The sequence below is a fragment of the Vulpes vulpes genome, chromosome 2, assembly GCF_048418805.1.
Source record: "Vulpes vulpes isolate BD-2025 chromosome 2, VulVul3, whole genome shotgun sequence".
NCBI lineage: Eukaryota > Metazoa > Chordata > Mammalia > Carnivora > Canidae > Vulpes > Vulpes vulpes.
Window position 1 is genome coordinate 21,663,535 of NC_132781.1, and position 144,179 is coordinate 21,807,713.

Below are 144,179 nucleotides of genomic sequence, written 5' to 3' on the forward strand. Positions count from 1 at the left end.
CCACTGCTAGTGAAATCCATTGGAGATTCTAGCAGGGAGCAGCTGTAGTTTCAGAATGGATGGAGCAAGCAATCTGTCTCACGGTGGGTGCTGAGCTGACCTCATAACAGAGGAGAGAGACTACATGCACCAGGTCAGGTGCACAGCACTATGCTATTTATTCTGTTTTCAGGGAACAAGATCCAAAGCCCATGCAGTGACTGAAAACTTTAAATTAATTATCTAGTCTCTAGAACATTAGAATTGGGGGTAAAACTTCAAAATCACCTAAATTCATTTAATTCACTTCCCCAAACTTCATCTCCAAATGTATAAATGTTTCATTCCTGTTTTAAATACTTGAGGTTTTCTGTTTGTACAAAATATTTTAATCGTTTTATAAAATATAACCTCCAAACAGAGATAAGCTTAAAAACAAAAACCAAAAAAAAGGGATGCCTGGGTGCCTCAGTGGTTGGGTGTCTGCCTTTGGTTCAGGGCGTGATCCTAGTCTGGGGATCGAGTCCTGCATCAGTCTCCCTGCATGGAGCCTGCTTCTCTCTCTGCCTATGTCTCTGCCTCTCTCTGTGTCTCTCATGAATAAATAAAGAAAATCTTTTTTTAAAAAAAGCATAAAACAGAGATTCTGAAGAGTGGTTATCCATACTTATAAATCATTGTTGTTATGCAAATCAAAACCACGATATCACCTCATTGTGTTACAGTGGTCATCATCAAAAACACAAGAGATAACAAATATTGATGAGGATGTGGAAAAAAGGGAACCCTTGCACACTACTGGTGGGAATGTAAAATGGTGCAGCCACTATGGAAAATAATACGGAGGTTCCTCAAAAATTAAATGTAGAATTACCATATGATCCAGCAAACCCACTTCTAGGTATATATCCAAAGGAGACAAAATCACTATCTCAAAAGTATCTGCACTCCTATGTTCATTGTGGCATTATTCACAACAGCCAAGATATAGAGACAACCTAAGATCCACAAAAGGATGACTGGATAAAATCACACACACACACACATTGAAATATTATTCAGTCACAAAAAAGGGGGGAACCCTGCCATTTGCAACAACATAGATAGATCCGGGGGCATTAGGCTATGTGAAATAAGCCAGACAGAGAAAGACAAATACAGCATGGTATCATTGACGTGTGGAATCTAAAGGAAAGAAAAAAAGTCAGACTCGTGGAAACAGTGGTTGCCAGGACCTGGGGGGGTGTGGAGGATAGAGAAAATAGGGAGAGGTAAAAGGATAAAAACTTTCATCTTTAATATGAATAAGGTCTGAGGATCTAATGTAAAATGTATCTAGAGTTGATAAGGCTGTACTTAGGAATTTACTAAAAGAATAGAACTTAAATGTTCTCCCCAAAAAGAAAAAGACAAATTTTAAAAGATTCTAAAACATTGTTCTTGATCTCCAGTGTAACTTACTATTATGTACCCACATCTGTCTTTTTAGGTACCTAAATTATTCACAGTGTTTGCAAATATTCTTCTTGTGTATATTAGGATGAAAAAAAAATCTGTCAAGGCAGGTGCAAAGGCTAAAAGAATACATCTTCCGTTTCCTTTTGTTGCCTCTGTTTAAAAAAAAAGGAATCGCCCCTGAGAAAAGCCTCTAAGAAATGCCTCTAGTGATAATTTCTGGAATGAAACTAAACAGATCGCTGTACAAAGGGGAAAAAGAAAAAAAACAAAGCAAGGCGCGGTGGACAGTGGTGTCAATCCTAAAGCGAGATGTCAGCAGAAGAGGTCAGCAGAGGAGGCGTTTCTTTCCTACAAACTCTATAAAAGGTCAGCTCATCCACCACTGAGACACAGACTCTGCTCCAGCCATCCAGAAGCTACAGGTGCTTCCTCCTAGAATCCCCAATGGAATCCAGTCGCAGAAACTTCCACAGAGGCTTGAGTTCCTCCCCACAGAGCTCTGCACTCAGCATGAGTGGCTCCACGTATAGGAAGGAGGACATGCAGTACTTTGGGGCTGCACCCAGCGTCTATGGGGGAGCTGGAGGTCAAGGCATCCGCATCTCAACCTCCAGGCATATGAGGGGCTATGGGGGTGATCACACCAAAGGAAACCTGTTTGTTGGTAATGAGAAGACAACCATGCAGAACCTAAATGACCGCCTAGCAAGCTACCTAGCAAAAGTGCAGTCCCTGGAAAAGTCCAACTCCAAGCTTGAATCGCTGATCAAGGAGTGGTATCAAACAAACACGCCCAGCGCCAAGGACTACAGTGCATATTACAAACAAATGGAAGAGCTGCAAAATCAGGTAAGGGATGACGCCTGTGTTTTCTACTCCACCTTTGAGCTGCAGGATATATATACCAAAAGGGCATATATGTTAGGTGGGTCCAAATGGATGTTATAAAGCAATTAGGCTGAAATGCTATATCTAAAAAAACGGTGCATTCTATCATCTACTTTTAGTGCTGGGGTAGCTGACTACATAATTGGATGACTGTACATATTTTTTTTCACTTTTTAAAATCTAATTACATAAATATATGAAAATAAAATCCATATTTTTGTCAGTTTACCAGGACAAGTCTAAGTGAATAGTAAACTTTTTTTCTGAAAAGAGCTGAAATTTCAATGATGATAAATCTGTTTTTTCACCCAATTCCCATTAACTTTTGAATTTCCAGTCAACTTAGAGATAATTCTTCCTTTAATTTATGTAAATGCTATAATATAAGTATTATGATACTGTATCATAAATTTGAATGACAAAGTGATTCAGGGTGGAAATAAGGGGAAGGAATATAGCAGTCAGATTTTTTTTTTTTTAAGATTCTTTTATTGGATGCCTGGGTGGCTTAGCGGTTGGGCATTTACCTTTGGTTCAGGGTGTGATCCCGGGTCTGGGGATCGAGTCCCTCATTGGGCTTCCTTGCATGGAGCCTGCTTCTCCCTCTGCCTATATCTCTGCCTCTCTCTCTCTCTCTCTCTCTCTCTCTCTCTCCCATGAATAAATAAATAAAATATCTTTTTAAAAGATGTATTTATTTGAGAGAGACAGAGCAGGGGGAGGGGGAGAGGGAAAAGAGAATCTCAAGCAGACTCCCTGCTGAGCACAGAGCCCTATGTGGGGCTCAATCCCAGGACCCTGAGATCATGACCTGAGTAGAAATCAAGAGTCAGCCACTTGACTGAGCCACCCAAGCACCTCAACGACATCTAGATTTTTAAATGTCCTGCTTAATGATCTCATCATCATCATCATCACAAGTTCAGAAATCACTTCTATAGGAACAAAATGTTCTATTGCCCCCAATTCAAATTTGTTGCAATACCACAACCTACTCTCACAAAAGGTGGAGCTCTGTTTTATCAATTGTGTGCAGTAAAGGACATGGACTTTGCTCCTAATTGAAGAGTTCAGATATGACAGGAGCACTTGCTTTGCTTTCAAATTCTTATCTAACCAAAGGGGAAAAATCCCATTCATTTTCATTTCTATTTTAACATTCATATTCCTTTAAAGCAAAGGCCACCTCCTAACCAGGAAGTCTCTTTTTCTTGTGTTGTATTAGACATCAGTGAAATTTAAACCAGATTCCACTCTAAGTTACTCTGGGGGTTTCAGGAACTACGGGGAGGTGAGGCAGAGGTGTCTAAATTATCTTTCTGCCAACAGGTCTTTCTTCTCAGGCTCCCACTAAAAATGGTCAAAATTAGCAAACCATTCTCCCCTACCTGTCTCATGATTCATGTTTCTGAATCTACTTTGGATCATCCCAAACACATAGACACAGTCATCTGTTCCATTTGGGGGGGGGGGGGGCAGACTCAGTATAGGAAGGAAGGCAGCTCACTCCAGGACTAGATCTGTTGAAAGAGACATGTCACTGGGGCACCAGTTTAGAGCCGCCTTCAGCCCAGGGCGGGATCCTGGAGACCCCGGATGGTGTCCTAATGTCAGGCTCCCTGCATGGAGCCTGCTTCTCCCTCTGCCTGTGTCTCTGCCTCTCTCTCTCTCTCTCTGTCTGTCTGTCTGTCTCTCATGAATAAATAAATAAAATCTTTTAAAAAGACATGTCACTATAACATCTTTTATAAGCAGAAGAGATCCTTATGTATCATAGAGAATTCACCCATTAGGTGAATTCCCCCTTTTTTTTAAATCGAGGGCTTACCCATCCTGACAGTTCCAGTGCCTAGCACAACTCTCACATAACAGGTGTCCATTCATTTAGCCAATATTTAGTACACACTAGCTGCTGGGTACCATGCTGGGCATTGAGGAATATGATGGTGAATATGATACGTGATTTAGGGGGAAACAGGCAGAGACAAAAGCAACATTTATCCCACACAGAGGGATAAATGCTAGCAAGGAGGGCTGGGTAGGGCAGTGAGAACATAGGCAGTTCATCCAGTTCTGCCTTGAGGAAATCACCGAGGCTTCCTTTAAGCAATGATGTCTAAGATGAGACGTGGAAAAGAAGTAGTTCACCAAATGAGGAGGGGTAGCAAGAATATTCTAAGCAGGAACAACATCAAATGGCAGGCACTCAGTAAGGTTTGATGGCTCAAGTAGAAAGAAATTTTCCTTTGTAAAACCATAATAAAGCTCACCAAATCCTAGGGACAAGAGCTATGTTTTATGACTCAATTATGTTAAATGCCCATTTATCATTATTCTTTCTATTTTCATGTGGAAATTCTTTTTTTTATATATAAATTTATTTTTTACTGGTGTTCAATTTGCCAGCATCATCTTTGATAGAATAGTGGCTGTATCTGAGGATACACTCAATCATTTTAAACTCCTGTCCAGTTGAAAATGTCTTTCTTTCTATTTTCCAGATTAAAAAGGCACAACTGGAAAATTCTCGTTGTGTCCTGCAGATTGATAATGCCAAACTGGCTGCTGAGGACTTCAGGCTGAGGTAGGACTCCGTGGTAAAACTTCCTGAAAAGGGATTTCTTTTAGTTGTTCTTGATGACACTCAGCTTCCCACGTTCTTGTGGAGCTATTCCTTAAGTACTTCCAGAAGTAGAAGTAGAATCTATCTAATCTGGCCCAGCACTCAAGGCTACACTTTCCTCTCCCACAGTCCTAAGATCTGGTCACCCAGGGTGTAACTGGGTATAACTAATACTGTTTTCACTGGTTAGCTCCGGTTACTAGAACATTCTTTTCTGGGAACCTCACATCTACCTTTTCACCCATTGAAACTAATTCTGCCATTTAGAGTAATACCAAAGCAATTTACAACTCTCCTTCTGCACTGCTGTCCTTCTGTTATCTAAAGCGAGCCATGTGTCTATGTTTAGTGATTCTCTAAATGAGTCATCCATGCTCTTTCTAGTGCTTGCAAATGTATGACCCAAATTCCAGGGGTGACCTTTGATGCATCTAAGTTTGCTAGTGTTTTATAATAGGGTCTGACTAACCAAAGAACTAGGACTATGATTAAACCAACTCAGATTGTGTTAAATCTCTTATAGCCATATCACACTACATGTAATCACAGCTGTTGCTCATAAATAGCACCTACTCTAGGGCTTTCTCATCCTGAATACGTACACTGCATTGGTACTGAAAGTTCTTTGTGGTTTAGAAGGGTAGCACTTGAATGCTACAAGAGATCAGACAAAAGGAAATGGGAAAGCAGATCTGAAGATTAAAGCAGTAAATATTCATTAATTCCAATTTTACTAAGTCAGCACCTGAATATCCCATTGTGTTATCATTTTGTAAAGTTTTGCTAGTTTAATAAAAATGAGAGTATATAAGATTGTAAGGGAGAATCATGAATTCTTTAAGACAATTCCCCTTGGATACATCTGCTTACAAAGTAATAAAAATAAACTGATCAAGTGTATTCATTAAATAAATCTAACCATTTAATATCAATACTGAGAATCTTTTGCTGACACATTAATTGAAATATTTTTATTTCTTTTAAAGTATATTCTAGAATTTAAAAACTTTTAGGAGTTATTTCAGATTGGTTTTTTACCAATCACTCCAAATTACAAAGATTACATTATGGAGCAAATTATCTGATTCCTGGGTTCTCATGAACATTTTTGGAATGTATAAAGAGGGACACAATGTATTGAAATTAATCCTCATATGCTACATAAAAATGTCTCATTATATTAAGATATCTCTTCTATAATGGCTTCAGAAGGACTCCATTATCTCTGCATACCAATTAATTCACAGGTATGAGACTGAAAGGGGGATCCGCCTAACAGTGGAGAGTGATCTCCAAGGCCTGAATAAGGTCTTGGATGATCTAGCCCTAACTAGAAAAGACCTGGAGATTCAAGTTAAAGAACTGAGTAAAGACCTGGATATCCTCAAAAAAGAACATCAAGAGGTGAGGAAATATGCAGATGTGGTGCTGGGAATGACAGAATGGCTCTAATAATGATAATAAGGGGAGGGAGAGGATGGTTAAAAAAAAAAAAGACTATAATAATGATGTGAATGGTCAGGGTTCAATGACAGAGAAGTACCTGGACTGGAATAAGCCCCACCTAAGTTATTGTCTTTCTTTTTTATTCCTCCCCTATGAAAGAAGCCATAAGAGTTATTATTATGTCTTTTCTGCTCAGCCTCAAGTGAGAACGTGCTGTAGACTGTAATCAGGATTTTCACTCTTGTAGGAAGTGGACAGCCTACACAGACACCTGGGCAATACTGTCAGTGTAGAATTGGATGCTGCTCCAGCCCTGAACCTTGGTGCCACCATGAATGAAATGAGGCAGAAGTACGAAGTAATTGCCCAAGAGAACCTTCAGAAGGCCAAAGAACAGTTTGAGAAACAGGTAATAGCATAACTCAGAGGGTAAGCCAATGTGTAGAAGTTGTCCTTCCTTTAAAAAAGATAACTCTTTTTCTTTCCTTTCTCTCTCTCCTTACTCATTTTTTTTTTTTTGAATTTTAGACTGAATCTCTGCAGCAAGAAGTCATAGGGAGCAATGAAGAGTTAAAAGAAGCTGAGTTTCAAGTAAAGGAGCTGAGACGCACCTACCAGAACCTGGAGATAGAACTGCAGTCCCTCCTCAGTCTGGTAAAGCACATTTAATTTCCCACTCTGAATGCAGTGTGTGTTTACTAAGTGCCTGTGTGAGGAACTCTAGAGATGCAGAAACCTCTAGGAAATAACATCTCATCTCTGCAGAGCTGGCAGGGAAAGAGGCCAAACCACTGATTATAATTAAAACACAGAAAGAAATCCAGGACAAGAGTAATGCACTGCAAGGATGCACAGGAACAAGTAGATCTAGAAGACTTCACATAGAAAGTGGCATTTCAACTAGACTGGAAAACTTGAGATAAATTTGTAGTTGTAGAATAGAGGTAAAGACATTCCAGGCTAAGCAAATCAGTCAGCTCCTGATAAAATTATGCTTGTTAACAACCCCCAAATCACAGTGGCTTATAACAACACTACATCCATCATGGGTTGGCTGCAGTTCCGCTCCGTGACATTTCCACTCCAGGGGGTAAGGCTAAGGGAGGAGACCCTAGCCAAGGCATGCCAGTGTTGCAGCAGAAAGAAAAGAGTAGTGGCCAGACCATGTGTTAGTTCCTAAAGCTCCTCCTCCACAGAGGCATTTGTCAGTTTCACCAACATTTCCTTAGCCAAAGAAAGTCACATGATCAAGCCTGGCATCCACGGAAACCTACTCCTCCACTTAGGAGGGTCACCACAAATCAGGAGGAGAGGAGGCAAATATTAAGAACAATAATACAATATACCACAGTAAGAGACCAGTGAGTGTGGAGCTAAAAACAAACAAAAGACCCCTAGTGGTCCTAGCAGCTGGCTGAGGTTGCCTTAGATGGAAACAGTGGGAGACAAAGCTAGAAATATGAATAATGCCCACAGTGACTAGCTGTCAAAATTCTCAAAAGAAATTAAAATTGAACCACCTCTTAAGTCTTCAACTAACAAAAACATCAGATAAAGGACTAGTATCCAAGATCTATAAAGAACTTATTAAACTCAACAGCAAAGAAACAAACAGTCCAATCATGAAATGGGCAAAAGACATGAACAGAAATTTCACCAAAGACGACATACACATGGCCAGCAAGTGATTGCTCTGCATCACTTGCTATCAGGGAAATATAAATCAAAACCACAATGAGATACCACCTCACACCAGTGAGAATGGGAAAAATTAACAAGGCAGGAAATAACAAATGTTGGAGAGGATGTGGAGAAAAGGGAACCCTCTTGCACTGTTGGTGGGAATGTGAACTGGTGCAGCCACTCTGGAAAACTGTGTGGAGATTCCTCAAAGAGTTAAAAATAGGTCTGCCTTACGACCCAGCAATTGCACTGCTGGGGATTTACCCCAAAGATACAGATGCAGTGAAACGCCGGGACACCTGCACCCTGATGTTTATAGCAGCAGTGTCCACTATAGCCAAACTGTGGAAGGAGCCTCGGTGTCCATCGAAAGATGAATGGATAAAGAAGATGTGGTTATGTATACGATACAATATTACTCAGCCATTAGAAACGACAAATACCCACCATTTGCTTCGACGTGGATGGAACTGGAGGGTATTATGCCGAGTGAAATAAGTCAATCGGAGAAGGACAAACATTATATGGTCTCGTTCATTTGGGGAATATAAAAAATAGTGGAAGGGAATAAAGGGGAAAGGAGAAAAAAATGAGTGGGAAATATCAGAAAGGGAGAAAGAACATGAGAGACTCCTAACTCTGGGAAACGAACAAGGGGTGGTGGAAAGGGAGGTGGACGGGGGGTGGGGGTGACTGGGTGACGGGCACTGAGGGGGGCACTTGATGGGATGAGCACTGGGTGTTATGCTATATGTTGGCAAATTGAACTCCAAAAAAAAAAAAGAAAGAAAGAAATATCCACTTTCTTATGCTTATAGAAAGAAACCTTGGAGCATACACTAGACGACACCAAAGATCGTTACAGTCACAAACTGGCCACCATCCAGACAGTACTAGACAACCTAGAAGTCCAACTGACACAGATACGGGCGGAGACAGAATACCAGAGCAACGAATACAATATCCTCTTTGACATAAAGACCCGACTTGAGCAGGAAATTGCTACTTACCGCCGCCTTCTGGAAGGGGAAGATGACTGCAGGTAAGTCTCTTAGAATCAAAGGTATGTGCCAGTGTGTCTACCTGCTGTACTATTTAAACATCGATACATTAAACCCTGTCACTCATTCCCCAGCAAGAATGAAATCCCTAGCACAAAAGCAACTGTACACATATCACAAACAACAAAACAAAAATATACAAAAGTACACCCATACCCCAAATAACCAGGTATGGCCTTTGTACCTGAGGTCATGTGTGGGACTGATACAGAGTATGCGTTTGCTCATTTTTATTTTTAATAAATAATTGAAAGTACAATAACTTTTTTAAAGATTTTATTTATTTTTTCATAAGAGATAGAGAAAGGCAGAAACATAGGTAGGGGGAGAAGCAGGCTCCCTGTGGGGAGCCCAATGTGGGACTCAATCCCAGGACTCCAGGACCACACCCTGAGCCGAAGGCAGACGTTCAACCACTGAGCCACCCAGGTGTGCTGAAAGTACAATAGCTTTGAAAAATTATCCTTGAGAGGTCATGAAATGAACAACAGGCTGCAGAGGTCTGTGGGACCAGTTTGAGAATCATCAGTGTTGCCATGGCAACTGTCTTCTACTACCAAACTCAAGAAACTCAATAATATAAGATTTAAACTTCCACTGTTACAAAAGCTTCTAATATGGCATAATCAGGTCAGTTTTGAAGTCGTGTGTGTGTGTGTGTGTGTCTGTGTGTGTGTCTGTGTGTGTGTATCAAGTTGAAAAGTAAGAAACTCAAGTTCAAAGTAATAAGCATGATCAAAGGAGAAAAAATACAGACATAGCATTAAAACACACACCAAAACAACAACAACAACAACAGCACACACACACACACACACACCATGCAGACTTTATTTTGAAACAAAAAAAGTAGAACAGGCCTTCATTTTCAAAATGGCAATAACATCTTTTCATGTTTCTTTTTCTTTTCTTTAAAAGATACAAAATCGCAATTCCAGATGATCAGATACACATTGAAGAGGAGAAAGGTAAGTGTTCTAATTTCACACGTTTCCTGGGAGACTGAATCCTCGCTCAGTAGCTTACTACTCATTAAATGCCACTGGTGAAAAGTAAAAAGAGATCAATTCTCAAGAGAGCAGATATTGCCCTAAGGATTCTGAAAATCAGGCATATAACATAAAGAAACCGCCAAAACAGGAAGTTTGTCACACTCCCCCAACCTGGTGATTTTCTTGGCCCAAGATATTGCTGTCCTGAGACATCCTGGGATCCTAAAAAGAAAAAAAAAAAAAAGATGAAAAAGTGCATTTGGCTTAATTCAATATTGTATATTTCTCTTTGGGAGGAAAGTAGAAAATTTGTGAATTTGGGGACAGTGGCACATTTTCTACACTTATTTATAAATTGGACAAGATTAAGAAAAAGGATCGGTTGGGTTTCTTTTCGTTTAGGAAAAAATATATATATAAGATAATAATGATTTAGAGTTGAATATTATACACCAGCAGAGTCATTCTCCTGAGTTAACATTTTATACTTAAATTTAATTCAGATATAAAGAGAACAAGGAAGATTAAGACAGTCGTGGAAGAAGTGGTGAATGGCATGGTTGTGTCAAGTGAAACCAGAGAGGTGGAAGAAAATATGTAAACTGCTACCTGGAGATGCTGCTGAGGGTTTGAAAGAAATGTAGTTATAATTTTTGCTCCCTGTAAGAAAGCGGCCATCAGAAGGCACCATTAGTGCTTTGTGGTAATCCGAGGGGGACAAAAGCCCATTTATCAGTCTCCATAATTTAATATAAGTTGTTTTACTCAGAGGAGCTGCAAATCACATACAAAAATGAAATCCAATGGGCACTAGGATATTTAAAACATCACTACCACCATCTTTACTATAAAACACATTAATTATAAGCTAGAGACCACCTACTATCAACTCGTTAATGTTCCTGAAAAATTATAGCACATTTGAATTACTCTAAACCTTATAGAGCAGTCGAGTACCTGAAAATCACAAATGAACTGCTCTAACTTTTCCTGTTTCTAAATTGCAAAATCTCCTTTCAGGGGCCTTTAGATTCTTAAATGAGCCTATTTCTTGGTTGATTTCATTAGATTTGTAATATTGGTACCATCCTGCTAGCTTGGAGTTACATTTGCATTTTTTTCATGGTCTCCACTGCCTTTTAAAACTCAACTCAGGGGATGCCGGGGTGGGTCAGTGGTTGAGCATCTGCCTTTGGCTCAGGTCGTGATCCTGGCTCCAGGATTGAGTCCCGCATCAGGCTCCCTGCAGGGAGCCTGCTTCTCCCTCTGCCTATGTCTCTACCTCTCTCTGTGTGTCTCTCATGAATAAATAAATAAATCTTAAAAAAATAAATAAAATAAAACTCAACTCAGTTCTTCAAGTAATTTGAGTCAGACTCTAATCACAAATGCTGAGCAGAATTTGAATGAAGCACATTATGCTTGTAATGGGAGTAGATTAAACACAAAATTAGTGAAACTCTTCTTAATGCAGAATGCTTCTCCTTATGATAATAACTGCATAAAGCATCAGGTGTTCTCTCTCTTTATGGAGTGAACGTGTGTTATGAAATGTTTCTCACTGTTTTTTTTTAAAAACAGCTTTAATGAAATATAATTCACACACCATAAAATCCATCCTTGTAAAGTACACAATTCAGTGGTCTTCAATATGTTCACAGGATTGTGCAACTATTGCCACTGTCCAGTTTTAGGACATTTCACCACTGAGAAAAGAAACCCCAATAGGAGTCACCCCCCAACCTACCTTCCCCCCAGCCCTGGCAACCACTAATTGACTTCCTCTCTATGAATTTGCCTACTCCAGACATTTCCAACAAATGGAATCATACAGTGTTTTCTTTTGTACAGAAATGTTCATAGCAGCATTATTCATAATAGACCCAAAGTGGAAACAACTCAAATGTCCATCAATTGATCAAAGGATAAAGTGGGGTATGTCCTTACAAAACAATATTCTCTAGCAAGAGAAATAACAAAATACTGATACATAATGCAACAGGGATGAACCTTGAAAACGCTATGCTTACTGAAGGAAGTCAGACACAAAAAAGACTATTCTCTCCCATTTTGCATTTCTGTGAGCAGTAACTGCCTTGCAAATATTTACAGGAAAAATCATTTTGCCCTCTCTCCTTGTATTTTAGTAAATTAATAGCTTGGATTTAAATTTTGATATATAAGTTTATAAGTCAATGGATTTTGAGTGTGATTATATTGAAAATAATAACGTGATTCACTTAAGGATAATAATATCTACCATTTATTGCGCACTTTGAACTAAACAGTATGCTAGGCATTTTATAGGCACTTCTCATTTAATTTTCACAATAATCCCATGAAATAGAAGCTATTAGGTTGAATCGTAGGAATTTGTCAATATGTAAAAATAAAATAAAAAATAAATTTAAAAAAGGAACTTGTCAATATGTAATCATTTTTTTACCTTTAAAAAAATAGCAGTTTCACATGGTTTGACTTTATTCTATTATCCTCATTTTTCAAATGAGGATTATATATGAAGACATGAAATAGATACTCTCCCAAAGTCACAGTTATCAAGTAATGGAGCAAGACTGAACCTTCTAAAGTCATGACACCCTTTTAGGCAACTAATTACATGACAATTACAGAGTCATACCTGAAATGAGCATTTGCCTCTCCTTAGTTGTTTTGCTGTTTTCTGATTGCCATTTTCACTAGCCAGACACTTAAAACAGCCAAATGTCACAAATGTGGTCCAGCCAGAATCCCACATGACTGGATTTAGCACAACTTTTGTCAGAAAGAATATTATCTTCACTTATTCTCATTCTTTTGCTTTTCAGAGTGAAGAGATTCACTCTCATTTTTTTCTTAATTTCCTTCCAAGTCGCTCTGGTTAGGACCTTGCTTTTAAAGATGTTAAGAACTTTTAGAAGTGAATTCTTTGTCTCCTACAAAACACATTCCAGAAGAGTCTGTACCTTCTACATGCAAATACCAGAGGCTGAGTCTGGTTAGTTAAAAATCTGCAGGAGGTTGGTTTAAAATTCACTAGGCATGGCCACTGTCAATATGATAATTACTGCATTTTGCCATAGGCAATAACAACACTTGGTTCCAAAGTAGAATTATTATTTTTAATTGAATTTCCTATCATAAAAAAATGAAAATTAATCCTTGCTTTTGGTCGATCTCTAGTTTCTTCCAAATAATCTTTCAAAGAAAGTAGGTGAGGCAATATATACATGTAGAACTACATGGTTCTACCAGTAATTACTGTGTGAAAATAAAGTGTTAATCTCCATATCTATACTTCTTATATGAGCTAGGAAACAGAACAGCATGATCCTATTTCTGACAGGCATACAAACCCAGGGAAGATTCATAATCCTTAAATTTGGCTCTCTTTATCACACATAGAATCACCAATAAATTTCATGACTTTATACAAAATCATCAGTGTACAAGTGGACCCATCAAACACAGAAAACTAGAGATGATTCTAGGATGGAGAGAACTACTTTTTCTGGCCTTGGGGAATTACATCTACACAGAGCTTTGTAACTTCTAAAAAGAATGGCATAGAATGACAGGAAATCAAAACTTGAACAGTGAACACCCTCTGCTCTTACCCTCACTAACTTGGGGGCAGTCTCAAATAATAATTCCAACTTACAGCATTGGCTAGTGATTTCTATTTTTAAATTTCCCTTCAAACATTTGTTTTCTCTCCCCTAGACTCACTTCCAAGATTCGCCTTCCCAGGAAAGGGAAGATTCCAAGATTCCTTATCCTTTTTCTCACCTCCCTGCCTTTGAGAACACTGAGCTCTGGAGACCAGAACTCATCCTCAAGCATGACTGCCAAGGGTCTTTTTTCATCCTCATTTCAAAAGCACAGCATACAATATTAGTTACCCAATATTCTTTTACTCACTCACAGGATCTTCAAATGTTATTCAAAGCAAAAGTGAAAGGTGTTAGGGACCAACTCATCAGTGAATTGCAGGAAGTGGAAGGTCTGTCTTTAATGGAAAGAACTCATGTGGAAAAGTCTGCAATTAAAGAGCAGGAAACTAACCAATGTGACATGAGAAGATGAGCATATGTTTTACTTAATAAATCAAAAGATTTACAAATACCACGTAGATAATTGTCTCTATCTTGAGTATTCCCTAAACTCTACAAAAAGGGAAGCCATGATTCTTTTGAGTAGTTCCCCCTTTCTCATCATTTTCCTCTCTGCCTCAACTTACATAATCACTTTGCCACCAAACCCAAGATGATTTCTGTTCTCTACACTCCCACCCTCCTATATTTTTACAGTTGTCAGAGAAAACTATTTTTACTTCTAAAAACTCTAAAATACAGGCTTTATTATTTAACTTAGCCCTCCTCCCAAAAACACCAATGAAGAAGATATCTCGGGGATCCCTGGATGGCTCAGTGGTTTAGCACCTGCCTTCGGCCCAGCACGTGATCTTGGAGTCCCGGGATCGAGTCCCACATTGGGCTCCCTGCCCCCAGCCCGGGATCCTGCTTCTCCCTCTGCCTCTCTCTCTCTCTCTCTCTCTCCCTCATGAATAAATAAAATCTTTTTAAAAGATCTATTTCTCCTCTCACTCTCTGTGTCTCTCATGAATAAATACAATCTTTTAAAAAAAAAGATATCTCTCTCTTTTCAATTTCTGAAGTTGCTCCCCATTCATTATTGAATTTAAAATAAATCTTAGTCAAAGCATACCAGCAAATTAGACAAAGGCACTCTTAAGTGAAATGAATTTTAAGTGACATATTCAAACACATTAAGGATTAAGTTCTTTCAAGTGAAATAGCTCCAGAAGTGCAAGGATGAAGCTTAGCCAAACACTAGGGTAAGACTCAGGATTTAAAAAAAATGAATTAGACATAGTCCCTACCTGAGAAACTTACAGTCTAGGATGATAAACAACATGTATATAAACATGAAGGTTAACATGCAAACATGATATATAGATACCGAGCAAAATTATTTAAAATTTACATATAGGCATCAGAGATGGAAAATAGACATTTCAACACAAAATCAGTTCCAAGTTCAAGAATTCAAGTTAATCATATTCCCATATTATATCATCATATCACTAAGCTACAAGTCTGCATTTGGCACATCCTCTCAAGTCTGTAAGCAAGTAATAGTCTGTTTCATGTCTATGGCAATAATGATGGAATCACCCTTGAAGGTGGCGGGAGGATGCTGCTCATAACTAATAATTAATGACCATAATGTCAAAGTTCCTGTATAGGAAATGCAAGCAGAACTAGTACTTTACATGATCTCTGACAATGTGGTTACATGTCAAAAGTATAACTAAAAGTACACTTGCCCATGTGTTCGCAGGATTTCACGTGTGGTGCCATTCTCTGGGTCTCAGCCTGTATGCTGAGAAATGAAATTCAAGGAGAAAAGCTTTCTTGAAAAGGAAAGAGCTAAAGCTCCTGCAGGGCAGAAACCTAGTCTCAAGGGTGACCCTCTGCTCTTTCTGTTTTCACTGTAAGAAGCAGGGTTGTGTTACCTATAAAAGGCACTGCAACCTGAATCCTATCTCTGCCACCTCCTGACTGTGTGGTCTTGAATAAGTCACTTAACATTGTGACCTTCAGATTGCTCATTTGGAAAAATAGGACAAAAGTATCAAACTTAAGAGGTTACCACAAAGGTTTAAAATAATGTCTGCAGTTCACCTAGCCCAGTGTCTAGAACACAGTAAGCACACCATCACTACCAACAATTCAAACAAGGACAAGCTCAGAAAAAATGCTTGTAATATACATTAAAGGAATCCTTGGTAAAAATCTCCATATGAGGCCAAGGTCCCTGGCATTTCCACTTAACATATTTCCATCCTCTCACGAAATGGAACAAATTGATTATGGCGTCTCTCATCAAGCTGAGTCTGCATTTGATTGCTGCATCCTTTCTATATCTATTGTGAGTAAGAATATGTAGTTTCTGCAAATGTCTTGCTTAAACCCCTTTTACTTAGAAATCTCACTGGCTTGCTCTTTGTGATGGGTATAGGTTAGGGAAAATATGTCCCTTCATATGTGTCCCTTCTACAATAAGGTAAAAGGAAGCTGTAATTGGATTTCACCCTGGGTTCATCATTCCTGTCCCTGGGAAAGTAAATAAATAAATAAATAAATAAATAAATAAATAGCATCATGCAGTCCTTCTGTTTGCCAGAATTGACACTGAGTATTCCCTATAGAGGCCTGACATGGGCTTCAGGTGTTAAGTCCTCTGCATTTGCCCCTATGTCACCAGTGGGCACTGCCGGCTTGAAGAACTCACTTTCTGGGACGCTACAGTCAAGCAGAGAATCTCTGTGGGGACACAGGGGTTGAGGGTGGGAGCAGTGATATAATTTTAATATACAAAAAAATCAATTGCATTTTGATACGTTAGCAATGCTGGGGGTTGAGCACTGAATTATCAGACAAAGCTTCTGATTTCTTAGAGTTTACTAAGAAGGTCATTCTTATGTAAAGGAAGAGCTGCTGAGGATACTATAATATTCTAGTCAAAAATAACATCCTTTCAATGTTTAAGAGGTCCTCTTTCTGAATCAGAAAGAAAGAAACTATGCAAAATCCTAATCCTAATCTGAGGTTTTAAAATCCTTGAGAATTCAAATCCCTGTATCAATCTGGAAAATTTGTTTATTCCTCTCCTTCCATTAATGCATTTCACAACTGCTTCTGAAACTATATTCCACTAGAATATAAACTAGATCATGGTCAGATGGTTTATAGTTCGTTTTCTAAAGGAAACAAGTAGGAAATGTGAGTGAAGAACTTTAAGAAGCTCAAGGCTGAGGAGACGTAAAATTAATTTATCCATTCAACAATCACTCATTGCTTTCCTACAGTGTGTAAGACACTGGGCAGTGCAGAGAATACAAGCAATGGAGTAATCTGGAAGAGAAAAATTTCTTGTGACAACTTATCTCTACTCCACCCAGATTTCTTTTTTGTTTAACAAATATGTAATGGGCACAATTATTCAATTATTTCTATACTAATGAGTTTTCAGTATGCATAAATCTTTTACTGGCTGAGCTGGTCAAAAACAATCTATTCTACACTGGGGGGGAGCATGATATTTTGGGTGAGAGAGTGAACTTTTCAACTGCAACACCCATTTCATGACCTATAAAAGGCCAACCCTTCTGCCTTGCTGACACTGCTTCCTCTCAGGTTGAGGCTCCCTTCCTTGGGCTGTGGATCTTTCCAGCAATACCATGTCCCTCTCAGTGCGCACCTCTGGGCTGCCCCGGCGGCTGTCTTCCCAGAGTGGGACATCGGGCAGAGCCAGGGGCACGTCTGCTTCCATAGTTGGAAGTAGCTATGGGGGGAGCACCCTTGGCTTTGGAGACAGCTATGGGGGAGGCTTTTCTGCTGCTTCCATGTTAGGTTCTAGTTCTGGCTTTGGTGGTGGCTCTGGAATTTCCTTTGCAGGAGGACTGGGTGCTGCTTATGGGGGAGCCCTGGGAGGTAGCTCTGGAGCCCTGGGAGGTGGCTCTGGAGCCCTGGGAGGTGGCTTTGGAGCCCTGGGAGGTGGCTTTGGAGGCCTAGGAGGCGGCTTTGGAGGCCTGGGAATTGGATTTGGGGGAAGCCCAGGAGGTGGCTCTGCAGGTATTCTCTCTGGCAATGATGGAGGCCTTCTTTCTGGATCAGAGAAGGAAACCATGCAAAATCTTAATGACAGATTGGCTTCCTATCTGGATAAGGTTAGAGCTCTAGAAGAGGCTAATACTGAGCTAGAAAACAAAATTCGAGAATGGTATGAAACACGAGGATCTGGGACTGGAGACCCCGGATCACAGAGTGATTACAGTAAATATTATCCATTGATTGAAGACCTCAGGAATGAGGTAAGAATATGGTTTTTGAGGGGGCTTTGGGAACTATTTTTTTATTTTCCTTTTTGGCTATTCTAATATTTCACAGTGATAAGCCATCTAAAACTTAAGGTACCTTTCAACTTTACTGTATTTGGAGCAAATTCTCATCTCAGGTTATTTAGTTTCATTCTATCATTTATCATAAAGTAACTGTATTTCCACTAACTTTCTGCAAGAAATGTTTCTCAATTTTTAAATAAAATGGTACAAGTATGTCTTCTTTTTAAAAGTTAAACTGCCTTAAACTGTTAATAGCATGTTAATATCACCTAAAAACTCCTTCTCAAAAATACACCCACATAATACTAGTATTTTACAACCCCATTTCATGTGTCTTCCCCTATTTGGCCAGATCATTTCTGCCAGCATTGGAAATGCCCAGCTCATCTTGCAGATTGACAATGCAAGACTGGCTGCCGAAGACTTCAGAATGAAGTGAGTAGAACAAAAGAAAGACTAGTGGTAATTGACATGACTCATCATTTCTTCTTATTCCCTATTTTCCTGCCTTTGTTGATGGCAAATATTTCAAACCCTCTGTAGTTCACACACTCTATACATCTGTTGTTTTGGTAAATTTACGTTGGACATTCTAGGAAGAAAGCTGATTTAAACACAATTCACATTACATGTCCTTAGGTATATGCTACGTAAACCTAGGGCTATGATCACCACCATGCTTTTTTTTTTTTTTTTTTTTAATTTTTATTTATTTATTATAGTCATACAGAGAGAAAGAGAGGCAGAGACACAGGCAGAGGGAGAAGCAGGCTCCATGCGCCGGGAGCCCGATGTGGGATTCGATCCCGGGTCTCCAGGATCGCGCCCTGGGCCAAAGGCAGGCGCCAAACCGCTGCGCCACCCAGGGATCCCACCACCATGCTTGTAATTTGCTTTTGGCTTATACTATGACATAGTATTTACACCAATGTCCTAAACCTCAATCTTCCATGTATCAAAATGAATTAATAATGTTTTTGTCTAGAAGTGAGATTATATTTTTCCTGATGACACATACCACTAAAATATTAACCACACACCTATTTTTAAATTTCTTCCTCCTCTCCCATATTCCATCCTCCTGCACATAAGGAAGAAACACTAACACTCATTTTGCTCCACAAAATCTCCATGCAGGATGTTGCAGTGGTGATGATCCTCCACCTGTAAAATCTTGGTAAAAGGTATCAGAGAAGTATCAATGTTTTAAATTAAATCATGAATAAAAGCTAAGCAAAAATCTATTTTTTTTTTTTAATTTTCAACTGCTTTTAGGATTCCATCAGAAACTCCACCCAGAGAGGGCTACTACTGCCAGGGCAGCCAGCCAAAGGACAAACTGTTCCCTGGGATGCAGGGCTACTGAGGTTCATGGTAGAGACAGACTAGTAGAAAAGTCTCACCTCACAATTCTTTCACTTCTCTCCAACTGAGTAGTAAATTATTATGAAGAAAAGGAAAGGAAAACGTTAAAAAGGAAACAGAGCATCATATATTACAATGCTGCCACTTTTACATAATCACACAGGGTGCAAAACAGACCTGAAGATGATGGCAAGAGGCCTTATTCAAATGGATGTGTTGACTTCGGAAACTTTTGTGCTTGGTTTTCAGGTACGAGAACGAGCTGGCCCTGCACCAGAGTGTGGAGGCTGACATTAACGGCCTGCGCCGTGTGCTGGACGAGCTGACCCTGGCCAGAGCCGACCTGGAAATGCAGATCGAGAACCTAACAGAAGAACTGGCCTACCTGAAGAAGAACCACGAAGAGGTCAGCCAGAAAAGGCAGATTTCTAAGTGGCTTTTTTCCTCCCAAGTTCAAAAATTACAATTTCAAATTTACAAATCCAGAGTTAGAACAGGTATGGATGATACATGATACCCCTGTTAAATTGGCCATTTGTTTTGGATTTCTGAGTGAGTGTATGTATGTGTGGTGGCAGTGGCAGGATTGATGGTGGTTCCTGTTAAAGTTTAACAGATTAGCAGTGCTTTCTGATTTTGTCATTTTGCTCATCAGACAAAGACAACCAGAATTTTAATGGTCCTAACTTAGTGATTTCCAAAAATATAGTATATTTAAAGTTCAAAAACAAGTCTACCAATAATACAAAATGATATATTTGTGTGAGAAGCTGGTTATGCCCAGTGTAAAACACACAATGAACTCTGGTATGCTGCATAGTATATCAAAAGTTCTGTGTATACAGACATTAATCATGACCCTGGCAATGGGCTTCTCAAGAGCTTTCTACTGGAAGTCAATGACTGATACAAACAGTGTGCAAGCCTTGGCACTGTCTGCAGCCCCAGTTTGGAGGCTGTAGTTGCAGCTTCACTGTACCTTTTCCACTAGGCCTTCTCTTCTTTGTAAAGGCCCTGGATCGCCAAGAAGCAGGGCTAACTCATCCATTTGCCATAGTAGGCACATCCCCGGGGGTCCATGGTAAGTTTAGGGACCCAAGGCAATGCCTTCAGTAGTTTTAAGTCAAAAGAAAAATATGAACTTGTAGGTTAAAACAAGAAGTTTTAATATGTTGTATCACAACAGTACAGCAACGTGGTCATAACATATAACACTTAATGTCTTTTCTGCTGTAAGAGGCCCACCAGGGTTATCAAGGGGCCGGGCGCCTCTCCCTCACTCTCTCGCTCGCTGTTCCCAGGAGCTCCAAAGCTTCCGGGCAGGCGGCCCAGGGGAGATCAGTGTGGAAATGGACGCTGCTCCAGCCGTGGACCTCACCAGGCTCCTCAACAACATGAGGGCGCAGTACGAAGCCATTGCTGAGCAGAACCGTAAGGACGCAGAGGCCTGGTTCATTGAAAAGGTACCACAAGCAAAAACCAAAGGCTTTGACGCGTTGGCAGGAAAGACCTGCGGGCGCAGCACGCGCTCACGTCCTTTCGCCCCTCTTTGCCGCGGCAGAGCGGGGAGCTGCGGAAGGAGATCAGCACCAACACGGAGCAGCTGCAGTCCAGCAAGAGCGAGGTCACCGACCTGCGGCGCGCGCTTCAGAACCTGGAGATCGAGCTCCAGTCCCAGCTGGCCACGGTAGGGCGCGCACGCGCGGCATCATTTCGACTTCCAAAGAAAACGTGGCACACACGTTAGTTATAAGGCCACTGGCTGGCCCCTTCCTCATTGCCATCCCCTCCACTGTCTATCTGTGCCATCTCCCTCCCACGTGCAGAAGAAATCCCTGGAGGCCTCGCTGGCCGAAGTGGAGGGCGACTACTGCGGCCAGCTGTCCCAGGTGCAGCAGCTCATCGGCAGCCTGGAGGAGCAGCTGCTCCAGGTGCGCGCCGACACCGAGCGCCAGAACGCCGACCACCAGCGGCTGCTGAACGCCAAGGCCCGCCTGGAGATGGAGATCGAGACCTACCGCCGCCTCCTGGACGGCGAGGCCCAAGGGTGAATAGACAGGTTCACGTAGGATGCAAATAACCTCGGTGGCTGGCCAGCAGGGGCCGCCTGATGCGCTTGGGGCAACAGAAGGAAGGAGGGTTCTTTCATTGATGGAAAATACCACATCTCCTAACAAGCATACCCTGGATTTCATTTAATGGTCTACAGTTTCCAAAGTGGCGTCACCCTTTATCTCGCTTGACAATTCATAAAATGCTGGGATGAATAATGACACCACAGACAGGCATACTGCAAACTGACACTAGAGAAGTCACCCATTAGAGTCCTAGTATCAATGCCCCCATGCTGAGGATGACACCTCACACAACAGCCACCTGAATCACCTCACAACCTACTGCAGTGAACTTTCCAAAAGCAGCAGCAGCGTAGACTAGTGGGAAGAGCCCAGGGCTCTAAATCAGGAAATCAAAGTTCTGAGATCAGATCTTCCATTAATTGCCAGTTTGCTTCACTTTGAGAGCCCGTTTTAGGCAGTTTGAAAATAAAGGTTCACTGCACTAACTGCTAACTCTCAGGGTGCATTATTCAATCACTGTTCATCAAGAAATTTAGAATACCTTCTCTATTTAGCCATAGGGTTATGTAAATTTTTAGCTTAAAGAGCAAACTCTTTATTTCTCCTCCTCCCAGAAAGCATCATGTGGTATCATCCCCCTTGTTTTCTTTACAGCGATGGCTTTGATGAGACTTTATATGTGACAGAATCCAAATCGCAAACGCAGTCGATTGATTCCTCTAAAGGTATGCAGACTCCCTAAGAATCACTGAGAATAAGTCAGAATCACACTTATTAATGACTAAAATGATAAGATCTCTTGAATATTGCAGTATTGTTAATAATTTAAAGTGTATTTGCATTCTGGGCCAAGGAAAAATATTTATGTATTCCTGCAGAAAAATGAGTGGATTGTACTGTATGAAAATTTCTGGCAACCCAGAAGGAAAACAATCTATTCTACAAAGAAGTGTTATGAGCATCATAGCCACTTTTTAAATTTTTAAAAGGAGAAATATTTTCACTTGTACATAATATGACACTGAATACATTTCACTTTCACTTTCAACAATGCAAAAAGTGCATTGTTTTAGAATGAATGCAAAAGTCACTTTTGAAAGTTTAAATTCGGTGGATTATATCTGCCAATATCTAATTTAAAGCTTAAGCTAAACAACAACCAACTTTGGATGAATGTATGAAACACTCACTCTTGCCCCTTTATTCCATTTTTATCTTTAGACCCAACCAAATCCCGGAGAATCAAGACAATTGTGCAGGAAGTGGTGAACGGTGAAGTGGTCTCATCTCAAGTTCAGGAAGAACTAATGTAAAATTTCACAAGATCTGCCCCATGACTGGTTCCTTAGGGATAGGAAATTTACAAGCAGAAATTGTCCCTTTCAGAGTAAGATACCATATTAGCTCAATCCTACTTTCGTCTGTTTCATTTTCCTCGGACTCCCTATTCACTTTGAGTCCCTATTGCTCTTCAATTACAAATCACTGTGGCCATGTTGGTCTTTAGAACAAACCAAAATTGCTTTACATCTTTCTGGACCTAAAGTAGTCTTCTGATAAGCTTTCTTTTGGTGACCTGGAACATATTTTAATCACATGATTTTGATCAAGTATTGTTTTAATAAAGTTAAATAAAAGATGAATGGTAATAATATGAAATATGTACCTTCTTGATTCCAACAATGTCAAGAGCATAGAGATAGGTTTGTAAAACACTAATATAAAGTAGATAAACACTGAGATGAAAGTGTCAAGGTTGGAGATTAAGAAGATTCTTTTAGAAGTTCTGCCGTTTTTACATCATCCCATTAAGGTTACAGCAAATTACATTATCTACTATGGGTATAACAGTTGTCCTGTTCATTTTCTAAGACCTTCTTTGATTCAGTCAAGAAACACTTATGGAATCCTTACAGTATGTAAGAATGGAGACTCAAAGATGAATACGATAGGGTCCTTGCCTAGTGGAGCTCACAATTTAGGGCAGAGATAGACATTTACTGGGAATGGTGATACAGAGAGATAGGCCACATAGAAGTTAGAAGAACACATGGAGGAAGAAAGGAAGAACTGAACAATTTGTCAGGGGGCAACTAATTGCTTCATATAACAATCAACCAGGATGGGGCATCTGGGTGCCTTAGAAGGGTTAGCTGTCAGACTCTTGATTTTTTTTTTTTTTTTTTGGATTCTTGATTTTGATTCAGGTTGTGATCTCAGAGACATGGGACCAAGCCCCACACTGGGCTCTATGCTGGGAGCAGAGTCTACTTGAGAGTCTCTTTCTCCTTCTCCTTCTCCTTCTGCCCCTCTACCCCCATATGTGCTCTCGCTCTCTCAAGTCAATTAATTAAAAAGAAAAAGAAAAGAAAAGAAATCAACCAGGTAGAGAAAAGGAAAAGGGAACAGAGGAACACATGTGAAAAAAAACACAAGGGTATAAACAAACATTGTTTTATGTCCTTTCTCCTATCCAGCACCAGTGAGGCCCAGATTGGGTTTCTATTGGGGTGGATCAGACCCATGAGTCAATAACAGATGTCATGTTCTGGGTTATGGCAGAAGGTGGCCAAAGTCTAGGCTTGAGTAGATGGGGGTTCAATCTGGATTGCCATATTCAAAACTCTAGATGGAAAATAAGAGCAGGATTTAATGATTAAGAGCCTGGGCTCTAAAGCCAGACTGGGTTCAAATATTAGCTCTGTCACTTCATAGCAAGTAACCTACTTGCTGTATGCCTGTTTCCTGATCTTTGAAGTGGGTGGGTTTTGTGGAGATTAAGTGAGGGATTTAAAATACATACATAAAACACTAGGAGCAGTCTCTGGTACATAACAAGTATTCACTATCTGCATTCTATTATTATGGAGCATATGGAACCAAAATGGGGTGCAGAAGGAAACTGATGAGCAAGGAGTATCAAGAGGAGAAAGGAGAGGGAGGAGTCATGCAAGCCTGGAGGAATTCCTGCACTGAGTGCAAAAGCCCAAAGAAGGTTATTATGCCATTGTAGGTGACTTACTTCAGCATGCAACTTTCTGAAGTGCTCCACTTATCCCCTATATTATGCATAGCAATTTAACTCTCTGCCTAGCCCTCCCCTTCTAGAACACATCATAGGAGAACTTTACCTTTTAGGTCCAAAAAGATTATCAAAATCTTTTCCTGAACAAGGTCCATGTAATAAAGGCTGCCCCTTTTCTGGTACTCAGAAGTAGTTGCACATAGTTGCTGTTTCAAATAACATCTGTTTTCCTTACAACTACGTCTGAATTGTGTGAGACTCAAAGAAGAAAGGCATTTTGCACAAGGATAAACCCAGCTTATTGGTTCTTAGCTACTATCTTAGTTTTATCAACATTCCTCTTTTTTATCAGCATTTCTCCACTGGGTTCCCTGAGACAATACCTCACTTGCCACATTTTCTCAAACTCTTTTTTATGACCTCTGAATGTTGGCCCAATCTTCCTGTCCCCTCTCTCTCCACTCATGCCCTAGGTGATCTTAACTAATCCCATGGTTCTAAAATAACCATTTATAACTTATTGTGGTGATCATTTCACAACATATACAAATATTGAGTTATTATGTTGTATACTTGAAACTAATACACATTATTCAACAATTATACCTCAATAAGAAAAAAAAAAAAAAAGTAACCTCCTGTGCCTTGATTACTTCTTGTGTAGCCTCCAACATGGCTCCAGGGATCCCCACATCCTGGTACTCATGCCCCTATGTACAGTCCCCTCCTACAATGAATAGAATAGATCTACTCAAGAAGTGACCCTGTGTGATTTCCTTTTCACAAAAAGCATTTCAATTCTGGGGCACCTGGGTGACTCAGTCAATTAGGCATCTGACTTAATTTCGACTCTGGTCATGATCTCAGGGTCATAAGATCAAGCCCCATGTTGGGCTCTATGCTCACGGTGGAGTCTGCTTGAGATTCTCTTTTTCCCTTTGCCCCTCCTTGCCCTCACCCATGCCCATGCTCTCTCTCAAAATAAATAAATAAAATCTTTTTTTTTTCTAAGGCATTTCAATTCTGGATTGGTTTCTTGGATTGCTCACTTTGATGGCAGTCAGCTGGCCTTAGAGTTACATTACAGGAGAGGAACGCTTGGGTGGCTCAGTGGTTCAGCATCTGCCTTTGACTCAGGGCGTGATCTTAGAGTCCCGGGATCAAGTCCTGCATGGGGATCCCTGTAGGGAGCCTGCTTCTCCCTCTGCCTATATCTAGGCCTCTGTGTGTATGTGTGTGTGTGTGTGTGTCTCTTGTGAATAAGTAAATGAATCTTTAAAAAAAAATTAAGTTATATTATGGGGGGGGGACTACCTTTAAAAAATCATTGATATCACAAAATTTCCTACTTAAACTCCAATGGCTAGGATCTAATGGAAGAGCCATCAAACCCAAAATTGCAGGCCTTTCCTAGTAATATCTCAGAATATTCTACAGTCTTCAGTGGGCAAAGGATGCATTAGGTTTATTATATAAGTTCACTTTGCCCTATTCTCACTGCTAAGAAATGCAATTAGCACAACATCCTTATCATGAGATTCCAGCCCTCATTCACTAAACCACAAGCCCTAATTCAACACAGATGTAAAGGGTCTTTCTGGACTCAGGAATTAATGAACTGCAGAAGTGGTAGGTCTATCTTTAAAGAAAATAACTTATAAGAAAAAATCCAAGTACAGGATCAGACAGTAAAAGACAAGCATATTGTTCATGATTATTTTGAAATCTAAACCTTTACAGATTAAAATGGTTACTATTTATATGTTGTTGTATTTACAGGCTACAGAAAGTTCTGGAAAATATTGTATATACTAAGTTGTTACAGTGGTTATCTCCCAGAAATTACCAAGGACTTTGAAGACTATTCTATTTTTTCTTCTGTACATTTCTTAAAATGCTTAACAAAGAGCGTGTATGACTCTGATAATTAGGGAAACCATGAATTTTAATTATCCAGAACAAATGGGTTTGCAAGTTGGTCCCTACAGAAGGGAACTATCTAAAAAACAACCCTAAGTTGCCAAATCAGTCACTTCTTTAGGCTTTGTAAGAGTGCCACCTACTGGAATCTCAGAAACTGAACTTAAAAAAATTAATCCTGCTTTTGAAGCCACTTGTGATATATTTGAACTAGAAAGTTTACTTTTTTTTTTAGAGTGAGGGAGTGAGGGGGTGGGAAGGGCAGAGGAAAAAGAGAGACAGAACCTCAAGCAGGCTCCATGGCCAGCGTGGAGCCTGACACAGTGTGCAGTCCCACAACCCTGAGATCATGACCTGAGCCAGAATCAAAAGTTGGATGCTTAACCCACTGAGCCACTCAAGCATCCCCTAGAAAGTTCACTTTTTAAAGTTCGTTTTTAAAAAAGAGAGAGAGAGGTAAGGGCACCTGGGTGGCTCAGTCAGTTAAGCATCTGCTGTCAGCTCAGGTCATGGTCCTAGAGTCCTGGGACCAAGCCCCACATAGACTCCTTGTTCAGCAGGGAGTCTGCTTCTCCCTCTCCCTCTGCCTGCCGCTCCCCCTGCTTATTCTCTCTCTCTCTCTCTCTCATAAATAAAATCTTTAAAAAATAAAAAATTTAAAAAGAGAGGTAAAGAAAAGACAAAAAAATCAAACTTTTTTACAAGCATCAACTTAATAAATTAACATGTTCTTACTTAAATAATGAGTGGCATTAATTTCCAAAAAGTCCACCAGTAAGGAGGCAAGTTGTCTTAAGACATAAAGAAGAAAGGTTGTGATTATTCAGAGTTTAGAGAACCAGATAATCTGAACTACTCAAGCTTTTAAAAATATACTCAAACATCAACTGAAAAATTTATTCACATAGCTGAGAAAATGACTTTTTATGAGCTAATGTTTCTTTTAAAAAAAAAAGATTTATTTATTCACTTTAGAGAGAGAGAGAGAGAACCTGAAGAAGGGAGAAGGGGAGAGGGAGAGAGAAACTTTAGCAGACTCCTTGCTGAGTTTGGAGCCCAATGTGGGGCTTAATCTCAAGACCCTGAGATCATGATCTGAGCTGAAACCAGAGTTGGATGGTGATTGCGCCACCAAGGAGCCCCACTAATAAATGTTTCTTAGGACTTGGAGCTAGACCTAAGATTTAAATGTCATAAACTCAAAATGAAACTAAAAAATATTAGTGTCCTAACTGAATATACCCTCTTCATCCCATGCCACTTCCCTGGCTGAACTTGGCTGGTCAGAATATGTGCATTTTAGTTGTCAGCTTGGAACGCATCTCCTAAAGTTATAAACACGTGAAATTTCTGCTAAGAAAAGTGTATCCTTTTTGGAATATTTAATTCATTTGTAAATACCATGGGATTTTTTTTAAAAAAATGATTAAGGCTGCAATTTCATATTTCAAATGAACAGAGCTGCAAATACAACTTTTTTTTTAACAAGTTGAAGTGTAATTTTTAATTTTTTAAACAATGATCAGTTGGTATATTTATGTATACATGCAGGGCATCATTTATTCATTTATTTGGATATACATTCATTTAACCAATATTTATTTAGCACCAACTATATGTAAGTCTTAATATATTCTATTGAAAATAACCAGTTTTGGGGATCACAGCGGTTTAGCGCCTGCCTTTGGCCCAGGGCGCAATCCTGGAGACCCGGGATCGAATCCCACGTCGGGCTCCCGGTGCAAGGAGCCTGCTTCTCCCTCTGCCTATGTCTCTGCCTCTCTCTCTCTCTCTCTCTGTGTGTGTGTGTGTGTGTGTGTGTGTGACTATCATAAATAAATAAACATTTAAAAAAAAGAAAAGAAAGTAACCAGTTTTTATGAACTAAAAGTAAATACATGATAAAGTTTCATACATTATTCTCCTTGGTTGCCTTGGTGCAAATAGAATAAGGCAAGTTGTCATCATTTTTAATTGGCAAAAGTGGCACACACGATAAATGTGATTATTTAACAGAAGTGTGAGGAGGCTTAGTCAATTCCTTTTGGAAGACTGACACCTCTTCATTCATTTTTAGGAGTTTTAGAAGTTTTTAAAAGGAGCAACTCACACTGTTAAACAGGTATTTTCAGGGCAATTTTTTAAGATTTTATTTTTTAAGTAATCTCTATACCCAAAACATTGGGTTCGAAGTTACAACCCCAAAATCAAGAGTCACATGCTCTACTTACTGAACCAGTCAGGTATCAGGGCATATTTTTAAATTACAATATTCTTAAATATTTAATCACATTTTACATCACATCTTTCATTATATTAAGGTACTTTCAAGATATTTTAAGATGTTTTCACTGAACACCCATTTTACACAACCTCATGTGCTGATTCTGGAATGACAGAATAATTTTAATGTTAAACTTTCCTATCTTATCTAATAAGTAACTGAATAGGTGGATAAATAATAAGGTAAATTTCCATCACTGTTTAAAAAAAAAAAAACACACATACAATCAGCATCTCATCCAGAGATGATTCTGAAACCAACACTGCAGAATTAGATCCAGACTAACAAAGAATTCATGTCAGTGTGCTATAGACAATGCAGAACAAAGAGGCCCAGCTTCCCTGTCTCATTAACCAGAGGCTGGGGGTGAAGAAAAGTCGCCCAAGAAGTGAGGAAGGTGAGAGAATCGGACTCAGTTCCCCAGTGGCATCTTCCGCAGTAGACTCTGGAAGGTGTTTTTACAGCTTGCAGAGCTGGAAGGAGCAAGAACTGAATGCTAACCAGTGGGAAGATGAGTATTGCTCTAGGGGAAGGTAGGTCTTAACAGGGAGGGGAGCCTGATGAACATTTTAGTCATCATTATCACCATCATCATCTGTCACCTCCAGGGTACACAGCCAACAGCTGCGTGACAGAGGAGATCATTCGAGGAGTTAAAAGGACAATCTAACTTCGCAACTGCCCAGGTACAAAGCTAAAGCGGCAGGTTACACAATTCTTTCCTGATCTATCCAGAGGGAGACTGTTTAGCTGCATTTTCCAAAGCATTGGCATTCTGAAAACCTGCTCATATAAAACCACATTCCAAAATTGCATGCTATGCATCACAAAACACTTGCTATATAAACATATATCCAAATACCTTATGCCATCATAACTTGCCTCTGTGTAAAATGTTTGTGGGTCATTTATGTTTGGGTTTTAGACAAATCACGAGATATGGGTTATTTTAATAAATTTATACATTTCAGTCAAATTGTACTTTGCTTAATCAAGCCAAGGAAAGTTATTTCATCAATATTAGCCAAAAAATCCTTCAACTGTAACTTCTTAAGTAGGTCAAGCTCCAGGTCTCCTGAGGCCATTGATTTATATATTCATTCAACAAATATTCTAAGCACATCCTGGCCACATCTGGCATTCTGCCTCCTAAATATCTATGATCCAGTTAGTTTACTCCATCTCCCCAACCTCCCCTCAACTGCCCCTGGTCCAGGTCATGGTTCGTCATCCCTAGCCTGAAAGTCATGCAGCTTCCACTAGCACCTCCCTCCATTCTGTTCCTCCTGTCACAGCCAGGAAGATATTGTTTTGAAAGACAAATCTGATCCTGCCATCCTATTGCTTAAAACCCTTCAAAGGTTTCCTATAGTCCTTGGAATAAAGACCAAAATCTAGCAAGGTCTGTCCTGGCCCCCTTTCCCTTCTCTCAAATTGTGTGCCTTCACCTGCCTTTCCTCTACTTCACCTCTCCTACTGGCCTAGTTCAGCTTTTCTAAAGCCCGCTCCTTCCCACAGGCTTTCCCTCTTTGCCTAGAATGTGCTTCCTCTTCATTTTGGCCTGGATAACTCCTACTTGCCTTGTCAGGATTGAATTCAGATGTTACTTCCTCTGAAAAGCCTCAACACGTCTCCTTAAGTCTCTACTCCTCCCTCTTCCTTACCCCCTCCCATGATAACCACATTGAGTTTTCCTATTATACACTCTCATAATACACTGTGGTCTTCTTATGTATTTATTTGCACGACTACTGAATTAGTGCCTGCTTCTCCCACTGTAAGATCTCTAAGCTCTCTACTGTTGTGCCTTCCACTGCAGCCCTGGTGTCCAGCCCAGTATATAAAACAGCACTCTAGCCCACTGTGTAGGAAAAAAAATCAGTATTTGCTGAATATGTGTACATTGAATTGTGTACAAGTGCTAGACTATCCACTCAATAAAAGTTGGAGTAACACTACTGTGCTATCCCCAGGACTTAGCATAGGGTACTACATAAAAGACACTCAATAAACATTAGTTGCGTTGATACTGAAAAGTGTTCATATATTTCTTCTATTATTTTCTTGAAACAGTCAAGAGATTTTTCTCTACTTATTTACTAACTATAACTCTAAAAGTTTCCACCACTTATCTTTAGTAAGACTGAATAAACAAACTCAAATTTATCAATACACAGCAGCTAAGCAGTATCCATTGTACAGGAGGCAGGAAGAGGATGCTTTGCAGGATTACTTAAAATAGCCAAGATATGAAAGCAACCCAAATGTCCATCAACAGATGAATGGATAAAGAAGATGTAGTATACATCTACAATGGAATAGCACTCAGACATTTTTCAAAAATGAATGAATCTTGCAATTTGCAGCATCCCCTCTAAGATGGACTTAGAGGGCATAATGCTAAATAAAATAAGTCAGTAGAAATAAGCAGAGAAAGGCCAATACCATATGATTTCACTCATAAGTGGAGTTTAAGAAACAAACAAGCAAACAAAGAAAAAAAAAGAGACAAATACAGAGAACAATCTAATGATTACCAGAGGGGAGGTGGATAAGGAGATGGGTGAAATAGATAAAGGGGATTATCTTGATGAGCATTAAGAAATGTACAGAATGCTGAATCATTATACTATATATCTGAAACTAAAAAAAACACCATGTATTAATCATACTTGAATAAATAAATAGGATGCTCTGAATATATTTAATTTGAATCTATTTATTTTCATTATTTTATTTTTTAAAAATGTATAAGTCACACAGAAATAAATTCTACTTACTTTATTTTCCTGAAATCTTAACTTAAAAATTATGCTGTCAAGGACTAAAACACCATGAAGAAGTTATTTGCATTCTACTGAGAAATTTGATGAATTCAATGAATATTTTCAGAAAACCTTTAGAATACTTGTCACTTTGTGAAGACATAACTTTTTTAATCTAAAAAACACAAATTCTCAATTGGTAATTTCACAAGGCCTATTGATATAAATCACATTGCTCAACAGGCAGTATCTGATGACTCAATAGAAAGTGATCTTCAGTTTCAAAAGCCAGTCTTTACATTAATGATGCTTTTTTTTTTTTTTTAAAGGAAATTAACCCAAGGACTTTTTCCCATATATCTAAAGAGTCCCAGGAGTTGTTTCCACAAAATACAGTACCTTGGTCTCTATGAAGTCTTCATAAGAAAAAAACAATACAAAACAAAACTGTATCCATTTAAGTTAACTTATGAAGCAACCCTAGAATCCTCTTATTCATCATTAGAGTATGCTTTGTATACAGGCAATCAACTCTCACTATGGATACAAAACTGAGTTCACTTAAAGCAACTGATCGAAGATATATTGGCTTTCCACAAAAAAAATTGAGTCTGAAACCTTAATACTCCTGGCAATCTAAACCAAAATGGGACTTGTTCCTCTTCATTAACCAAGGTGTTCTTTTTTTTTTTTTTTTAAAGATTTATTTATTTATTTATTTGAGAGAGAGAGAGCGTAAGTAAAAGCAGGAGGAGAGAGAGAAAGACAAGCAGATTCCCTGCTGAGCCAGGAGCCTGATGTGGAGCTAGATCCCAGGACCCTGGGATCACAACCTGAGCTGAAGGCAGATGCTTAACCGACTGAGCCACCCAGGCACCCTCAGTAACCAAGGTGTGCTATCTAAAATATATTTTTCTCTCAAATATTTACTGGGCATTACAGAAGTAACTGCGAGAAAGCATAGACATATGCAAATAACATTATCTTGAGGTATAAAGACATCTGCCTACACCAGAAAGAAAATGCAGGAGAGGTGCTACCGAATTTTGGTGGAGGGAGAGAAGCCATAGGACTGAGACATGAGCACCAGGGTCACTCTTGTGGCAAGAAAAGCATTTGAGCAGAATTTGATGGATATATAAAAATCTCAATGTTTGGTGTTAAATGAAAGAGCAGGTAGGCAGGAACAGAACCAAAATGGATCTCCCTTGGAATGCTTTTCCTTCTTCTGAGAACCCTATGTTCTTTGACCATGGTGGTCTATCTGAACTTTATTCATAGATGAGTTTGTGTGTCTGATTCCTCTTCAAAGGCAGGGCCATGTATTACTGACCATCCAGAAACACATTCCCAGCACTTAATGCAGCATCTGGCACATAGTAGGTATGCCAAACATGTTGGTTGAAGTGATGTTTAGAAACATCACATTCAGTTTACACATTTTCAAAATGATTAAAAAATTCAGGGGAAAAGATTGGCTGAAATCCAATGAAAACTATTTGTTAAGCCCAACCTTGTCCCAGTTTAAAATAAAGCATACGTTGACTGAATTTTTCATTTTGGCACCAATTATGCTGTCACACAGGTATGGCTCTAGTTATGAGTCACTTAAAATTCTGTAATCTGGGAACAATAATACAGTATATTTTAATCACTGTGTTATAGCAAGAGAGGACACAGGAAAACAAAACCAACAATACTGCAAAGTGCCCACTGATCAATTTTTGTTAGGAAGAATGTCCTACTCAGCAATGCTACAACAGCAACACCTAAGAGTTGATCAACCCAGAAGAAAAAACATGAATTGTCAGGAAAAGTCTGCTTAGAGTGAAATAAAAATCCAATATGTATTATTAGATTTTGCAATAGCTCATGTTGTAATACAGAAATGTGATTTTAACTGAAGGGGGAAGATAATTATAGCTTAGGAGCCAACTAGCTAATCAACACCACAATCAGAAATGTCTGAGTGACAAGCCTTGGCCTCACACCCAAGAAGGTGAACCCAAAATGAGAGTGAAACAAGTTTCCATTACAAATGTGTTCAAGACACCTGATCCTGAAACCAAGGCAGGGACAGAGGTGGGGGGAGGCAAGGGTATTATGTTACTAATGACTAATTATTAAATTTAAATAATCTCTATATTTAATAGGAAAACAGGAAACTCTGTGCTGTATTCTATCTCTAGGAGTACTATTATGCTGGAGACTGATGCAGTGGAATAAAAACAGCACGCATTCCTTAAAAAAAATATTCCTTGAACACTTAGAGATAGAAAAAAAGTTCGATCAATCCTACAGATTTAGAAGTGATCCAAGTAATGGCAACCCAGATGATAAAGGAAGTGAAAACCATGTCCTCCAAGGAGCAATTGAATGACCTGGTAACCCCTTAGAATAGAAAATAAAAGATTTAGGAGAGTAGAGTAACACTCCTTAAATATCCAAAAGACTCCAAAGCTAAGTTCTATGTGGCAGAAAGCACACTATATTCTGTGTGGCAGATTTCAGTTCAATATAACAGAGAGTTTTTAGTAGTTAGAGAAGCTTAGAAATGGAATGCCCAGTAAGATGAGGTTCTCTTCACTAGAAATATTCAAGTAGAGATGGGAAATATTTGATCAAGGGAGTTCTGCTTAGTGTTGAATATCATTAACAAGAGAAGCAAGAAGGAATTAACATTTGTGAGTACCAACTATTTGCAAGACACTTTGCATGTTACCTAATTGGTAGTCTTGAACTTATGAATTGGATATCATTACTCAGATGAGGATACTAAGACTCAGAGATTTAGGTAACTTAACCACACACCCAGTAAGAAGCAGAGCGAGGGGGGCACCTGGGTGGCTCAGTGCTTGAGCATCTGCCTTTGGCTCAGGTCATGATCCCAAGGCCCTGGGACTGAGTCCCATATCAGGCTCCCCGAGGGGAAGCCTGCTTCTCCCTCTGCCTATGTCTCTGCCTCTGTGTCTCTCATTAATAAATAAAATCTTTTTTAAAAAAAGAAGAAGAGGGGATCCCTGGGTGGCTCAGCAGTTTAGCCTCTGCCTTCAGCCCAGGGCGTGGTCCTGGAGTCCCAGGATCGAGTCCCACATCTGGCTCCCTGCATGGAGCATGCTTCTCCCTCTGCCTGTGTCTCTGCCAATCTCTCTCTCTCTCTCTCTCTCTCTCTCTCTCTCTCTCTCTCATAAATAAATAAAATCTTAAGAAAGAAGAAAGAAGGAAGAAGAAGGAGGGAGTGGAGGGGGAGGAGGGGGAGGAGAAGGAGGAGGAGAAGGAGAAAGAAGAAAGAAGAGCTAGGATTTAAAATCCGGGAACAACACCTAAGATCCCTCAAAATTGTGTTCTGGTTGATACCATGACAGTGAATGTGTTAGTGACCTAGATAATTCTTCCAGATAAATTCTGTAATTTTGATGACCAGAATCCCTAACAACTCATCTAAACTAGAAGAACAAGGAGTTTTAGCTCACATGGATCCAATTTAAGTAACTGGGTGTGGCTTCTTGGTTAAGGTTATTAATAAGCATTCCACAGCTGGTCTAAGTTCAGCAAGAAAGAGTGTCATTATCAATTAGTAATGTCTGCTGTGAGTACAGTGGCAGCAAGAATATTTTGTGTTTGTCATCTCTAATCTACACATTTCCTAAACTATTTTCTATTGTTCATCACCAATTCTTGAATGGACACAAGCTCCACCTTTTTTTACTAACTGTTGAAAGTAATGCTAATGTTGAAAGTAATGCTTCCTGCTATTATTTCTAAAACCACTAATGGAGGGTATGGGAATACATAATAAGGCAGACAGAAGGCAGCCCACAAGACTGATTATTTCAGTACTGTTTTTTTTTAAAAATATAAATTAGAATTTTGGAAACCTTACCTTGGTCCAGAATCTGTTCCTCTCAGCCTTTCATGTGCAGAAACTGGACTTTACCAGTATACTCGGAGGTGATGTGGAACTTCAGGACTTATAATAATCGTATTCATTCAATACTAATGTATAGATTAGAATGCCAGCTAATTAATTAACAATAAGAGTCATGTCTTTCTAGGTGTTCAAGGCCACTCAAAACACTCACTTTCCTGCTGTAGATGTACTTGACAGGATGAATTAGGAATCAGGAAGTTGCTGCATAAGTACTGAATTTGAGCGGAAGTTAACAGAAAGACTTGAGGGACATTTCCTCCATGTCTCACCGAGGCCAGGTAAGATATCTCTGCCACGTTAGGCAATTCTCCTCTACTGGCTGGACTGCCGATGTGCCAAATTCAGCATCTCTCTCCTTAAGAAGAGGCCAAAGGAAGCTTACCTGAATCCCCTTTTGATATTCCCTGCTGACCACATTCCTTACCCAGTTGTTGGCCCCAGGAGATAGATTATATTTTGGTTATATAATCCAGTTATGAAGGCAACTATATTTCCTTTTATCCGGAATTCATGGGGATACCTCACAGTCCTATCTATATTTATAGCTGAGACTACCTCTTTCAAGTATCAAAGGGCAGCCTCTTGGTTCACTGTATGTAAGAATGAAATCTTACCATTTTAAAAGTACAAAGGAGAATGATACACACTTTCTAAGCCCCATATACATTTACCACAGTAACTCTTCTAAAATGTAGAATTTTTTCAGTTATTTTTTTAATGATACCATGTGTCTGTTCTTTAAAAGTTCCCTGTGATGAAGCTCAAATTTTTTTTTATGAAGCTTAAATTAATCATTCAACAGGTCATTTCCTAGATCATTGAGGCTTCACTGTGTCTTACGATCACTTTATTACTTTATTAAGGGTTTTCTTTTTTTTCTTATTTTTTAATTGGAGTTCGCTTTGCCAACATATAGTATAACACCCAGTGCTCATCCTGTCAAGTGCCCCCCTCAGTGCCCGTCACCCAGTCACCCCATCCCCCCCGCCCACCTTTCCTTCCACTACCCCTTGTTCGTTTCCCAGAGTTGTCTCTCATGTTTTGTTACCCTCTCTGATTTTTCCCACTCATTTTATCTCCTTTTTCCTATAATTCCTTTCACTATTTTTTATATTCCCTGAATGAATGAGACCATATAATGATTGTCCTTCTCCGATTGAATTACTTCACTCAGCATAATACCCTCCAGTTCTATCAAAGACACCTGCACCCCAATGTTTATACTTTATTAAGTTTTAAGCTTTGGGGGCACCTGGGTGGCTCAGTTCGTTAAGCATCTGACTCTTGGTTTTGGCTCAGGTCATGATCTCAGGGTCATGGGATAAAGAAAGATCTGTGTTGGGCTCCGTGCTCAGCAGGAAGTCTGCTTGAACATTCTCTCCCTCTGCCCCTCCCCCCACTTTCTCTCTCTTTCTCGCTCGAAAATAATTACATCTTTTTAAGAAGTTTTAAATCTTAATTCCAGTATAGTTAACATACAGTGTCATATTAGTTACAGACGTACAATACAGTGATTCAACAGGATCAGTATTGTTTCTGATTCCTCTTTCCATCCAGATACCTGAGTGTTATTTCACTTCTTGGTTCCTTGAGTTTCTCCTTTTCTTGCTTTCCCAGAAGCCCTAAGGAGCTACAGAATTCCCCCTTGCTTCTGTTTTCAGGTGCATTCCACACCCAACAATCTTCACTCCACCCGTGCCTCCCTCCCCACCATTCTTTTGTCTTCTATGTCCATTCAGGATGCTGCAGCAATATAAGACACAGATGGCTTCATTCCATCTCAATCCTTTCTTCCCTAATGACAGATGATCTGGCTTCCATGTCCTAAATTTTCCGGAAAATTCTGGCTTTCAGCTCTCTTTGGACCTTGTGGCAATATCATGGATGTTGTTCTAGCCCTCATTCTCTCTGATCTCTCTTGCAGAATTGGAAACTCAAGACTTGAAAGAACCTCTGGGAGGTTCTAGAAACCTCAGCAGGTGAATCATTCATGCTTCAATCCGTGCTGTGATTTCTAGTCTTCTAGGTCACTCTCTATTCACTCCCTTCACTAGGTATTTACTTTTCCCTCTGTGCTAAACCAAGTAGTGAGGCTTTCCTCACTACTCAGTCTTAACCTTCTGCTCTTCTCTCCCTTAACAAACTCAGTTGTTCTGAAGGCTTCAACCTAGCCTTATGCGCTCTCCTAAATTCTTCTATTAATTTCCTTTTTAAAAGGAATTAAAATTTTCCTTTAATTTGAGCAAATGGTCACGTTATAGAATTGACAAACTGTAAAGACTGAGAATACGTATGTATTTTAGTTAGTAGCTTTGAGAGAACTCACTCCTCACTCACTTGTATGATGTTTTCAGAATCCAAAACAGCCAAACTGAAAAGTGACTTTGCAGTCCTAATCCTACTTGACATCTCTGAACTACTGAAATCCTCCACATTGTTGACCACTTCACCTTCTTGAAATTCTCCTCTTCCTTGGTTTTTTTTGAAACTTCTGTCTTCTAGCTCTTTCCTTTCTTTTTTTTTTTTTTAATTTTTTTTTTTTTTTTTTTTTTATGATAGTCACAGAGAAAGAGAGAGGCAGAGACACAGGCGGAGGGAGAAGCAGGCTCCATGCACCGGGAGCCTGATATGGGATTCGATCCCGGGTCTCCAGGATCGCGCCCTGGGCCAAAGGCAGGCGCCAAACCGCTGCGCCACCCAGGGATCCCTAGCTCTTTCCTTTCAATGTTACCTTTCAACCTGTTTTGTTTCTCCTTAAATGTTACAGTTCCTCAAGGTTTTATCCTTTATCATCATCTCTACCAATTCTCCCTGCAAAATCTCATCCAATCTCACGGTTGCTCCTTGCCAGTAACTTCCAAATCTAGCCACAAATTCTGATTCCCAGACCCACACTGCAACTGCCTTTGGAATATCTATACTTGGACAGTGGCAGGTACTTCACCTCCAATCTTTCCTATCCTGAACTCATTATCTTTCCTACAAAACCGGTTCCTCCTTCACATTCCCACATCAGTTAATAGCACTTCTCAAAGTCCAAAATTGGAAATCTCTTGTCATTTAATACTCCTTCCTTCATTTTCATCAACCCAAAACTAAGCAATAATCAAATACAGCCATTCTTATCTTCTATCTTTCCCTTCTTTCCACCCCCTGCTACTGTCTTGAAGTTCTCATTGCCTCTTCCCCTCCCCCCAGATTCTTGCAAATCCTCCTAGCTCATCTCCCTTCCTCCAGTTTCCCTGGGATCCATCTAGTACACCAGCAACAATGTTATCTGTCTAAAAATTAGGATCATGTTCATCCTCTGCTTAGCAACCTTTATCAGTCCACTCCCTGAGTATAGAACCAAATCCAAATTCCTTAGAATGGTATTAAAGGCCCTTCCCCAACTGGTTCCAACCTATTTTTCTAGTCTTATCTCTTGGAAGTCACTCAAACAAACTTTATGCCCCAGCCAAACCAAACTTTTCAGTTCTTCAAGTATGTCATGCATATTTACACCTCCTGTATACACACTGGTCCCTCTGCCTTAAAATTTTTTCCCCACTCATTTTTTTAAGACATCATTCAAATGGCATCTCCTATGTCCTCCAGAGATTGGTTTCTCTTTTTTGGTGCTTCATATACTAACATAAGTCTGTATTATTAAAATCACCCTATTTTGTAATTATTTGTGTCTTATCCCCTACCCTCTACTCCCAAGATATGGTTTCTTTGAGAGCAAGGACCACATCTTACTTATCTTTTCATCTTCAGAACCCCATAAAGTTTCTGATGCATAATATATCTTCAGTGAGGGATCTGTACAAAAATGGGGAAATCAGAGCCAAAGTGCCTGACCCTTCCCTGAAAAAGGGAAAGGGAAAGGCCTCAAGACAAAAAAAAAGAACACTCTTTACCTTCTTTTCTGCTTCAGCTGATCTGACAGTCAGTTGTACTAACTGAATGAACACACAGAAGTCCTTCCTGCAAAATTTTTATCACCATGATGCCTGGAATCCCACTTAGGTAAAAGGTACATTTTGTTTAATGTAAATAGTTTTGGTGAACACCTCTCCACCCCTACCAACCTTTGTCAGTAAGTCACACCTTGGATGAATTAGACTAACTAACCAGATGGTTATCTTCCTAGTACCTATTTCCACAGCAGGCTGAAAAGTCTCAAAGAAAAGGAGAAGAAAACAGGAAAATGGAGCACATCCGGGGAGGACCAAATAAACTGGGACATGGCTTTAGGATGCTGGGGGGTACGTCCAGAGCCTGGGCCACAGGAGAGCTGGAAGGGGAGGGCTGCCAAGAGGAAGAGAGCAGCAAACCAAAAATCCAAATTCAGGGATGGAAACTTTGGTAGGTACTTGTTCTTCTACTCCTCCCTAGAGATGGGGCATACACCCTCTCGCACTCAGCAAAAGCAGCCCCACCTGTGCACACAGGTTTGGCTCTTCAGGGAAAGAAGTCACCTTCCATTGTTACTTCACTCCTGCTAACTCTTGTAACCTAAGTATTGTTCCCACCTACTGCCCCCCTTATCCTGCCTTTCATCTAGGGAGGAGACAAGGAAGAGAGAGGTGAGCCGGTTTCTACAGTCTCAAGACACAGGCTGCCACAGGGGATTAGATCTCACCTGATTCCATGACCTGAGACCTTGTCTTTCCTCCTCCCTTACCTGCAGCATCAAGTAGGGTTTCTGAGTGGAAGACTATAAGGAAGAAGCCCAGAGTGTTTCCATATAGCAAACATAACATATATTCAGGAATGTTTTCAGTCCTGTGAAACCTGCATCAACGTACCTTAAAGAAACTAAAAGCCAAGACCTGTCTGGGAGGATGCCCAATTCATACTGAATGTGGACTTTTCCCCAATTCCTATCCTACAAGCCCTGTTCTCTGCCTTCCTTTGATTCTAGAAGCTACTGATATTCTTCAAGTGAATCCCTTTGCTTAATGTGACCAATCTGTATCTGATTGCCATGATTAGCTACACTGTGAAGCCTACCTGAATCCTCCTAGAACCAATGCTCATCTCCATCCTCCATTCCCCATACTCTTTATGGATAAACCTACCATTCCACACTAGTAAGCCCTTGCTCTCTACCTAGAATTATGCCAAGTGTCAAGAAAGAAACATGAATAATATATCGTCTCTACCTTCAAAGAGTTTATAGTTTGATAAGCATGTATTTCACAGTACTGCAATTACTCACTTTTTATTAACCTCTTGGAGGGGAAGGACTTTATATAAGTCCTGCCATATGGTAGAATCCAAGCAGGAAACAGTGGGCCCCTCGAATTAGGAAAAACTAAGGAGGGTCTAATACACAGATGGTTTGCAAAAGTGTGGGTTTGGTGTAGTCAAACCACCAGTAGCTATTATTACCCCCATACCCAAAAAGACAAAGAAAAGTGATTCAAAAAGGGAAAAGCAAATAAAGAGGGTCACCTTGAAAGGGGTTGTGGCTTTTAAACGAAAGGCCACACTCAATTGATAGAGGCCAGGGAATTAAATACCCCAAACTCATTTTCCTCCCTCTCTTCCTCCCATTTATAGATTGGGTCTCCACTAGGCAAACCTAATGAAAGCCAGAGAGCAGCTAGCTTCCTGGATCAAGAGGGCAAGAGGAAAAAGATAGAAAGTGGACCTGGAGAGGCAAATGGCTTTGGAGGGTGGGCATTCAGTACATGTTTGCTAAATTAGATTATTACTACTAACATGTATGCAGACAATTTCTAGGTTTACTTTTCTGTAATTAGTTCTCAATTAGCTACATTAGTGTCTTAGTTGACAGTTTTCCTGAAACACACAAGTTTGATTCTTTTCTTCCTCTCTGCTACAGAAATATATGTACCTACATCAAAAAGACAATTGTCAAAAAAAAAAAAAAAAAAAACAAGTGCTTTGAATCTAATTTCCCAATAATCCGCACCCACTTTTGAAATCCTGATGAAGGCTCAGGCTCTTCTGTCTTTTCATGCATTTTCACCCCCTCCATTCTGTGCACCTGAGTGTAACAAAATCACAAGGAGACGTAGAGAATGCAGAACAAGCCCCACACTCTGAGGATAAGGTGCAATAGACACAGGTAGAGATCATGGCATAAGACAGAGGGGTGGCACAGAACTGTCACTTACAGACATTTGGGATGCTTAGGACAGACTAGGGATAAGAAAGGAAGAAGTGCTAGAGAGATAGTCTAACGGAGAGTGACTTCCAAAAATTTGGAGCAAACTCTCAGAACAGAACCCTGAGAAACGGTATGGAAGTAGGAAGAGAGATCTGTGCATAGATTAAGAAATAAAGTTTGCGCCTTCTCTTCAGTTACTCCCACACACACATCCTGACAGATTAAATCACATTTTTTAAGACTGCCCTTTTAAGTGCAAAACTGTGCTTTCAACAGATTTCTGCCCAAAATAACCTCTCTTCTCCTTACCAAGGACTGAAATTTCTATCATGGAGAACAATCTCATTTCTCAAATGAAGAACAAGCTCAAAATGCAAATGCTTATGTACCTGGAATAGCACAGTGAATAGGCTCTATGTCTACTTTTGTAAATGAACCTTTTCCTGGACAGAAAAGGGGGTTAAAACACAAGAAAGCCCATGACCTCAGATGAAGGGCAGAGAGATTTCAAACCCAAAGAAGAAAGAGTGAAGAAGAGCCAAAGACAAACATTAACAACTCCACAGTTCTGTCCAAAGAAGTGTGAGATATGCATGGATATCTAGAATCAGTACATGCTCAGATGCTGAACTTAGGGGGAACTCTGATCAAGAGGCATGAACAGGCAGATGCCTGGGTGGCTCAGCTGTTTAGCGCCTGCCTTCAGTCCAGGGCCTGGTCCTGGAGTCCCAGGATCGAGTCCTGGGATGGAGTCCCAAGTCAGGCTCTCTGAGTGGAGCCTGCTTCTCCCTCTCCCTCTGCCTATGTCTCTGCCTCTCTCTCTCTCTCCCTCTCTCTCTCGAATAAATAAATAAAATCTTTAAAAAAAAAAAAAAAAAGAGGCATGCACAGGGATGCCTGAGTGGCTCAGTGGTTGAGCATCTGCCTTTGGCCCAGGGCGTGATCCTGGAGTCCCAGGATTGAGTCCCACATTGGGCTCCCTGCATGGAGCCTGATTCTCTCTCTGCCTATGTCTCTGCCTCTCTCTCTCTCTCTCTCTGTCTCTCATGAATAAGTAAAATCTTAAAAAAAAAAAAAAAAAAGAGGCACAACTGTCAAAAATTGAAACTGTCTCAGGAGGATCCCTGGCACATACTTAAGCATCAATAAGTATGTCATAAGTGAATGTGTGATATAATTCACATCATGAGTTTTAAAGACCACTCCAGATTAAAGTGGGGGAGTAGGGAAGAAAAGAGTGTGAGAGAGAATGAGCACTTATTGAGTGCCCATTATGTACCAGGCATGGTACATAATTTATTTGTTTCTCATTATCTTTTGGAAGTAGTACAGATGAGGAAACTGAGGCAAACTCATAAGTAACTTTTATCCAGGCTGGAAAACAGTGAACCAGACTCAATCACACATCTGTTTGACTCCAAAGTATATATACTACTCCACACAGACTCCCTAGAAAGAGACTGGTAGTTGGCTTGCAAACTACACAAAGAAGAGAGAAAACTGAGCTAGGCTCAAGAGCTTGAAAATGATATGAATACATGGCCAGAAGCAAACAAAGATTTTTTGTGAGAGGCATGCCTGCAAGGTTTCCATAAAAAATGACCAGTCATCATGGTTCAAAACGCAGTCATAAAATGATCTCTGTTTTTCCCACCCGCACTTAGTTTCCTATCATATATAACCAACACCCTAGGGAGGCATCACTTGTGCATATATGGTCCATCAATATCTAAATTAAGGACTAGAGAGATTAAGCTGACCCCTCAAAACTAGATATTTTTTTACAAACTGCTCATTAAAGATGATGTAATGTTACATACATAAAGCTCTACAATGGTCTCCCCAGTGCCCTGACTTTCAGGCTACACTTAGACCTTAGACCTAGAGCTCCACTACATTTGCACACAATGGCTTATTCCTCTGGGTTCTTGACAGCACAGCAACGCTGGAAGTGGCTATGGGTCTGTTAAGGCCTTGGAAGAAGCTATAACATTGTAGGGGGCTCAGGGAGTTAGAGAGCAGCAGGCTCTCTGCTCAGCAGGAGGTCTGCTTCTCCTCCCTCTGTGCTCTCTCTCAAATAAATAAATAAAATCTTTTTTTAAAAAAGTATTCATTGTTTAATCTGAAATCTAAATTTACTTGGGCATTCCTTACTTTTATTTACAAAATTATCGGCATTACCAGATTTAGTGATCTCCTGAAAAATTTTTAAAACCTTAACAATGATTTCTTTTTTTTTTTTAATTTTTTTTTTTTATTTAATTATGATAGTCACAGAGAGAGAGAGAGAGGCAGAGACATAGGCAGAGGGAGAAGCAGGCTCCATGCACCGGGAGCCTGATGTGGGATTAGATCCTGGGTCTCCAAGATCGCGCCCTGGGCCAAAGGCAGGCGCCAAACCGCTGCGCCACCCAGGGATCCTTAACAATGATTTCTAAAATCTACATTTCCAGTTTTATCTTTTTAATATATTCGAATTATTGTATTCCAGATGCAAACACCAAGTAACCTGTGACATTTCAAATCATTTCGTTTTGGACCGGTCCATGAAGGGTACCATGAAAGGTACCTCACTTTGAAGTTAATCTAGGAATCACTGTCCCAGGAGTAGACATGCCTGCCCTGCTGGAAGAGGTGAGGAGGCAGTATGAGGTTTTGGCAGAACAAAGCCACAGAAAGGCTGAGTCCTGGTCTATGGAAAGGTAAGCCCATCACCCCGAGAAAAGATCATCCAGAACTAAACTGGAGTGTTTATATTTCTATTCCACTCTAAGGCTTCAGAGTAAAGAACTGAATGGGCATGCACTGGCTTCTGCTGACAAGTACTAGCAGGAATGAGATGGCTGAGCTGCAGCAAATTCTGCAGACATTGGAATTAAAGCTTCAGGCCCAAGGATCTCTACTAAGAATGTTGCAATGTGTTGTTCTCAAAGTCCAAATTGTTCTCCACATATGACAGTTACAAGGCTGGTCACAGATTTCTCAAACTATTTTAGGTCTCTGTAGAATAATCTCTTCACTGTAAAAACTAAAAGCGACTCTGTTTAAGGTTAAACAAGAGAGGAACAGTGTATCAGAAAAAGAGAGGAAGACACGCACGGTGCCAAGAATAGTTTCTTTAAAATTACGTATCAAGTTCTGTCTAGTAGTAGTTCTAGATTATGTTCTGTTTTTCTCCATCGCTGTGTTTTCACTGCAATTTTTATCAAATCATCTTTTCATTCGTATTGTGCTCCTGCAGGAACAATCCTTTAAATCCAGTTTGACAGAAACTGAAAGTAACCAACTGCTATAGTCAACTTTCACAAATGCAGGAACTGATAAGCAATCTGGAGGATCAAGTTCAACAAATCAGGACTCTAGTGGACCTTGACTAGAAACAATTCCTTACATTTGATCAGTGAATGAGATTGAAAAGTACCATAAACTAATGAATGGAAAATCTGAGTAAGTGATAAAATAATCCACTAAACTCTAGCCCTCTATTAAACACTCAGTTCTTAAATTGCTTGTGTATATGTACTCAAACCTAAAATATCAGGCCAAACAGCACTTGCCATGAAATAATTTACTATTGTGACTGAACCACTCCTACCTAACCAAATCCCTTACCCTCCACACGTATCCACATCACAAGGTATTTGCAGAACACCTGTGAAAATAACATTTTAAAATCCTAAACAAAAAGGCATGTTCTTCAAATCTGCTCACTTTTTAAAAATTCCGTTTAGCTCATTTTTAAGTAGGAAATGTAAGACCATCCTAAAACAAGCTTGGTTATAATAAAAAGGTCCCCTCTTCACCACTGTAATTCATATTTCTGGGATGGTCTTTGAAACCACAGGGCATCTGACAGTGAAAGATGGTGGTTAAGAGTGTGGGATCTAGATCTAGAGAAGACAGAGCTGGTTTCAATTCTGGCTCAAATACTAATGTAGTAGTTGTACCACCCTGTGCCCAACATGTGTGCACCATACGTTTCAGTTTCCTCCTCCGTTAAAAAGGGTCTAAAACTAGTATCTGCCATATAGGGTTGTTCCATAAGAAAATGTACATAGAGTTCTTAACAGTGTCTGGCACAGAGTAAATGCTAAATAAATAAATGTTAGTGGTGAAAGTTCTTGGTATCCATAATATTCTTACACTTGGAGCAACTTGATGGCTATCAGTATAACTATTACAACAGTGATCCCCATAGGGTTACAGAGTCCATGTCACTGGATAGTTCACGTTTGTTTTTTGATTTTATTTTTTAAAGCAATTCTACCAGGGTCATATTTAGATTATAGCACTTATATTCCAAATTTAAAAAAAATATATACAACATCTTATAGTGCTATAAATATCCACTCACTTATATGTAAGCTCCGGGACTTAAAAATTCTAACCTTAGCTCCACTTTTTAACCAAAATGATCAATATAGGAAATATTAGCAAGTCACCAAAAAAATCTGGTAGCTTTTGGATTATGGAAGTTGGGAAATCCCAAAGCAACAGAGCCTCTTCATGGCACAGTGTACTGTCAAATTAATTCAGATAATACACCACTTGTTTCAGACTTAGAGTAAAAAGCAGTTAATCTCCATAATGGGTGTTAGCTCAGTCTAGAAAAGCCAGCATAATAAAAGGATTAGCATTGCAATTATGCATGGTGGCTAATTGCTCTGATTTGTTGTTTTAATGACCGGTCTGGAGTTGAGGACAATCCTGCAGAAGAGTTTAGAACCTCCAGAAACCCAAGAGGAAGGATCCTCAGAAAGTTAAGGCAAAGTCTAGCCAGGATACAGACAAGACCAGCAAGTCCAACCCCTTCAAGAGTAGAATTCTTGCCCCATTAATTATCTTTCTTTTCAAATTAGTCCGTTTTTTCTATCATAAATGAAATGATATTAAAGAAGGCTTATCCAATCTGAGAAAGAAAACAGAATTCCTATGTTCTTGTTAATTTTCTAAGTCATAAGACTGGTAAATACAACTCTAGGCTACTTCCAGAGAGTTCTGAGTTACTCACTGTGTTAAAGCAAAAGCTCTAAAGATAGATCTGTATTCAAATCTCAGCTGAGTCCTTTCATTGAACAATTTGGGGCAAGCTGCTTAATTTTTCTATTAAAATAAAAGCTATCTCATACAATTGCTGTCAGGATTTGATGAGACAAAAATTCAGGTCAAGTGCTTGGCACCGGTTCTGGAACATAGAATAAGTCTCAATAAGCTTTAATTATCTGAGAACTGACTTTGCCAATGTTACTTACGTATTTAATAAGTTTAAATCCAGGAAATTAAAAGTTCTTTGGCATTATCTTTCATCAACTTTGTAGAGGGAGGCCACAGAGTGGTTATGGTAAGTTTTCTCCATTGCTATTATGTGTTACACTTAAATTACTATTTAAATTACTGAATAAATTTAAATTTATTAAATTCCTTACCATACACACACACTCACACACACACACACACACACACACACACACACAAAGTGATTTGGACAAAGAGCTTTTCGCAATTTGTTATAAAACTGACAGACTGTTTGATTCTTTAAATTATTTTTTAAATCTCTAAGGAATAAAATTAAGAGATTAACTTCATAAGATTTTTTAAATTTAAGCACATTACATATATTCATTTAAAATTACTAGAGTGGGGGATTCCTGCTTTTATGTATTTTTAACCTCTATGTGGACCATTTTGAATTCAAAATTTATTCTTTCTACATCTGCCCAGATTTCCTAAGTAAAAATTAACAGGATTTTATAATAAAGTTACTTTCTCTCATTACCAGCCATCATGGAGATGATCAATTTTCATGGAACCTCCACAAGTAGACCTAAGGGAATTTTATTGGATTTAGGAGTAAGGAAAAAAAAGTCACTATAATTTTGACAGGGTTCAGTTTTAATATCTTAAGACTGGAGCCTGTAGAGAGGTTGGCTGGTTTGTTGATTGGCTTGGCACTTTCATCTTTACTATTTTTATGAAAACCAAAAGGGATATTAAGAAAAAAAGGGGGGATATTATGTTTCTGTTCTCTGTACTACATCAGTAAATTCTCCTCCTAATGCAGGTAATTCATACTGACCAAATGTTTTTCATGGAATGAAGTCAACTCCATCAAAAGGAAGAAACCTAAGTTATGCTAACAAACCATAAAAGCTAAATCAGATAACATTTAATCTTCAAATTACACCAAACCCATGTGCTATCTAACCAGAAAACCAACTAAAATAGCCAATTCTCCTAGTAAAAAGTTGGAAATTTTATAAGTATAAATATATTTTTAGCAGTTTCCCAGTGTCAAGATCATCTCAACAGATCCAAGATCAAAAAATGGATTTTATTTATTTATTTATTTATTTATTTATTTATTTTTAAAATTTTTATTTATGTATCTGACACACACAGAGAGAGAGACAGAGAGAAAACAAGCAGGGGGAGCAGCAGAGGGAGAAGGAGAAGCAGGCTCCCCACTGAGCAGAGGTCCCAAAGCAAGACTCCATCCCAGGACCCTAGGATCATGACCTGAGCTGAAGGCAGATGCTTAACTGACTGAACCACCAAGGTGTCCCCAAAAAGGGAATCTTTAATGAAGAGGAAAAAGTGAAAAGTTTTCTTAATATATATTAAATATAAATATATATATATAGTCTAAGATATATATCTTTTTTGTTTTTTTTTTTAAGTACTCTTTTTTAAAATTTTTATTTATTTATGATAATCACACAGAGAGAGAGAGAGAGGCAGAGACATAGGCAGAGGGAGAAGCAGGCTCCATGCACCGGGAGCCCGACGTGGGATTCGATCCTGGGTCTCCAGGATCGCGCCCTGGGCCAAAGGCAGGCGCCAGACCGCTGCACCACCCAGGGATCCCTAAGATATATATCTTTATATATTTTTAGGATACCCTAAAATTCCTATGCAGAATATTGGAGTTCTTATCATTCTTATGCAACATTTTCACATCTAAAAGTATTATAAATTACTTTAAAGCATAATTAGTTGTCTTCAACTAGCCTTAATTAAAATGTGAATTTGCACCATTGCCAAAACATATGGAAAGAGTTTAGAGGACAAAATAAAGCCAAAGAAAATAAAGTAGAAAAAGGCACTGAGATGATACAAAAACATTCAGAGAACAGTAGGTACCTGCCAGGTACCAACTGGGTATAAAATATCCTCCCTTCTCTAAAGGGACTTAAATGCCTTATCTCATTGGGAACAATAATAACAAAGCATATTATAGAATACTAGCTTACACACACAGGAAATGAAAGAGACAGACATGACTACGTTAATGGTGAGAAACCTCCTGAAAGAGAGGGCATTTAAGCCAGAGACTGGAATTGAAGTAGAATGTTTGAATAAGTGGAAGAAAGACAGTCCAAACCAAGAGCAATAAAGGAAGGCCTTAAATTTATGGATAAAGCTTGGTGTCTGGCCAAGATTAAAAAGAAAGGCTTGCTTATAATTAAAATATTTTTAATGGAAATTCTTTTCAGTGGATCATGGATTATTATACATATATTAATATTTACTAGTATAGGTACCCCCTGCTTTTTCAAAGTCACCTTTATGCAATTTTGCTTTTCTTTTAAAGGTTTTATTTATTTGTTTGTTTGTTTTAGAGATAGAAAGAGAAAGCAAGGAGGAGATAGAGCAGAGGGGGAGGGAGAGGAAAAGAGAATATCAAACAGACTGCACTGGGCGCAGAGCCTGACACAGGGCTTGATCTCACAACCCTGAGTTATGACCTGAGCGAAAACCAAGAGTCAGACACTTAACCCACTGACCACCCAGGTGCCTCTATGCGATTTTGCTTTTACAAGAGACCTACATTAGCACCTGTTTTCATTAACTGGAAATAATCGAAGGGGATTTTCACTTTTATGAAAAAAGGCACAAAGCAAAAATAGCACTGTTTCTAGCAATGAGACATTACTGTGGTAGCAAGAATGGCCCCACCAAGCTCCTTCCCTAAGAATTCAGCATCTCAGCATCAAGCCACCATAGCTTGGAACTGGGTCTCTGAGCCCCTGTGCTTTATCTCAAACTATTTTCTGTATCCATTAGCAAGATGTGCCCCCAGGGTATCAGAAAAGCCTATGAAAGGTTATTTTGGAGAATTGGGAATGCTCAAAATTTTTTTCCATATAAGTGAACAGTAATTGCTTCTTTGCTTCACAGAACACTCTACTCGCCAGTAGCAGGGAAACCTACATTAATACTTATTTTTATGGGGTAGTAAAATGAGACATGGAGAGGTTGAGTGTCTTGCCCAAGGCCACATAATTACTTCAGGAGAAGCATGCAGCTCTCCTTCCACTCCGCCATCCTCACTCACTGCAGGGAGCACAAAATTGGGCAGAGTTGGACAAGGCTGTTGAGAAGACTTCATCCATCCACAGGAGAAAGCCATCATAGGCGCTCGAGTATGTTGATGAAGCCATGACAATACTTTTTCAAGAACTACATTAATCTTGCGGCAATAAACAGGAAAGATCCTAAGTGACATAGCATTGAGCCAAGACAACATCATCAGGAGCTGGTGATATGATATCCATGACAGAAGTGCCAAAAGCCTAGATTAGGGTAACGGCAGTGGCACCAGGCTGAAAGAAGCAAACACATTAGCTACAGTAAGAGAACTAGTGACAAAACTGGCGATTTGGTGGATGTAGCAGATAAAGAAAAGAATGAAGTTAAGGACAAAAGCACACATCCTTTAGAGAAAAACAGATGACACAGTTTCTACAACTTTCCACTGGGCTTTGATTCTGTGGTAGTAATCACAAAGGCACATTCAGCAATTCACACGTCACAGATCATTCAAGCAAAATATGTCTAACTTTCAAACTTTATGTGATAAACAACAGAAAATTCTTTTTTTGTAAATTTTTTTATTGGAGTTTGATTTGCCAACATATAGTATAACACCCAGTGCTTATCCAGTCACCCCATCCCCCCACCCACCTCCTTTTCTACCACCCCTTGTTCATTTCCCAGAGTTAGAAGTCTTTCATGTTCTGTCACCCTCATTGATATTTCCTACTCATTTTCTCTCCTTTCCCCTATAATCCCTTTCACTATTTTTTATATTTCCCAAATGAATGAAACCATATGTTTGTCCTTCTCCGACTGACTTACTTCACTCAGCATAATACCCTCCAGTTCTATCCATGTTGAAGCAAATGGTGGGTATTCGTCATTTCTAATGGCTGAGTAATATTCCATTGTATATATACACCACACCTTCTTTATCCATTCATCTTTCAAAGGACACTGAGGCTCCTTCCACAGTTTGGCTATTGTGGACATTGTTAACAATAAAAAATTCTAAACATTTAGCTCATCAAGCTTGCCATCTTGAACATAATCTGCTTGAGCAGAGTCATCTTTCTGTAACTACCTAAATTATATCTCAATTAATCAGAAAAAGAAACTTGCAAATAGAATTTTCAACTAGAAACTTCAAAAGAGAATTTTACTTGAAGCAAAATAAGGAAGAAACAGGAAAGCTCCAAATCCCAACAGTGAGACAAGTCAAGCTGATAACAAGCCTGAATTAACTACATGGTTCAAGGGCCCCAGCCAAATTAACCCCATGAGAATAGCATTTATACCCACCTTAACCAGAGCCCAAATCCAGAAGCAATTAAAAGAGAAATCAACACACTTGGCTACATGAAAACAAAATACAACAAAGTGATCAATTCTAATATTGGGTATACATTGTGGATTGCCCCACCAAACTTTACTAAACCACCCCAATGGAAGGATGCCAGTGGTTCCTAACTGCCAAATCAAGTCTTTCTTTAATCTCCTTTCTCCTTGACCTCTCTCTCTCTGGAGATGAGCCCACTTATCTGGGTTCCCTCCTTCTTGATCCTTCCATGATCCTTCTTCCTCTCTCCCTAGTCACAGGTAGCCTCCTTTTCAGTATTATTCTCTAGCTCTTCTTCCCAGCCCCTAAAGTGGCCATCATTTGAAGCTTAGGCTTAAAACTTCCACTTATTTTCTTTCTAAATTCCTTCCCTTAGGTGGCACCCTCTTGCACTGTTGGTGGGAATGTGAACTGATACAGCCACTGTGGAAAACTGTGTGGAGGTTCCTCAGAGTTAAAAATAGAGCTACCCTAAGACCCAGCAATTGCACTGCTGGGGATTTACCCCAAAGATACAGATGCAGTGAAAGATAGAGACACCTGCACCTCAGTGTTTATAGTAGCAATGTCCACAACAGCCAAACTGTAGAAGGAGACTTGGTGTCCATCAAAAGATGAATGGATAAAGAAGATGTGGTTTATGTATACAATGGAATATTACTCAGCCATTAGAAATGACAAATACCCACCATTTGCTTCAACATGGATGGAACTGGAGGGTATTATGCTGAGTGAAATAATTGGAGAAGGACAAACATTATATGGTCTCATTCATTTGGGGAATATAAATAATAGTGAAAGGGAATAGAAGGGAAGAGAGAAAAAATGGGTAGGAAGTGTCATAAAGGGAGACAGAACATGAAGACTCCTAACTCTGGGAAACGAACAAGGGGTGGTGGAAGGGAAGTTGGGTGGGGGGATGGGATGACTGGGTGATGGGCACTGGGGGGGGGGGGACTTGATGGGATGAGCACTGTGTGTTATACTATATGTTGGCAAATATAACTCCAATATAATATGCAAAAAAATAAAAATTAAAAAAATTTTAATAATAAATAAATAAATAAATAAATAAATAAATAAATAAATTCCTTCCCTGAGGGATCCCACCTATCCTGAAGTCTGCTCTAATCCCTCTCCTGAATTTGTGGTCCTATGAGTCTAACTGTTGAAAAACATTTTACATTAACATCCTGATATTATTTCAAATTCCCATCTTAAAACTTCTCAAAACTTCTCAAAATTTCACTCTTCTTTCATTGTGACCTCACTACATTGCATATCTCTCTCTCTTCCTCTCTCTCTCTCTCTCTCTCTCCCTCACTCACACACACCCCACACACACTGTTGGAACTCCTCCGTGCACTACTTCAATACCCTGTCCATGCCTCAAGTGTAGCCCAGATTACCCTAGATTGTAATCTCTGACTTGTGGGTATGTTTGCTTTCCTCTCCAAGTAGAGTGAAAATTCCTTAAGGGGCAGAAATTGTATCTTAGTCACCTGTGTTTCCCCAGGGAATACTGTAGGTGCTCAATAAAATCTGTTAAGAGGAATAAATAAATATAGATGATCTGTTCCAGCCAAACTGGTCCACTGAGAGTCTCCACCTGTTTGGCATGTTCAGAGTGTCCACTCCCCAGAAGAGTCCTCTCTCTGCTGCTGCACACATGGAAAAATCCCACCCATCTTTTTTTTTTTAATTTTTTATTTATTTATGATAGTCACAGAGAGAGAGAGAGAGAGAGGCAGAGACACAGGCAGAAGGAGAAGCAGGCTCCATGCACCAGGAGCCCGATGTGGGATTCGATCCCGGGTCTCCAGGATCGTGCCCTGGGCCGAAGACAGGCGCTAAACCACTGCGCCACCCAGGGATCCCCCACCCATCTTTTACAAGACTCAGCTTAAATTCCACTGGCAAAATGAAATCTTGTCAGATGACCCTATTCCAATACGACTCCTTGCTCATCAGTCTTACAGTGATAGTTCAGTGTCATGAAAACAGGATCCATCTTTGAAGCTACATGGGCCTGATTCAAAACCAGACTGTAGTATAAACTACCTCTGCTACTCTGGACAAATTCCTAAAGCCTTCTAAAGCTTTTTTTCTCAGCTATAAAATAAGGTAAATAATACCTATCATAGAGAATCTGGGGGCGGGTGGATTAAAAGAGAGTAAACCATTATGAACATAGGAGATGTTCGGGAAATGTTAACTTCTTTCCTCATCCCACCTCCCTTTCACTTCATTTACTATCCACACGGCGGTTAAGTTGATCATGTATGTTTTGTCTCCTCAATTAGATTGTAAGGATTAGCAAAATCCTTAAGGGCAAGAGCTAAATCTCATTCATCTCTCTGTCTTCTTTTTTTTTTTTTTTTTTTTTTTAAGATTTTACTTGTTTATTCATGAGAGACACAGAGAGAGAGGCAGAGACACAGGCAGAGGGAGAAGCAGGCTCCCTGCAGGAGCCCAATGTGGGACTTGATCCTGGGACTCCAAGATCACACCCTGGGCTGAGGGCAGACGCTCAACCACTGAGCCGCCCAGGCGCCACCACCTCTCTGTCTTCTAAATGCCTACCAGCATGCCCTACAGGGGCAAAATAAAAATCAAGAACAACAAAATTACAGTTACAGTGGATTATGGCAATCAAGTGTAAATGGTGCCAAGACTAGACTGACAGTCATAAATTTTCATCTAATTTAGTGGTAGAATTGTTACATGGCACTTTTGCAATTTCATTCATGCCAAAGGCAGATCTCAACAAATGACAGTACAAATAAAAACAAATCAGTCTTAGAGAATGCAGGTTAATAAGTAATCTTCAATAATAACCTTAAAGATGGTTTAAATTAAATGTTGCAGTTGGTATTAGAAGAGTCTCTATCTGTGTATTTACCCCCATGTACTTCTATGCAAAGGTTTCCTTTCACATACTCTTTAATATGATTGCAACAGATTTCTTCATACCACTTGTTAAATAACTGAAAATAGATTGATATTTTAGATTTCCCTACCAAGGTTTTTTAAAAAAAGTAAAAGCTAATACTGAAGCAAAATTGGTAAGATCAAGATCCAAAATTTGTGATAATTACAGGTAAAATCCATCAAAATCTCTCTTTCATTAAAATGGTTTCTTTCTGAATTGCTTTCATTAATATCAAGGCTTCAACATCCTTTCTGAACTTACTGGAATGTTTTGTTTTGTTTTGTTTTGTTTTGTATCCTGATTTTTACAGCCTTCTTCTATCGCATGCTATCTTCATCAAGGATCAATTCCCATGGTTGGGCTTCATTATTTCTTTTAACCACTGCCCCACTTGCATGTGCTAACAAGTTGGAGGAGCTGCAATGTGCTGGGTAGTAACCTCTAACAATTGGCTCTTCATTAACACTCCCAGCCACATTCCCTTTCCTGAAGAAACTATTTCTACGGTTTTCGTAGACTGTGCAACTGTAAATCTAATATGAAAAAGCAATTAGTAAGAGAAGAGTATGTGCCAAATACTATACCCTTTCAATATTTTCTGCTTTCAAGTACTTTTTGTTCTGTTTTGTTTCTTCCCCATATGGAGAAGTTTATGGTAAGAAATAGAGGCATTCTATTTTATCAGACCAAATCCACCGGAGTAGAAAGTACATAGACACGTTCATAGAGAAGGACAGACCCAAAAGCCAGGGATCAAAAGATCAAGTTTCTAATTTCAGTTCAACCACCTATTTTATACTGTTAGTCAAAACCATAACCTCTCTGAGCTTCAACATCCTCTTTCATATACTAGAGATAATAACACATCCCTATTTCAGCAGCTTGCTTCAGAAATTATAAAATCATAAGATCAAAAATGGCACTGTATAATTATAAAATGTGTATGTATAATATATATGAATATATTTCTGAATAATAGTAATGCCATAGCCTATGGGTAGATAAAAAATAATTTTATATCATGTATTAAAGTGCCAATTAGGGATGCCTGGGTGGTTCAGCGGTTGAGCGTCTGCCTTCGGCTCAGGGCTTGATCCCGTGATTTGGGATCGAGTCCCACATAGGGCTCCTTGCAGGGAACCTGCTTCTCCCTCTGCCTATGTCTCTGCCTCTCTCTCTGTGTGTGTTTCTCATAAATAAATAATAAAATCTTAAAAAAATAAAGTCCCAATTAAACACTTCCCTAGACAAATTGTTACACCAAATTCTATATACAGTGCGTCCAAGGAATTTTTTTTTTTTAGAAACAGAATCTAACTGGGAAATATGTTCACAATCCAGTTCATAATTTTTGGAGCAAGTATCATTCTCTAATCTGATGGGCACTGAGGAGGGCATTTGATGTAATGAGCACTGGGTGGTTTTATTCTTTTAAGATTTTATATATTTATTCATGAGAGACACAGAGACAGAGGCAGAGACAGAGGCAGAGGGAGAAGCAGGCTCCCTGCAGAGAGCTGGATGTGAGACTCCATCCCAGGACCCCAGGATCACACCCTGAGCTGAAGGCAGAGGCTCAACCACTGAGCCACCCAGGCGTCCCAGCACTGGGTGTTACATGCAACTCGTGAATCACTAAACTCTACCCCTGAAACTAATAATATACTATATGTTAAATAAATTGAATTTAAATTTTAAAAATGTGGATTTATATCCTTGCAAGCAAAATTTTAATCACAATCATAATATACCTAAACTCTCCCTTTGGGATCAATCAAACTTAGAGTAAAGAAAGTACTGGAAGTTAATTTTTCATTTCTTGTGCTAAGAATTTCTGCATTATAGTTTTCAAATAAGCCTTCACTATGATGAATTTAAAAGTTAAAATATCCAGAATAACTTCATGATTTTAAATTTTTTTAAGGTTAAAAAGAATAGTACCATTATTTGCAGATTCCCATATCATTACTCACTTCCAACTCACTAAACAAAGTATCAATATACTTTCATTCTCCAAATAAAGACTCCCAATAAATATATACATATATATATACATATTTCCAAATTGTGTTTTAATGTCTATAACTTTTTATATGTGGCAACTTTTGAACACTAAATAAACTGCTTAGCATATGTTTTTTTTCTTTTTGGTTGCTTGCATTCTCTACAAGATTTCCATTAGAACATGATTCTAGTAGACTTTATGTTAATTGCTGTTTCAATTCATAAAAACTGTTTAAAACATAGAATTTGAAATATCTTATTTTAACTAGAATTTTGTAGCTAAAATTCTTTTTCTAAACTTTGCAAACATTCCACGGAACCTAAATTAGTGCTAAAAAAAATGGATTTAAGTTGCTCAATGTTCTTCAAAAGGTGAAAAAGCACAATGAAACATAAGCTCATCTGAACTACACCCATTTTCAATTTCAACATAGTAAACCTCCTATTTGTTCTTAGGGCAAATTCAAAACCATACGTATTGGAATTGGCTATTACTGAAGATAATGTATGCAATCATAAGTAAAGATGCTAAATTGGCAAAAAAGAAAACCATGCAAGTAAGCAAACTTTAACACACGTGGGACACACCCTCTCAGTATATAAAGGCTTGTCACTGTCCTTGGTAGCAAGCACTCCCTGAGCTAAACAGCATCACCATGTCTGTTCGATACAGCTCAAGCAAGCAATACTCTTCCTCCCGCAGTGGGGGAGGAGGAGGTGGAGGAGGAGGATCATCCTTCAGAATTTCGAGCAGCAAAGGCTCCATTGGTGGAGGATTTAGCTCAGGGGGTTTCAGTGGTGGCTCCTTTAGTCGAGGGAGCTCTGGTGGAGGCTGCTTTGGGGGATCATCAGGTGGCTATGGAGGATTAGGAGGAGGTTTTGGTGGAGGTAACTTTGGTGGAGGCTATGGAAGCAGTGGCTTTGGTGGGGGCTATGGAGGAGGTAGCTTTGGAGGGGGAAGCTTTGGAGGGGGCAGTTTTGGTGGGGGCGGCTTCAGTGGAGGCAGCTTTGGAGGCTATGGGGGTGGATATGGAGGAGATGGTGGCCTTCTCTCCGGAAATGAAAAAGTAACCATGCAGAATCTGAATGACCGCCTGGCTTCCTACTTGGACAAAGTTCGGGCTCTGGAAGAATCAAACTACGAGCTAGAAGGCAAAATCAAGGAGTGGTATGAAAAGCATGGCAACTCAAGCCAGAGAGAGCCTCGTGACTACAGTAAATACTACCAAACCATCGAAGATCTTAAAAATCAGGTAAGGTTCATTTTTAAAATCCAACTTGAAGCCTATGTTTTATCCATGTAATTCAGAGAGATGAATCTTAACCACAATATAGCTATTCACTGTGTTTGCCTGTGTTACTTTTCTTGCTTCCAAAAAAAATCCAGTCTTACCAAAGGTAAATGTCTGTGAGGATATGGTCACTGAAATCTTCGGCATGTGTGTTGTGTATTTTACAGGATGGCAGATTACTGAGAATTTTTTAGGCTCTAATAAGTGTATGAGTCCATAGTTAAAATACCATATCATTTACAAACATAGGAACTGAAAGAATTATTAAATGAATCAAAACAAAATATTATTCAGATTGATAACAAAAAAATCTTCATTACCACTTACAAGCAACGTGAATTCTCCAGTATGGAAATGGGATACTGTTTGCTTCTTGAGAATTTGTGAATTGTACCTACTATGTGCCAGTCCAGAGTGTATGCATTTAGAATATATACTTAAAACAACTTAAACCAAAAGGTATGAGTCAGTCAAAAGTTAGCTGAAATACATGGAAATCACCCAGGATAAAAGTGGGCGACACACATGCAGGAACACAGCTATATAACTACAGTTTGTTTTTGGAAAAGGATGAATACAGAAATAGAAAAGTATAGAAATTTCAAGAAAACAAATAACTCAGAATTAGTAGCTGGGTAACCCTGCAATATTTAAGATAAAAATACCCCAAAATTTTGTAAGAGCACATAAAAATACAGTTTATCTATGCCACCATAAAAGCCGTATCTGTATCGGATTTTCTTTTCCTCTCCCTCCAGATCCTCAATCTAACAACTGATAATGCCAATATCCTGCTTCAGATCGACAATGCCAGGCTGGCAGCTGATGACTTCAGATTAAAGTAAGCTAAGTGAACATGGCACAACACTGTCACAGCAAATACAGGAGTTGCTTTTAACAATGACTTCGGATGCCCACATTTACATTTTCTTAACTTCATTCAAAGTTAAACAGTGTTGGAATCATCAGAAAAAAATTCAATTTCAATATCCCCTTTTTGGCAATATTGAAAGAAGAAAATGCATTTTAAAGTAGCTGTGCTAAGCTTCTTGGCATTAAACCACTAATATCCCTATGTGAATTAGTATACTAAGAAATGTTGCCATGATGTGAAGTAAACTCTATATTTGCTTTGTAAAAAGTCTCAGCCCAAGTATACCTCCCATATGTAAGTTATACCCAGTATTTGTACTATGCCTGTTTCAGGTATGAGAACGAAGTAGCCCTGCGCCAGAGTGTGGAGGCTGACATCAACGGCCTGCGCCGGGTGCTGGATGAGCTCACCCTGACCAAGGCTGACCTTGAGATGCAGATCGAGAGCCTGACTGAAGAGCTGGCCTACCTGAAGAAGAATCATGAAGAGGTGATGCAAAAAGTCATACTTCCCCCAGCCAAAAAAAAGGGGGGTGGGTCATTGTGATCATGGTGTAGTCATTAAACTTTTCTGCTCCTCAAACAGGAAATGAGAGACCTTCACAATGTGTCCACTGGTGATGTAAATGTAGAAATGAATGCTGCCCCGGGTGTTGATCTGACTGAACTCCTAAATAACATGAGAAACCAATACGAACAACTTGCTGAACAAAACCGAAAAGATGCTGAAGCCTGGTTCAATGAAAAGGTAATTCATCTTCCTTCATATCGAGGCCAATGGATGTTTGGTTATCATTTCAGATTTTTCTCATCTTTTCCTGTTTTTAATACTCTAGAGCAAGGAACTGACTACAGAAATCAACAGTAACATTGAACAAATGTCCAGCCACAAATCTGAGATTACTGAATTGAGACGCACTGTTCAAGGTCTGGAAATCGAACTACAGTCCCAACTAGCCCTGGTATGTTAACAACTCTCTCGAAATAACTTCAACTGAACCAAAGTTTCGTGCCCGCATAAGGATACACAACTCAAGAGAAAAAAAGGGGGGGGGGGGTAAGAATGTAGAAATAAAATTGGAGCTCTTTGTTAACGGGAGAAAGTCAGTGGCACCACTGTACACGGGCTAAAGTTAAAATTTTACCATTAAGCATAAAACGGGGCACCTGGGTGGCTCAGTGGTTAAGTGTCTGCATTTGGGCTCAGGTCCTGGTCCCAGGGTCTTAGGATCAAATTTCGCATTGGGCTCTCCTCCAAGAGCCCGCTTCTCCCTCTGCCTGTGTCTCTGTGTCTCTCATGCGCCAATAAAACCTTTTTCAAAAATAGACAAAACACAAATCCTATTCATTTTCTTTAATCTTCTGATGTCTTATTAAATCAGGAAATAACCTTCACTGTATTCAAGCACACAGTGAAGTCACGCAGCCACCCTATATTCTCGGCTCTTTGCAGAAACAATCCCTGGAAGGCTCCTTGGCAGAAACAGAAGGTCGCTACTGCGTGCAGCTCTCACAGATTCAGGCCCAGATCTCCTCTCTGGAGGAACAACTGCAACAGATCCGAGCTGAGACGGAGTGCCAGAATGCCGAGTACCAACAGCTCCTGGATATTAAGATCCGATTGGAGAATGAAATTCAAACCTACCGCAGCCTGCTAGAAGGAGAAGGAAGGTGAACTATCAACTCTCCCAGCTGGTTTTATGCAATGCCCTAAATCTCCAGGCTTTTCCAAAACCCCAAGAAGTGCTGCCAAAGGAGGAGAGGGGGGAAGCAGAGTACAGAAAAAAAAAGGCGTGTGCAACCACAGCTTCAATTGCCCATGAATTGGGATTCTGAGGGTTGTGTGCTTATCAGACCCGCGTTAGCAATGGGTTTTAGAATCTATACTTGGCAGGATTTTCTTTTCTTTTCTTTTCTCTTTTTTCCCCTCGGACACGTTTTGCTTACTTTCAAAGTAACAAAACCGTGGAAAGCGACCCACCAGTTCCCAAAGTTCAAGCTAACCGAGCATGCCTCTCATTCCTGGTAGTTCCGGCGGCGGCGGCTACGGCGGCGGGCGCGGCGGCGGAAGTTCCGGCGGCGGCTACGGCGGAAGTTCCGGCGGGAGCTACGGCGGAAGTTCCGGCGGCGGCGGCTACGGCGGCGGCAGCTCCGGCGGCGGCGGCCACAGCGGTGGTCACAGCGGTGGTCACGGCGGTAGCTCGGGCGGCGGCTACGGCGGCGGCAGCAGCTCCGGCGGGGGCGGTTACGGCGGCGGCAGCTCCGGAGGCGGCGGCGGCCACGGCGGTAGCTCGGGCGGAGGCTTCGGCGGCGGCAGCTCCTCCAGCGGAGGTCACAAGTCTTCGTCTTCCGGGTCGGTTGGCGAGTCCTCTTCTAAGGGACCAAGGTCAGCAGAAACTAGCTGGGGTAATCAGCATTAGTTTTAACTTTCTGTGATGGTTGTGTTGCTTTTTACGCCCTAGTGCTTTTTAAAAAAATTAAAACGTGGGGCGCCTGAGTGACTCAGCGGTTGAGCGTCTGCCTTTGTCTCAGGTCATGATCCCGGGGTCCTGGGATCGAGTCCCACATCCGGCTCCTCACAGGGAGCCTGCTTCTCCCTCTCCCTCTTTTCTCTGTGTGTTTCAAGAATAAATAAATAAAACATACTTTTTAATTAAAATCCCAGAGAATATTCCCACTTGTGTTTTTTTAGGAAACTATACTTTTGACCTCCATCTTGAAGGAAAAAAAAAAAAAGTCATGGTCCAAGATGCTGTCGTTTAAACATTGTTCGGACTTTTTTTTTTTTTTAATGTAGAAAACGAATTTCCTTTTTTTAATGTATATTTTACTTTTTAGAAATTTTGATTAATTAGTGAGGACCCCCCCACACACACACACTCACACACAAATCGCCTCATCTGAATTCTTTTTTTTTTCTCATGATTCATGTACAGATACTAACAAAACCAGAGTAATCAAGACAATTATTGAAGAAGTGACACCTGATGGTAGAGTCCTTTCGTCTATGGTTGAATCAGAAACCAAGAAACACTACTATTAAGCCGCGTCAAGAGGAAAGAGTCTCCCTTCACACAGACCAGTATGTACAGATGCATGAACAACAAAATCTCCAAGGAAACACTTCAGTCTTAATGGTCTACGGAAATAGGTTCACTCCTTGAAAATAAGGTGTCTGAAAGGTGTTTTGTGGTTTCTGTGTTTCTTCTTTTCACTTTACCAGAAAGTGTTTCTTTCATGGAAAAAAAAAATCTTTTCTATTCTCATTCACTAATGAATTCCAATAAACTTTCTTACTGATGCAAGCTATCCAAGATGGTCAGAATTGTCTTTATTTAAATTAAGTGGTATTTTTAACCTTACAGATGAATGAACTATAGTACTTGAAGGTTGATTTATCTAGAAATTCTGAAGACATAAAAAAGGGGGGGGGCCACCTGGGTGGCTCAGTGGTGGAGCATCTGCCTTTGGCTCAGGGCCTGAGCCTGGCATCCTGGGATCGAGTTCCACATCCGGCTCCCCAGGAGGAGCTTGCTTCTCCTTCTGCCTATGTCTCTGTCTCCCATGAGTAAATTTTTTAAAAATTCTGAAGACAGAATTACCATTATGATTTCTCTTGAGTAAGTTTTTTAATCTTGTGGGTATGTTGGGTCAATGTCAGTAATCTCACCGAGTGAAAAGTCTGAGACCCCAACCTTAACTCTTTCTTAAAGATGCACAATATATGGAAAACTCCCAGTGCTCTGGCTTTGAATTATTTCAACCCTGACAATTCTAAAATATCTCAAATAAGACCCCAAAGATCGAGTTATTGGAAATTCACACTTCCTGATTACTTGGCTTCTCCCATTTGCCTACCCTCATTTTCTTCCCCTTCATTTCTGCCCAATTGCTATATACTGTAAGAGATACCAACCACCATTTACCAGGCGAGTAAAATCATATCACCCCAACAAAATTATTTGGTGTCTATCATCAGACAAACAAACACTGATCAAGACATGATGATACCAATTGTACCAAAGAGCCAACTCTAGCTTTCACCAAAACTTTCTCTGTCTAGGGACAAATGCTAAAGACCTGGTATTTGTAGGGTCAACCCAATCATCCTTCAGTCACTCAGAAACCAACTGATATTACTTAGTACTCTGCTAATATATAGAATAGATGGGTTTATTAAGAGCTGGATTTATTCTTTGTACCTAAGATTACCTTGTGTTCCCTGGTGAGTTCCTAGTTGACCCATGTCTACCAAATAGCCTTCTTCTGCACTCTTACTGATTTGAGCTTGTTTTCCCCAAGACCTGAGCTCAGGTCCCCAGGTCATTTACTTGGGACCCATGGTGGGTAAAACCTACCTTCTGTACTCCAAACTAATGACCAGAGTCATATTTCAAAATGAATGGACTTCCCTATAATCAGAGCTCCATGACCTACCCAACACCAAATACTACCATAGTTCAGAAATTCTACTTTAGTTGGCATATCTATTTGCCAGACCCCCTTCTTCAGAGCCAGTCTCCTAAGCTTCACTGTTGAAGTCCCAACACGCCACACTGTAAAACCCTAAAACAGATGTTGCTGGGTAAGAACTCTGAGAACTCTGCCACTGTGTATATAATGACTGCTGTTCAGAAACACTACCTTTTAAAATCCCTAACAAAGTTAGCCAAGTCCTAGGATTTAGAGTATTATTAAAATCTGAAACAGCCATTCTTACTCTGAAGAAATAAGTGTTTTTATATTCAGTGTCACAAAAAGATAAATATGTTTCTATGAGATCATTGTGTTTGTTATTAGGCTTTTTCTCTTGTACCCATTCCCATCACCACCACCACCTAACCCTCCACCCCAAACCAGGATCTCAGCTGGTCAGAGTACTTCATCTAGTTGGGTGGTGACCCAAACCTTCTTTCCTGAAAGTTCTAAATTGTAGTTCTGTCTTCTTACCTTTTCAGTCTTCCAATACCTTCTTAAATAATTACTTACATTACATTTTCTCTGATAAAGTAATCATCTCTGATAAAGAACTACTTTTTGAATGTTAACTTACTGTGAAAATTCTTTCACTGTATAGATAAGCCATGCTGTACACTTTAAATAGTGGTATATATCAATTATATCTCAAAACAAAAAAAAAATTTTAAATAGAACTTTCTGAACTGGACTCAAACTGCACTTTAATAAAGACTGTCTAAACAAAGTTTGATTTTAACAAGGACATTGGTATTTATAGTTCACAAAAATTATTAACTGTACAGATCACTATTGTTATTACATGGGTTTATCATGTAGCTATTTAAGCAAGACAGTGTCCAGTGAAACCAGCAGAGCCAATTCTGGCACTCATGTGGAATCCTACTAAACAGCAAAAGCTTGTCTCTCTAGAAGGATTTGCATTGTGCTGCTTAAAGCTTTGCATCAGGGGTCTGACATCTGTGACGGCTCAATTTTGCTAGGGCATGGCGAAATAACTTAGTTACGGCCAGTTTCCCCTTAGTTATAGGGGAAATAGCTTGAGTAAGGTAACTAAGGTCCACCCAGTATCCAATCTACATTGCATCAGGAGAGTGAGAATTAGGGAAAGAGATCATCTGTGACTTAAAGCATGCATTTCAAAGTCAGTGGTTCCTTGTCTTCATATTCTGACACTGGCATTTACAAATCATGTAGTTTGGACAAATTACTTCAACCATTGAGTCCCAGTTTTCTTATATATATAATAGAGATAATAACTACTTCATTGAGATTATTGTGGGGATGACTTAATGCCTACAAAACCCTTAAAGAATGCCCTCCATGGAGTAGACACTGAAGAAACTATTCTATTTTGCACAGAGAGGAAAACCATCAACAAAATGAAAGGGCAACCTACTGAATGGAAAAGATCTTTGCAAATGATCTATCTAATGGGGGTTAATGTCCAAAATATATAAAGAACTTACACAACTCAAAACACAAAACACACACATGTAAAAACAAAATCCAGCTAAATCTGGGAGAACACATGAGTGGACAGTTCTCCAAAGAAGACATACAAATGGCCAACAGACACATGAGATGATGCTCGACATCACTAATTATCAGGGAAATGCACATCAAAACCATAGTGAGATATTACTTTATACCTGTCAGAACAGCTAGAATGAAAAAGAAATAACCAGTTGGCAAGGGTGTGGTGAACATTTGTGGACCGTTTGCAGGAATGTAAATGGGTACAATCACTGTGGAAAACAGTATAGGGTTTCCTCAAAAAATAAAAAATAGGAATACAATATGATCCAGTAATTCCACTACTGGAATATTACTCAGTCGTAAAATTAAGGATAAGATATCTTGCCATTTGCAACAGCATTGATGGACCTAGAGGGTATTATGCTAAGTGAAATAAGTCAGACAGAAATACAAGTACCATATGATCTCACTTAAATGAGGAATCCAAAAAACAAAACAAAAGGCAGAAACAGACCCATAAATACAAAGAACAAACTGATGGTTGCCAGAGGGGAGTGTGGCAAGGAGATGTACACTGAGTGAATGGGAATAGAAGATACAGGTTTCTAGTTATGGAATGAATAAGTCACAGGGATGAAAGGTACAGCCTAAGGAATATAGTCAATGCTATTGATATAGTGGCTTTGCATGGTGACAGATGGTAGCTACACTTGTGAGCACAGTGTTAAAGTATTGAGTTATCAAATCATGATGTTGTACACTTGAAACTAACGTAATATTATGTGACAACTATACTTCAATTAAAAACTAAAAACATTTTGAAAAATATTTTCAAAATATTTTTTAAAAACTGAAAAAAACAATCCTGAAATTTGGTATCTACTATAAGTTTTTTAATTCTGTTCCTTTAATGTATCTGCTTTTATTCCTTAGTTATATTTTTAAAGGGTATATAAACAGCCTTTATAATGTGTGCTCCTGGTCATGTATTAAATAAGCCCAAATGAATAAAGGTTTTATAAAGAAAATAAAACCACACACACACCAAACAGTATTCTGTTCATCGTCAGAGAAGTATGTTTATTGGCTATATAATCTAGTTTCTCCAAAGATGGATATGAGCATCACAATAAATTGTCAGAGCAAGTGATCATTAACATAGTCTGCCATGGAGTAGAGATCAAGGTGAGATTGCTGTCCTGGAGCTGCAAAACAAAATTCCAGACAGTAAGAATAGTGGCAAGAGTGTGTCACAAAGAATTAGGACTAATGTAGTCCTGTGAACCTGAGGTCCAATAAAACAGCAAAAGGTTTGTAAAGGTAAGTGGGAAGGACCAGATGACTGTCCCAAAGGTTTGAGATAGTTGACCATCCCTAAAAGCTACAGCTGTGGTCACCCTGATCATGAGGCAAATGACCCACGCTACATCTTTTGAGTGACAAAGAGAAACAAGTTATCACAATAAAAATAAATGCAGTCTGGAAACCAGGTATGAAGCATATTTTTTTAAAAGGATACTTTTTGAACTAGGTTGTCCTACAGAAAGCTATGCCAAAGGATGAAGGACTCTTTGAGTTGTCACATTGCTTTTCAGTGTCTCTTAATAAAAACACAAACATCATCTCACACCTCAACACTGAATAAGAGATCCTTGCAGCCTAGTGCCAGTTAGAAAGGGAATTACTGTGAATTAGTACAAATATTGGACATTACCTGGGGGAAGAATTTGAGTAATGCTCTGAAAATACTTTTGTCCTTTGGGATTTTAGCAAAGAAAAAAAATCACATACTTAAGCTTCTAATTAACCTTTCCTACTCAGAATAAGTTATCTCAGAAGAAATGCTTGAAAAGCATGAATAAATAGGTTCACAGGCTAGCTGAGCCATAACAAAGCTAATGACCTTTTTGGAAGAGAACTCTCATTCAAGTTTTGACCTATAGAGCCTCTGGAAGGTTTTCTAAAGTAAGAAATGTGAAGGGAAGACAAGAAAACAAAATGGCACCAAAATGCACTTCAGTAGATTGAAAATAGTTGTAAAGATAAAAGCAAGTGGGGGATGGCTAATAAATACATAAGAAGATTATGCTCAACATCACTAATCATTAGGGAAATGCAAATCAAAACTACCATGAGATACTACCTCACACCCATTAAGAAAGCTACCATCAATAATAATAATAATAATAATAATAACAGAAAACAGCAAGTTTTGGCAAGATTGTGGAGAAACTTGAATCTTTGTGCCCTCTTGGTGGAAATGTAAAATGGTATGGATGCTGCAGAAGTCAATATGATGACTTCTCAGGAAATTTTTTTTAAAGTACCATATAAGGGGCACCTGGGCAGCTCAGTGTTTGAGCGTCTGCCTTGGGCTCACATCATGATCCCAGGGTCCTGGGATGGAGTCCCGCATTGGACTCCCTGCAGGGAGCCTGCTTCTCCCTCTGCCTATGCCTTTGCCTCTCTCTCTGTCTCTCATGAATGAATAAATAAAATCTTTTTTTTTTTAAGTACCATATGATTTTGCAGTTTCACTTCTGGGTCTAAAGCCAAAAGAATTGATATTGAGGTCTTGAAGAGATATTTGTGTGTGCCACATTCACAGCAGCATTATCCACAGTAAGGGCTTGGAAAGCATTTATTTTCTTCCCCTCTGTATGCCCTGCTACTCATACAGTGCCTTATGCATAGTATGTGCTCATTAAATACTTCTTGAATGAACAAAAAATGAATGACTGACACCTGATAGGCAGCATAACTGTAGTCAAAAGTTTCATTTAGCTATTAACTAGATATTCTGGAAAGAATTTTGTAAGAAATATGTTTTATGTTTTTCATTAAAGAGATTTTGGCATCATTTGAGTTACTTTTCCATCTGACTTTAAGATAACTGTACTTAACAGAAGGACCACCACACTGAATCCCAAGGTCTATTCTGGCCTGATTCACCCTGCTTCATGTTGTATGTCCCTAAGCAGTCCTTGTCCTCCGTTTTCTCATCGTTAAATCAGAAGGAAATCTAACTAATTCCCAGATGTTTTGTAAGGTTCAAATAAGATAATGTACAAGAAATCTCTTTGGAAGCTGTAAAGCACCATATAAACATAAGGAAAGCTTGTCTTCATACTCTTCGTACTCCGAACTTTGAGAAGATAAATATTGAGGTTGCTTCTTACCAAGGGTTTAATAATTTCCAGCTGAAGGCTCAAAGGACCCAATCTGAAGTGGTGATTCAGCACCAAGCAACATCCATTTGCAGGTGAGCGCTGCCCCCTGGTGGAAATAAAAGGTCAGGGACAATTGCTGTGAACGGTGTGGGATCACCAGGGGTGATGCTAATGAGGGAAGCAAGTTATTTCAACTTAAGCTTTAAAAAAAAAAAAAAAAGCTTCTTTTCCTTTTGTGTCACAAAATGTTCTTTGGAAATTTTTTTTACATCTGAAGGATACATACACATTACACTAAAAATTTGTTTAACTATTATTTACAGCTAATAATCAGACACTGAAGAGATTTATAATTCTTCATGTTTTAATATTTGAATTTTTAATATTTCAATTTCAATAATTCAGCAACTTAAGAGAATAATTTCACAATTAATATAACATGTTAAGACTATTGAAGGAATTATATAAAATAGGTATTTGTATGGGCGTAAATCATTTAGAGAAATTATTTGTATCTTAAAATAGACTCATGATGCCAGACTCTCAGTGCTATCTAGAACATATGCCAAATCTTCATCTGGCATGTTCCTGGTGACTCTGAACAAATCGTTTAACATTTACAGCTCTCAGCTTGCCCCATCCGACAAAGGGGCTAAATTAGATAATGTCTAAGACCTCCTGCTGCTTTAAAAAATCCTACAATTTTGCCCAGAAAGTGCATTTAAAGGCCATGCCGATGACAGCCACAGTGCTAGCTGACCAGGCTTCAGACTGCTTGTACCAGCACAGTTCCAGGAGACACCCTGACTGTCCTGGAGGCAAAACAGTTTTATGCCTGTCTTCACCACAGAATCTGGAACCCGTCAAGCCCAACCAAATCCCTCCTATCCCTCCTTTTCCTGTCCTCTTCACTTGCTTCACCCCCACCTTCCTGGCAACTGCCTCAAGAGGAGGCTTCTCAGGTCAATTCCTGCTCACCTCTCCTGCCCTCTCAGCTAGACTGCCTCTCCCCTTCCCACACACATACCCTGTCAAACTCTTTGACAGAGAAGGTTAAACACGATCCAGCTTCTGCCTGACATTTCTTTTTTTGTTTTCCAACCATACATTTCTTAGAGACTGTACCCATATCTTTTCCATCTCTGAGTAATTTACCATCATGTCTTCATTTTTTAATTTAGCTTTGTTTTTTTTTGTTTTTTTTTAATTAATTTTTATTGGTGTTCAATTTACCAACATACAGAAAAACACCCAGTGCTCATCCCGTCAAGTGTCCACCTCAGTGCCCCTCACCCATTCCTCTCCAACACCCGCCCTCCTCCCCTTCCACCACCCCTAGTTCGTTTCCCCGAGTTAGGAGTCTTTATGTTCTGTCTCCCTTCCTGATATTTCCCAACATTTCTTTTCCTTCCTTTATATTCCCTTTCACTATTATTCATATTCCCCAAATGAATGAGAACATACACTGTTTGTCCTTCTCCGATTGACGTATTTCACTCAGCATAATACCCTCCAGTTCCATCCACGTTGAAGCAAATGGTGGGTATTTGTCGTTTCTAATTGCTGAGTAATATTCCATTGTATACATAGACCACATCTTCTTTATCCATTCATCTTTCGATGGACACCGAGGCTCCTTCCACAGTTTGGCTATTGTGGCCATTGCTGATAGAAACATCGGGGTGCAGGTGTCCCGACGTTTCATTGCATCTGAATCTTTGGGGTAAATCCCCAACAGTGCAATTGCTGGGTCGTAGGGCAGGTCTATTTTTAACCCTTTGAGGAACCTCCACACAGTTTTCCAGAGTGGCTGCACCAGTTCACATTCCCACCAACAGTGTAAGAGGGTTCCCTTTTCTCCGCATCCTCTCCAACATTTGTTGTTTCCTGCCTTGTTAATTTTTCCCATTCTCACTGGTGTGAGGTGGTATCTCATTGTGGTTTTGATTTGTATTTCCCTGATGGCAAGTCATGCAGAGCATTTTCTCATGTGCTTGTTGGCCATGTCCATGTCTTCATCTGTGAGATTTCTCTTCATGTCTTTTGCCCATTTCATGATTGGATTGTTTGTTTCTTTGGTGTTGAGTTTAATAAGTTCTTTATAGATTTTGGAAACTAGCCCTTTATCTGATAGATCAATGGAACAGAATAGAGAACCCAGAAGTGGACCCTGAAATGTATGGTCATCTAATATTCGATAAAGGAGGAAAGACTATCCATTGGAAGAAAGACAGTCTCTTCAATAAATGGTGCTGGGAAAATTGGACATCCACATGCAGAAGAATGAAACTGGACCACTCTCTTTCACCATACACAAAGATAAACTCAAAATGGATGAGAGATCTAAATGTGAGACAAGAGTCCATCAAAATCATAGAAGAGAACACAGGCAACACCCTCTTTGAACTCGGCCACAGTAACTTCTTGCAAGATACATCCACAAAGGCAAAAGAAACAAAAGCAAAAATGAACTATTGGGACTTCATCAAGATAAGAAGCTTTTGCACAGCAAAGGATACAGTCAACAAAACTAAAAGACAACCTACAGAATGGGAGAAGATATTTAATTTAGCTTTGAACACCAGATATAGTAGCCATACATGTTAAATAAAGGAATCAGTTTATATCTACGTTATTGTTCAAGGTAATAAATAGATGTTATAATCATAGTAAGACCAGAGAAGTTACCAGGATCATATTTTTTAAATGACACATTTATTTTTTGCTATGACAGGATAAAATATGTTTCTTTACATATTTATGGTTATTTTTTATGGTTACAATTAATGGTTCTCTTTTTTTAAGATTTTATTTATTTATTTATTTATTTATTTATTTATTTATTTGAGAGGGAGAAAGCATGAACAGGGGAAGGACAGAGGGAGAGAGAGAAGCAGACTCCTCACTGAGCAGGGAGCCTGACAGGTGGCTCAATCTCAGGACCCTGGGATCATGACCTGAGCTGAAGGCAGACACTTAATCGACTGAGCCACCCAGGTGCCCTTAATGGTTCTTTATATACCACCCTGGTAATTAAGACCCTACTGTAGCTAGTTGGTGGTACCCTATTACAATCAAACTTTTAAGACTTTATATCTGGTGCCAGGTAATGACGGTATATTCCTAGGGTCTAGATGAAAGTAAAGGATTACTCACCCAAAATTAGAAGTTAAAATAATGAACTTAATATAGACTGAACCCTGTTATATTTAAGATAACAAATATCCTGAAGCAATAGCTAGGGATGTTAGACATCAGATTACAAAAAAAAAAAATCTAATTATACATAATTTCATGCTAATCTGGATGATGCCATTTTTCTTCTGGCATGCATAACTTAAATAGAAACACCCAATAATTGTGTATAAAAGCTCAAAGAAACCATCAGCACACAATATTCTGTTCACCTTTGAAGTTACAACTATCTTGTTACAGACAAGGTGAACGTTTCTCTTTCTGTCATGTCTCTCCGATTTTCTAGTGGGTCCAGACATATTTGCTTATGGTCTGGAACCGGATCTGCCAGGCCATCCAGTGGAGGCTCAGGCTTTGCAGGCAGCAATGCATGTGGCAGCTCCTTTGCTGGAAGTGGATTTTCCTGTGCCTTGGGAGGGGGCCTGGGCAGTATTCCTGGGGGGAACCATGCTGGTGGTGTCTTTGGAAGCGCTGCTTGTTCTGGCTTTGCTGGAAGTGAAGGGGGACTTCTGTCTGGGAATGAGAAGGTGACCATGCAGAATCTTAATGACCGCTTGGCATCCTACCTGGATAACGTGCGAGCTCTGGAAGACGCAAATGCTGAACTAGAGAGGAAAATCAAGGGTTGGTATGATAAGTATGGACCAGGATCTTGCCGTGGACTTGATTATGACTATAGCAGATACCATCTAATAATTGAAGATCTTAAGAATAAGGTGAGGAATCACAAATCTGAAAATATTCAAAGTATTTAAAGCTAAGAATTACCTAGCAAAAAGACATAGAACATGAACAGGAAATGCTTCATAACTGTTATCTGTCATTTATATTCATATTTATTTTTTATTTTCATAAATAATTCTTCCTATTAGTCAAAAATAAGCGCTTTGATGCATGAATTTCAAGTAGCTTAAATGTTACTAGTTTTGAAATATATTCATTGATAAGAAAGTGTTGCATTCTAAAAGTTACATGAGTAGATGAGAAGAGATGATCACATTTGTAATTTTTAGAAATTAAAATTCTAAATATTTTGGTTGTCACTTGAGGAAATGAGATATTTTAAAGATTTTATTTATTTATTCATGAGAGACACAGAGACATAGGCAGAGGGAGAAACAGGCTTCCCCCACCCCCACCCCCTCACCCCCACCCCTGTGGGGAGCTCCATGCAGGACTCGATCCCAGAACCCCAGGATCATGACCTGAGCCAAAGGCAGACAATCACTGAGCCACCCAGGTGCCCCAGGAAATAAGATTTTTACGCAGAAGTTCATTGTGTCACATTTTTTATTTCCTGAGATAACAAATTATAAGAGCAGGCTTATTTGTTGTGTCCTCCCTTTTGATTTCTTCTAGATTATCTCTTCCACTACCGCTAATGCTAATGTAATTCTACATATTGACAATGCCAGACTGGCTGCTGATGATTTCCGGCTAAAGTAAGTGATAGAAAACAAACACTCTCTAGAAAAGGTTTCCTGTCTGTTTAATATGTTAAATAAAATTTCAATTTCATCCCGAGTAAAATAAACTATAAAAGATTAAGGAAACTAATGCATGTTATAATACAACAACACCCTATGACACAAAGCATGTTATTACAATCAGCTATACTCGCAGTTTATACCTGTTTATTACATTCTTGGGACAAAACACCACTGTATTTCTATGCCTGGAATAGCGCCAAGCACTATTCCAGGCATAGCTGGTAAATATGCATCAAGCAAGGAAAAATAGTAACGAAAATAAAATTCTAAAGTGGCATATTTTTATTTAATCAGGATCTGCTATCAGAATTTGTATCATTAAATAACTGCCAATTTCCTTGCATAGAACTTGGTAAAATGAGTGGAAGAAGGCTTTCACTGTATGCTTTTATGACATTTTGAGTCCCAATTCAATTTCCAATGTGCCGCTGACAGCAATCAAAGTTTTATTTTATTCTACCTCTTGAAGTAATCTAACTTGTGCTGAAATTCATTGAATGCTCCCCAAGGTACGAGAATGAGCTTGCCCTTCACCAAAACACAGAGGCTGACATCAACGGGCTGCGGAGAGTCCTGGACGAATTGACACTCTGCAGGACTGACCAGGAGCTGCAGTATGAATCCCTGAGTGAAGAGATGAGGTATCTCAAGAAGAACCATGAAGAGGTAGGAGAAATTGTACTTCTAGTCAAATCATGATTCTGTACATTTTAAATACTTTGGGGGGACATTAAATTACAACAGTATTGTTTAAATTATTATAATAGGCTTTTTACTATATGTATTTTTACTATATATGTCATTCATATAATATTAGTTATTATATTAATTATAACTATTAAAATAGTATGCCCATTGTAATAATTTAAACAATGCCAAGGCATATAAAGAATTTCATTTCTCCCACTCTCTAACCTTCTAATCCCATCTCCCAAGGTTATAAATATTAACCATTTGATCTGTACCCTTCCATTTGTTTAGGCTGATATATAATATTTTATCATTTTGAAAATGGTGCATTGCTTTTGCATTCGTACACCCATCTCTGTTTGCACTAGATTATTTCTTTCATTCATAAATGTCTATCCTGAGGTCAACCTTCTCACAGAAGACCTCTCTGACTATAAATGTCATTGTTTTCTCCACTTAATGAGTCTGGCTTTACTTGAGTGTTGAACTCGCCCAATAATATATTATTATTATTATTATTATTTATTTTCATCAATAGTTATTCCTATTAGTCAAAAAATAGGCACTTTGATGCATGAATTTCAAGTATCTTAAATGTTACTGGTTTGGAAATATAGTCGTATATTGTATGTATGTATGTATAGGGTGTATCATTATTTGATACATTATACCAAGCAGCTTCAAACTCCTTTAAAAAAAAAGATTATCCCCAAAATAGTCTCCAAAACAATAGATGATTAAGAAGGCACACAATGAGACGAGCACTAGGTGTTATACTATGTTGGCAAATTGAATTTAAAGAAAATTTAAAAAAAAAAAAAAACAGTAGATGAAAATGTTTCAGAAATCACCCGATGACAGGTTCAAAAAGCCTAAAACCCCAACCCTACTGGCCCCCAAGGAGGTAATTATGGGGGAGGGAAAGGTCAGGAAACATGAAAAAAGAGGGAGAGGGAAGAGTCACAGGGCAGAGGGCTGGGAAGGCAGGCCGCTGGGCTCCCAGCAGGAGCGTGGAAGAGCAGGTGCACGCACCGACCCTACACCCATCGCGTCCTGCACACACTTCCCTGCAGGAAATGAAGGCGCTGCAGTGCGCAGCGGGAGGGAACGTGAACGTGGAGATGAACGCGGCGCCCGGGGTGGACCTCACCGTCCTGCTGAACAACATGCGGGCCGAGTACGAAGCCCTGGCTGAGCAGAACCGCAGGGACGCCGAGGCCTGGTTCAACGAGAAGGTGAGGCCGCCGCCCAGTCCCACGCAGGCCCGCCGGCAGGTGCAAGCCTGCTCACCCCCTGCACCCCCCTTCCAGAGCGCCACCCTGCAGCAGCAGATCTCTGACCACGCGGGCGCCGCCACCACGGCCAGGAACGAGCTGACCGACATGAAGCGCACCCTGCAGACCCTGGAGATCGAGCTGCAGTCCGTCCTGGCAACGGTAGGCAGGCGAGAGCGCGGGTCAGCCTGGATTTTGTGCCTTGAACTGGAACCCTCCTCTTCTTCTCTGTTAGAGCTTTCCCTACAAATCCTTAGAGCAGCAGAGAGCAAGGAAGATAGACTCCGAAACACTCAGAAGGAGAGAGAGACTGTCTGTGTTTCTTCCTCCCTGAGATCCCTGAGGATTTCCTGACTGGCCCCTGCTCAGTGCCCCTTTCACAAAAGTAGCTCACGTCTTCACACAGCCCCTTCCTCGGCCCCACAAAGCAAGCAGCAGCACTATTACCCCACCTGAAAATTAAGTGTCAGGCCAAGGTCAAGGTGGCCACACAAGGCAGACCTTAGGAGCCTCCCCAGCATCTCCTCATATTGATGCAGGCCGATGAAAGCCGCATGGTGCTTTCCATAAGGTAGACAAGAGGGTACATATCTGAAACCCTATGAGCACTGTCAGCCTCTTCATCCCCGCTCATCTCACAGAGCTGGGCATTCAGCCACCTTGGCACCTACTGCCAATTATTTCAGAGGTTACCATGGAGACAATCCAGGACTAAAACTGGCTTTCCTTCTGGGGTGTGAGCTAGCAGCACCCAAAAAGCTTGATTTTGAGAATTAACGCATATACATGGCCCAAGGGTTCCCATTGTCATAGGGGGTTTCATGCTCCCCGAGGACATGAGATTGTAACCCAAAGAGAAGCACCACTATTATACAAATAAGTGCAGTGAGCAGAAAGGGTAAAGATGACCCAAAACTACAGGAAGACCATTTTGATTTAACCATTCTAAAAAGGTAGAGTGCTCTCTTACCAGATAATGTTTAGATTGGAGACTTGTTTTAACCACAGACTGTCAACTGAACCAGGGTGTGCCCCTCTTGTCCTGACCTTGGTCTCCTCTGCAGGAACTGGACCCTCTCCCTGTCACTTGAGGCCCCTGGAGCCCTGCTCTCTACCCCATTCCCTTTGTCCCTGAGACTAGAACCCAGAGGACCTGTGCCTGCTGCTGTATCACTGAGCACAAACTGAGTACAAACCTGCCCTCTCATTTCTGAGATACATTGAAGCAAATAAACTCCTGAGTTCCCAGATCAAAATGTAAGCCCCTTCACATAGGAGGTGATGTTAGAAAGCAGTTAATTCTCTGCAGCCAGGAGTACCATAGTTGGGGCTCAGGAAATAATCTACACAAAAGGCCCATGTTACACAACATAACAGAATTATAGAATAATGGTGGTGTAGAACCTAACTTCCGTACTTGAGATTCATCATAGATGGATTCTAGGCAAGATCTCTATAGTTTAGCACACAAATCACATGTAAGTTGGGAATTGTCTAAATATATAAACTTTCCCTATGCTTCCCGTAGTATGCAAACTTGTAAGTTTATCCTGTTCTCTTTCCTTATCTACAAGCTAACCTTTACAGTGAAAGGCTGTAGATAGAGATAGGGATGCTGTCATCTCTGATTAAGAAGAGTAGTAGCAAACTTAAAAAGGAATACCAGATCTGGGTGGCCCAGTGGGTTAAACATCTGAATCTTGATTTCGGCTCAGGTCATGACCTCAGGGTTGTGAGATCGGGCTCTGCTGGGTAGGGAGCCTGCTTAAGATTCTTTCTCTCCCTCCCCATCTTTCACCGTCTCTAAAAAAAAAAAAAAGAAAGAAAGAAATACCACATGAGGACACATCATCAGGGAAATTAATGTTTCGAACAGCTGAGCACACACTTCACTGACATCTTTGCCTCCTCCCCATCACCATTCTGTCCACCTTCCACTCCTTTGCTCTGGAGAGCCCAGCACCACCCATGTAATGCACCAGTCGGCCCATTTAGTAAATCAGTGGTTCTTAGCCCCATCCAACCCCATGTCTGCCTGTTATGATGAATATTTATTTTATAACTCCCTCTTTGTCCTAGAATGAAGTCAACAAATGATATACTTAGCAATACAAAAAAAATGATTTAAAAAACCCCACTATACTGCCATAACTGCAATGAAAAGGAAAACTATAAGTATTTTTAAATAAAATCTATTTAACTTGTAAACACTTAGGCCCAAATACCCCAGAACATGTAATGACAGAGACAGAAGCTTACCCCTTCCCTTGACAAATAGTTTTATTTTAAATGATGCAATATCAGGAGTGGCTCCATGCAAGAAGAACAGGAAAATGAGAGTGCGAATGGGGGTGGACACTCAGAAAATAACTAATATCAGGAGAAGAAATAACCACCCAGATGTACTTATCTATGGTAAGGGGAGAAGATAATTACTTTGATTGGAGTAGACATCACACGACCAGACAGATGACAGGCTGTCCAAGTGGAAAGGAGGAGGTGTAATATTCATAAGAGTAGTGTGGAAATAATGACCTGTACTGTGCTATGAATATATCTCTTGTGTTGAAAGCCCACCCCCATTAAGACATTCATTCTTTCTCAAGTACTCTATAAAAGGCCTTTGAATAACAACAGCAAATCCGGAACAAATCAGAAAAGGAAACAGCAGCACACAAGGCCTTGGAGCAGTGGTGGGGTAGGTCTCTAGGGTCAGTGGCAGAAAATGATCAAAAAACCAAAACCAACCCCAAAGTAAATATGTAATGTCAATATATAAAATTTCCAATATGATTTCTTATGGCACTATCCCCTCCACCAAAAGAGTTTTTCTCTGCATGATAGGAAATATTACCTAAATATCACAAAAGTCCATCGAAACAGTCAAAAGTCTCATGGGAAAGGGCCATTTATGCCATATCAGGTCATCCAGCATGCCGCCCCTCCACCCCATAAATGCCTGTGACTTCCCCTTCCTCTGCACCTCCCATGTTGTTGTGATGATCCCCACAGATTTCCAAAACTCACCTAGAAAGCAGTGCTGCTGTTTGCTGAGAAGGGCTGGTCTGCATAGTCCTCCAAGTGGCTTCATCCTTGCTGTGACATCTCTTGTCCTCAGAAACACTCCCTGGAGTGCTCCCTGACCGAGACCGAAGGCAACTACTGCACACAGCTCGCCCAGATCCAGGCTCAGATCGGGGCCCTGGAGGAGCAGCTGCACCAGGTCAGAACCGAGACCGAGGGCCAGAAGCTGGAGTATGAGCAGCTGCTTGACATCAAGGTCCACCTGGAAAAGGAAATTGAGACCTATTGCCACCTGATTGATGGAGATGGGAAGTAAGTAACACCATTTGAAAATCCGGTATTTTGGGATGCCTGGGTGGCTCAGTGGTGAACAACTGCCTTTTAGCTTGGGTTGTGATCCCAGGGTCCTGGGGTGGAGATCTGCATCAGGCTCCCCACAGGGAGCCTGCTTCTCCCTCTGCCTAAGTCTCTGCCTCTCTATCTATGTCTCTCATGAATAAATAAAACAGATCATAAAAAAAAATGAAAATCCAGTATTTTATCAGATAGGTTTTTACCTATTTTAAACCACAACCATGGGCTGTCCATGTTCCATGCCTCCAATCCTTTTCTTCTTCATTCCATCTGCAGTCATCCCTTCCATATTTTGTACATCACAGCCCCTTCTTCATCTGCTTTGGATGACCCCAGTCATCCCTGCAGATGACCCTATTCATTATCCATGTTAATCATTCTAGGTTTTGAGATTATTCCCCACCAGGCTTTACCCATCTTTCGCTCCCTTCCAAATATCATTGCTGCCCTCAAATAAACATAGTCTGTGCAACCCCCAGGATCTATATGTTAAAAAAATAAAAGGTAGGGATGCCTGGCTGGCTCAGTTGGAGCAGTATGCGATGTTTGATCCTGGGGTTGTGAGTTCAAGTCCCACATGGGTGTAGAGATTACTTAAATAAATAAGGGAGGCAGGGCAAGATGGCAGAAGAGTGGTCCCCAAGTCACCTGTCCACACCAACTTATCTAGATAACTTTCAAATCATCCTGAAAACCTACGAATTCGGCCTGAGATTTAAAGAGAGAACAGCTGGAATGCTACAGTGAGAAGAGTTCGCACTACTTAAATAAATAAAAAACGTAAAAAAAAAAAAAAAAAAAGGAGTAAGTGTCCTGGGTGGCTTAGGAGGTTAAGCCTCCAACTCTTGATTTTGGCTCAGGTCATAATCTCAAGGTTGTGAAATCCAGCCCTGTGTTTGGCTCTCCACTGGGCAAGGAGTCTGCTTAAGATGCTGTCTCTCCTTCTGCCCCTCTCCCACTTCTCTCCCTCTCTTAAAAAAAAAAAAAGCATTACTTTCATTAAAAAAGTATATATTTATAAATGTATATATAGACTATGTACGTATATCAATATGCATATATACTCTCCTTAGGTTTAAATTCTTGGGTTAGGGCAGCCCCCGTGGGGCAGCGGTTTAGCGCCACCTGCAGCCCAGGGTGTGATCCTGGAGATCCGGGATCCAGTCCCGCGTCGGGCTCCCTGCATGGAGCCTGCTTCTCCCTCTGCCTGCGTCTCTGCATCTCTCTCTCTGTGTTTCTCATGAATATAAATAAAATCTTTAAAAATAAATAAATAAATAAATTCTTGGGTTAAAGAAAATCAAATGGAAATAAAGTTGTTTTATGTCCTCTCTTTAGAAGACATTTCATTATTTTCACCTCCTACAAATGTTTAATATTTTCCTTTATAGAAAACTAATATCTGTTCTTGGCATACAAAGTTCACTTGAGGGCAGCCCGGGTGGCTCAGCGGTTTAGCGCCGCTTTCAGCCCACGGCCTGATCCTGGAGACCTGGGATCGGGACCCACAGGGGCTCCCTGCATGGAGCCTGCTTCTCCCTCTGCCTGCGTCTCTGTCTCTGTCTCTGTCTCTCTCTCTCTCTCTCATGAATAAATAAATAAAATATTCAAGAAAAAAAAAACAAAGTTCACTTGAGTTCATGTTCATCATTTGACTCAATGAATATTTAAGTGGTAAACTATTGTCACTATTAAATGATATTGAAGAATATAGATATATAGATACAGATATAGATATAGATATATTAAAGAATAAACTGGGATTTTTTTTCAGCTCGTGCTCCAAATCAAAGGGCTTTGGATCAGGAGGCTCAGGGAATTCATCCAAAGGTAATAAAATCTAGTTCTATTTCTACTGCAAGTACTTTCATGTTAATGGCAATCATATAGTGTGGCAACATTTGTATTTAAATAATTTTAATTAAAGTACTCTGAAGTTAAAGTATTACTTTAAGTGGATAAAATTATACTAAACTATTATTATAAATCTACACATACTCTCTCATCAAAGTGTACATAATATGTTATATCACAGCTAGCACTGGAATTCTTCCTCATGTAATCTTTTAGCTGGAATATGTGTATTCACAGGTGTTTTATTTCTAGAGTTATCCAAAACCACACTGGTAAAGACAGTGGTTGAAGAGATAGATCAACGTGGTAAAGTTCTATCATCAAGAGTTCACTCCATTGAAGAAAAGACATCTAAAGTGACCAGTGGCAAAACAGAGCAAAAGGTTCCTTTCTAGCCGCCATAGAGAAAAGAACAGTCTGGGAAAGGATCCTGCACAACTACATTATTCTAAATAATCAAGGAATTTTTTTAAAAACCAACTTTCTGCCCTTAATAATAAGTTACTTAGCAAAAATGCTTTTTTTCTTAGCTAATTTTTACAGGGTTTTGGGTGTCTGTTTTCAAATAAATAAAAAAGTGGATGTTCACTCCTTTCCATTCACTCATAACCAATAAACAATTATTTGAGTTTTCTTTCCTACATCACAATCATGGGTATACATTTATGGAATCTATTTTCATTGCCTTTCACTCTAGTTTTAAATAATAGTGAATATCACGTGGCACTTAAATATTAATATTCACTAGGCATAATCTTTAAATATCTGACCCTTTTGCATGGACAAATAACTAGGAAAAAAAATAGAAATTCTCCTGTGATTGAAAAGTTCCATCACTAGATGGCGCCTCCTGGTATCTTACCAATGAGCCTATCAAACTTCCTGGGGATCTGGATACTTACCAGGGTACTTGTTCCCCTATAATCAAGATTAACTCTGGGAAGATCCACAGCATTGAGCCTCCTGTGAATGACTTTTTTCCTAGAGCAAACTTTCTGTCAAGCTCCAGATAGCATCTAGCTCAGGCTTTGCAGGCCATAAGGTCTCTTTTTTCAACTACTTGGCTAAACCATTGTAGCAGAAAACAGCCATAGACAATCAGTAAATGAATGAACATGACTGTGTTCCAATAAAACTATTTATGGATACTGCAACTCAAATTGCAACTAAGTTTGACATATTATGATATATTATTCTTCTTTTGATTTTTTCCTAACCATTTAAAAATGTAAAAACCATTCTTAGCTCATGAGCTATATGAGAACAGGTGGCAGACCACATTCAACCCACCAACACCTGGTCTAGAACTTAAAATCTCATGAGGGTGATGAACGTTATGGTTATTGCGTCTTTCTATGTTTCCAGATCAAAACGTATGGTAAGGAATCCTAACAAATGTTAAATTCCCTAAAAGGAAAGCAGCTCTCCTATTTCTGTTATGTGGCCTGATTCTAATGAGAAGCTCCAATGAAGGCAGGACTGCTATCCAAAACACAACAGCTTGGGAGTTCAAAGAAGTGACAAAGGATGGGATGTTTACAAAATCTTGAGCCAAAGGGATCAAATGAAGTTAATACTAGAAATTCATGGGCAAATAATCTCCCAAGTATAGAGTGTACAGGGCTAGCAGCATAATTTGCAGGGCTAAGTGCAGGATGAAAAGTTGGAGTCCCTTGTTCAAAAATCGGGGGGGGGGGGGGAGTATCATTAAAGGCACTAAAATATGGCATTTTCCCTATCTTCTGCAGTCATACAGTCTACTTGTCATGTTTTTTTAAATTTGTCATTTAATATCATTCTAAGTAAATAAAAATTAAAAATTTTAAGTTATTGGCATAAATTTTTCCATTCATTTTTATGTTGAGAAATACCCATTTTAAATTGACAAAAAAAAAGAACATTTAACTGGAGCACCTGGGTGGCTCAGTTGGTTAAGCATCTGCCTTCAGCTCAGGTCATGGTCCCAGGGTCCTGGGATCCAGCCCCATATTGGGCTTTTTGCCCAATAGGGAGTCTGCTTCTCCCTCTCCTTCTGTTGTTCCCCTGCTTGTGCATGCGTGCATGCTCGCTCTCTCTCTCTCTCTCTCAAATAAATAAATAAAATATTTTTTAAAAAAGAACATTTAACTTGTGTACAGAATCACTAAAATAACACAATTCATATTTTATAGCTGATACATGTGAAGGGAAGGAAAATTCTTCTTCAACTCTACAAAGTCTTCCATCTCCACTAAGAATTAATTTACAGGGGTCAGATTAACAGAAGAAAAGAAACAAAGTCATTTATGTGTGCACAGAGACCCACTATTCAATTTGAGACCCAAAGAAATGACCAAAGCTGGCAGTTTTTATACTTTTTAGACAACGAGAAAATTAATCTGTGAGCAATTGACAGAACAAGGAAAACATAGCTTTGGGAGCTTCAATTCATAAGAAATTCTAAACAGAATTCGGGCTGTAGTAGTAAATCAGTAAAAAGTAGCAAGAGTCATTTATACAACCTTCTTGCCTCTAAATTCTCCATCTTCAGTAATAAGGATCTCTCTTTACCTCTTTGTATAGGGAGGGTAAGCTTCACACAGGAAATTTATTTGCTGCTTTCAGGGCAACAGAGGAGGTCTGAGTGTCCTTCTGCACAGGCTATCCCTTAAGTAGCTTTTATTTAAAATAGTCAATATGCCAGGGACACCTGGGTGGCTCAGTCAGTTAAGCATCTGCCTTCAGCTCAGGTCATGATCCCAGGGTCCTGGGATGCAGCCCTGCATCAGGCTCCCTGCTCAGTGGGGAGTCTGCTTCTCTCTCTGACCCTCCCCCTCATATTCTCTCTCTCTCTCTCTCTCTCTCTCTCTCACTTACTCTCTCTCAAATAAATAAAATCTTTAAAAAACATAAAAAATAATATAGTCAATATGCCAAAGTGGCATAGTTTGGGGCAGGCTACCCTTGGTTGGCCCCTACACATAGACATGTATTTTGTTCTTACCAAAAGTGGAAACTGCACCAAACCAACTCAACTGGTTATCTTTCACTCCTTTATCTGCTCCCATTTTACCAACACTAGCCATCACTGGCATAGTGATGAGTAAAAAAAAAGACAGGAAAAGGAACTGTGGGTTGCCCTATCTTTCTATATCATTGTTTTCAGCATAAGCGGCTGGCTCATAAAGGAATGCAACAGTAAGTGATAGGGTTCCTGAGTAGTTCGTGTTCTTTGGAACACCACTGCCTTCTTTCTACATTTGAAACAAATTCCATTTGAATGGAAAAGCTCTTGGGGTTGTCAGAAACCCTGCTTACTCATAGACGTACTTACCTAGCATGTGCTTTGAGTTTCACCAAACTCCACAGGATGGGTCCACCAGAATGCTGTGCACCTGGGCATTGCATATGCTACATGCTGCTGTAAGGAAAAACTGCAGATAAACATATTTCCATACTCCTCTGCTCAAACTCTTATCCTATTGTCCCAGCAGGCTTCACTTACAAGATACAAGTTCCGAGATAAAATTAAGAATATCAAGATGGCAACAGAAGAACATTAAATCTAGTATGGGGTCCTTCTGAACATGAAACCTTGTGTCCTACACAGGTTTCATGCTGATGAAGCCAGACCCATTTATCAGATGTGCTCATAATACATTGATTTTAAAAACATTCTTCATGGTGATCGGCTTTTCATGGTGTGATATTGTGATTTATAATAAGAAACATATTTTTGTCCCATTCCTGGCACAGAATTACTAAAACCCTTAGAATTTCCAAGGGATCTAGAGCTATCAAGGTTCTTTTGTGATGTTAATGAGGAGACTTTGGGAAGTTAAAAGGAAACTAAAGAAGAAACTAAAGAAACTATCTTTAAGGAAACTAAAGATGGGGGATGCTTGTCAGCCAATCGCGTGAGTAGAGAATTGGAATTTTCAGTCCCACCCCCAACCCCACCTCCTAGGAGTGGAGGGGAGGGAGATGGAGTTTGAGTTCAATCGCCAAAGGCCAATGATTTGATCAATCACACCCAAGTCAGGAAGCTTCCAGAAAAACCCAAAAGGATGGGGTTTGCAGGGCTTCCAGGTTGATGAACACATGGAGGTTTGGGGAGGATGGTGCACCTGGAGAGGGCACAAAAGCTCTGCACCCTTTCCCCATACCATGCCTTCTACATCTCTTCCATATGACTGTTCCTGAGTTCTATCCTTTTATAATAAACCAGTGATCTAGTGAGTAAAATGTTTCTCTGAGTTCTGTGAACCACTCCAGCAAATTAATCAACCCAAGGAGAGGATCCTGGGAAAACTTTTGATCTATAGCCATTGGGTTAGAAGCATAAGTGATAACCCAGACTTGAGTTTGGGGTCTGAAATAGTTGAAGGTAGAGTGAGCAGTCTTATAGGACTGAATCCTTCATCTATCTCCAGGTAGACAGCATCATAATTGAGTGTGGGAGAATTTTTGCTGGTTTCAAAGCATTGCTTGGTGTGGGGGAAAAAAATCCACACCTGGAACTGGAATCAGAGTTGTACTCCCTCAGTAGTATAGGGAGCACACATTGCCTTTGTGGTACTGGTGCTGTTGATGTGACAAGATTAAAAAGAAAAGCAAATAACTCTAAGTCATCGTTTTTAAAAAAAGAAAGAAAGGAATTACAAGTCATATGCCCCCCACGCAGCAAACCAAGACTTAATTACAGTTTCGACCTCTTCCAGGAATGTGACCTTTTATGAGTCAATCTGAAATTTCCTGATCAGCACTGGTGAGGTCATCTGCATGATTTAAAAAAAAAAAAAAAAAAAAAAAAAACTGTGTTTCCCTTTCCTCAGAAAAGAAGAAGTAACCATCCTTTTCTTTTTTTTCTGTTGCTAATAACCTCTTGCCCCACCCTCCTTCCTAAAAATCCTCCCGTTTTGTACAGCTTGTCATAGCATCTCCCTGTCTGTAACAAGGGATGCTGCCCAATTCATGCATCGCTTAATAAAGGCAATTTGATCTTCAAATTTACTCAGTTGAATTTCGTTTTTTAACAATATCTTGCCAAGGGAACCAACCAGAATTCCTTGTGTATCTATTTAGCAAAGGAACAGATGTAAAATTAACTTCTGGGTGTCTCCTTTATATTCTGTTGAGTTCATAGGATTGAAGGAAGTATCCCATCCTCAGAACTTAAGTCTTAAATCTGTCCTTCTCTTCAGGGAGAATGAGAATTCATCATGGCCTCTTGGTCTATGATTTTCCTTTGCTCAGCAGAATTATGGGGCTTCTGAGTTTTTTAGGAGTTCTACTAATAATTAACATATTTTCTCCAAACCTTGAAGGTTGCTTTTTGCTGTGGTGAGTTTCTACACTGAAGGTACCTTCAAGGAATCAGTTGCCATCTGAAGGAGAAGGACTTCAGATACTGTGCTTGGGAGGTTGTTAAAGCAGAAATCACAAACTGATATGTTTTCTTTTAACAAACACCCAAGATCTGTGGACGCTCATTACAAGAGAAGTGAATTATTATTTGTTATTGGGTGTTGCAAACGCATTGCTATTGCTGTTTCTCTTTTAATTTTTTAATCTTTTTGGTCATCATACAGAATTTTATAATGCCTTGTCTCATGTATAGATAAATGTCCATCATAGGTTTAGAGTTTTACATCTGAGAAAGGTCTTTGTCATGCCAGCATGATAAGTAAAATTGCCCATTTTGTTTTAGTACTTTTGAGATGATCATAGGATTTTTGTCATATGACATTTTATGCATCTAGTATTTAACCATCCTCATTTCCTATAAATAACTCCCTTGGAATAGTATATGCTATTTCATATACTATTGAATTTTATTTGCTAATATTTGGTTTAAGATTGTGTATTTCCCGAATATGTCTTTTCTCTGAGAACTGGTTTCCCCTAAAGTTCTCATTGCCTGTGTTTGGATCTTATTCAGTGTAAAGATTTTTTTGCTTTTATTTCTAATCCTTTCCTAAGTTATATCTTCTCATTTCTAAGTGTCCTAATTATGGTTTATGTTGCTTGTTTTTTCTTCCATCATTTTTAATGCATTTTAGATCACTTCGAAATGGTAAGTTATACCTTAATTTGTTTTGTTGACATGTCTTTCTGGCATACTTTCATTTTCTATAGAGATGTAACGCAGCTCCTAATTTTTTTTTGTTTTTGTGTGCTAACATTTTGTGGGATTTTATCTTAATCCTTTTCTTCTCATTTTTCAAGCAATTCATGTTCCTTAACCTCTAGAATGAGTATAGTTCCGCAAGGCTTTTCTAACTATACATACCTCCCATTTCTTGTTTTTCATCTAGGGATCAAAAATATATTGGCTTCAGGATCCCTGGGTGGCCCAGTGGTTTAGCGCCTGCCTTCGGCCCGGGGCATGATCCTGGAGTCTCAGGATCGAGTCCCACATTGGGCTCCCTGCATAGAGCCTGCTTCTCCCTCTGCCCGTGTCTCTGCCTCTCTGTGTGTGTGTCATGAATAAATAAAAAAAATCTTATTTATATATATATATATACACATATATACATAGGTTTGATTTCAAATTTCTTCTCTTTTCCTCTCCTCCACTATATCTGGACCTTCTCTTCCCTTCATCTCTACTGACCCTATTCTGATCAGTTGAGATTCTTCTTCCTGGGGTTTCTTCTCATGGGAGGGGGCACTCTCCTGGAAGGGAAACACAGCTGGTTGGTTTTGAGAATTCACAGGGTCTAGACTATTTCCGTCTCAGCTCATGCAAGATTCTTTTCACTCACTTGCTTCTGAATAGGCAAAACTCTCCCAGTTTTGAGGGCAGATAGGGTTAGAGGTCTACAGAAAAAGAAAGATGAGTCATAGCTTTCTTAACATAAGAAAAGTCACGTAAGGCCCCCAGCCATTCTGTGGTCTGTGCCTGACCAGCCATTTTGTGATCTATGCCTGACCAGCACTACTTGCCCAAACACACTTCTTGCAGGACTTCCTAGGAGGAATAACCAAAAAAATGCAAAAATCTCAGTAGTTAAGGATTTTAAAGGACTAATGAGAATGCAGAAACTAAGTCTCTACCAGGCCTGGAAATAGCCTAACCATATCAGACACAACAAATCAAGGATAAGACTTCCAGTACTGTTTCAAACTAAAGATTGACCCAGTGCACATCCTTGAGTTGTTTTTTTTACAGAATTTAAACCCTTTTGAGCAGTCAAATACCAGACTAACTAGAGCAGAGAATTGGTAATGCTGCCCCCCGCCCCATGACTTTAATCAATTAAAACCTGGACTCTGTCCACTTAGCATGACTTTTGCCCCAATTCTCTACTGAATTCTCCCTCACCAAGCTCCATCCGTGAATACACATGCACTCTTACCTTAAAACTTCCTAATTTTTAAAAAATATTTTATTTATTTATTCATGAGAATACACAGAGAGGAGAGAGAGAGAGAGAGGCAGAGACACAGGCAGAGGGAGAAGCAGGCTCCATGTAAGAAGCCCGATGTGGGACTTGATCTCGGATCTCCAGGATCACACCCTGGACTGAAGGCGGCATTAAACCACTGAGCCACCCGGGCTGCCCAAAACTTCCCAATTTTTGTTGTTTGGGGAGACACTGCTTTGGGAAATAGTCATGGTGTTCTCCTGACTTGGTGCAAGTCAAACCCTTTCTTTTTTTTTTATAATAAATTTATTTTTTATTGGTGTTCAATTTGCCAACATATAGAATAACACCCAGTACTCATCCTGTCAAGTGCCCCCTCAGTGCCCATCACCCATTCACCACCACCCCCTCCCCTTCCACCACCCCTAGCTCGTTTCCCAGAGTTAGGAGTCTTTATGTTCTGTCTCCCTTTCTGATATTTCCTACCCATTCCTTCTCCCTTCCCTTCTATTCCCTTTCACTATTATTTATATTCCCCAAATGAATGAGAACATATAATATTTGTTAAACCCTTTCTTTTCCTAGTCTTTGGTTTGGTTGTGTCTTTTGGCTCCACATGCAAAAGAGGCGAACCCAGTTTCAGGTTATAGTTTCACCTGCTCTCCTCAGGTTATAGTTTCACCTGCTCTTCTCAAATTCACCTGCTGTCCTTTTTCAATCAGCTTTCCATAATTCTCCTGTAATCAGACCCTTCAAGCACCTCTGGATATCCTCTTCTTCCCACAGAAGTGTTCTTCTTTTTTTTTTTTTTAATTTTTTTAAAATTTATTTATTATAGTCACACAGAGAGAGAGAGGCAGAGACATAGGCAGAGGGAGAAGCAGGCCCCATGCACCGGGAGCCCAACGTGGGATTCGATCCCAGGTCTCTAGGATCGCGCCCTGGGCCAAAGGTAGGCGCCAAACCACTGCGCCACCCTGGGATCCCGCACAGAAGTGCTTCTAACATAAACCTTGCAGGTCTTCGGGCTCCCTGCATGGAGCCTGCTTCTCCCTCTGCCTGTGTCTCTGCCTCTCTCTCTCTCTCTCTGTGTCTCTCATGAATAAATACATACATACATACATACATACACACATACATCTTAAAAAAAAAAAGACCTGCAGGTCTTATGGCAAATGATAATTTGTTCTACCAGCTTACATTTTGGGTTTCGTGGTCACCTCAATTTGTTATAAAAGTTGTACATGGGTATCTGGTTTTGTGATATAATTGTTCTGTGTAATTTCTATGTGAAGATTCAAAAGTTCTGCCACCATTGCCATGATTTCCCAGACTCTATGCCTTATTCTTGAAAGATAATTTTGCTTGGTGCTCAGTTTTAATGTGATATTTTTCTTAATATTTTTTCTTAATATTTTTTCTTAATATTTTGTGGGCACCTGGGTGATGCAGTTGGTTAAGTGTCCAACTCTTGGTTTCAGCTCAGGTTGTGATATTATGGAATGGGAGATGGAGTCCTGCATCAGGCTCTGCTCTTAGTACAGAGTCTGCTTGAGTTCCTCTCTCCTCTGCTCCTCCTCTCCTCTCTCTAAAATAAATAAATAAATCTTAAAAAAATATCTTCTGCAGAGATCATTCCAGTGTCTTTGATTTCTATTGTTGCTCATGGAAGCTGCAGACAGTCTAATTATGGTTCCTTTATAGATGATCTCTATTTTCTCTGCTGCTTTTCCTTGTCTTTGGTGTTCTTCAGCATCACTATAATGCTACTTGAAGCAGATTCTTAAATTCACTTTGCCTTTAAAATTGGAGGGCTGGGATCCCTGGGTGGCGCAGCGGTTTGGCGCCTGCCTTTGGCCCGGGGAGCAATCCTGGAGACCCAGGATCGAATCCCACGTCGGGCTGCCGGTGCATGGAGCCTGCTTCTCCCTCTGCCTGTGTCTCTGCCTCTCTCTCTCTCTCTGTGACTATCATAAAATAAATAAAATAAAATAAAATTGGAGGGCTGTTTCTATTCTATAAAACTCTTACCCTCTGCCCCATTAGTATGGTCTCTAAGGAGACTCCAGTGAAAAATATGTCAGAGTTTCTCTCCAATCTCCCTCTCTTTCTTTCTCCTTTTCTCCCTCTCTCCCTCTGTCTCATTCTCTTTCATTTAGGAAAATAAGGTTTTATTTTTCCTACAATTTATTTATTTCTTCCTTAGTTATGTCATATCTGTTGCTTAATCCTCAGGTAAAATTCTCAATTTCAGTTATTATATTTCCCATTTTTTAAATTGAAGTATAATTAACACATGATGTTATATTAGTTGCAGATGTACAATATAGTGATTCAACAGTTCTAGGATGCTCAGTGTTCATCTAGATAAGCTCTCTCTCTCTCTCTCTCTCTATCTCTATCTCTATCTCTATCATGTCTATCATAAATAAATAAAATCCTAATCCTCTTCATCTATTTCTTTTGTTTCCATTTCTTTTTAAAATATATCTAGTCATTTTTTATAGTTATTCATTCAGAACACTTCCATTTCTCTCTTTCACTTCCCTAAACACAAAAAACACATTTTTTTTTGCATACATTTCCTTGTAATTGCATTATCATTGGTGTTTGACGTCCTATTCTGTAGACCGTAGTTAGTTTTGGCTCTTAGTCATATGTGTTTATTTCCTCATATGTTTATTTTATTTTGAGTTCATATGTGGTCGGAATTTAACTTTGGGAGTCATGTAGGGCCAAGACTGAGATGATTTCTCCAGGGGAATGTGAAGCAGTACCAACCTGAAAACATCTTTTTAAATTTTTTTTTAATTTTATTTTTAAGTAAGCTCCACACTCAGCGTGGAGCCCAACACAGGCCTTGAACTCACAACTCTGAGATTAAGACCTGACCTCATATCAAGAGTTGGACAACCAAGCAAGCCACTCAGACACCCCAACCTGAAAATATCTTAAATGAATTTCTTGGATTGGGGTTCTCAGACTAAATTTGACTGTATCAGAGTAAGGCTGTGATTATAAGTCATTATCAAATATCAATAATATTCACATTATCAGATTTTTACTTAGTACCATTGACAACAGAATGACTTGCTGGTTTCTCCATTTCGCCATCATGGAGACTTTTCTAACTTCATCATTTCTACTGATGATATAGGCTTTGGGGGCATACAGCTTTAAGTGGGGTCTCAAGTTCAGCTATGACACTTGGTCGGGTCCAAATCTTACTTCTCAGTGGAGTTTTTAACCAAAAAATCTTTCTAATCTAAGCATATTTCTAAGATAACTCGAGCTTCTATGTCTGCTCACCATTCATGTTCAGCTCTGTGTGTGTGTGTTTTTTAAATGTTTTCTTTTATTTTCTTTTGAGCTTAGGTATGAATTTAAAAAACATTTTACAATATCATCTAGTCTTATTTAACTATTAGACATGGAGATACCATAGTGTCTATTTTTAAACTAGATTTATATCAACTTTATTTGTAAATTTTACAGTGAAATATCCAATGTGCACTTGAGATTTTTTTCTTGATTAGTTTGTAAAAAGTTTTCCTTTTTATTCAAGTAATGAATGCATTTTAACAGTTAAATTGTGCTAAAAACAAAAACAACAGTGTCTTTTTCTCTCCCTTCTTTTGCCTCAAGCCCTGCTTTCTACAGGCAACCACTTACAACTCTTTTAGCTGTTCCTTGTCATCTTTATCTCTAGATTTTTAAATACTATGTTTTATTCAATATTTCTTGATTTATCAATTTTTCTTATTATATACTGTACTCTTAAAAGAAAGTTGAGAGTTTTTCCTTTGCCACCTTCCTTCTCTTCCTAACATAGCTATACCACAGTATTTGGTTAGATCAATGTTGAGTTACTCATCATTATGGCTAAATAGATATTGTTCATTGTTGCATTGAGTGGTAGATGCCATGTTTTTTGTGCAACTTTTTGTTTTTCATACAAGCAATATTTTTTTAGCATTTGTACTAACCTAGTTTCCTATATATCTTCATCTCTCATGCCTCTTTCTTACACGAACAAAACCATCCATCTTTTCCATCTACCTCCTACAGCCCTCACACTCAGAATCCTCCCACCTCATATTTATTTTTCTGACTTGCTACCCAGCTATCATCGGGGACATTCATTCAGTGCACCTGTACTGGGGCCCTATTTCTCGGATTCTAAGCTTTTTCCTTTTCTTGTTCATTTTTCGCTCTAGTGATTTCCTGACAAAGTAGTGAGGAAGATAAATATTTTGAGACCTTTCATGTCTGAAGATATTTTTATTCTACCCTCACTCATGATTAATTGTCAGAGTAGAGAATTTTATGTTGGACTTCATTTTCAAGTAGAATTTTGAGGGCATTCTTCACTGGAGTCAGGGCTTCCAGGATTGTTGAGAAGTCCAGAGCCATTCTGATTTCCCCATCACTGGATGTGTGTTGTCTTTTCTTCTGATATTTTAAGTGTTCTCTTTTTCTCCATGGTTCTCTAAAATAAACTGAGCACGTGCTCTGCTGTGATTCCTTTTCATTTATTACTTACAGTCATTGGTAGTCTCTTTCAATTTAGAAGCTCAGTCCTTTAGTTCTGGGGAGTATTATAAAATATGCTTATAAAATAATTCCTTCATCATTTTACCATTCTCTCTTTCTGAAAGATTTACTTAAGGTTGCTCTTCTTGGACTAAACCTCTAATTTTTATTTTTTTAAGATTTTATTTTATTTTTTTTTTAATTTTTTATTTATTTATGATAGGCACACAGTGAGAGAGAGAGGCAGAGACGCAGGCAGAGGGAGAAGCAGGCTCCATGCACCGGGAGCCCAACGTGGGATTCGATCCCGGGTCTCCAGGATCGCGCCCTGGGCCAAAGGCAGGCGCCAAACCGCTGTGCCACCCAGGGATCCCTATTTTTTTAAGATTTTATTTATTTATTCATGAGAGACACAGAGAGGCAGAGACATAGGCAGAGGGAGACATAGGCGGAGATTCCACTGGGAGACTCAAACCCTTGACCCATGGATCATGACCTGAGCTGAAGGCAGGTGCTCAACCACTGAGCCACCCAAGTGCCCCAAACTTCTAATTTTCTAATCTTTTCTCTTATCCATCTTTTGACCTTCATTCAACTGTTAGGGAGATTTTTTTTCTTTTTGAATCTTATTTGCCAACCCACCTATTGAAGTTATTTTGGAATTTATTTTTTAATTCTTAGGGCCCTTTCTTGTGCTCTGCTGTTCAATTTTAATAATACTGTATTCATGTTTCAAATATGTAGTATTTTTCTTACTCCTAGGGGCATTAATGATAGGTAGTTTCTTTTTTAAAGTTTTATTCAGGTTCCTTTATTGTTTGTATCTAAGTGCCATTCTTTGATTCTTTCTTTGTGTCTTTGTGTTTCATGTTGGAGTGTTTTTTAATATATGGTGATTATTGAAATTTTGCTCATCCTTAAGTAAGGCCCTAAATACTCAGAGGCTGTATGTGGTGTGTGTTTATTTCACTCCAGAGTAGGTAGGTAGTAAGCACTCTTCTGTGGGAAACACTCAAGTACCTGCAGGTCTTTTCTCTAGAACTCTTCAGCTACCCCAGAGAAAGACCCAACAACCAGAGATGGCATCTAATCTGCAGAGTCTAAGGCAAAATAAAAATGTCAGGTCCCTTGTTCCAAAGTCAGGAAAAAGTTAAGTTAGGGGTACTAACACTTAAATATTTTCCTTTAAAAATGTTTTATTAAAACATATAATAGAATAGTAATACATACATAATATAATCTTACAAATTGCAAAATAACATTTTTATGTCATAATTTTTCGTAATATAATAAATTATAATGCTTTATTAATATAATTTCTTGATCAATAGATTTCTCTGACTTGATTTTCTGTAAATTCACTTATTAGGTCATGAAAATTTATATTTTTAGCAACTTCATTTTCAATCTATATAATTGAAAGTAATGTCCATTGTTCTTGGCAAATGCAAGATCTCAAATAATCTCAACTGGAAAGAACAACACGAGCAGAGACCAAAAGGAGGGAGGCAAGAACAGTAAAATGAAGGAATGAACAAGTCAGGCTGGTAAAACCTACCACAAGAAGAAACTTACAAGTCAGACAAAGGAGCTTTATCTAGCTTATAGTCCATTGATTTTAAACTGGAGGAAAGTGGGTGAAGGAAAGAAATACTTACTGACTACAGTCATTGACAAGCATAGTTGCTTTACAAATGTAACTACCATTTAACAGCCTCACAAAAACACAAGTCACATCTCCATCTTAGAAATAGAGGCTCAGCAAGAAAGAACTTTGCATTGGTCACACAGAAATTTGCAGAACTGGGATATGAAAGCTGATATATTTGATCCAAGAGCTCACATTCTTTCAATTACATCAATGGTGGTGTATTACAGGAATGGTACCTTGACTTACTGCTCTGCCTACTGATCACAAAGGAAAAGAAAAAGACTTGAACCAAAAATCCAATTATTAAGCTGGAAAAAAATGATAGAAGAAAAATAGAAAAGAAAAAAATGCTTCAAGAGACACTGCAGAAGTAGATTCAATTGGACCTAGTGACTTGTTGGATGCAAGCTGGTAGAAGATAACAGAAATTAAAGATTTTTTTTTAGCAATCATAAGCATGACAGGGTAATTCCACCAACAAGTAATGCAAAAAGATACAAAAGATCAAAGTTTGATGATAAGGTGATTGAGTGTTGAGCTAGAAGTCATCCAAGTAGAAATGTCTAGTGGACATAGTGAGGCGTGGATCTAGAATAGAACACAGACCAGTGTTAAAGATACATATTTAGAAACCATTCACCTATAGCCAAAGTGACAAGAAGGGGTGACTGCACCAAACGAGAATGTGTAGAAAATAAGAGTGTCAAGCACAAAATTATAAGGAATGACAAAATCTAGAGCACAGACATACTAAACAGAAGAAAGAAGAGGAGCAAACAGAAATATTCCATTAGAAGTATTTTCAGAAGGCAGTTGTTTAGAATTCACTAAGCCTGGTGTGGTCAGTATCAAATATGTCCAAGAAGATGTAGGGGAATAAACATGAGAAATAATGACTGAATTGGAGATGTGGGAAAATGAGCAATTTGAGGGTTAATTTACATAAAGTGCTAGGAACCAAAATTCAGGAGTGAGTAGGAGGGGAAATGTGGAGGAAGTGAATGCAGAAATTTTTTCTAGAAATAATGAAAGAAATAAATGTAAAAACACAAGAAATCTAGAAATAGAACAGTAATATACAGGCTATAATCTAGTTCCTATATTTTACAGATAAGAAAACTGGACCCAGAGAAATTAACCAGTGCCTTTATTTATACCTTAGACAGAAAAGCAGTAAAGATGAAATGATAACTCAGGAGGGATAAGGATCAAGAAGACTTTCTGTCTCCAAAGAAGAGTCCATTTAAAACCTCAGTTTTCATTTAAGACCTGACCTTTTCCCTCCAGTACCATGAGCCCATGGTCTTGAAATTATTTTCAATATATCTGAAAGAAAGATCATATTTTCCATCAAAATGCATGACTATGATGGGCTCTCTTGCTGAAGAAAATGTAATGTCGTTGCTTTGAGCAAGGGGAAGAGAAATCTATCACACTTTGTTATTTATTCTTATAGGAGTTTTGTAGCCCTGAAACCTAGAAGACAGGAAGGATTACTCATACTAAATTTGAAATGCATCACTATAATAATCTTGATCATACCCCTCCCTGTCTCATTTTGGAGATAGCAAATAACCGCAAGGTAACTCTCCACCTACAGAAATGGACACAGTAGGGTAAAGGCATTCATTAAAAAAAAACAAAACACCCAATTATGAATAATTCATGATGAGCTGGCAAGCACTATTTTGCTATGGGTAGCAAGGTTCATCAAGAAACACCCTGGTAATATGTATATAAAGACAAACTCACCATTTGAGCAGGACATTTGCCATCAGAGCTTCACTCTAGGGACAAGCTCGCTGGTCTGGACATCATGTCTGTGCGCTTTTCTTCTGCATCCAGACGGCTTGGTTCTAGTGGGGGAGCAGGTTTTGGGGCTGGAAATGCATGCGGTGTGCCGGGCATTGGAAGTAGCTTCTCCTGTGCTTTTGGGGGCAGCTCATCTGCAGGAGGCTATGGCGGGGGAAGTGCTTCTTGCGCTGCTTTCACAGGAAATGAGCATGGCCTCCTGTCCGGCAATGAGAAGGTGACCATGCAGAACCTCAACGACCGCTTGGCCTCCTACCTGGAGAATGTGCGAGCACTAGAAGAGGCCAACGCTGACCTGGAGCAGAAGATCAAGGGCTGGTATGAGAAATTTGGGCCTGGTTCTTGCCGTGGTCTTGATCATGACTACAGCAGATACTTCCCAATAATTGATGACCTTAGGAACCAGGTAAGAAGCACAATGTCATAAGGGTTAAACCCCTAAGAGTATTTAACCACATAAGCACACACAAATGTGGAAGCTGTCACACACGGCAGGGCTTTGCACTCAGCTTCTGATTTTCTGTAGTTCATTATGAATGTTAAAAATAATTTATGTTAAAATTCTAATCTTTGAATATGGCTCACCCAAACCTGGTATGAGGCATGCATGTTTATGCTTTTTGTAATATGAAAATATCAGAAACTGCCCACTCTCTCTTGCTATATTGTTTATAGGTTTTTTCATAGAAAGGGTTATTTTTATGGGTGGGGTGAAGGGTAAAAATGGCCATACTTGATTTCCCATCTGCGAAAGAATCATCTTATTATTGGAGACAGAATGCCAGAAAGAGTACTATATAATTTTGTAGGTGACTTTCTTTCAAGGAAGTATGACATTTTTAAAGTATTTCCTCACTCCTAACTAACTCTCCATTTATCAGATCATTTCTGCAACTACCAGCAATGCCAATATTATCCTGCAAAATGATAATGCAAGACTAACGGCTGATGACTTCAGGCTAAAGTAAGTAGAGCTGAAGAGAAACCAAAGAAGTTATCTCAGCATTTTCCCCTTTAATCTAAGCTATTGGAGGTCACCTCAATTGTTTGACCTTATTTGTTTTAAACCAAATGCATGTAAGAATGACCAGCCGAATATTATGTTTTACTCTGGAAATGTAGGATCCAACACAAATGAATGTCAAGATCACATGAAAGAGAATTTTGAGCATTCCCATTCTCTTGTGCCAAAGATTGCTTCTTGCATTATGGACAGTCTAATTGCAATTTTGAGTATATCTTAACAGTTTGATCTCAAAGCATGATTGGAAGTTTTTGATGACCTAAAAGGTGATGGGACTAACTGTCAAATATTTTCTAAGGTTTGAAAACGAACAGGCCCTTCACCAGAGTGTTGATGCAGATGTCAGCGGTTTGCGCAGGGTCCTGGATGAGCTGACTCTGTGCAGAACTGACCTGGAGATCCAGCTGGAAACTCTGAGCGAGGAGCTGGCCTACCTCAAGAAGAATCACGAGGAGGTAGGTGCTCTGTCTCTCCTGACTCCATGATCTGCCTGGCTCCCAAAATTAAAATAATAATAATAATAATTTCAGATGACAAGTATAATAATGTCTGACATAAACATTCCAGAAGGAACTCATCAGTTTCTCCATATGGCTTAGGTTTTTTGCAGTGTTTCTATCCATCTGCCTCCAAAGAAAATTTTGGGTTTTTTTTTTGGTGGGGGGGAGGGTGGTCAGGTTTTATTAGGTTTTAGAGATAAATCAGCACAGATTAATTGCCTGCTTTGAGAAATTCTTTGATTTCCAAGGCAGGCCATTAGTATCAGAAAAAGATGGAGGGGGCAGCCCGGGTGGCTCAGTGGCTTAGCGCCACCTTCAGTCCCGGGTATGGTCCTAGAGACCTGCAATAGTCCCACATCAGGCTCCCTGCATGGAATGGAGCCTGCTTCTCCCTCTGCCTGTGTCTCTGCCTCTCTCTCTCTCTCTCTCTCTCTCTCTCTCTGTCTGTCTCTCATGAATAAATAAATAAAATTTAAAAAGAAAAAGAAAAAGATGGAGGGAATATGATGTGATTAGAGACATCGAACGATCTTTTATATCTTATGAAGATTACAGACTTCACATTTCAATGTAACGCCCATTTTTTTTTATTTTTAAAAATATGTTATTTAAATTCAACTTGCCAATATATAGTATAATACCCAGTGCTCATCCCATCAAGTGCTTTCCTTAGTGCCTTAGTCATCCAGTTGCCCTAAACCCCCACCCACCTCCCCTTCTGCAACCCTTGCTTTCCCAGAGTTAGCACTCTCATGGTTTGCAACCAACGCTTTTTAAAAAGTTTCTAACGTTATGCATCCTGCCTGTCTGGTTCCTTTGAAAATATTCAGCTCCTAACGTGGTCAATCAAATTCCTTTCAGGAAATGAAGGCGCTGCAGTGCGCGGCGGGAGGGAATGTGAACGTGGAGATGAACGCGGCGCCCGGGGTGGACCTCACCGTCCTGCTGAACAACATGCGGGCCGAGTACGAAGCCCTGGCTGAGCAGAACCGCAGGGACGCCGAGGCCTGGTTCAACGAGAAGGTAAAACCCGACCTGGGCGCGCTTGCGTGGTCCTGGGCACTGAGGCAAGGCCAGCAGCACCCTAACACCCTAACACCCACCCCCAACCTTTCAGAGCGCTTCCCTGCAGCAGCAGATTTCTGACGATGCTGGTGCCACCACCTCGGCTCGAAATGAACTTACAGAGATGAAACGTACTCTTCAAACCCTGGAGATCGAGCTTCAGTCCCTCTTAGCAATGGTCAGTAAAATGTACTAATATGTTTCAGAATTGGAGAAAAAATTTAAAAAGTGTTTATTCTACATAATATTACTTATTTTCGTTGTTATCCGTTAATTACCATGCTTGAAATAAGACACATTTGCGTTTTGCACAGCAGAATCCTCTTGGCCTGAAAAGTAGACCTAGACGCTCATAATTGTGAAACATGAGAAATTATCAAACACAAATATTTTGAGGTACTCGAAAAAGAAAATAATTTTTATCCTGAATCTTCTCTCCCAAATCAAAAGATTAAAAAAAAAATTCTCCATGGAATGCAAAAATGTGTGTGCACCCCTGTCTTCCTCATCTAGCATTCCGTTGGGCAATTTAATTAAGAACACTTACAAGTTCCTTTTTAAGTGGCATAAACAAGAAGCAAAGTGGAGGCATGAATGTTGCCTATAAAGCTAAACAGGCTTGATAATAATAGCAACCTTTTCATTAAGGGTTTGCTTAGCACTTTCTCCCACTGGAGTCCACAATAACCCTGGGGCTTGGGCAGAGCAGAGTTTATAATTCCTGTCATTATTTTCAAAAGAACGATCTGAGATTCAAAGAAGTGAGGCAGTTTTCCCAGTCCCACAGTTGAATACGAAGGAACCTGAACTTCTCTCCAAATTTCTTAACTCCCACATCCATACTTTTTCTGCTAGGGCTAGTATACAAACCTTCAGAGTTTATCCACAAAAGAGGGTATGAGTGTATATAAAATTAGGACTTTGCATAAAAATTCTTGCAGCTGAAAGAGTAAGACAGTCTAATCTTCATTCCATGTAGAAGTATAACAAGCATCCCTCTTGAAGAGAAACCCTTTATAAACCCATTTGGTTTCACAAACCAATGAGTCAAACCATTTAAAGCTTAAAAAGGTCCTTCTTTTCTTTGGGACATTATACTTTGGAAAAGTTTGCACAGTTCATTATGGGATTTTTTTTTTAAGATTTTATTTATCTATTCATGTGAGACACAGAGAGAGGCAGAGACATAGGCGGAGAAAGAGTATGCTCCCCACTGGGAGCCCATTGTGGGACTGGATCCCAGGATCCTGGGGCCACACCCTGAGCAGAAGGCAGATGTTCAACCACTGAGCCACCCAGGCATCCTTGAGATTGTTTTTTAATAGAAGAGCTACAATCTACATGAGACAAGACTGGTGATTAGAAACAATGTAGCAAATTGTAGGGTGACCTTTATTCCTAGGGAATGTGGCAAATTGTGCCAGACTCTAGAAGCAGTTTATATTAGTGGGGCAGAGGGATCTTTGAACTGTGCCCTATGAGAAAACAAGTTCATCTTTGCTAACACTCCTGGACATATGAGTGACATTCACCATCAACTGTGTCATTCTCAAACAGAAAAATAGTATGACATCTAATAAAGGCAACAATGAATATTGAACAAAGGGGACTCTTTGGGGGTAAATATGGTTATTTGCATCATGTAAGCATAATTCTTAAATATGTCTTAAGTGCTCTGCCTTATTCTAAAACAACACTGTGACATTTTCTACTAAACTATGTCTTGCTAATCCACAGAAACACTCCCTGGAGTGCTCCCTGACCGAGACCGAAGGCAACTACTGCACACAGCTCGCCCAGATCCAGGCTCAGATTGGAGCCCTGGAGGAGCAGCTGCACCAGGTCAGAACTGAGACCGAGGGCCAGAAGCTGGAGTATGAGCAGCTACTCGACATCAAGGTCCACCTGGAAAAAGAAATTGAGACCTATTGCCGCCTGATTGATGGAGAAGATGGGTAAGTACAGCTTCTATTGAGAATGCACTTTATTTTAAGGTTACTAAAGATTTGTTCAAATCAAGCACAAATATTTATGACCCATATCATGTATAAATAAACCTCTTCTACTGTTATTTCAGAATCCAGAGATCTCCCATCTTAAATCCTTGTTTTCCAGGTTCCTCAGCAAAATAGAGTGAAATAATTAATACAAGCTCTCTGTATTTTTACAGCTCTTGTGTTAAATCAAAAGGCTATGGAGGACCAGGAAATCAGATAAAAGGTAAAAAAAAAAAAAAAAAAAAAAGCTGTGCTAATAAGCATTCAAAATGTACTTGTGTCAGTTTCAAATGAGGAGTTAATTATTTTCCTTAATGGATTTAATAAATTATAACACTTCATTGTGTCATTTTAGAGTCATCTAAAACCACCATGGTTAAAACAATTGTTGAAGAAATAGATCCTCGTGGCAAAGTTCTCTCATCCAGAGTTCACACTGTAGAAGAGAAATCCACCAAAGCCAACAACGTGAAGAGTGAACAGAGGGTGCCTTCCTGAACCCCAGAAGAAGGACCCCTAAATTAAAATACCAAATTGAAGCTAGATTCCTGAATAGAAGCCCTCTTATTTTCATGGTTTTCTTCTAATGAATTAAGACAAGCTATTTGTAGAATGGTAATGTTTCTTTGGCTTTCTCTATGGTGGTGTGTCAATAAAAGCTCTTCCTGTTGCAAGTCATCTTCACTGGTTCTGGTCAATCTTTACATTTTAAACATACCCACAAGGGAGTTGAATCTTATTTTTAATTTTTTTTGTTTAGTTTTTATTTATTTACTTGAGAGAGAGAGACACAGATAGAAACAGAGATAGTGAAAGAGAACACAAGCAGAGAGGAGAGGGAGAAGCATCTGCCTCAGCAGGCAGCCCAACTCAGGGCCTGGGATCATGACCTGAGCTGATGGCAGATGCTTAACCCACTGAGCCACCCAGGCACCCCTTATTTTTACTTTCTTTTGTTTAATTCAGAGGCCTTCACAAGCCAGGAATTTAACAAATAAACTGGTTGGAATCTTTTCCGTATCTCTTTAAAATTTTAAATCTTTCTCCTTCCTTCTATAAATACTTGTTAAGCACACTTGCTAAATGCTGGCAACGAGAATAAAACAATGAGAATAAAATCTAATCCCTGAATACAACATGCTCATAGAAGTGGAAATAAGAAATTTAAGAATCAAAAACATCCTAAAAATAAAAGGAAAAAAATGTTAATGGTGATATTTGAAGGTAGAAGGGAAGAGGGGGGACTAGATAGAGCAAGTGGGAAATTCCACAATTCTAGGCCACAAAACACATATTAACAAACTGAATAAGACTTAAATCATGTCACAAGTATCTTTTCTGGCCACAATAGTCTGAAACTAGAAATGAATAACAGGAGGAAGGGGGTAGGGCAAGATGGCAGAGGAGTAGGGTCCCCCAAATCACCCACCAACTTACCTAGATAACTTTCAACTCATCCTGAAAACCTATGAACTCGACCTGAGATTTAAAGAGAGAACAGCTAGAACACTACAGAAAGTATTCTGCGCTTCTAACAAGTACAACTCATTTTTAGCCACTCTGCACTAAGCAAAATGACTAAAAAGAAGAACTCACCACAAAAGAAAGAATCAGAAACAGTACTCTCTGCCACAGAGTTACAGAATTTGGATTACAATTCAGTGTGAGAAATCCAATTCAGAAGCACAATTATAAAGCTACTGGTAGCTCTGGAAAAAAAGCATAAAGGAATCAAGAGACTTCATGACTGCAGAATTTAGATCTAATCAAGCCGAAATTAAAAATCAATTAAATGAGATGCAATCTGGGATCCCTGGGTGGCTCAGCGGTTTAGTGCCTGCCTTCGGCCCAGGGTGTGGTCCTGGAGTCCCAGGATCGAGTCCCACATCGGGCTCCCTGCATGGAGCTGCTTCACCCTCTTCCTATGTCTCTGCCTCTCTCTCTCTATCTATCTATCTATCTGTGTGTGTGTGTGTGTGTGTGTGTCTGTGTCTGTGTCTCTCATGAATAAATAAAATCTTTAAAAAAAAAATGAGATGCAATCCAAACTGGAGGTCCTAACGACCAGGGTTAATGAGGAGGAGAAAGAGTGAGTGACATAGAAGACAAGTTGATGGCAAGGAAGGAAGCTGAGGAAAAAAGATAAAAACAATTAAAAGATCATTAGGAAAGGTTAAAGGAAATAAATGACAGCCTCGGAAGGAAAAAACTACATATAATTGGGGTTCCAGAGGATGCCGAGAGGGACAGAGGACCAGAAAGCATATTTGAACAAATCAGAGCTGAGAACTTCCCTAATTTGGGGAGGGAAACAGGCATGCAGATCCAGGAGATAGAGAGGTCCCCCCCCAAAAAAATCAATAAAAACCATTCAATACCTCGACATTTAAAAGTGAAACTTGCAAATTCCAAAGATAAAGAGAAAATCCTTAAAGCAGCAAGAAACAAGAGATCCCTAACTAATATGGGGAGAAATATTAGATTAACAGCAGACCTCTCCACAGAGACCTGGCAGGGCAGAAAGGGTTGGCAGGATATATTCAGGGTCCTAAATGAGAAGAACCTGCAGCCAAGAATACTCTATCCAGCAAGGCTCTCATTCAGATTAGAAGGAGAGATAAAGAGCTTCCAATATAGGCAGAAACTGAAAGAATATGGGACCACCAAACCAGCTCTGCAAGAAATATTAAGGGAGACTCTGTAAAAGAAAGAGGAAGTCCAAGGGAACAATCCACAAAAACAGGGACTGAATAGGTATTATAGTGACACTAAATTCATATCTTTCAATAGTAACTCTGAATGTGAATGGGCTTAATGACCCCATCAAAAGGCACAGGGTTTCATACTGGATAAAAAAGCAAGACCCATCTATTTGCTGTCTACAAGAGACTCATTTTAGATATAAGGACACCTACAGCCTGAAAATGAAAGGTTGGAGAACCATTTACCATTCAAATGGTCCTCAAAAGAAAACTGGGGTAGCAATCCTCATATCACATAAATTAAAGTTTATCCCAAAGACTATAGTAAGAGATGAAGAGGGACACTATACCATACTTAAAGGATATATCCAACAAGAGGACCTAACAATCATGAATATTTATGCCCCTAATGTGGGAGCTGCCAAGTATATCAACTAATTAATAGCCAAAGTAAAGACATACTTAGATAATAATACACTAATACTGGGAGACTTCAACATGGCACTTTCTGCAAATGACAGATATTCTAACCACAACATCTCCAAAGAAACAAGAGCTTTAAATGACACACTGGACCAGATGTATTTCACAGATATTTACAGAACTTTACATCCAAATACAACTGAATATACATTCTTCTCAAGTGCACATGGAACTTTCTCCAGAATAGACCACATACTGGGTCACAAATGAGGTCTCAACCAATACCAAAAGATTGGGATTGTCCCCTCCATATTTTCAGACCATAATGCCTTGAAACTTGAACTCAATCACAAGAAGAAATTTGGAAGAAACTCAAACACGTGGAGGTTAAAGAGCATCCTGCTAAAAGATGAAAGGGTCAACCAGGAAATTAAGGAAGAATTAAAAAGATTCAAGGAAACTAATGAGAATGAAGATGCAACCGTTCAAAATCTTTGGTATACAGCAAAAGCAGTCCTCAGAGGAAAATACAGCACAATACAAGCATCCCTCAAAAAATTGGGAAAAACCCAAATACACAAGCTAACCTCGCACCAAAGGAAAAGGAGAAAGAACAGCAAATAAAACCTACACCCAGCAGAAGAAGAGAGTTAATAAAGATTCGAGCAGAACTGAATGAAATAGAGACCATAGAACAGTAGAACAGATCAACAAAACCAAGAGTTGGTTCTTTGAAAGAATTCATAAGATAGATAAACCATTAGCCAGCCTTATTAAAAACAAAAAAGAAAAGACTCAAATTAATAAAATCATGAATGAAAAAGGAGAGATCACCACCAATACCAAGGAAATACAAACGATTTTTAAAAACGTATTATGATCAGCTTTATGCCAATAAATTAAGCAATCTAGAAGAAATGGATGCATTTCTGGAAAACCACAAACTACCAAACTGTAACAGGAAGAAATAGAAAACCTGAACAGGCCAATAACCAGGGAGGAAATTGAGGGAGTCATCAACAACCTCCCAAGACACAAAAGTCCAGGTCCAGATAGCTTCCCAGGGGAATTCTATCAAATATTTAAAGAAGAAACAATATCTATTCTACTAAAGCTGTTCCAAAAGATAGAAAGGGACAGAATACTTCCAAACTCGTTCTATGAGGCCAGCATCACCTTGATTCCAAAACCAGACAAAGACTCCACCAAAAAGGAGAATTATAAACCAATATCCCTGATGAACACAGATGCAAAAATTCTCAACAAGATACTAGCCAATAGATTCCAACAGTACATTAAGAAGATTATTCACCATGAACAAGTGGGATTTATCCCCGGGATGCAAGGCTGGTTCAACACTTGTAAAGCAGTCAACGTGGTAGATCGCATCAACAAGAGAAAAAACAAGAACCATATAACTCTCTCAGTATGCAGAGAAAGCATTTGACAAAATACAGCATCCATTCCTGATCAAAACTCTTCAGAGTGTAGGGATAGAGGGAACATTCCTCAGCATCTTAAAAGCCATCTACAAAAAGCCCACAGCAAATATCATTCTCAATGGGGAAACACTGGGAGCCTTTCCCCTAAGATCAGGAACACGACAGGGATGTCCACTCTCACCACTGCTATTCAATATAGTACTAGGAGTCCTAGCCGCAGCAATCAGGCAACAAAAAGAAATAAAAGGCATTCAAATTGGCAAAGAAGAAGTCAAACTCCCCCTCTTTGCAGATGACATGATACTATACATAGAAAACCCTAAAGACTCCACCCCAAGATTGCTAGAACTCATACAGCAAATCCGCAGTGTGTCAGGATACAAAACCAATGCTGAGAAGTCAGTGGCATTTCTTTTTTTTTTTTTTTTTTAAGTCAGTGGCATTTCTATACACTAACAATGAGACTGAGAAGTTAAGGAGTCAATCCCATTTACAATCACACCCAAAAGCATAAGATACCTAGAAATAAACCTAACCAAAGAGGTAAAGGATCTATACCCTAAAACTACAGAACACTTCTGAAAGAAATTGAGGAAGACACAAAGAGATGGAAAATATTCCATGCTCATGGATTGGAAGAATTAATATTGTGCAAATGTCAATACTACCCAGTGAAATTTACACATTTAATGCAGTCCCTATCAAAATACCATGGACTTTCTTCAGAGAGTTGGAACAAATCGTCTTAAGATTTGTGTGGAATAAGAAAAGACCCCAAATAGCCAGGGGAATATTGAAAAAGAAAACCAGAGCCAGAGGCATAACAATGCCGGATTTCAAGTTGTATTACAAAGCTGTGAACATCAAGACAATGTGGTACTGGCACAAAAACAGACACATAGATAAATGGAACAGAATAGAGAATCCAGAAATGGGCCCTCAACTCTATGGTCAACTCATCTTCAACAAAGCAGAAAAGAATATCCCCCGGAAAAAGGACAGTCTCTTCAATAAATGGTGCGGGGAAAATTGGACAGCCACGTGCAGAAGAATGAAACTAGACCATTCTCTTACACACACACACACAAAGATAAACTCAAAATGGATGAAATATCTAAATGTGAGACAAGAATCCATCAAAGTCCTAGAGGAGAACCCAGGCAACACTCGTTATGAACTTGGCCACAGCAACTTCTTGCAAGATATATCTATGAAGGCAAGGGAAACAAAAGCAATAATGAACTATTGGGACTTAATCAAGATAAAAAGATTCTGCACAGCAAAGAAACAGTCAACAAAACTAAAAGACAACCTACAGAACGGGAGAAGATATTTGCAAATGACATGTCAGATAAGGGGCTAGTATCCAAGATCTACAAAGAACTTAGTAAACTCAACACCAAAGAAACAAATAATCCAATCATGAAATGGGCAAAAGACATGAATAGAAATTTCATCAAAGAAGACATACACATGGCCAACAAGCACATGAGAAAATGCTCTGCATCACTTGCCATCAGGGAAATACAAATCAAAACCACAATGAGATACCACCTCACATCAGTGAGAATGGTGAAAATTAACAAGACAGGAAACAACAAATATCGGAGAGGATATGGAGAAAGGGGAACATTCTTGCACTGTTGTTGGGAATGTGAACTGGTGCAACTACTCTGGAAATCTGTGTGGAAGTTCCTCAAAGAGTTAAAAATAGAACTACCCTACGACCCAGCAATTGCACTGCTGGGGATCTACACCAAAGATACAGATGCAGTGAAACGACAGGACACCTGCACCCCAATGTTTATAGCAGCAATGTCCACAGTAGGCAAACTATGGAAGGAGCCTCGGTGTTCACTGAAAGATGAATGGATAAAGACGATGTGATATATGTATACAATGGAATATTACTCACCCATTAGAAATGACAAATACCTACTATTTGCTTCAATGTAGATGGAACTGGAGGGTATTATGCTGAGTGAAGTAAGTCAATCAGAGAAGGACAAACATTATATGGTCTCATTCATTCGGGAAATATAAAAAATAGTGAAAGGGAATAAAGGGGAAGGGAGAGAAAATGAGTGGGAAATATCAGTGAGGGTGACAGAACATGAGAGACACCTGACACTGGGAAACGAACAAGGGGTGATGGACAGGGAGGTGGGCGGGGGGTTGGGGTGACTGGGTGATGGGCACTGAGGGAGGCACTTGACAGGATGAGCACTGGGTGTTATGCTATATGTTGGCAAATCGAACTCCAATTAAAAAAAAAAAAGAAAAACAGGAGGAAAATTGGAAAATTTAAAAATTCGTAGAAATTAACTAATACTCCTAAATAACCAATGCATAAAAGATGAAATCAAGAGGAAGAATTATTTTTAAATCTTGAGACAAATGAAAATGAAAATTTAGCATATCAAAACTTATGGGATGCAACAAAAGCTTACTACGAGGGAATTTTATCATGATAACCACCAATATTAATAAAGAAGAAAGTTCACAAATAAACAATCTAACTTTACGTATCAATGAACTTGAAAAAGGAGAAATTAAGCCTAAAACTAACAGAAGGAAAGAAATAATAAAGATTAGAACAAAAACAAATGAAATAAAGACTAGAAAAGAAATAGATAAGATTAACACAACTGAGAGGTGGCTTTTTGAAAAGATAAAATCGACAAATCCTTAGCTAGACCAACCAGAGAGAGAAAGGACTCAAAAATTGTAAGTGAAAAAAGAGACATTACAAGTACTGCCAGAAATACAAAAGATTATAAAAGAATACTGAAACATTAAATGCCAACAAATTGGATAATCTGAAAGAAATAAATTCCTAGAAACACACAACCTCCCAAGAGTAAATCATGAAAAATAGAAAATCTAAGCAGACCAATGATGAATGAGGAGATATAATCAGTAATCAAAAACCCTTTCAACAAAAAGCCTAGGACCAGGTGTTTTCACTGATGAATTCTACTATTTACAGAGGAATTAATGCCAATCCTTCTCAAGTTCTTCCAAAAACTAAGAGGAGAAAATACTTCCAAACTCATTGCATAAGGCAGCATCACTCTTATACCAAAGCCAAAGATGCTACAAGAAAAGAAAATTACAGGCCAATATCCTTGATGAATATAGATGCAAAAATCTTCAATAAAATTCTAGCAAAACAAATTCAACAGCACACTAAAAGAATCATATACCATGATCAAATGTGAATTATCCCTGGGATGCAAGAATGGTTCAACATACACAAATCAATAAATATTATATACCACATTAGCAGAAGGAGGGGTAAAAATCATATAGTCATCTCAATAGATAAAGAAAAAGCATTTGACAAAACTTGACAGCTTTTCATGATAAAAACGCTCAACAAATTAGTTATAGAAGGAATGTAACCCAATGTAAAAGGCCATATAAAACAATACTACAGTTAATATCATACTCAATGGTGAAAAACTGAAAGCTTTCCTGCATACTAGGAATAAGAGAAAAATGTCCACTCACCCCTTTTATTCAATACTGGAATTCCTAGCCAGAGCAATTAGACAAGAAAAAGAAGAAGTAAAATTATCTCTGTTTGCAGAAAACAGGCTCTTATATATAGAAAACCCTAAAAGACTTTACCAAAAAACTGCTAGACATAATAAATAAATTCAGCAAAGTTGCAGGATACAAAATCAACAGTAAAAAACCAGTTACATTTTTATACACTTCTAATAAATTATCCAAAAAGAAAATTAAGAAAACTATCCAATTTATAATAGCATCAAAAAGAATAAAATACTTAGGAATAAATTAACTGAGGAGATAAGAGACTTGTACCCTGAAAACTACAAAATAGTATTGAAAAATATTAAATCAGACACAAATAAATCAAATGACATCTCATCTTCACTATCTAGAAGAATTAATAATGTCTAAATGGTCATATTACCAAAGCAATCTGCAGATTTAATGCAATCCCTGTCAAAATCCCATTGGCATTTTAAAATAATAAATGGAAAAAAATCCTAAAATTCATATTGATACCAAAAAAAAAAAAACCCTTAATAGCTAAAGCAATTTTGAGAAAAGACAAATCACACTTCCTGGTTTCAAAATACATTACAAAGCTAGAGTAAATAAAGCATCATGGAAGACATAAAGATATGGAGAAATTAGAACACTTCTGCACTGTTAGTGGGAATGCAAACTGGTGCAGCCCCTAACAAAAACAGTATGACAGTTTCTCAAAAAATTAGAATTAGAAATACCATATGTTCCAGCAATTCCACCTCCTGATATAATCAAAAAAATTTGAAAGCATGATCTTAAAAAGATATTTTTCACCCATGATCAGAGCAGCAACTAAAATATAAGCAACAACTAAATATAAGCAACCCAAGTGATCACGAATAATGAACGAATAAGCAAAATGTGGTGCATGCTTACAGTGGAATATTATTCAGCCTTTAAAAGGAAGGAAATCCCGATACATGCTACTACAAGGAGTATGTTAAGTAAAATAAGCCAGTCACAAAAAGATAAATACCATATGATTCCACTTATATAAGGTACCTAGAGCTGTCAAATTCATAGAGAGAAAAAATATAGAATGGTGATTTCCAGGGGCTGGGAAGAAGAGAATGGGGAGTTATTGTTTAATGGGTATGCTTAAGTTTTGCAAGATGAAAACAGTATGGAGATGTATATTGGTTGCACAACATTATGAATGGATTCAATGTCACTGAATCATACACTTAAAAATAGATAAAGAGGGACATCTGGGTGGCTCAGTGGTTGAGCATCTGCCTTCAGCTCAGGGCATGATCCTTGGTCTGTGAATTGAGTCCCAAATCGGGCTCCCTGAGGAGAACCTGCTTCTCCTTTTGCCTGTGTCTCTGCCTCTCTCTGTGTGTCTCTCATGAATAAATAAAATCTTTTTAAAAATAGATAAGGAAATAATTTTATGTTCTGTGTATGTTACCACAATAGAAAGAATAGAGAGCCCAGTAATAAATCCACATATATACATTACCCTAAATTCAACAAAGGGGCTAAGGATATGTAATGGGAAAAAGATAGTCTCTTTAAGAAGTGGTATTGGGAAAACTGAATAGTCACATGTAAAAAGGGCCCCATGTGAAATTGGGCCTCTATCATACACTATACACAAAAATCAACCCAGAATGGATTAAACACCTAAACATAAGACCCAAAACAGTAAAACTCCTCAACGAAAATATAAAAGATAATATCAAGTGTGTTCAGGGTGGTATGGCAATATTGATGGGAGAAAGCTCCTTGACATTGGTCTTGGCAATGATTTCTTGGATGGGACACCAAAATAAAGGCAACAAAACCAAAATATGTGCAGAATTTTTAAAATAATTTCCAGGAAAGAATCAATAATAGTGATACCCAGCACTTTGAACTCTATTCTAAGCATCATTTAATTCTCAGAACAACTCTATGAGATAGGTACTATTGTCATCCTCTTTTATACATAAGGAAACTAAGGTAGACTGTGGCTAAGTAACTTTCCCAGCATCACACAACTAATAACTGGAGTTGCTGGAATGCTAATCCAGGTGGTCTGGCTCAGAGTCTGTGCTTAACTCCAACATAACACCATGCTATTGAGAACCTCATGATTACAGTTTCCTTCTAGTGAGAGAAGGGAGGAAAAAACTAAGCACATTCTGAACTCCAATCAGTCAAGATTAAGCTGTCATTAGAGTCCCTTATAAAGAGCAAGGAACCTTCAAAGTGACTTTGGTAGTATCTGATTTCATTTCTCAGGTCCACCATTCACTTCAGGGCAAAGTGGAAGTACCAAAACCAGGGAAGCCATTTTGTGGGAAGAATTAGCACACCGGAATCTGATTCTCAGAAAAACTAGATAGCTAGTGATAAAACAAACCTCATTCAGTCTGAGAAAAAATACCATTTCAACTTGGATAACAGAAATGTAGAGTGTAAATTTTTAAAAAAACAGCAAAAAATATTGAAAAACCTAAATGTGAGACAGAAATCCATCAAAATCCTAGAGAACACAGGCAACAGTCTCTTTGACCTCGCCCACAGCAACTTCTTGCTAAACACATCTCCAAAGGGCAGGGAAACAAAGGCAAAAATGAACTATTGGGACTTCATCAAGATAAAAAGCCTTTGCACAGAAAGGGAAACAATCAACAAAATTAAAAGGCAACCAATGGAATGGGAGATGGTATTTGCAAATGGCATATTGGATAAAGGGCTAATATCCAAATATGTAAAGAACTTATCAAACTCAATACCCCTAAAAACAAAAAAATCCAGTCAAGAAATGGGCAAAAGACATGAAACAGACATTTCTCCAAAGAATATATACAAATGGCTAACAGGCACATGAAAAAATGTTCAACATCATTCAGCATCAGGGAAATACAAATCAAAACTACAGTGAAATACCATCTCGCACCAGTCAGAATGGCTAAAATTCACAACTCAGAAAACAACAGATGTTAGCAGGGATGCAGAGAAAAGGAAACCCTTTTACACTGTTGGTGGGAATGCAGACTGATGCAGCCACTCTGGAAAACAGTATGGAAGACCTTCAAAAAGTTAAAAAAGAACTATGCTATGACTGAGCAATTGCACTACTAGGTATTCATCCAAAAGATGCAAACATAGTGCAATGTTTATGGCAGCAATGTCCACAATAGCCAAAATATGGAAGGGCCAAGATGTCCATCGATAGATGAATGGATAAAGAAGATGTGATATATGTATACCACATATATTACTCAGCCATCAGAAAGAATGAAATCTTGCCATTTGCAATGACATGGATGGAACTAGAGGATATTATGCTAAGCAAAAAAAGTCAGTCAGAGAAAGACAAATACCATAAAATTTCACTCATATGTGGAATTTAAGAAACAACACAGATGAATATAGGGGAAGGGAAGAGAAAATAAAATAAGATGAAAACAGAGAGAGAGACAAACCATAAGAGACTCTTAACTATAGGAAACAAACTAAAAGCTGCTGGGGGGAAGTGAGTGGAGGGATGGGGTACCTGGGTGATGGGCATTAAGGATGGCATGTGATGTAATGAGCACTGGGTGTTATAGGCAACTGATGAATCACTAAATTCTACTCCTGAAACTAATAATACACTCGATGTTAACTAAATTGAATTTAAATTTAAAAAAATTTTAAAGATATTGAAACATGTTTGAAATTAAACACTAAATTTATCATATGATTGTTGGAATAAGATAATGTGATGAATTTCATTATCCTGAGGTGAGCAGACATTTACTCTGCATAGTTTACAGTTCAATTCAATTATTTTGGAGTACCTAGAACATGTGTATTATATGAACATTCTAGTACCTAATAGAGTTTCAAGAAAGGATAATGATATATGGCTGAATATTTCTTACCATGAATAAAAATAACCACACTCAAGGAAGAGATGAATGGGTAGAATTCATTAAGTCTATCCCCCACTTCTGGAAAAGAATAAAATATATCTAAATTTCTGTAGCAGGTATTAGTGTAGAGGAAATCCATGATTAAGAAAAGTCAAAAGATTTGCCCTGATGAGTAAACAGATGACAGTGTTTTCAGGAGTTAAGCATCATACATTCCAATCCTGCTTGGATATAAAAATGCTTTGTGATCTGTGTTGCCACTTTGCTTCACAGCCAACTCATCCCCGAAATGGTTCTGATAATATATGCTTAACTTGTTCCACAAAAGATTACAAGTTAATTAGTATTTATAAAATACCTAGAGATAAGTAGATTGCATTAATAATACTTTGCAGCTTCATAATACTTCTTGTACAAGTCTCAGGACTTAAAAACTATTACACTGACCCCATATTCTATTTTTCTTGTTTTATTCATGGGAAACTTGGGCAAAAGATTAAAATTGTGACCAAGTCACAACAAAATCAATAACAACTCTCTAGGGCAGCCTTGGTGGCTCAGCGGTTCAGCGCTGCCTTCAGCCCGGGGCGTGATCCTGGAGTCCCGAGATCAAGTCCTACATTGGGCTCCCTGCATGGAGCCTGCTTCTCCCTCTGCCTGTGTCTCTCCCTCTCTCCCTCTCTCTCTCTCTCTCTCTCTCTCTCTCTCCCATGAATAAATAAATAAAAATCTTTAAAAAAAATTCTTTAAATATAAACTGCATCTCTTATCACACATTATTCTGAAACTGTTGAGATGGTCTGAATTACAGTTTTATATTCATTATCATAAAATATTTTGGTCAAAAAAAATCCAGGCATTCTGGCCCACCAATTATTATCTATCTTTCAGGAGCAATAATGTTGGGTGTTTTCCAAACTATATGATACTCAGAGCATTGAAAAATCTCATTCAGAAAAAAAAAATAGTTTCAAAACAATCTAAACCCATAATCAGTAACTAATCAATTTGTACCATTATAAATCATAGACTTGACCCTGTCTGACATGTTCACTTTATTATAATAATTTAAATAATTAACATTTACAAAATGTTTGTGCCCTTCAGACTGTTTTACAGTCACTAATTATTTAAACTACCCAACATTCAGTGTTATTATTTTCATTTGCCCAAGAGGGAAATGAAGCACAACCAAATGGGACGACTTCTCATGGGCATTAAGAAAAGAGAACAAAGAGGCTGCTTACCTATAACAACTAATCTTTCATCTCGAGTACCATAATTATTGGTTTCCTAAGGAGGGATGAAAACACGTCTCTCCTTCATATATCTCACTCCTTAATTATCAATAGGAAATTCCAAAATAATTCTGAATACTTAAAATACATAAATTTAAGCTAAAAGGCAGTATACAATATTTTTGAGGTAGAGAAATGAATTATTTGGAAACTTAGAAGTTTGTTGAATGGATACTCTCCTAGACTAAGCCAAGAAATCTCAATACAAATAGTTTTCTGACACCGCCACATATTCATTAATTTCAGTTAAATTCATAAGCAAAGTGTTGCAGAACTTCTCTTACTTCTGTTTCAGCTTTAAAAAATCAATTAAAAAAAAATAAAATAAAATAAAAATAAAAAATCAATTAAAAAATTCCCACTACCAACAGATCACTGTATATTGAGAGCATCTGATATTAATAAGAAAGGAAATGCCCAATAAAGCATGAACAGTAGAAATACTCCATCAACATTTGCAGGAAAAAACCACTGGAGATTTCTCATGTGAATTATTCTTTATTATCTAGAGGGGAAAAAAACTAGACTCTCTTCCAGAGGTCAAAAAGATGTATGTTTACTCACATTTAATATTGACCTTTGAAACTATGATTTAGTATTACTTGGCCAGGCACCTTTTCATAGATCAACATACCCTTGGGGCACCTTTATACCTACAGACTGGACACAATTAAAAATCATCCAATTATGAAAAACAACAATTAGGGAGCAAGTAATATTTTATTACAGACTGAAAGTCAAGACTGAAAGAACCTACTGAGACCTATAAAAGGCCAATGGAGATCACTTCTTCACTTCTATGGATGGTGTGCTTTTGCTTTGCTACTTGCTGAGAAAGGGTTGCTCCACTGTACTGTCACCATGTCTTTTCAACTTTCTAATGGATCTAGGAGAGTCTGCTCACGAGCTAGCCCGGGGTGGCTGTCTGGTGGCGGTCCAGGCTTTGGAGCTGGGAATGTGTGCCGTGGATCTGGAGCAGGAAGTAACATTTCTTGTGCTCTTGGGAGCATTTCTTCTGGAGGAGGTTTCTATCATGGTGGTGGGGGTGTCTGTGCTGGTTTTCTTGGAAATGAGCATGGCCTCCTTTCTGGGAATGAGAAGGTGACCATGCAGAACCTCAATGACCGCCTGGCGTGCTACCTGGACCATGTACGAGCTCTGGAGGAGGCCAATGCAGACCTAGAGCAGAAAATCAAGGCCTGGTATGAGAAATATGGGCCTGGTTCTTGCCGGGGACTAGATCATGACTATACTAGATATTTCTCTATCATTGAGGATCTTAAAAAGCAGGTAAGAAATATGGACTTCCATACTTTTACTATAGACGTTGGGTGTACATAACCTAAAAGAGACAAAATATAAAATATAAAGCGCTTAAAATTTTGACATGATGGCAGCCCAGGTGGCTCAGAGGTTTAGAGCCGCCTTCAGCCCAGGGCCTGATCCTGGAGACCTGGGATCGAGTCCCACATCGGGCTCCCTGCATGGAGCCTGCTTCTCCCTCTGCCTCTCTCTCTCTCTCTCTCTCTGTGTGTCTCTCAGGAATGAATAAATAAAATATTTTTTTAAAATTTTTTGACATCATGTAGAATTTGCTCACTCTCCATTCCCAGTGCTTAAAGCAGTGTCTTGGAAAAAAAATTATGTAATTAAAGACAAATAGTTTCAAAACATATAACCACCTTGTTGATCTTATATTTAGCTCATATTTTTTTTTATCAAGAGTATAAAAGTATCTGTAATTGTAAAAACTTATACTTTGCCTCTTAAGCTCTGGCTATTCGTTATCTGAAGAAAAAGCCAGATTCCTTTCACATAGAAAAAAATGACACTAAAGCAGATACTTGATGGGTTGTGAAGATAAGAATCACATTGAAATCTGGACTCACCCTTAACTATCAGCACCTAACTATTTTGCACAATCTATCCTATTTAGATTATTTCTGTGACCACTGGTAACTCCAGCATTATACTACAAAATGACAATGCCAGACTGACCGCTGATGACTTCAGGCTGAAGTAGGTGAAAATAACGTAATTAATTATAATAAAGGTAAAATACTACAGTTGGAGTAAAAAAAACAGACCTTTTGTTTTAAAAAACTGAGATATGAGACTAAATCACTGAAGAAATTAAATGTGCCCTTACAAAAAGAGCTATCATAAATTTTAAACATTTTGATTTAACTACAAAGCACAGTGGATGATAAAAACTGAAGGCACAACTGCTCCAAAACAATCACCCTAAATCAGTAGGTATTCCAAAGTGTATCATCTCTTTGCCGATGCGGTAAGTTTCAGAAGCATGGACAGAACATCCTGTCTTTTGGTATATGAGATGTTGGAGAAAGTTAAGCTTTGTACCTGCCTGGGATTACAATTCTCAAACACTTTACTAACCTTTCAGGTATGAAAACGAACTTACTCTACACCAGAGCGTCGAGGCCGACATCAATGGTCTTCACAGGGTTCTGGATGAGTTGACCCTTTGTACAACTGACCTGGAGATACAGTTTGAAACACTCAGTGAGGAATTGGCGTACCTCAAAAAAAATCACGAGTCGGTGAGGGACCCCACAGGTGGCTTCAGATAGTATCTGATTTCATTCCTCTCAGGTCCACTGTTCACTTCAGAGCAGAGGGGGAATATTGGTCAAAATTCTACCTTGAGTGTTAATACTGACTCCTTTTCCAGGAAATGAAAGTCCTGCAGTGTGCAGCAGGCGGGGATGTGAATGTGGAGGTGAACGCAGCCCCAGGTGTGGACCTCACAGTCCTGCTGAACAACATGAGGGCCGAGTATGAGGACTTGGCTGAGCAGAACCGCAGGGACGTGGAGACCTGGTTCAACGAGAAGGTATGTCTATGGCAAAGCACACACCACGGGTTCGGTTGGTAGACCACTGAGCTGGTCACTAACCCTTCTGATGCTTATGCTACAGAGTGCTTCACTGCAACAGCAGATTTCTGATGATGCAGGAGCGGCCACCACAGCTAGGAATGAGCTGACGGAGCTGAAACGCAATCTGCAAACTTTGGAAATAGAACTTCAGTCGGTCATGGCTACGGTTCGTAGGAGTCCCCACTGATTTGAATGTGTGTGTGCATGTAAAGAGATAAATGTACTTCTAACAAAGTATATATAACTAATCATATATAATTAAATGTGTATAAAATGTGGTAGATCATAAGAACATTGTCCCTAAACATGACTTCTGACTTAACAATCCCAAAACTTAAAAATCAAACTTTTCTCAATGGGGAGAAAAATGTTTGTTTGTTTGTTTGTTTGTTTGTTTAAAGAATCTTGGCTTACGCTAATTTTTCCATTGAAAAGATTTAGACTTTGTTCAAATGCTTCTTTCCATCTTGAGAATGTTTCAAATATGAACATGCCATTTATCTGTTACCCACACAAGCCTTGCTTTGTTCTTCCTTCAGAAACATTCCTACGAATGCTCCCTAGCCGAAACGGAAGGCAATTACTGCATCCAGCTCCAGCAAATTCAGGACCAGATTGGAGCTATGGAGGAAGAACTGCAACAGATTCGCACAGAGACAGAAGGCCAGAAGCTGGAGTATGAACAGCTCCTTGACATCAAAATATTTTTAGAGAAAGAAATAGAAACGTATTGCAAATTAATAGATGGAGAAGAAAGGTAAATACTAACTTGTGAAAAAAAATCATCTCACATCAACTAGATTTTCTTGGAATCCATGTACACCAGTATCATATCCTAGAACTTCCTACTGAAAGGATCATATTCATCTGTGGTCTCAGGAATTTATTATTGCATCCAAGTTAAATGAAAACAGGCAGCCATATCAAATGTCCAAGTATGTGAGGTGTGTGTGTCTACAATAACACATGGGACACTTAAATACCCAATGTTAAGTAATCCCTGTACTCCAGGGGGAGTGATTCTGTGATTTAAAGTTGGAGCACATTTCCTTTAACAACACACTCTCTATTATTGGTGCTTCACTAGTGACCACATGTGCACCCTGTATGAGGTGAGCTATTACATTTTCATCTGAAAGATGAACAATGACTATTTCATTGGCGAAGTCACCGTAGCTTGGTAGCCAAGAGCAACAGCCCTGGAAATGTAGCCTTGGGTGAATGTGAACACATGGCTTAACCTCTTTAAATCCCAGTTTCCTTATTGGTATGATTGTGATAACACCAAAACCACACTTTGTTCATGACCATAATGCTTCACTGTGTAGGTAAAGTGGTCATGAGAGTGGCTTGCACGCAGAAGGTACTGGGTAATCATCAGTGTCTGTTACCACTAAATGCTTGCCCATGGTCCATAGCAGGAGTCCATACCATCTCCTGCATCTTCCAAGGCTAGTGTCAGCCCTCTACAATCTATTTGCATAGGAACTCAACAATGATGCTCCCTCCTTGGAACAAAGTGCTCATTACAGCATTCATTATTCACTTCTTCCACTATACATTTCATGCCATGTTCCAGCTAAATTTTTACACTATACTTCATTTTCAGTGGTGTAAACTGATTGCATCATCACTCTATATTTTCTACAGCACCTAGCCCACCGCTTTCTGCATCCTGAACATCTTCATTGGCCAGATGACTCACTGAAAAGTCAGAGTCAGAAACTGGAGTCCCCAGATAGTGAGACAAAAGAGACAGCTGGTCACAAGGGGATTTCTGACCATAAACACTCATTTACTCTCTCCCTTCACTATACTGGGGTCATGGAAAGCTTACTTATATGTCTTTTAAACATAAGAGGAATTGAACCCTGTGGAAACCAGAACTCCAAAACTTTTATTCCCGATTTAGTTATTTATGAGCTTCCTCATGAAAGAAAAGAATGCAACAATTACTCTTCTCTTCACAGAAAAAGCAAGTCCACATGCTACAAATCAAAAGGACGTGGGCCCATACATTCTGAAAATCAAGTCAAAGGTACAGAAGGTTTTTTTACTTGGTATAAATCTTTTCAACTCTAGCAATTTTATTAAATAAGTCGCTTATTTGTAAACAATCAAATTGTTCTAAGGTTAATTGCAGTGAATGAAGAAATCAGGGGTCATTATAGCAGCTGGGTTTTTTTTTTTTTAAGATTTATATATTTATTCATGAGAGACACACAGAGAAAGGCAGAGACACAGACAGAGGCAGAAGCCAACTCCCCAAGAGGATCCCGATATGGGACTCGATCCCAAGACCCCAGGATCACACCTTGAGCCAAAGGCAGACGCTCAACCACTGAGCCACCCAGGTGCCCCATTATGACAGCTTCTTAATGGTTGCATTTTTATATTCCTGTAGAACAGGCATTGTGAAATTTCTGAAATGGAGACTCAATCCCCAAACATTTTTCTTACCTAGAACCTATTATTTTCCCAGTTTCAATTCTTTGGTGAAAGAGCTACTGTATTTTAAACCACAAAAGTAGGCCAAGTTGGCATTTAAAAGAAGACATTACTTGCCTCAGGCCAGTACTGACCTGATAATTAGGTTGCTTTAATCTACATTTTACTTAAACTTTCAAACACTCATTGTTCTAAAAGACAGTGGTAAATATAAGATAGTTCTGGACCTTGCTGAGCAGTCTTCAAACACAGTCTTATATCTCAATTTACTGCAAACTTGCAAACACTATTTTTTAGAAGCATACCATTGTGACTAAGTACCTTTCAGCCTATTAAGAATGAGTACTAAATTTGCATTTATTTTATTTTAGACTCAAAAGAAGAAATTGTTGTCAAAACAGTGGTTGAGGAACTAGATCAACTTGGTAATGTCCTTTCATTGAGGGTCCATTCAGTTGAAGAAAAATCCTCTAAAATAAGCAACATTACAATGGAGCAACGAGTGTCTTCTAAAGCACCGTAGTGAGAAAACAAGTTATTTTAAAAAAACAAAACAAACAACAACAACAACAACAACAAAAAAAAAAAAACAAAAAACAGAGCCTGCCTTTGCAAAATCCCACTGGCCAAATAACCCAAGGAAATAATTCATTTCTGTTCTTAAAAATGCAAAGGCTAGAATTTGTTTTCCTTCTCTTCTTTTTCTCATGTTCTTTCCATGTAATCCTTCTCAGGAGTAAGAAAAATCTTGTTCTCATTATTTTGTTTCTATTTCAGGGTACTTTTTTGGCACTCATTAAAAATTTTTGTTGCAAATTATTTCTGATGAATCTGGTGCTTTTGAATTTCTATAGTTGATCCCAACGTGACAGTACTAAGGGTAGATTGGTAAAATAAAGTGCCTCACACAGTCACATTTACTTCAGTTCATGGTTAGATAAATTGGATAGAGCACCAGACCTAATCTCTGGTCCCAAATCGGCCCCTGATCAATCATATAAATAACTAGATCTCCTTGGGCTTGGGCTTTTTTGGATGGAAAAGAAGAGTATCCCCATTGATCACTAGGATTTGTTCACCCTTATAATGGCCAGTCTGCATAAGTGTTCAGTTAACATGAGTTTGGTGAATTTGAATTTCGATAGCTATTTTTCCATTTTGCAGTACATTCATCTCTCTGCTCCAACCCCAGGGGAGAAAGCTTACTGGTTCAGAATAGTGGAAGAATTCTCAAAAACAACAACAAAAATACATGTTCAAGGAACTGACTGACTCTCTAGAATCCAGGAGAGATTCAGGACTTAGAAGAACCAAGTATGATAGTGAACCAGTCTGAGAGATAAAGCTGAGAGCAGGGTGAATTTGCCATGACACTAATGCATAAGCTTCAGATCCCTCATCAGTGCAGGAAAGGCCCTAGCATTATGTTTATAGAGTCATTTTTTTAAACTTTTGGAAAACTAAGATAACTTTAGCACCATCAATTAAGTCTCCTATCTCTTTCCACTCCAATTTCTCCTCCATCACTCTTTCCCTCATGTCTGGGGGTGATCTATCATGTCTAAGATGGGGTCACCATACAATGTATTATGCAAATGTAACATTTGAGAGAGAGTTAAGGATGCTACTAACCAGTTGTTTTAGCAGATGTGAACTGACCTATTTTGGCATTTACACATAAAGTCACCCTAAGTCAAGAGTAAGTTAAAATGAGTGTGATGGAATATATTAATGACATTCTCATCATTTCCATGGGAGGCTTCCAGGAATATTCCTACTGCCCACTGTGCCCTGCAGTATCATATTATAAAGGTACAAGGTTGCAAGTTGTGATATGAACAAATCCTATAACACCCAGGCCCAGAAATATGTAGATAACAGAAGAGATATAAGGTATGAAGTGTGTGGAACAGAAGCTCATCTATGGAAAAATCTTGTTAGTCATCAAATGTGTAAAATTGTGGAGAATTCATTTTCACTGATGCCTACTAAAGACAAAAATCTCCTTCTGTCAGGAATGTAATGGGTAATGTAACATATTTATTGTTTTTAGTATTGCTCTGTGCTCCTTATATACAAGAATTTTTATAAATTTTATTTTTGCACAATTCCTATAAAAATCTTCACATATGACAACTCCATACTTATGATAATTGCATTCCCCTGGGAGTGAGCACAAGGCATATGGCTCTTTATAACTCACTTTAATGCACTCTACAGAACACTCCAGAGAAAGAGCTCCACAACTATGTGGACAAGCTGATTCATCTTGTGGAGGTCAGCCAACCTCCCTCTTCCCCACTTCAATGCTTGCACACTGAGCCCATTGTCAAAGTGGCCATTGTGACAAATATGGAGGCTATAGCTCAGACTCCATCTCTCTAAGGCTGGTCAAGTTACTGACCTGCCATCAGCAGACATAGAAACTGAATATATTAATGAAGATTCCATAGAAACTTTTTTTAGAAGGAAAACTAACCATATGCTGTCAGGATGATTCTGCTGAATCCCTTTATCTTGGAGGGAACAACAAATTTTCCTTAACAAAAGTAACACATTTTATTCAAATATAGGTTTGCCTTTCAATTCCTATAGTACTTCTGCTAGCACTACCATCTGAGGAACAAAAATTGAGTAAGCTTCAGGCCCTCAGAACAGGCCCTGGATCTACCCCTAGCAATTGGTTTAAAGTCATAATAGCTTCCAGAAAGATAGCTTCCAGAATGGCTTCCAGAAGGATAAAGCAGAGACAATTGGAGTAAAGCAATGTCCGAAGAGATAAAAAGCTAAAATTTTTCCAGAACTGATGAAAGACACCAGTTCACAGATTAAAGAAGTCCTATGCATTGAAATAAAATGAACTGTACAGGAATCAGATCACAGTAAAGCTGAAGACAAGATAAAAAAAATTCACATATGGATAAATCATAGTGAAACCACAAAACAATGAAGATAATAGAATATCTTTAAAATCAGGCAAATGGGGAGAAATGTTTACCTTCAAGTGAGTGGCAGCAAGAATGAACGCCAACTTCTCAGCAGCAACAATGGGAATCCAAAGGACAGTAGAAGGATATCTTCAATGTGCTGATAGAAATCCTAAATGGCCAATAAATGTATGAAAGTGTTCAACCTCACTAGCAATCAGAGAAATAGAAGCTGAAACCACATGAGATACCATTATATAACTCCCAGCTTGGCAAAACTTTTTAAATATTTGGCACAATTTATCCATTCTACTGTTGAATTGCTTCCAGTTTGGGACTAGTATGAATAATACTACCATAAACATTCTGTACATGGCACCTACTACATGTGCATGTGTTTCTCTAGAGCACAACCCACATAAATGCTATCTACAAGATTCACTTCAAACATACCAAATACAGGTAGATTGAAAGTAAAAGAATGGTAAAAGAGAAAACATTAATCCAAAAAAATTATTTTTACTTTGTAAATACATGGGGTGGTGGATATTCTTGACTTACTGTGGTGATCATTTTATAATATGTACATATATGGAATCATTATGTTTTACACATGAAATTAATACAATGTTACATGTCAATTATACCTCCATTTTTTAAAAAAATTTAATTTACTTTTAATAAATCAGGAGTGGCTGTATTAGTATCAGACAAAGCAACCCTAAATATATAAAACAAAAACTCTCCCAAACACATGAAGCAAAATCTAATAGAGTGGAAAGAAGTAATAGACAAATCCATTAGAATGCATATTGCATTATTGCATTTATGTAATATTTATGAAATAAAATAATTACAGAGATGGAGAACAGATTCATAGTTGCCAGAGGTTAGAGATTGGGAGGGAAGAGCAGGTGTGGTTGTAAAGGGGTTAGCATAAGAGTCTTATGAAAATGGCACAGTTAAGTATCTTGATTATGGTAGTGGCTGCATGAGGCCACACATGTGTAAAATTGCATAGAGCTACAATATATCCACTTGCACACACGCACACACACACACAAATAAATGTTTATATAACTGGCAAAATCTGAATAAACACTATGAATTGTACTAATGTCAATTTCCTGAATTTAATACTGTACTACAGTTATCTAAGATGTTAACATTGGGGAGCCTGGGGATCCCTGGGTAGCTCAGCAGTTTAGCGCCTGCCTTCAGGCCAGGGCGTGATTCTGGAGTCCTGGGATCGAGTCCCACATCAGGCTCCCTGCATGGAGCCTGCTTCTCCCTCTGCCTGTGTCTCTGCCTCCCTCTCTCTCTCTCTCTCTGTGTCTGTCTCTCATGAATAAATAAATAAATATCTTTAAAAAAAATATTGGGGAGCCTGGGTGAAAGGTGTACAGAACCTCCCTGAATATTTCTTCATAGACTTTTGGACCTTCCTGTAAGTCTATAAATATTTCAAAATATTTTTTTAATTATAGAAGAAAAATATTTATAACTCTGGTTTAGGCATAAATTCATTAGACATGACATCCAAAGCATGATTTCAAAGAAAAATATTCATTTGGACACCATCAAAATTAAAAAGGTGTGCTCTTTGAGAGACATTATTTAAGAAAATGAAAAGACAAGACATGGATTAGAGAAAATGCCTGAAAGTTATCTATTTGATAAAGTACTGCAACTAGAATATATAGAGAATATTCACAACTCAATAGTAAGAAAGCAGGGATGCCTGGTGGCTCAGCAGTTGAGCAATTGTCTTCAGCTCAGGGTGTGATCCTGGGGTCCCGGATTGAGTCCTACATCAGGCTCCCTGCATAGAGTCTGCTTCTCCCTCTGCCTAGGTCTCTGCATCTCTCCTTCTGTGTCTCTCACATGAATAAATAAATATAATCTTTAAAAATAGTAAGAAAACAAATCTGATAATAAACAGGCAAAAGAACTGAACAGCTGTCTCACCAAAGGAGAGATATGAATGGCAAATAAGCATATGAAAAGATGTTCAACATTATGAGTCATTAAGGAAATGAACATTTAAACCACAGCAAGATACCACCACGCATCTATTAGAATACACACAAAAAAAATTTTTTTAAAGCTGGCAATACTAAGTGCTGGTAAGGATAAGGAGCAGCTAGGACTCTCATTCATTGTTGATGAAAATACAAAATGGTATAACCACTTTGGAAAACATTTTGCCCCAGTTTCCTATATTAAACATACATCTGGGATCCCTGGGTGGCTCAGTGGTTGAGCGTCTGCCTTTGGCTCAGGGTGTGATCCTGGAGACGGGATCGAGTCCCACATGGGGCTCCCTGCATGGAGCCTGCTTCTCCCTCTGCCTGTGTCTCTGCCTCTCTCTTTCTCTCTCTGTGTGTCTCTCATGAAAAAATAAATAAAGAAATAAAGAAATAAAGAAATAAATAGATAGATAAATAGATAAATAGATAAATAAATAAATATTAAACATACATCTGTATATATGACCCAGCAATCCCACTCCCTCATATTAAATAAAATCAAACTTACATTCACATAAAAAAAGCCTCTATGTGAATATTTATAGCGGCTTTATTCATATTCATCATAAACTGGAAACAACTCATATACTTCACCTAGTGAATGGATAAAATAAAAAGGGAAAACTGTCCAATAAAAATTAACAAACTTTTAATACACTCAGCAGCATGAATGCATTCAACTGTATTAGTGCTAAGTAAGGAAGTCAGACACAAAGGATAAATGGGCAAGAAAAGCAATCAATGTTTGCCTAGAGCTGGGGCTATGGGCAGAGGTTGACTACAAAGGGATACAGAAGAATTTAGGAAGGGGTTAAGGGAACTGTTCTATATCTTGACTGTGGTAGTGGCTACATGACCATGCATTTGTCAAAACTTATAGAACTGTATGCTAAAAAGGATGAATTAATAAATTTGACCAAAAAGAACTGGCAAAAACATTTTAAGGAATCTATCCTAAAGAAAAATGTAAGTTCAGCCTTATCAATAATAGCAATAAGCTGAAAACAATCTGAAGGTCCCTTAATAAGCTAGTGGTTAAACAAATTACTTAATATTAGATTTTGCTCTGAGTAACAGTAACAGAATAACAGGACTTTACACTGTTATAAGTTTATTTCTTTCACACATAAAACTCCAAAGATAGAGCATTCAGGGCTAGGATGACATCTTTGCACCAGAACATCATCAGAAACCCAAGATGTTTGCAGCTTCCCACTCTACCAGAGCCAGGATGTGGCCCTGGTGCATGGTCCAAGATGAAGCTTCAACCATCCAATTCAGCCATCACACCCATGCTGGCAGGATAAAGGTAAGTGAGAAGATGGGACAAAGACTTGTGTCAACTTCTTCTTAAAGTCTCTAGAACATGCCACATATTCTCCCACTTACATCACATTGGTTAGCTTAAGGACATAGCCACAGCTAGCTGAAAAGAATGCTGGAGAAAGTAGTCTTTATTGTGGGCAGCCATTGCCCAGTTAAAAACTGGGGGTCAACCAACAGCATCTGCCACATTAGGCACCTATTTGTGCTCTGTGGCGTATTATGTAAGGTAAACAAAGCAAGTTACAGAACAGTGCATATAATACAGATGATTCACGTATGGCATTTGTGTATTTACCTGCTATATATGTGTGCAAATGCATAGAAAACCATTTGGAAGGGTGAAAACATCTGGAAGAGTCAAGTAGTCACCTGGGAGAGGAGGGAGGACAAAAGTGAGGAAGGACTTTAATGTTTTACTTTATACTCTTAGATGTATGTTTTCATGCAGAACAGAATGGTGGTTACCAGGGACTGGAAGGTAGGAATATGGGATAGGATGGCAAAAGGGTACAAACTTTTAGTTATAAGATGAATAAGTTCTGAGGATCTAACATGTAGCGTGGTGACTAAAGTTAATTATACTCTATTGCATTCTTGAAATTTGCCAAGAGTAGATCTTACCAGTTCTCTTTCTCTATCTTTCTCTCTCTCTCTCTCTGTCTCCCTCTCTCTCTCTCTCTCTCTCACACACACACACACACACAAAGGTAGCTGTGTGAAGTGGTGAATGTGATAATAACTTGATTATGAGAATCATTTTACAGTGTATACACATATCAAATCATCACATTGTACGGTTTAAATACATTACAATTTTCTTTGTTCATTACGCCTCAATAAATCCAGAAAAAAACAAAAACTGGGGTGAAAAGAAAAAAATGTAGCAAAAGTGACCAGAATCACTATGCAAATATCAATTGTATTTCTTATGTAGTAAAGTTTATCTAGAAAATGTGATTTCTAAAAGATATCTTTAACAACAATATTAGATAAATAAGTGGAAATTATTCTAGAAAATTATATGAAAGCACATATGGAAAAATAACTTTCTACTGAAGAACATTAAGGAAGATCTCAATAAATGGAAATAATACTCAATTTTTTGGCAAGACATACGCAACATCATAGGGATGTCAATTTTCCTCAAATATCTTTCTAGATTTAAGGCAAATCTTAGGATCTTATTGTATATAAAAAGCTGATTTTATTTTTCTCCATGACATTTGTTGAGAAGAGAGAGAAAAGGGGGCAGAAGATTTATTTGAAACAATAATAGTTGAAAACTTCCTGAATCTTTCTGAAAGAGAAATCCAGATCCAGGAAATACAGAAAACCCAATCCAAAAAGGTCTGCACCAAGACACAAAGTAAATAAGATAGCCAAAGCAATGATAAAGAGAGAATTTTAAAATCAGCAAAAGAAAAGAAAGCATTACATACAAAAGAAACCCCATAAGGCTATCAGTGGATTTTTCAGCAGAAACTTTGCAGGCCAGAAAAGAGTGGCATGATATATTCAAAGTGCTAAAAGGAAAAAATCTGCAGCTAAGAATACTCTATCCAGCAAGATTTTCATTCAGAGTAGAAGGAGAGATTGAATTTCCTAGAAAAACAAAAGTTAAAGGAATTCATGACCAGGAGCAAAATCAGCCAAATCCCCATCACACACAATGTCATTGGCCTGTTGGTCCCAAATCCACAGTTCAGCCCTCTTTTGCCAGAATTATCATGCACTGCCAGACACCTACTCACTGCCAAGTCAACACGTCTTCACCTCAGAACAACAAGGATTCAAACTGACACTCTTCCCCTCAAATCCCAGCCCCTGTGCTCAAGTTTGTGCACAAAAGTGGGCATAATTATAATAGCAGAATGAAGCAACCCAAATAGTGACACAATTCTGTGGAATATATAATGGATAAAAGGAGTGTGCTAGGCTAAGAACATCTCCAACAAGCACATCAAAAAACAAAACGTACAGTGTGATTCTGGTTACTAAAAGAAACAAACCCAGGAAAAAGTAAAACAAGACAAAATCAGAGAAGAAGACAAACCATAAGAGACTCTTAATCATAGGAAACAAACTGAGGGTTCCTGGTGGGGAGGGGGGGTTGGGGAATGGGATAACTGAGTGATGGGCATTAGGGAGGGCACCTGATGTAATAAGTACTGGGTGTTATATAAGGCTGATGAATCCTGAAACTCTACCTCTGAAACTAATAACACACTGTATGTTAATTAATTGAATTAAATTTTTAAAAAACAACGCCCTCAAAAAAAAAAAAAGCTGATTTTAAAATTTATATAAAAGAGGAATGGAGAAAGAATATTTGACTTAACATTGACTTGATGGTGTGGAGTTGGTGTTCTTGCCTTACCAAATATCATGTTATATTTTGGAGCAATTGTGACTAAAATGTCATGGTTCTGGCACAAATAGAAAAATAGTACCAACTGAACCCTCATCTATATGAAGATTTTATTGAGGAGGCATTGGACACTTTCTTTATGACAACATGGCATTGCAGGGAAAGGATGGTACCATTTGGTAAATGTGCTGAAGTAATCATTATCCATATTTTTTTAAAAAAAGAAACTTGATTCTATATCAAACAATAAAAACAAGAAAAAAATAATAAAAACAAGAATACTTAAAAATGATTCCAAACTACCAAAACCTTACATGGGAAAGGCAAAATGAGTAAATGTTTAGAAAACAATATAGGAAAATATCTGTATGACCTTGGAGAATTAGTCATTTCTTAGATAAAAGAATCATGAATTTAACTTAAATTTTTAAAAATGTAAAAAAAAATAAAATAAAATGCGCTAAAATAGAATTATTTCAGACCCCCCCCCAAAAAAGAATCACAATCCAAAAATAAAAAAGAGTGATAAATTCAACCTATTTAACAATGAAATGATAACAGGTTAATATCCAGAATATATAACAAACTCCTACAACTCAACAACAAAAAAACAAACAACATGAATTTAAAAATGGGCATAGGATCTGAATGGACATTTCCCTAGGTAAGATACTCCAGTGGCCAACAAGTACATGAAAAGATGCTCAATGTCATGAATCATTAAGGAAATGCAAATCGAAACTATCATTAGATACCACCTGATATACACTAGGATGGCCACTATCAAGAAAAGAAATAAAGAGAAAAGAACAAAGGTTGGTGATGATGTGGAGAAATTGGAACCCTTGTGTACTAGTGATAACAATGTAAAATAGTGAGTTAATATGGAAAGAAGTATGGCAATTCCTCAAAAAATTAAAAATAGAATCACCATATGATCTAGTAATTCCACCATGGGGTATATTCCCATGAGAAATGAAAGAAGGGATTCAGACAGATATTTGTTTTTCTTTTTAAATAAATTTATTTTTTATTGGTGTTCAATTTGCCAACATACAGAATAACACCCAGTGCTCATCCTGTCAAGTGCCCCCCTCAGTGCCCGTCACCCATTCACCCCCACCCCCCGCCATCCTCCCCTTCCACCACCCCTAGTTTGTTTCCCAGAGTTAGGAGTCTTTATGTTCTGTCTCCCTTTCTGATATTTCCTACCCATTTCTTCTCCCTTCCCTTCTATTCCCTTTCACTATTTTTTATATTCCCCAAATGAATGAGACCATATAATGTTTGTCCTTCTCCGATTGACTTACTTCACTCAGCATAATACCCTCCAGGTCCATCCACCTGGAAGCAAATGGTGGGTATTTGTCATTTCTAATGGCTGAGTAATATTCCATTGTATACATAGACCACATCTTCTTTATCCATTCATCTTTCGATGGACACCGAGGCTCCTTCCACAGTTTGAAGACAGATATTTGTACATCCATGTTTGTAGTAGCATTATTCACAACACCCAAAAGGTGAACTCAACCCTAATGTCTATCAACTAATGAGTGGATAAACCAAATATGGTATATACAGGTAATGAAACATTATTTAGTCTGATAAAGAAAAGAAATTCCGACACATGCTACAACATGGTTGAAACTTGAAGACATTTTGCTAAAGGAAATAAGCCATGGGCAGCCCAGTGGCTTAGTGGTTTAGCACTGCTAAACCAGGGCACGACCCTGGAGACCTGGGATCGAGTCCCACATCGGGCTCCCTGCGAGGAGCCTGCTTCTCCCTCTGCCTGTGTCTCTGCCTCTCTTTTTCTCTGTGTCTCTGAATAAATAAATAAATAAAATCTTAAAAAAAAAAAAAAAAGGAAATAAGCCAGTCACCAAAAGATAAGTAATGTATGATTCCACTTATCCCAAGTGCCCAGAACAGTGACTGGCGCATAACAGGTTTTAAATAAATATTTGTTAAATGAAGGAACGAATGAATCTGTAACAGTCTCACACCCATAATAAGCATTCAGAGAAATTCTGTCCACAAGTCAAATTCCAGATGTCTCAAAAATTTCCAAAATATTCAGGGTTTTCAATAAATATATGGGAATCCACACCCAGTAAATAGTCTACTGATAACTTTGACCTAAACTAAACCACAATAAAATAAAAAGAGGAAATATTTCCTGCCAGGTTTGCCTCAGGTTTTGCAGGGTCAGGAAATATGTTAATGTCCTTCCGAAGTCCCACAACACATAACAGCAATTAGGGGTGTGTTCCTAATTGCAAAATGGATAAGAGAAGACAACTATCCCCAAACCTAAGTAAGTGTCAACAGAAGATGATGCATGTCAGCCAAAATGGAAGTTAACTTCCCATTAGAAACAGTGCCAAGGAGGAGGGGAAAACCAGTGATTTGAAGGACCATTTAGGGGAATAACAGTTACAAGTCTGTTCTCTACTTATGTGGAAAGAACTGTGGAAAAAAAAAAAAAGTAGAAAAAGTCTCAGAAACGTCAATATCTATTAGCATAATAGCCCAAAACCATGAAGCCAGATTTTTACTGTGTGCTGGACTGATGAGTCTTATCTTCTAAGGACATAAGTGAAGAATGACTCACTCGCAATTTAAAAATGTATGAAGGAAACACATTGCTCCACCCAGACCCATTTCTCAGATAACCACCAACCTGAGGGCAACTGCCCTCCTACAGAAAGGAGCCCAGCTAAGTTAGTTACTAATTAGGAAAAATCATCCAATTACACTGACTTGCTGAGGCTGGCAAGCCATGTTTTACTTTATGTAGGCAGAATTTCATCTAGAACACACTTGAGAATTGTCTATAAAAAGGCAAACAAAGCAGTGGAGACGAGGAGGCACTCCATTCTGGCTCTCTCCAAGACAGCTGTGCAACGCGTTTGCCCTGATACCATGTCTCTTCGACTTTCCAGTGGATCCAGGAGGTCCTGCCCCCGTCCTACTGCAGGATCCCTCAGGCTTTCTGGCGGGACAGCTGGCTTTGGAGCTGGCAATACTTGCAGCATGCCTGGAATTGGAAGTAGTTTCTCGTGTACCTTCGGGGGCAGCTCATCAGGAGGAAATGTAGGGGGAAGCAATCTCTGTGCTGGCTTTACACTGAATGAGGGTGGTCTCCTTTCGGGCAACGAGAAGGTGACCATGCAGAACCTCAATGACCGGCTGGCCTCCTACCTGGAGAATGTGCGTGCTCTGGAGGAGGCCAATGCTGACCTGGAGCAGAAGATCAAGGGCTGGTACGAGAAATTTGGGCCTGGTTCTTGCCGTGGTCTTGACCACGACTATAGTAGATATTTCCCGATAATTGATGATCTTAAAAATCAGGTAAGAAATTACACCTCATGATTATTTTTACATACTTTTATTTCTAAACATTCTTTTCCTTTCTTCACTCAATACTAAAAACATTTATCATCATTATATGTGATATCTTTTTTTAAAAGATTTTTATTTGAGAGAGAGTGATAGAGCATGAGCAGAGTGAGGGGAAGAGGGAGAAGGAAAAGCAGACTCCTTGCTGAGCAGGGAGTCTGACCCAGGGTTCGATTCCAGGACCCCGGGATCTCGACCTGAGGAGAAGGCAGATATTTAACCAACTGAACCACCCAGGCACTCCTACCTTGTGTGATTTCTTAAAGGGAATTTCAATTTAGCATTGGAAATAAGCATTCAGTAGATTCAGCTGGTGAACCTCATGATAAAAATGTCACTATCTTAGTTAGTAACTATAATAATTTTTATTATTCCCATTCCCTAATCTCAAAAAAACTTGTTTTATGGTTGTGATAAATTGCCCTTTAAAAGTCAAATTCCCTGTTTCCAGATCATTGCTTCCACCACCAGCAATGCTAATGCTGTTCTGCAGATTGATAATGCCAGGCTGACAGCGGATGATTTCAGACTCAAGTAAGTAGGCTCAAAGAGTGAAAAAGATACCTGGGAATTAACACAAAGCATTAAATTTAATTGATTTTTTGAGCCTTCCATTAAATATTACCAACTTTTATTCCAACACTGGTAAAACACTTGGATTTAAAACAAGCAGAATGTGAAATAAAATAAACTGAATATTACTACTTTTTTATATTTTGGCTATGAAATATAAATTATGAACTGCTATAAAAGCAATGTCCAATCCTCTAGTTCATTTTCTACCAAAGAAATCCCTCAAATTAAATAAAATAACCATTATTATGCAATATACTTTGAAAATGTCTCTTGTGGCCAAATCTGCCACTTCAAAACTCCAGGATTCTGGCACTTGATCATCAATTGGTGACTATTTCTCCCACTATATGACATGCTAGAAATTCATTAATATTCCTTAAGGTATGAAAATGAGCTGGCTCTTCACCAGAGCGTGGAGAGTGATGTCAATGGGCTACGCAGAGTTCTGGATGAAATCACCTTGTGCAGAACAGACCTGGAGATTCAGTATGAAACCCTCAGTGAGGAGATGACTTACCTGAAAAAGAACCATAAGGAGGTAAGAACTGCCTATGTGCATTTTGCTATCCCTCTGCAGACACCATCCATCTGGGAGAAGATAAGGTGCTTGACTTTTAAATAAGAAATTGGTAGTGATCAACCCATTGTCAGAGAGGCATGAGGCATGAGTTGTCTTGAGAAATGGCAAAGTGTTTGTACAGATTCACCCTAGTTCTCTCACCAAGTTTCCCATGGGAAAAGAAAAAAAAGAATCCTGTTTTCCAGATAAATCAGCATTACAAGAGTAGTGTTTGGCTACGTAATCATAGCTAAATTAAAATTGGACAGTTAAGAGATTACATCTAATTACATAAAATAAATATACTGAAAGGACATCCTAAGAAAACTAGATCTAAACTTCTATATATTAGTGGCAGACTTAAAACACTTAAACATTTACTTTGTACACACATTAAATATATACATTTAATATTAAGGTGTATTCTTAATAGGTGTGTCTATAAAAATAGTGAGACTGAAAATAAATTGTATCAAAATCTTTTCTTCCAAATAAAGAGTATACTTCAAAGCAGTCACTGTTGGAAGCTAGATAAAAAATCAGATCATATAGCCACTTCTTTGGGATCGCTTTTAGAACCACTGTTTTCCGGGGGGGGCGGGGGGGGGATGGGGAATCTCTATTCTTTGCAAATAATTTGCTATTTTTAAACAGCCAAAAGGCTTCTATATTCAAGCTAAATACTTAGAGCAGGAGGTCAGGATAAAAATGCTACTTGATTAGCCATGAGCCTGTCTGGTAAAAATAACTGAGTTAAGAACAACATTTCTGTGGATATATGGGTTCAAGCATGGGTATAGCCCATTGTTGTCACTCAACAAATTTTTGACAAATTGAATGCCGTCGATTTTTTTTAATGCCTCAGTTACAGACAAACCCAAATGCTTCTCTTTTGTCTTTTTCTGCTTGAACTGGGGGAATGTTCACTAAATCCTTGGGAGTAAAAACTACAGCTGGTACTAGAGAAGATTTGGGACCACCAGGGAGGAAAGAATGCTAGAATCACCTAAGGGACTTAGGGCAAGAGGGAAAGGAAATCTCATTATTAATCATCATAAGGACCAATCCAAATCCAGGACATGGGTGGGGAGGGGAATTTCTGCAGTAGAGACATAAGTTGACCCAAGTGATTTCAGTATACTCAGTCTTAGTGGCGATGTCTGCCAACCTCAACCTTGTACCTCCCAAGAGCACACACTGCAGATGTAGTAACAGGTGGACTTTGACTGCAAAACTGATATTCCAACTCCTACTATGATGACAATGATCATAATAATTAACATTTATTTAGCATGTATACACCAGGTATACTGTTGGTCATTTTACTAATTGTTCCTTCACACTTTTCAACAACCAGAGAAGGATTTTTATCCTCAACTTTCAGATAAGAATATGAGATTTAAAGATGTTAAGCAACTTTCTCAAGTTCACCCAGCCACTTCAAGGTAGAACCATTATAACACTGTAATATCCCTGTGTAAGCTTAATAAGTTCTTAAGCAGTTAGGATTCTTTAGAGGACGATGTGTTCTTCCTTTATTAATTATAAATTAATATACTTATAAGTCTAAACAAATAAATAAACATAAATATTTATAATTATTCCAATTGTTCAGAATTACTCAGACTCAGCCCCTCCACCCTATCCATGCTATGTTCAACATCTTGCTGAGTCAAGAACACATCAAAGCTGCTCACTAAATGGAAGGAAGATCAGTCCACCAAGCTGGAGACGTTTCAGCTGTAAATGAGTAGAATAAGAGATGATGGCTAATTCATTTTAAATATCTTTTTAAAGACTTTTTATTTATTCATTTGAGAGAGAGACAGCACAAGCATGGGGAGAGGCAAAAGGAGAGGGAGAAACAGACTCCCTGCTCAATTGTGAGCCAGATGTGGGGCTTGATGCCAGGACCTGGAGATCCTGAGCCAAAGGCAGACTTTAACCACCTGAGCCACCTAGGCAGCCCTCTAATTTTAAATATCTTAAGAATTTTCATTTGAAAAAGGAATTAAGACTTTCTGTGCAACAGAACTAAAACCCATGAATTGGAGTTATAAAAAGCAGGACTTGGGGCACGTGGGTGGCTCAGTGGTTGAGCATCTGCCTTTGGCTCAGGTTGTGATCCCCAGGTCCTGGGATCGAGTCTCACATCAGGCTCCCTACAAGGAGCCTGCTTCTACCTCTGCCTATGTCTCTGCCTCTCTCTGTGTGTCTCTTATGAATAAATAAATGAAATCTTAAAAACAAAATAAAAAGCAAGACTTTGGTTCACCATTTGGAAGAGCTCCGGAGCAATTTAAAAACTCTCTCCTTATGAAGCAGGCTCCTTCGTGAGATGGGAAACATAAAAAGTAGAGGAGGGTCACTGCCCAGCCCAGGAGGTGAAGACAGATGAACTACAAAAACCCTTTCAAAGCTAAACCTCTAGGCTTTCTACAAGATTCCCCGCATTTCTGAGCTGCACAGTTTTCTGCCTCTAGGAAATGCAGGTTCTGCAGTGCGCGGCGGGAGGGAACGTGAACGTGGAGATGAACGCGGCGCCCGGGGTGGACCTCACCGTCCTGCTGAACAACATGCGGGCCGAGTACGAAGCCCTGGCTGAGCAGAACCGCAGGGACGCCGAGGCCTGGTTCAACGAGAAGGTGAGTCTTGTCCCAAAAAGATCCCTTTGGATTTGTGAGGGTCACAAAACTAAGATTTGTTCCCTCCCTTCTACTTTCAGAGCGCTTCGCTGCAACAGCAGATCTCTGAGGACGTCGGGGCCACGACCTCAGCTAGGAATGAATTGACGGAAATGAAGCGCAATCTTCAAACACTGGAAATTGAACTTCAATCTCTCTTAGCCACGGTATGAAAAGGACAAATTCTCACCATCCCCTGGGGTATCATTTTAAATATGTGCCATTTGGTTTTAAAGCCCTTACCATGGTAAAAAAAAAATATATATATATATATATATATATCCCCATGTCTGTTTATGTAATTAACCTACAACACAAGAATAGGATTTTACATAGAACAGCTAAAACAGCAACACTAACATCTCTAGCTCATTCTACCAAAAAGAGAGATGTGCTCCTTTTCGAGAATGTCAGGGTCTTCTTAACTATGTAAAACCGAACACAATTGTAGACAAAATTAACAAGAGAAGAAAGTCATCTATCAGAGCAAATTTCTGCATACCCATCTCAGGGGGTATGCATCTCAGGTTTTTTTCTTGTTTCCTGACAGAAACACTCCTTGGAGTGCTCCCTGACTGAAACCGAAGGCAACTACTGCACACAGCTTGCCCAAATCCAGGCTCAGATCGGGGCCCTGGAGGAGCAGCTGCACCAGGTCAGAACCGAGACCGAGGGCCAGAAGCTGGAGTATGAGCAGCTGCTCGACATCAAGGTCCACCTGGAAAAGGAAATTGAGACCTACTGCCTCCTCATTGGTGGAGATGATGGGTAGGTAAAATAATTTACAGGGAAGATGTCCTGTAGTGAATCCACTTGATGCTTAGATCCCTGGAAAGTGACCGTAAACTGACATGACTGCATTTAAAATCATTAATGCTCAATGTTAAACCTAACACATGACCACCAAGATACAAATTAGCAACATCTTACAAAACCAAAATGGGACAAGCCCTGTATGAAAGGTATGACAATTAAAAATATCACCTCTTGATACTAAAGCAGAATAGTTCCAGCTATATAACCCACTGCAACTGTCCTCACCAAACAGCTAAAGAAAATGCAAGAGCAAAGTTAGAATAGAAAGGGTTCTGTCTAGGGGCTCCTGGATGATTCAATTTGTTGGGTGTCCAACCCTTGATTTCAGCTCAAGTCATGACCTTAGGGCCGTGGGATCAAGCCCCACATGGGGCTTTGTGCTGAGTGTGGAGCCTGCTTGAGATTCTCTCCCTCCCTCTCACTCTGCTCCCCCCACCCCCTCACTCACTCACTCTTTCTAAAATAAATAAAGACAATCTTGAAAGAAAGAAAAAGAAAGAAAGGAAGGAAGGAAGGAAGGAAGGAAGGAAGGAAGGAAGAAAGAAAGAAAGAAAGAAAGAAAGAAAGAAAGAAAGAAAAGAAAAGAAAGAAGAGGTTCAAAAAAAAAAAAAAAAGAAAGAAGAGGTTCTCTCTAAATCACTCTCTTTTGTGAGTTTCCAACAATATGTGTGTTCACAGGGCTTGCAAGTCTGGAGGTTACAAGTCTAAAGATTATGGATCTGGAAACGTGGGAAATCAAGTCAAAGGTAATTAAAATGAAATTCTGTTTTTATGCTGTGCTGTTTCATTTGTAATGTCCAGCTTGGTTGTTTTTCTATTCCCAGGGCTTAATAAGAATAGATATGATAAAGGTTTATAGTACATATATCAGCATGTGCTGGGTGTCTAACTTTAGTGATATGTGTTAATTTAAACAAAGTAATATGTCACCATGCTTTTAACCAACCAAGAAAGCAAAACTCACCAAAAGTTCATCTATTTGTGCTTACTGCAGAGTCCATCCTATTAAAAATCCTATTATTCTTTTAACTGATATAATTTCTTATTCAACCTTTTTTTTCTATTTTTTCATTGTGGTAAAATACACAGAACATAAACTTTACTGTCTTAGCCATTTTAAAGGGACAGTTCAGTGGCATTAAGTACATTTATATTGTGGTACAACCAGCAACACTATCCATCTCTATAACTCTTTTCATCTTGCCCTATAACTAGTAAACAATAGCTCCCCATTTCTTCCTCCTCCCAATCCCTGGCAACCACCATTCTTCTTTCTCTCTCTAAGTATTTGACTACTCTAGGTCCCTCATATAACTGAAATCATACAATATTTGTCTTTTTGTGCTTATTTCACTTAGCATAATGTCTTCAAGATTCATCCACGTCGTAGTATGTGTCAGAATATTTTTCTTTTGAAGGCTGAATAACATTCCATTGTGTATATATACCATATTTTGTTTATCTATTCATCCTTTGGTAGACACTTGGGCTGCTTCCACATTTTAGCTATCCTGATCTTATTTATCTTTTTTCAACTCTCTAAAATCTCCTTTTAAATTTTAATTTTTAGATCTGGCCAAAGCCATAGTGGTTAAGAAAGTTCTGGAGGAGGTAGACCAACGAAGCAAAATACTTACCACTAGGCTCCACTCCCTGGAAGAGAAATCTCAAAACAATTAATTTAAGACACAAGAGGAACATTTGCCAGATACTCTCAAAGAAGAGAGAGCATTATGTCTGGAAAAATGAGCAAGCGTAAGAAAAATGCCTGTCCTATTTTCTTTCTGTTACTGAAATATAAGCACCGTCTGGGCAATCAATAGTGGTATTTCCCCATTCATCTGAAAGAATGTCACATACAAATATGATGACTCACTTGACTGCTCTACAGAAAATGTTGTCAATTCTTTGTATTCAATAAACCTTCTTCCTTTAGCAAGTTACCACCTATGGTTTGTCTTGTCTTTAAAACGCTTGTGTCTGTGGTACAGAGGTATGAACACCTAACAGCTTTGAATTTATATGAAATGTTTTACAAAAAGTTGACAGGCTTCCCCTCTAGATTTTCATGAGGCTTTCCCAATAATTCAAAACAGGATAAACTCAGAAGGAATAAAAATACTTCCACTTAAATCCCCAGTCTGCCTTAATCCCCAAGCCTCTTCTCTTTCATAATAGCTTTGATGTATACATTTCAGGTTCATCTGTAAAATAATAATACTACTTCTCTCAAGTGGTTATTGTAAAGGTTAAACAAATAAATTATTGGATCATGCACTTATGGAGCAAGCATTCAATAAATGCTTACTCAGTTTTTAATATTCGATATTTATAATGATGAATTTTCAAATCTCATTTCCTTTTTTAATATGTATTTAAACAATATTCCAAGTACAAGAGGTTAAGCAAAAGTTCTGGTTTAGAATTCAAGTTCTATTCATTCGTATTACAAAGTATGCTTGATGCTTATAACTCTCTAGACCAAGGAATTCATCTCCACTAAAGGGGAATAAATCAGATGAACTGAAAACATAATTTTCTCAGATCAAATATTGCCCCTAGATACTTTGTTGACTCTCAGTCTTCTACGGGTGGACTCTCTATATTGTGATCTATCCGTGAAAATTTGGTCTCAGGCTTCTTCTGAAAATTAAGCAGAAAAGATACTAGGATCCTTGAAAGACAGTAGAATTATCCTTGAATTACTTTTATTATCATCTTCTAATGAATCTTAACCAGAGGCCACTATAGTCAAAACACCTAACAATATCCTCCACCAGATTATGTGAAATAAAACATTATAGTCATAGAGAAAATTCCACTTAGAAAAAATATCTTGTAATTATCCAAATGCTGAAGGAACTGATATCTCCTTTCCCACCTATCATCAAATCCTACCCCATTAAAGGGATACTGCCAAATGTAAATTCTTAAAACTTACACATTTTTATACATTTGCCAACACTGATAGCCGTGTACATATAAAAAGGATGAATTTTAAAACTTCTGTAAATTACACCCAGTAGTGTCTGGGAGCTATTTCTCTACCTCACAAGAACCAATTCTGTACATCTTTTCCCAACCCCCCATTTGGTGATGTCACTTGATAGCTTGAAATCAGCCATGGAGAATGCATTTATATGAGAGAAATTGGCTAACACTATAAATCAGGACTCCCTCCTTCTCTGAGAGTTGGTTATTACTGATTGCACCTCAATAAAAATGACTTTTAAAAAAAACTCACAATGTTTAATCTTTTGTTGTTGGTTTTTAGAGAGAAAGAGTGCATGTGCAAGCTGGGGTGGGGGCGGGGTTTGGTGGGGCAGAAGGAGAGGGAGAGATAGAATCTTAAGCAGGCTCCATACCTAGCACAGAGCCCAACGTGGGACTCAATCTCACAACCTTGAGATCATGATCTGAGCTGAAATCATGAGTCATATGCTCAACCAACAGAACTTCCAGGTGCTCCAAACACAATGTTTAATGTTTAAGTATGTGACCTCTATGACCTGGCCCGGCTTATCCCTCTACTCGTATCTTGTACTACGAACCTCACCCTCAGTTCTAAGCATACTGCCTTTTCTTTTATTCCTTAAATGCAAGTTCATCCTGCCTCAGAGCCTTTGGGTTAACTGTTCCCTCTGCCTGAAATGCACTTTCCCCGGATTTCCCTACAGCTGGTTCCTTTTTATCATTCCTATTAGAAGAGCTATTTCTGACCATTCCAGCAAAAGTCCCTAATATATCACGTTGTCTTATCTCCTTCAGAACACTCATCACCATACAAAAGTGTTCCAGTGGTGAGTTTTTGTAGAGTGACAACTTTTGCCTGAAAAAGGGGACTCGACCCCCTGAAAAAAGGGGGCATAATATGTCCACTGGAAGGACCAAGGCCCTCCACCCCGATGTCCTCCAGGGTGAGGGGCCTAGAATGTCTCACCAGAGCTAAGCTCCCATTCAAGATGAAGTACTAGTTGTCTGCATTGGACACAGAGAGTCAATTAGCTTCAGTGAAAAAAAAATTTATATTAAAGGGATAAGGAGATAGTTGAGGGTATAGTTGCAAGATGGTTTGGTTTGCATATGAAAGCATTATCCTGGCCAAGTACTTTGCTATCTAGGCTAGCCCTAGGCAGCAAGCTGTTTAAGATGCCAAAACATCATAAAATATAGAACATAAAAAGCATGATTAACACAGGGGCAGGATGGCTCTTTTACATGGGGTGGTCACTGGAGATGTCCCCCTCAAGGGGAACGTTTGACCCTCATTCCAAAAGGATGAGAAGAAGCCGGTCATGAGAAGCTCTGTAGGCAGTTAGTGCAAAGACCTTATCAGGAAAAAGGTTGGCATGTTCTAGAAACAGAAGCATGAGCAGAGCAGAGTGAGCAGAGCAGAGTGAGCAAAGAGGAAGGAGGTTAAAATGAGGCTGTGGAAGAAGCTGGACCTTTTTCAGAAATCAGTGGGAAACCATGGGAGGATCAGACCAGAGAGTGCCATGATTCTGGAAAATTAGTCTGGTTGCTCTGTGAAGAATGGAGTAAGTTACATGAGAAATGGTAGAGGTGTGGCCTGGCTGTGAAGACTCCTACCCATCCTTCAGGAGGAAGCCCTTCCTAAAACACCCCTCCTGTGGCACTTAGGTCCATATCCTCACTCTATGTGAGGATAATTGCCTATCTACCAACCAACTCATGATTTGTCTGACTGCAAGGAAGGTCTTGAGAGCAGGGGCTATTTGTATCCTCCCTGAATCTTTAGCATCTAGCACAGGACCAAACTCTGAGCCGAATGAATGAATAATGTCTCAGGCCTGGAACAAAACAATTCGAAATTGTATGTAAGGCCTAAAAGAAATTTAAATAATTAGTCATTGATATTGTTAAGTGCCAAAATAAATTTCGATCATTTTACCTTGTACCACACTTAGGGTAGTAAATATCCAAAAGGCACTGATTAAAATGGGTGCCAGAGAGTCAGATCATCAATTTGAGGGATGGGGCTTGTATAATAGTTTTCCTGAAATAATTTAGGCAAAAAATTCACCCATAATCTGTATTGTAACAAGAAACCATTCTATAGTAACATCGCCAAACTGCACAGAACGATGATTGCCCGGTGTAACAAAACAGTGATCCTCAACTCTGTTCAATGTATGTCCCCTTTGGGATAAACATGAAAACAACATGCCAGTCCCACAGAATTCTAATAGGCACTCCCCCCCACCCCCCTCAGTTGAGACTGCTATTACAAAAGGTTGCCAGTAGGGCTTCGGCAAGTTCTGCCCTACACTGGGGTGTCCAGCCCACACTCCACTCCCCAAGCTGAGCATCCAAGAGAGGTACCTTTTCTATTTTGTACAAATTTACAAGGAAGGAGTATAGCAGTGCTGGTGCGTGTCATTAAAATGCCAAAATATTTCACAGGACTATTAAGTACCTCTGCCCAGAGAGCTCCTAATTGCCCTCAACTATGGCCCCAAGCCTCTCTCTATGAGTCCCTCCCCACCACCCAGTCACTAAATATGTGATGCACAGCAGAAGCCTCTAGGACCCCACTCCAGACTTGCCAGCTGCCAGTGCTCGTTCTGATCCATCAGTGATCAGATGCTAAATATTTTAAATATCACACCGGGTTGGGCACCTGGGTGGCTCAGTGGTTGAACATCTGCCTTTGGCTCAAGTTGTGATCCTGGGGTCCTGAGATCAAGTCCCACATCGGGCTCCCTGCAGGGAGTCTGCTTCTCCTTCTGCCTATGTCTCTGCCTCTCTCTGTGTCTCTCATGCATAAATAAATAAAAATCTTTAAAATAAACAAGTATATATCACATCTGGTTTTATCCCTTTTCCTTTGTTTTTTTAATTTAAATTCTCTTAATGTATAATGTATTATTGGTTTCAGAGGTAGGGGTCAGTGACTCATCAGTCTCGTATAACACCCAGTTGCTCATTATATCACGTGCCCTTAATGCCCATCATAGTTGTTTCTTTGTTTTCTTGTCCACATCCATAGAAAAGCCTTAAGGAGCCATTTATAGGCTCAGGAATGGTCTGTTGTATGATATAAAACCATATTCTACTATTCCAGGAGGTCAGTTTCCAGGGCACAAAAAAAATGACCAGACCAAGAGCTCTGTGACAACTCAGACTGGAACTGTGGTCCTGGCCCCAGCTGGCAGGTCAGAGCAGCATGGCTTGGACCTTCTCTTCCTATTCATCTCATTAACAAATCCGACTAACATATCAAACTAAAGAAAAATATAACTTCTAACTTACTTGTTAGAGAAGGCAGCATCAACACACAGTTAAAGGGTCAGACTCTGAGCTGCCTGAATTCAAAATAATTTATACCTATTTCCAGCAGTCTGTTTTTGACAAAGCTATCTAACTGCCCTATCCCTCCATTTCCTTACCTGTCAAATGGGGATAATAATGATAATTCCATCAGGAGGTTGTTATGAACAGTAAATATTCTATTGATGTAGTTTGAAAAGTGTTTGGTTCCTCTTCAGCCCTCAAAAAATGTAGCTAGCACGATGAAAAAATAAAATTGTAATAATTAAGTTCATGATATCAGAGAACTTTAAAGACATCGGAAAACGTAGAGATAATCAAGTCCAAATTTCTCCCAAAGGCTACTGAGTCCCCAAGGGCATTCAGAGTCATCCATGGTACTCAGAATGAGACAAATAATATTATCAATCCTTTTAAAGATGAATGATAATTCTCCCTACTTTTCAAGAAGGTTCAGGCAAGAATTTAATAAATCAGCCAACTAAAACAAAAGCATTCAGGAGGAAAATGACCTAATTCCAATAAGTGTGCTGCCAAATGGCAAATCTACAAAGAAAACACAGAGCACAGATCCCAATCCTGTCCTTTGTGATGCTCATGCCTGCAGGAACATGGTGCCCAGCGTGGCCAAGATGTTCCTACTCAGGTGGGAGGTACAACCTGGCATGGTGGTAACATGCTTAAACTAGTGTGTAAGGCAGGAAGTTGCTGAAAGCTTTCCAGAAAGGGAAAAAGAACATCACTGCCTTGGTTCATGAGGGCCCTCTCGCTGCTTGATATAAAAAGGGGTATATTTATACACAGTACTGAGAGAATGTAGCTATACATTTTTAATGATCTAGAAGATTTAGTAACCTTGAAGCATAAAAAAGTATATAGGTATCAGAGAGATCTACTTAACATTTAAACACTAATTTTTCCAAATCTTTACCCCCTACCTATATAACTCCATACAGACCTTTTCCACCATAATTTTATGCTCTGCATTAGGCTGTGGCTAATCTCAAGTCTTAAGATGCTACAAGGACTTGGAAGCTGTATTGGAAAATAAAAAAGGCAGCATCCCTTCCTCTCTTCCCTGAGCTCTGCTCTGTGTAGATTGGGGGGCCCCAGGGCCATCCTCAGGTTCAATGATTCCCCAGAAGGACTCACAGAACTCAGAAAAGCTATTATATTCATGCTTATGGTTTATTATTGTGAACAGATACAGATTAAAATCCACAAAAGTAAAAGACACAGAGGGCCAGGTATAGAAGAGACCAGACACAGTCAAATCATACAAACTGAGACTTACTTCTCCCAGAAATGACCTGCAACAAAGGAATCTCACAAAACCTTGGTGTCCAGGGTTTTTAGGGGGGGGGAGGGTGTCAATCATGTTGCCAAGAGGGACCCATGTGTCACCCATGCGACACACCTTAGTTACTCATTTTGCAACCCCTTCAGAGGCCACACTAATACAGGGTAGCCCAAGGACCCCGTCATAAATCCTTTTGTTCCATAAACTATCTGGCATCTACAAAGGCACTGTCATCAGGCAGGATCTTCCAAAGCTTAGAGGTAATCTCTCAGGAGCTGGGTAAGGGCCAGAACTTTCTTTGGAATGTGCAGGGTTTGGGCATTCTAAGCCTGCTGAGTTAACCCATCACTGCCTATAGGATCTCACAGCAGAGCCCCAAGACAGGCCAGTATTCAGCTCAGAGCAATCATTCCCTACAACTTACTCCTGAACTGTCAGAATGGATGAGCAGTCCATACTCAAGGCCTCCACGTCCCTCTATAGTCAAGTGTAGCTCATGGTACAATCCATCTTTTCTTAAAGTGAGTTCTACTTTAGACATCTTCTTGAATATTTAGCATCTGTCAGATCCCCATTGATCTGCACTGGCATATACCCAAAACCCAGCCACAGAGAAGACTTATGACACATTCAGAGAAGGCCCCTCAGTTCCCACATAAAGCAGAAGATGAAAACAATAACCCCTGGGTGTACCTAAACCTCTGCTAAGGATCAGAGGGATTTAATAGTGTTTGGAAGCATTGACTATATTGGAGGGATAGATATGTATGTGTGTGAGTGAGAGAGAGAGAGAGAGAGGGAGAGAGAGAGTGTGTGTCTGTGTGTAAAGAATACTTGAAACAAGGCAAGCTTGATAAAAATTAACATGCACTGAAACCATTTTCCAGGCAAAAACAGGAAATTCTATCAACACAAATAGGCCTGTCTCCGACATATCAGAACATAGCATTTCCTAACCTATTGCTACAATTCAGTTTCTAGGCCTAGAAACTCAAGGAGAGAGAAAATACAAATTTTAAGTACTTATTTAACTCTAATATAAAAACTCATCTTCCGGGGAAGCCTGGGTGGCTCAGCGGTTTAGCGCTACCTTCAGCCCAGGACCTGATCCTGGAGTCCGGGGATCAAGTCCCATGTCGGGCTCCCTGCATGGAGCCTGCTTCTCCCTCTGCCTGTGTCTCTGCCTCTCTCTCTCTCTTTCTCTGTGTCTCTCATGAATAAATAAATTAAAAATCTTTAAAAAAAAATCTCATCTTCCAGGCATTAAACTCACTCCTCCCTGCTCCCTCACCTTCAACATCCATTTCTCTTAAAGCCTGGAGATAGAACTCAAGAAAACAAACACAAGCATCACAATTAATTGAATAGTGATCATATATTATGTTTATAGATCACTTTAGAATTTAAATAAACAGATATATAACAAAAATTTGATCTTCACAAAACCCTGGAAGATAAGAAGTGTGATGACCATTTACACAGATCAAGAGTCAAGCTCAGAGATGTTGCCAATTTTGTCCACAGTCTCACAGAAATTAAGCGACAGTATGGGACTTGGACTCAGGTCTCCAAACTGCCAGTCCAGTGCTTTCTCCACCCAACACACTACCCTATGAATTTGGCAAGGATTTCAAAAATCTCAGTCCCTTGAAACTTATTCCACAAAAGGTAATTTTATACAAAATGTTTTAAAACATGTAGGGAGACATAGAAACTAATAGATACAAAATTCTTTTCTTCAACATGGACCTGAGATGTTTAATTTTATGCCACCAGTCAATACAAAATGAACCAGAAATAAGTTATATTCATTTCATTAAGAAAAATTCACTACAGGCGCCTGGGTGGCTCAGTGAAGTGTTAGACTCTGGGTTTCGGTTCAGGTCATGGTCTCAGGGTTGTGAGATCCAGCCTGGCAGCAGCTCCCTCAGCTTGGAGTCTGCTTGAGATTCTCATTCCCTCTCCCTCTGCCCCTTCACTCCCCTCTCATTCTCTCTCTCTGTATCTCTAAGATAAATATTTTTT

The 144,179-nt window shown here is 39.1% G+C and overlaps 6 protein-coding genes and 1 long non-coding RNA gene across 11 annotated transcripts; 6 read left to right on the forward strand and 1 right to left on the reverse strand.

The window, feature by feature from the left end:
- Nucleotides 1–1,852: 1,852 nt before the first annotated feature.
- On the forward strand, nucleotides 1,853–11,536 carry KRT20 (keratin 20). The gene is made up of 8 exons (XM_025995713.2): nucleotides 1,853–2,286; nucleotides 4,827–4,909; nucleotides 6,196–6,352; nucleotides 6,642–6,803; nucleotides 6,923–7,048; nucleotides 8,896–9,119; nucleotides 10,057–10,106; nucleotides 10,634–11,536. The coding sequence occupies exons 1-8, from the start codon at nucleotides 1,882–1,884 to the stop codon at nucleotides 10,729–10,731; spliced, it is 1,305 nt and encodes a 434-aa protein (XP_025851498.2). The 5' UTR covers nucleotides 1,853–1,881; the 3' UTR covers nucleotides 10,732–11,536.
- LOC112917757 (uncharacterized) lies at nucleotides 9,955–60,374 on the reverse strand. Of its 2 annotated transcripts, none has more exons than XR_011999650.1 (3): nucleotides 60,290–60,374; nucleotides 58,778–59,911; nucleotides 9,955–10,352 (listed from the first exon to the last, which is right to left on the reverse strand). It is a non-coding gene; the product is annotated as an uncharacterized lncRNA (long non-coding RNA). The 2 variants fall into 2 exon arrangements; XR_003234534.2 differs by having other exon boundaries at nucleotides 58,778–59,962; nucleotides 60,290–60,365.
- KRT12 (keratin 12) lies at nucleotides 17,398–22,816 on the forward strand. The gene is made up of 8 exons (XM_025995711.2): nucleotides 17,398–18,030; nucleotides 18,413–18,495; nucleotides 19,675–19,831; nucleotides 20,727–20,888; nucleotides 20,987–21,112; nucleotides 21,252–21,472; nucleotides 22,158–22,228; nucleotides 22,725–22,816. Exons 1-8 carry the CDS (start codon nucleotides 17,398–17,400, stop codon nucleotides 22,814–22,816), a joined length of 1,545 nt encoding a protein of 514 aa, XP_025851496.1.
- KRT10 (keratin 10) lies at nucleotides 56,771–61,617 on the forward strand. 2 transcript variants are annotated; one of them, XM_025995712.2, is made up of 8 exons: nucleotides 56,771–57,396; nucleotides 58,194–58,276; nucleotides 58,642–58,798; nucleotides 58,895–59,056; nucleotides 59,145–59,270; nucleotides 59,762–59,979; nucleotides 60,338–60,714; nucleotides 61,245–61,617. In XM_025995712.2, exons 1-8 carry the CDS (start codon nucleotides 56,800–56,802, stop codon nucleotides 61,349–61,351), a joined length of 1,827 nt encoding a protein of 608 aa, XP_025851497.2. In that variant the 5' UTR covers nucleotides 56,771–56,799; the 3' UTR covers nucleotides 61,352–61,617. The 2 variants fall into 2 exon arrangements, with proteins under 2 accessions (XP_025851497.2, XP_072603379.1); XM_072747278.1 differs by having other exon boundaries at nucleotides 56,774–57,396; nucleotides 60,338–60,694.
- A 9,205-nt stretch (nucleotides 61,618–70,822) lies between these two features.
- On the forward strand, nucleotides 70,823–99,923 carry LOC112917758 (keratin, type I cytoskeletal 28). Of its 3 annotated transcripts, XM_025995715.2 has the most exons (15): nucleotides 70,823–71,344; nucleotides 71,988–72,070; nucleotides 72,628–72,784; nucleotides 73,882–74,043; nucleotides 74,119–74,244; nucleotides 77,201–77,418; nucleotides 79,235–79,290; nucleotides 94,842–95,065; nucleotides 95,541–95,623; nucleotides 95,982–96,138; nucleotides 97,045–97,206; nucleotides 97,301–97,426; nucleotides 98,986–99,203; nucleotides 99,419–99,468; nucleotides 99,601–99,923. In XM_025995715.2, exons 1-15 carry the CDS (start codon nucleotides 70,895–70,897, stop codon nucleotides 99,741–99,743), a joined length of 2,415 nt encoding a protein of 804 aa, XP_025851500.2. In that variant the 5' UTR covers nucleotides 70,823–70,894; the 3' UTR covers nucleotides 99,744–99,923. The 3 variants fall into 3 exon arrangements, with proteins under 3 accessions (XP_025851500.2, XP_072603378.1, XP_025851501.2); XM_072747277.1 differs by lacking the exons at nucleotides 94,842–95,065; nucleotides 95,541–95,623; nucleotides 95,982–96,138; ... (3 more) ...; nucleotides 99,419–99,468; nucleotides 99,601–99,923 and adding an exon at nucleotides 79,552–79,931; XM_025995716.2 differs by lacking the exons at nucleotides 94,842–95,065; nucleotides 95,541–95,623; nucleotides 95,982–96,138; ... (3 more) ...; nucleotides 99,419–99,468; nucleotides 99,601–99,923 and adding an exon at nucleotides 79,567–79,931.
- A 13,398-nt stretch (nucleotides 99,924–113,321) lies between these two features.
- On the forward strand, nucleotides 113,322–118,691 carry LOC112918037 (keratin, type I cytoskeletal 26-like). Its single transcript, XM_025996208.2, has 8 exons — nucleotides 113,322–113,812; nucleotides 114,459–114,541; nucleotides 114,930–115,086; nucleotides 115,218–115,379; nucleotides 115,465–115,590; nucleotides 115,964–116,181; nucleotides 117,395–117,462; nucleotides 118,244–118,691. The coding sequence occupies exons 1-8, from the start codon at nucleotides 113,384–113,386 to the stop codon at nucleotides 118,393–118,395; spliced, it is 1,395 nt and encodes a 464-aa protein (XP_025851993.1). The 5' UTR covers nucleotides 113,322–113,383; the 3' UTR covers nucleotides 118,396–118,691.
- Nucleotides 118,692–129,225: 10,534 nt separating this feature from the next.
- LOC112918038 (keratin, type I cytoskeletal 25) lies at nucleotides 129,226–136,506 on the forward strand. The gene is made up of 8 exons (XM_025996209.2): nucleotides 129,226–129,880; nucleotides 130,380–130,462; nucleotides 130,886–131,042; nucleotides 133,547–133,708; nucleotides 133,789–133,914; nucleotides 134,298–134,515; nucleotides 135,242–135,309; nucleotides 136,134–136,506. The coding sequence occupies exons 1-8, from the start codon at nucleotides 129,452–129,454 to the stop codon at nucleotides 136,241–136,243; spliced, it is 1,353 nt and encodes a 450-aa protein (XP_025851994.2). The 5' UTR covers nucleotides 129,226–129,451; the 3' UTR covers nucleotides 136,244–136,506.
- The last annotated feature ends 7,673 nt before the right edge of the window (nucleotides 136,507–144,179 follow it).

Coding starts and splice junctions, on each gene's coding strand:
- KRT20 (XM_025995713.2), top strand. CDS start 1,882: ATGGAATCCAGTCGCAGAAACTTCCACAGAGGCTTGAGTTCCTCCCCA. Junction 4,910..6,195: donor GCTGAGGACTTCAGGCTGAG/GTAGGACTCCGT, acceptor ATTAATTCACAG/GTATGAGACTGAAAGGGGGA. Junction 6,804..6,922: donor AAGAACAGTTTGAGAAACAG/GTAATAGCATAA, acceptor TTTGAATTTTAG/ACTGAATCTCTGCAGCAAGA.
- KRT12 (XM_025995711.2), top strand. CDS start 17,398: ATGTCCCTCTCAGTGCGCACCTCTGGGCTGCCCCGGCGGCTGTCTTCC. Junction 19,832..20,726: donor TGAAGAAGAACCACGAAGAG/GTCAGCCAGAAA, acceptor CGCTGTTCCCAG/GAGCTCCAAAGCTTCCGGGC. Junction 22,229..22,724: donor GTCGATTGATTCCTCTAAAG/GTATGCAGACTC, acceptor TTTTATCTTTAG/ACCCAACCAAATCCCGGAGA.
- KRT10 (XM_025995712.2), top strand. CDS start 56,800: ATGTCTGTTCGATACAGCTCAAGCAAGCAATACTCTTCCTCCCGCAGT. Junction 57,397..58,193: donor TCGAAGATCTTAAAAATCAG/GTAAGGTTCATT, acceptor CTCTCCCTCCAG/ATCCTCAATCTAACAACTGA. Junction 59,271..59,761: donor TACAGTCCCAACTAGCCCTG/GTATGTTAACAA, acceptor GGCTCTTTGCAG/AAACAATCCCTGGAAGGCTC.
- LOC112917758 (XM_025995715.2), top strand. CDS start 70,895: ATGTCTCTCCGATTTTCTAGTGGGTCCAGACATATTTGCTTATGGTCT. Junction 74,044..74,118: donor AGGCCTGGTTCAACGAGAAG/GTGAGGCCGCCG, acceptor CCCCCCTTCCAG/AGCGCCACCCTGCAGCAGCA. Junction 99,204..99,418: donor CTGATTGATGGAGAAGATGG/GTAAGTACAGCT, acceptor GTATTTTTACAG/CTCTTGTGTTAAATCAAAAG.
- LOC112918037 (XM_025996208.2), top strand. CDS start 113,384: ATGTCTTTTCAACTTTCTAATGGATCTAGGAGAGTCTGCTCACGAGCT. Junction 115,087..115,217: donor TCAAAAAAAATCACGAGTCG/GTGAGGGACCCC, acceptor CTCCTTTTCCAG/GAAATGAAAGTCCTGCAGTG. Junction 115,380..115,464: donor AGACCTGGTTCAACGAGAAG/GTATGTCTATGG, acceptor CTTATGCTACAG/AGTGCTTCACTGCAACAGCA.
- LOC112918038 (XM_025996209.2), top strand. CDS start 129,452: ATGTCTCTTCGACTTTCCAGTGGATCCAGGAGGTCCTGCCCCCGTCCT. Junction 133,709..133,788: donor AGGCCTGGTTCAACGAGAAG/GTGAGTCTTGTC, acceptor TTCTACTTTCAG/AGCGCTTCGCTGCAACAGCA. Junction 134,516..135,241: donor CTCATTGGTGGAGATGATGG/GTAGGTAAAATA, acceptor GTGTGTTCACAG/GGCTTGCAAGTCTGGAGGTT.